Here is a 124,210-nt window from a genome sequence, read left to right on the forward strand (position 1 = left end):
GGGGGAATGGGGAGTTGTTGTTTAACGTAGTGGTCCCCAAACTTTTTGGCACCAGGGACTGGTTTTGTGGAAGACAAGTTTTCCACAGACAGTGGGAGGGGACGGGGGATGGTTCAGGCTGTAATGCGAGCGATGGGGAGTGATGGGGAGCGGCAGATGAAGCTTCGCTCCCTTGCCCGCCGCTCACCTCCTGCTGTTCGCCCAGTTCCTAACAGGCCGAGGACCAGGTTGGGGACACCTGGTTTAATGAGTATAGAGCACAATGATGTGAGTATACTTAACACTACTGAACTGTACTCTTAGAAATAGTTAAGATGATAAGTTTTATGTGTTTTTTTTAACCACAATTTTTTCAAAAGTCTTATTAAAAAGACAGGTGTTGGAGATGGTGGGGACAAACTGGAACTCTTATACAGTGCTGGTGGGAACGTAAAATGGTACAGCCACTTTGGAAAAATATATTGGCAGTTTCTTAACAAAGGCATAAACTTTACCATATGACCCAGCAATTTCATACTTAAGAATCTACCCAGGAGAAATAAAACATATGTCCAAAAAGGTGTGTACATAAAAGCATTATTCATAATGGCCCAAAAAATGGACACAGTTCAAATGTCTGTCAACTAGTGAATAGATAAACTAAGTGTGGTAGATTCATACAATGGAATATTATTAGGCAATAAAAAGGAACAAACTACTGACACATGCTACAAAATGGCTAAACGTCAGAAACATTATGTGAAGTGAAAAAAGCCATATGCAAAGATCTACATATTGCATGATTCCATTCATATGAAATTTCCAACAAAGGTAAATTTATAAAGACCAAAGAAAGCAGATCAGTGGTTGCCTAGGCTGTGGAGTGCAAGTGGAGATGAACTGTCAATAAGCACAAAGGAACTTTTGGGGGTGAAAGTAATGTTCTAAAACTGGGTGGTGGTGATGGTTGTACTCAGTAAATTCACTAAAAATCACTGAGATGTACATTTTATTTTATTTTTTACTTTTTAAAAGTATTTATTTATTTATTTGGCTGCACCGGGTCTTAGTTGTGGCAGGCAGGCTCCTTAGTTGCAGCTCGAGAGCTCCTTGGTTGTGGCATGTGAACTCTTAGTTGCGGCATGCGTGTGGGAACTAGTTCCCTGACCAGGGATTGAACCAGGCCCCCTGCATTGGGAGCAAGGAGTCTTATCCACTGCGCCACCAGGGAAGTCCCTGAAATGTACATTTTAAATTGGTGAATTATATAGTATATAAAGTATACCTCAATAAGGTAAATATTAAAGATAAAAATTATAAACAACAGCATGCCCTGCATCTGGGGAGCCATCTTGGATGTAGATCCTGCAGCCCCATTCAAGCTGCAGGGCAAGTGTTTCCTGGAGCAGAGATGACCTGTCTCAGTGAGCTCTGCCCAACATGAAGGTCTGTGAGCAAGATAAAGCCCCACACATACACAAACCCATGTCCCAACAATAAAAATAATATTTCATCTTCCCACAGATTCTAACCTGCCTACTTTCTTGAAGGAAAGAAGTCTATCATGGGGACTTCCCTGGTGGTCCTGTGGCTAAGACTCTGCGCTCCCAATGCAGGGGATCTGGGTTCAATCCCCGGTCAGGGAAATGGATCCCACGTGCCACAACTAAGACCCGGCACAGGCAAATAAATAAATATTAAAAAATAAAAAGTCTGTCATGGAAGAATTCCCACCAGTGAACTGCACTTTACACACAATCACCTTTCATCCTCCTAACAACCCTAGGAGATAGACTAGTATACACAGAATATAAAACAGCACAGATTGTCAGATATCCCAATCATAAACATTAAAATACAAAAAAGTCTGCCTCTCAGTTAAGGAAATACTTATTAGCCCCATTTTACATATATAGAAACTGAGATTTAAAGAGAAAAAATTATTTCATGAGGTCGCATAACCTGTAAGTAACAGAGCAAATAGCCATGCTGTTAGCCGTGGCACTTCACTGCCTTCCACTGCACTATAATATGCTTTTTCTAAATGTATATGTTCCCCCAACAAATAACCACCCTGTCTTGAGAACAGTTGATCTCTCAGAGGATGGGATTTGGCATTCACTCTGCCAACCCTTCTATTACAGACAGAGCAGGTGGGTGACTCACCTCTGGGAGCCAGTCCCTTTTGCACACTTTTCTCTCTGTCTTTTATGTGTGAGAGAACTCCATCCACTGTTGTCCTGAAGAAAAGGGACACACTCTATCATTAGATGATCAGGAAATGCAAGAAATGAGGAGAGATTGAAAATGAGGGAGCAATCCACCTTGTAAGACTTAAAAGTAAAAGGAGTTCAACTGCCTGGGAAATAGTGAAGACAAAACACATTTGACCAGGAGAAAAAGTGTGAGACTTTGGGCAGAGGCCCTTTGTTTGCTAGGAGATAACTGTGCTGTTTTGATGCTTGCCTGTTGGGAAATGGGAGAGGGCTATTGTGTAGAAACGGGAAAGAGAGCCACAGTGTCTGGGTTTTGACAAAAACATCCCATAAAGGTGCACTTACTTAGGTGTCTGCTATTTGGTTAATTTCTTAAGTCTCCCCAGCCCACCACTCTAGTGGGGGATAGGAAAAAACTGAGTCACATCTTAACATTAACATCCCACCCACCTCAAAACAAAACAAACGTTTGGTGTCTGGATTGAAGTTTCTTTTGCCTTTGCAAGAAAAGGAGGTGGAATTAGCGTGAATGTAGGTGTTGTAGCTACACAGATGCTGCAGCCTTCATACCTTAAAAAAGAAAATCACCTTATTCTGCTGGTGTTAAAAAGTCTCAGAAAACTGACAGGTTTAAGAACATTAAGCCTCTTGGAATAATTTTCAGATATTTCTTAACACGGAATGCTGGGGAGGGGGAAAAGGAGGGAGAGAGAGTGTGTGGGAGAGAGAGACAGAGGAACTACATGACAGAAAATTCATTATCAGAGGCAGAGAAACTGCAAAGTCATCCCTGAATGTCATTTAATGCTAGATTCCACAATCCCCTGGATAACTGTGTGGTTTAGCATTTGGGCAGCCATAGTACAGCTGCCCCGTGTTTAGAGCCTAAAGGAGTAAAATTTAATGACAATTACATTACATAGAATTATAAACACATGAATTAATTGATCCAGTGGCATGCCAAGGGAGCTGTTCACCCTGGGCACAGACTATATGGGGCTCATTGTAGAGAATTTAAGAATAATACAAAACTGCCAGCAATTCTAAACAATGTCATTGATAAAATTCTCCTACCCTCAAAAATCATTCATTGATGTAAGTTCTAAACTATCGCTGCAGTTCCTCTTGAGTTTTTAAAAACATCTTTATGGTGATATAATCCACCTACCATAAAATTCACCTATTTATATAATTCAATAATTTTTAGTATATTCACAGAACTGTGCAGCCATCACCACAATCTGAGTTTAGAACATTTTCATCACTTGTTGGGTTTTAGTAATGCATATGTAAGATTCTGATTAGCACATTTTTATTACTAATTCTTTAATAGCTTTGCATACTACATGGAAGTTAATTTGGAGAATTTCCAATTATACTGTTGGCTTCTGACCCAGTGGAATTTAGCTACATGGATTCATTTTGAAAATAAGTTCATAATGATCAAGAATTGTTTTAGGTCATTGGGCAGTTTTTGCCTCCAACGCTTGTAATTTACATATTCTTACATTTAAACTGTAGGTTCAAAATGAACAATGATGGATGTAAGTATGTTTCTTGTTATCTTTTTTCTGGTATGAAATTCTTAGATGAAGTTAATCAGATATGAAAATATTTGTAAACAGCAAGAATCAGACTTGAATATCTGATGAAAAAACACTAAGCTTTGAAATTGCTCCCTGAAGATCTGTGCATAGAAATTAAGAAGGCTATACAACAACAAAATGTAAAGAAATGGGACATTTACATTAAAAAAAGAATAAAAGTTCAAAGAATGCCAAGAGAAACAATGAAAGATTCTGTTCTTACATTGCTAGAAAAAAATCAAAAGTCAATGTTTCAATGACAAGCACTGGACACCCATTTTAAAGTAATGGATCAAAAAAATGCCAATATTTACTATTATTCTGTCATTTCCTCAGATTTTTATTTTATAAGATGCAAAACTTTGGAAGTTTTTACTAAAATACAGAAAAAGTAATCTCTGGTAAAGATAACATTTTAATAGAAAATTTTTGATTGTGGAGACATTTGAAAGCCTCTAGAATCATTCCTGAAGACAAAGACTTGAAGCATATTGCAATTTCTGGAATTTCTTGTTAAATCTGATTTTTATGACTCTTCCAAATTTATCCTCATGTTTAAGACTTTCCCTAACTCTTTGTGTATCTGTTTCTTTGTGTGAAAGAAACTTTTCCAAGTTAAAATTATTAAAACATGTTGTTTGCTCTGAAGATAGATCCACAAATCTATTGAATGTGAAGATACGAAGGAGGTCCAATTTGATGAAGTCATTGACAAATTTTTCTAAGACAGCGCCCCAAAACAGAAGATGTAATGTTATTCATTTCTGTCACAGACAAATATGTAGGTATGTTTCCTTTCTTTCAAGAAATACATTAAAGTAATTGAAAAGCTAGATGCTTTTTTTTCTTTATTTTATTGAAATATTTAAATTTTAATTTTTACCAGCATGCTTATACATATGAAGTTAAATAAAGGAAAATTTTCTCCCCTCTGCATTCTTTTCTGGCCATTATTATTATTTATTCCCTTTTACAATATTACTGAAGCTAATTTTGTCGTGTAACATAGAAGGTGTTTAAAAGCAACAATAATAAAATGATTTGCTCTGGATGTCAGATAAGCAACATATTTGATCACTACATTGATCATCTTTGAAAATTACTTTTTTAAAAAAAATTTATTTATTTTATTTATTTATTTTTGGGTGCGTTGGGTCTTCGTTGCTGTGCGCAGGCTTTCTCTAGTTGCGGTGAGCGGGGGCTACTCTTTGTTGCGGTGCGCAGGCCTCTTATTGCAGTGGCTTCTCTTGTTGAGGAGCACGGGCTCTAGGTGCATGGGCTTTAGTAGTTGCAGCATGCAGGCTCAGTAGTTGTGGCACACAGGTTTAGTTGCTCCACCGCATGTGGGATCTACCCGGACCAGGGCTCGAACCTGTGTCCCCTGCATTGGCAGGCGGATTCTTTTTTTTTTTTTTTTTTTTGTGCTACGCGGGCCTCTCACTGTTGTGGCCTCTCCTGTTGCGGAGCACAGGCTCCGGACGCGCAGGCTCAGCAGCCATGGCTCACGGGCCCAGCCGCTCCGTGGCATGTGGGATCTTCCCGGACCGGGGCACGAACCCGTGTCCCCTACATCGGCAGGTGGACTCTCAACCACTGCGCCACCAGGGAAGGCCCTGGTTTCTTTTTTTTTAAAACCTATGCTATCATAAATAAAGATATACTAATGACTTCCTGCAAACTACTCGGTTAGAACCTGGCGGGGCATGACTCACATCTGGTACTCAGATGTGTCAGATGCTAGGACAGGCAGTTTCGCATGTGTTGCTTGAATCAATCAGCCCAACTCCCTGTGGTAGGTTTTATTATTTTCATTTTACAGGTGAGGTTTAGAGAGGTTTAGCAAAGTAAACAAAGTTACATAGTAACATGTGGTTTCTAACTAGTGGATTTGAATCCAGGTCTACCTCAAATGAGAGGCATTGTGCTGCAGACGTTTACAGCCTAACTGGGAATTCAGAACCCATAAATGAAGATAAAAAGATAAAATAATATAAATAATCTATGCCAAGTGCCCATAAAGACCTGACCAAGACCTTTATTGGGTCAAAAAATGGAGTCATCATTAGGGGGTCTCGCAGTTGAGAAGGCTTTATGGGGAAAAGATTGAGCAGGGCCTGGAAGGGAGTATTTATATACAGAACTATAAAAGAAAGAGGAATCTGCATGAGGAAATGTGAAAAGCTGAAAAGCTTGGTCTCTTCCTTGCCTGTCAGGATTCTAAGTGACAACTTTAATTGATTTAGAGGGACCTGCTTACAGAAGAAAGTTCACATCCTTTTAGTTTACCTGTATAACTGAGGCAAAATCCTACCAACCATTTCCAGTCATCTTCAAGTTTGGGCTTGGATTTCAGAAGCTCATGCCACTATATTCAATGTAACAAATATTTCAAGCATAGTAGCCATGGATAAAGCTTTGCACTGAATTTTCTTGAAACTTTATGATTTTTAGTTATATGTATATGCATATCCACACAGATATACACCCACACAAATATACATTTTCACACAAAAGATAGTTATGGATAAAGCATATACATACTCTTCTGCACCCTTTTTTTTTTAACTTAACATATATTGTAGAGTTTCATATCAGTACATAAAGATCTGCCTTATTTCTTTTTTTTTTTTTGTGGTACGCGGGCCTCTCACTGTTGTGGCCTCTCCCGTTGCGGAGCAACAGGTTCCGGACGCGCAGGCTCATTGGCCATGGCTCACGGGCACAGCCGCTCCGCGGCATGTGGGATCTTCCCGGACCGGGGCACGAACCCGTGTCCTCTGCATCGGCAGGCGGACTCTCAGCCACTGCGCCACCAGGGAAGCCCTGCCTTATTTCTTTTAATGGCAGCACTTTCTTTCATTGTCTGAATCCTATCGTCTTTAACCCTTAGGTTGTTTCTTTTGGTTTGCCATTACAAGCAGTGCATCATATAACAACTTTAAAACTATATCCTTTGCTTAAGTGTAAGTAAATCTAGGATAAATTCCTAGAAGTAGAGTTTCTGGATCAAATTGTATATGAATTTTTAATTTTTAAAAATAGTGACAAAGTCTCCTTCATAGAGGTTGGCATTAATAGTTTTTAACTTATCTGCAACCAAATTATTTTCTTGTAGAAACAAAAGATTGATCCATTAATGCTTTGTGCTGTCTGCTGGGTCCACCAAAGCAGCCTACCATGAAAGTGCATTCAATTCATTTCAGCCCATATTGCTGGAGCCTGTGCTGTGTGCAATGCATAACTTAAAACAATGAGCAAGAGAAAGGACTGAGGGGGAGAAATGGGGACATATTGCAAATACTAGAGAAGAAAAACAATGCTCCTGCACCAAAACACCCACTTTCACACGGTGGAAAGTACAGAGAAATCTTGAAAGAAGAGGCCTTTTGTGTTTTTTCCAAGGCCCTTCTCAAAGCCGTGAGAAATCTGGGACAGGCAAGGTTGCGGTCTTGGCTGTCCCAGTCTTCAGACAGGCAGGTGACTCCAGCAACAGAGGTCAAGCTTGGGTAAGTACACTGAGAAAATGAACACAATCAAGGTGATCAGCTAAGAAAAAGTTTGGTGGCTGGCAATGGAGAGGAGAGAGAGGATTTTGGAGGAGAACCAGTGAGGAAGAAGGGCTTCTTGGGGGGCAGAGAGGAAAGCTCGTGGGGAGAAGGGCAGTTTAGGGGCCAGGAAAGGGGAAGCAGGTTATACAGGAAAACGTAGGGGGACAGGGTTTGTTGAAAAAGGTTCATTATAATCTCTTTCCCGTCATTATCTCTCAAGTTTTGTCTGTTGAAAACCACTTCAGTGGGTCCCTACCAACCTAGACTCAAGACCTCTCTGTCTTGAGAGCATCTGGTGTCTTGGCTTCCTCTTCTTGCCTCTTTCCTTCTCTGCACCAAATGGTTAGTGCAAACCTAGCCAGATAGTTACCTCATTTGTAAATGGGAATTCTTATTCCTACCCATGACTCTCCCCAACAGACAGGATACATAATGTAGTGGGAATCGATCATTTTTTTAAAAGTTTTTTGTTGGAGTATAGTTGATTTATGAATCTATCATCTGAATGCAGGCTAGAGTTTGCTTTGCTGATAAAACTCTGAGCTCTTTCTACTTCCAGCTCCTTCATCATGTCCTCCAAGAAAAGATCGCTTTATATATCAAACCCAAGAAGAAAATACAGATGACATGCTAGTTGGAAGCAAAAGCCCAGTAACTTTATAAAGTTATGGACTGGAAGTTTGGAAAAGATGTTAAAGGGTCACTTGGTCCCATACTTCAACAACTATAGGAATTGCCAGACCAATGATCTGTAATGACATGAAACTCTAGTAAGTTTGGAAAAAGATCAGCTCCTGGCGTCGTTTTATCAGTAACACTTCTCCCTTTTTTTTTTTTAAACTATGTGATGTCTTTTTTTTTTTAATATAAATTTATTTTTTGCTGTGTTGGGTCTTTGTTGCTGCATGTCAGCTTCCTCTAGTTGCCGTGAGCGGGGGCCACTCTTCGTTGTGGTGCACAGGCTTCTCATTGCGGTGGCTTTTCTTGTTGCGGAGCACAGGTTCTAGGGGCGCGGGCTTCAGGAGTTGTGGCTCATGGGCTACAGAGCGCAGGCTCAGTAGTTGTAGCGCATGGGCTTAGTTGCTCCGCGGCATATGGGATCTTCCCGGAGCAGGGGTTGAACCCGTGTCTCCTGCATTGGCAGGCAAATCCTTAACCACTACGCCACCAGGGAAGTCCAACACTTCTTTTTATAGTGAGCTTAAACTTGTTTTCCTTGTACTATTCACCCACTGATCCAACTGTAACATCCATAGTTATACGAAATAAATTTAACTTCTCACTCCTCTGAATGTTTATGGTACTTATTGTCGATGTTGTTTCTCTAGGACTTATTATAATTTAAGATATTTAATATAGTAATTAATCAGTGAACACCAACTGCTGCTCTACAATGTAACAGGCACTTGCCTACATTCTGGTATTATTTCAATGAATAGGACGAATCTGGAAGAGACATATATAAGAGACATATAAACAGATAATAATAAATAATTGTTAAGTGCTATCTCTATTAAAGGTTTGAACAAAACACTATGGAACCACAAAGGAGGGAATAATAGAACATATGGATGGGGTACCATGAAAAAACAACCAAGTTCATCATTAAATAAATATTTGATCTAGGTTTTGAAGGATGATTATGCATTTGGCAGGTGAAGAAATGGGGAAATAATTTTAGGAGGTGTTGGTTTCAGGGATATCGTTTGGGCTGCACCGCCTGGCTTGCAAGATCTTAGTTCCCCGACCAGGAATTGCATGCCCTCGGAAGTGAAAGCGCAAAGTCCTAACCACTGGACCGCCAGGGAATTCCCTCTTTTGGGCTTATAGAGAGCAAATTAGAGTCTGGAGACCGAAAATTCCTTTCTCCCTGCGGTGCACAGACCTTAAGATGGTCTGCAATGATCCCTAACTCCTGGTATTGATGCATTTGTGTAATCCCTTCCCCTTTATTGCGGGTGGGGCCTGTGACTTGCTTCTAACCAATAGAATACTGCAAAGATGACAGCATATCACTTCTGCAGTTATATGAGGTATAATGCCCATCTCGATAGCATGATGAAGCAAAGGCCGTGTTGGGGAGGCCTACGCAGCAAGGAACTGAGAGTGGCCTTTGGCCAGCAACCAGCCAGGAACTGAAGACAGCAACTGCGACAGCAAGAAACTGAAGATCTCGGTCCAACAGGCCACAAGGAACTGATTTCTGCTAACGACCATCTGCGTTTGAAGCAGATCCTTGCCCAGTCAGACCTTGAGATGAGACCAAAGCCAGGCCAATACCTTGATTTCGGCCTCATGGGACCCTGAAATAAAGAGTCCTGACCCACAGAAGCTGTGCGATAATAAATGTGTGTTGTTTTAAGCTGCTAAATTTCTGATAATACTGTTATGCAGCTATAGATAAGAGATAACCTTATGCATTTTCTCTTGCTGTTCCTTTTTTTCCTCTTCATTACCTTCTTTGTTTTAAAATACCTCCTCTTGAGCTTCCCTGGTGGCGCAGTGGCTGGGAGTCCGCCTGCTGAGGCGGGGGACGTGGGTTCGTGCCCCGGTCTGGGAGGATCCCACATGCCGCTGGGCGGCTGGGCCCGTGAGCCATGGCCGCTGGGCCTGCGCGTCTGGAGTCTGTGCTCCACAGTGGAAGAGGCCACAACTGTGAGAGGCCCGCGTACCGCAAAAAAAACAAAAAACAAAAATAAAGTACCTCCTTTCTTCACTCTCTTCTCTCTGTTTTAGAGAACTAAGCTGACTTTTCTGCCAGTCTTAGTCCAGAATGCTCTCTCTCTTCTTTAAATACAGCAAGTAATAACTTTAGCATGCATCTTTGTCTAGGATTGAGTGAAAAATGGAATTGTGTGGGAACACTTGGATTTGTGGAGTCAGAGAGACTTGGGTTTGAATCCTGACCTCTCTACTTAACAGCTACGTGAATTGAGGCATATTATTTAACCTCTCTGAGCTTCACTTACAGTAATATGGGTATAAAAATAATGAACCAGGGTGGAAGATTTTAATTTTAGGAATTTCCTTGTAGCCAAGCTGCTTCTTCTAAGGGCACCTCTAAATACTGTGTACTCAGCTGAGCAGTGGCAGCATCAGTAGCTAATGGTTCTCTCTAGCAATGCCAGCTAGTGTTAACTAGCGTCAAATATGAAAGGAGTCCTGATTGTAAAGGAGTCCTTCACTCTCATATCATCTGGGAAAAATACCATTAGATATTAAATTTAAAGTCCTGGTTAGGTCTTATAAGAAAATCTACTTATTTATTTGGGGATGGGGAAGACTTTACATATTTCATTTAATCTATTAAAATAAAGGGAGATTCAATTTTGCTTTTATTTCACTTTTATAATTCTTTAAATAGAGACTTGACCCCATTTTAAGCAGGCTCTGATAGAACACACACCATTCATTTAAAGAGTATTTCTAGTGTCTATTTTGGGCAAAATGCATTTTATAAAATTCCCCTGTCCTAGAAATAGAAAATATTTTATAGAGGAAAGTAGCTAAATAAATTAGGGAAAAAGAAACCATTCCTTATATTATTTAAAAAGAGAAGAGAAAACAGAAGTAGGCTACTCCCAACAGATACAGGAGATGTAAGGACACTTTATTTTTTTGAATTTTTGAATTTTATTTTATTTTTTATACAGCTGGCTCTTATTAGTTATCCATTTTATACATATTAGTGTATATATGTCAATCCCAATCTCCCAATTCATCATACCACCCCCCCCACCACCACTTTCCCCCCTTGGTGTCCATACATTTTCTCTCTACATCTGTGTCTCTATTTCTGCCCTGCAAACCAGTTCATCTGTACCATTTTTCTAGTTTCCACATATATGCGTTAATATACGATATTTGTTTTTCTCTTTCTGACCTACTTCACTCTGTATGACAGTCTCTAGATCTAATGGAATATTACTCAGCCGTAAAAAGGAATGAAATTGGGTCATTTGAAAGGACACTTTATAGGCCAGGTGTCCAGCATATTCAAGTCTGCACCCCAGGGCTTGGCAGTCCTGCCTAGTTGAGAGAACTTCTGCCTAGTTGAGAGAAACTGAAGAATAAAAGGCCTCATGAAGAGAATAAGGCAGAAATGAGAGGACAGGAAGGAAAGGGACTGGGAGGAACACCTTTTTCGAGAAACTTCACCCTCCTTTTTTTATTCAACTCTTCTCAAGAGCTGTACAAGCTGATCCAAGGCCTCTAAGAAACAGGATGAAGCCTACATGCTGAGCATTTCTCAAATAAAAGATCCCAGGGTGGGGGCTTCCCTGGTGGTGCAGTGGTTGAGAATCTGCCTGCTAATGCAGGGGACATGGGTTCGAGCCCTGGTCTGGGAGGATCCCACATGCCACGAAGCAACTAGGCCCGTGAGCCATAAGTACGGAGCCTGAGCATCTTGGAGCCTGTGCTCTGCAACAAGAGAGGCCGCGATAGTGAGAGGCCCGCGCACTGCGATGAAGAGTGGCCCCCGCTCACCGCAACTAGAGAAAGCCCTCACACAGAAACGAAGACCCAACACAGCAAAAATAAAAAATAAATAAATGAGGCAGAAGGAAATAACTGCCCTTTAAAACAGATTTTGAAAGGATTCTTCTACTTATAAAAAAAAAAAAAAAGATCGCAGGGCTGGTGTCAACAGTTCCTAGGGTGTTTGTTAGTCTAATGAAGTTTATCTTGAGAAGACAGGCTCGGTGGAGGTAAGTGTAGGGAAAAAGTAAGTAATAGCTACTTCTACATAGTAAGTACAAAAGGGAGGGGAAAAAAGAAGTTTATCCAATAGGAGAGGGTGTAACAAAGTTTAGGAAAGGATGCAAATGCGAAAGTAGAAATAGTAGAGACTTTTTTCTGGTCATTAATTCCTTTGGACTGTAATGTTGGAACAGGATTGTGGAGGCCATTTCATTGCTGGGTCTTAGGGAACTGGGTGGAAGAGGAGTTTGGGAGAACATATAGGAAAGCTGGGGCAGCACTTGGGGGTCTCCTCTGGGCACTGGCCATTTGCCAACTGGTTCAGAGGAATTTCAATATTTTAACATCTGGAATGCCCATCCTGGTGCTTCCTGGCCTGAACATGAGCCCTGCCAGTGTCCCCGCCCAGGAGCCCCCTCAGGTTCTTACTATAGTTTCCTGGGATCAGTGGGGCCAGTAGCTCAGCCATTGGGCCAAATGCCCCTCTTCAGTTTTCTTCTCTTGTTTTGAGCTGCCTGTAAAGAAGTACTGAAACGCTGTATTACTTTTCCTTCCAAAGAGCAACAACAACAACACACACAGGTTTTAAAGGAAATCCACTGTATGATAAATCTTGATCCACAGTTTCACAGTTTGCTCATCCCATAAAAAAGTTTCACAAGGAAAAAATAAAACATAAAGTGATAAAAAAAAAATTTCACAAGGACCATCCCAAAGTTAGAAACTCCAGAAGCAAAGACATACCATGCATAAGAGAGGAAAACAACCAGTGCTCCTTTAGGAGCACAGACTCAACATAGACAAGAGCATGGACGTCACCCAACTCCATGGAATAGAATCCCTCCACCACCTCCCAAAGTATCCTCCACAGTCCTCCATTTGAAACCCTCTATCACTATGTATAATTTGTGTATCCCTGACTCCAGTATTGTCACTGGGCTTGGTGCCATCCTGCTGTTACCTTCAGTGCCCGCAGGAGAGTTGCTTCCACTGGGTACTTGTCATATGCAGTGAGCCCTGCTACTTCTGCTTTCACTAGACCTCCCAAAAGGAACCACCGATATCTTGGATCCCTACAGCACTTGAGTGGCACTGTGCTCTCCGCAGCCCTCAGTGTCCTAATGCTGCACTGTGTGTTGTGCAAGAGAGTATGCAATATCCCTATCTGTCTTGTCCAAAGTGATCAGACATGGTCTCAGTTCCCAGCTCTAGGAACATTCTGCATGACCAATCTCTCCATATTGTCCAAAAACCACTCTCCCTTGGCTGACTCTGGGCTCTGGAAGACGGATGGAGTACCTAAAAGAAGGCTAGCCTTGGGAAGTTCCTGGCTGTCCAGTGGTTAGGACTCACTGCCAGGGCCCAGGGTTCAATCCCTGGTGGGGAACCAAGATCCTGCAAGCCAAATAAAAAAAAAGCTAGCCTTTTGCGTGGTTAAAACTAGCCTCCTGCCAGCATAGCTCCAATGTGCTGAAAGGATGTCTGTCTCCTTCTTGGCCTTGAGTTGCATTACCAAGGCTCCTGTCTGTTTTCACAACCTTAGTACATACCAGGAGTCATAAAAGAAATATGAGAAAAAAATTTGCCCATCCATGGGAATTCCCTGGTGGCACAGTGGTTAAGAATCTGCCTGCCAATGCAGGGGACATGGTTTGATCCCTGGTCTGGGAAGATCCCACATGCCACGGAGCAACTAAGCCCGTATGCCACAACTACTGAGCCCTCCATGCCACAACTACTGAAGCCCGTGCACTGCAACTACTGAAGCCCGCATGCCTAGAGCCCGTGCTCCACAACAAAAAGAAGCCACTGCAATGAGAAGCCCATGCACCGCCATGAAGAGTAGCTCTTGCTCACCACAGTTAGAGAAAGCCTGCGTGCAGCAACGAAGACCCAGTGCAGCCAAAATAAAAATTAAAATTAAAAAATTAAAAATAAAGTATTTAAAAGAAAGAGTATACTAAAAAAAAAATTAGCCCACCCATGCCCTGCACCACTATGTCTCCTAGAATTTTAAAGAAACTGTACTTTCTGTTTATATTTACAGAATTTCACTCCTTCTCTCTTTCCCTCTCTTCACCACCAGTTTTCCCCAGCAACCCTTGGTCATGAGCCCATGCAGAGAGTGGAGACTTGGCTCAATGAAGAATGTGAGTAGAAGCATCATGTGTTACTTAAAATCTTTCCTTCCTAGTGATGACTAAGGCTTTAGTTAAGCTTGTCTGCTTCTCTCTTTAAATTATGACTTTTTTTTTCTTTTTGGCTGCACCACATGGCATGTGGGGTCTTAGTTCCCCGACTAGGGATCGAACCCACTCCCCCTGCATTGGAAATGCGAATTCTTAACCACTGGACCGCCAGGGAAGTCCCAAATTATGACATATTTTAAGCATACAGAAAATACCAAAATTATATAAAAGATCCACAGTCCTATTCCCACCACCCAGATATAATGAATGTTTATATTTTGTGGTGTTTAAATTACAGGTAAAGTTAAAGACATTTCATTCCCCTACTTCTTTCTGAAGAGGTAGCTCCTCTGCTGAAGTTTTGTGTGACCCCAGTGCATGCATTTATAACTTTATTAGACATTTATGAACACATAGCTATGTATAATATTTGTTATATAATATTAGGTATACAATTCATGTGTCTATAGATATTAAAATATTAGCTATATTGGTTTGGGTCTTCAAGTTGTACATTAATGGTATAACACTATGTTACTTCTTTTCTTTGCTCAACAAAGATATTTTAAAGTTTTATTCATTTTCTTACATATAGAGCTTAAGTAATTTTAATTGCTGTATTTTAGAAATAAATATATCACAATTTATCCATTAGCTCATGTCAGTGGACATTTAGATCGTTTCAGTTTTTTACTATTACTAATCATGTGTCACTGAGAGTTTTTGCTCTATGGATCTTAAAACTGAGTAAAAGTTTTTCTGGGTTAAATTCCAAAAGTGAAATTGCTGGATAATGGTATATGCATCTTCAACTTGACTCAATATTTCCAAATTGACTGATTTACAAGCTGGTGGTGCCAACATACACTCCCTCATTCTCTCCTAACATTTAGTATTATCAGTCTTTTCTGATAATCTGATAAATGTCAACTTATTTTAAAATCTGCACTACCCTAATTACTCAAGAGGTTGAACATCTTTTACCTAATTATTGATCATATGGGTGTCCTTGTCTGTGAATTGGCTTTTCACATCTTTTGCCAATTTTTCAATCTTTTCTTTCTTTATGAATTTGTAGAAATTCTTTATATATTCTGGATACTACATGGGTTGTCTTTTGTGAAACAGAAATTTTAAAATATCTGTGTAATCAAATATCTGTGTGATCTATGTAATCAGATCTTCCCCTTCAGAGTTTGTGCTCTTGGGGTCTTGTTTCAGAAATCTCTATCTCAACATCACTAAAATAGGCTGCTGTATTTTTTTCTAAACAATTTAAAGTTTGCGTTTTATATTTGGTTTTTAATTTACCTGGACTTTTTGTACAGAATGATACTGAAATCCAGTCTTATCTTTCTCCATGTGGTTAGGCAACTTCTGTCACCTGCCCATCTATACGCGGCTCTGGTGTGGGTTATCTATTCTTTTTCTGGTATTCTTGTCTCACACTAAACCATGCTGTTTTGATTACTCTAGCTTCATGAGTTTTGCTTTCCTGCCCCTTTCTTATTTGCCTTGAAAACTATGTTGCCTATTCTTTACTTTTTCATATGAATTTTTGGATCAGCCTATCAAAGTCCATGAAAAACCCCGTAGGGATTTCAACTGTAATTGCATTAAATGTAAAGATTAGTTTGAGGGAGAAATTGATATTGTTGAGATGGCAATTCTTACCATTCTTGATCATGCTGTAGTCCCAGTTTACTTAGGTCTTATGTGTTTTTCACTGAAATTGGTTTACTTTTTTCCCATAAAGATCTTTGCATCTTTCGTGAAATTTATTTCTTGGCATTTTTGTAATTATTTGTTGCTAGTTTATAAGAATATAATCGATTTTGCTATCCAGATTTTGTACTTAGCAACATTACATGATCTTACATGTGCTAACTGTAACAAGATTTTCATGTCCACAATGTTTAGGGCACCATGAGTACCCCAAAGTCAAGACTAATTATAAAGTCACAGTTGAGACTGAAAGTTACAAAGTGACATCTAGAATTGTGTTTGTCCTTTTCAGTCCTTTTGTCTCTTTTTTAAGTATCTTAGTCTCTTCCCTCTCTCCCCTCCTCTCCTCGCACACTGACTTGGACTTCCAGTGACTTGTCTGAACGTAGTTTTAAGTCTAGTTCAGACTCTGAACTAGACTTAAACAAGGTTCAGAAGAGAAAACAGTTGTCCTTTCCCACCAGTTTTGGTAAAATCAAAATTAATGGTTTAATCATTATAACCAGATAAATATTATTCACAGCAGAGCCACACATAACTTTTTCTCTTCTTGTATCACATGTACTTGTCTTAGAGTTTATAATGCATCTGTTAACTCCCAAATGATTTCTCTGTTGTTGGTTTGGCCTTGTGATCATTGGCTATTGGTTCATATTTAAGAGGAGGTACTGAAAGGCTGGCTTCAGCCTCTGAGTGTATAAGCAGGGTTTGTTGACCCATGGGTATTACTTTAAGATTATTTATTTAGTTACAATTGTCAGTATTTTCTCTCAATTATTCTACTGAGCTGGGGTGGTGCTATGAAACAGATGTTTGTGTCCACCCCTACCCCCCAATTCACATGCTGGAGCCCTAAAGTGATGGCATTTGGAGATGGGGCCTTTGGGAGGTAATTCATTCATGAGGATGGAGACATAACGGGATGAGTGTCCTTATAAGAAGAGGAAGAGAGTCCTGTCTTTTGGCTCTCTACCATATGTAGATACAACAAGGAGATGTTTATCTGCAAACCAGGAAATGGGTTCTCACCAGATCTGCCGAGCACCTTGATCTTGATCTTAGCCTCCAGTACTGTGGAAAATAAATGATTGTTATTTAAGCCGCCCAGTCTATGGTTATTCTTGTTATAGCACCCCAAGCTGAATAAGGTGGGGAGGGGATATGTAAAGGAGTTATAAGCAACGCATCAGGAAAAGGGGTTGCAGGTCTCCCCATTAATATACAGATTTCAACTTAACTCTTCTGTTTTTAACCCAGCCCCTTGCCAAGTCTAGGATCCTGGAGTCCAGTGCCACTCATGACAACCTCTCAGAGTAAATCTCAAGTCATCTTTCAGAGAGTTGGGGGAGGAGAAAAGGAACAGTCACCTGCCCATAAGAGCCTTGCAGGGAATTTGGTGAGGGGTGTCTATAGCTTCCTAGTCAGATGTTTAATATACCCTCTTGTTTTTAGTGTCATACCCCTTCTCCCTGTTCACAGTCACCCCAATTCCTGAATCTGTGTAGAATTCTATTTTCTTCTCAATATTTTTACTGTGAGATTAAAAAGCATTTTTTTTTTGTTAATACAAAAAGTTGACAAATAACATCATACACGTCTGTTCAAACATTACCCCTACCCCCAGTTTCTTGTTTGTCTTTTGATCTTATTTATTGGGTGTTTGTCATGCAAAGTTTTTTTGTTTTTTAAAATGAAGTAAAAAATGATGGCTCTGTGTTTTGTGTTACAAAAGTCTTTCCCACTTCATGAATGAAAAAAATATTGTCCTGTCTTTTATTCCAGAACTTTGTAGTCTCTCACCATCTTTACATTTTGGAGGAGGATTAGCCATTAATGTAAGATTTCAGATAGTGGCAAGTATCCAAAATGATTCTTTCTTCCCAGCTGGCTATTTAGTTGTTTCAGCGTAATCCTTTGAATTACTTATCCTGTTGATGATGATTAGAAATAGAACTTTTAAATTCTTATTTGACTTAATGTCATTTCTAAGCTTCTATTCTTTTCAAAGATTTTGTGTGTGTGTGTGTGTGTAAATGCATGCTCCATTATCACACCATTTCAGTTATTACTGTAGTTTAATAATAGGTTTAACTATCTGAGGTTGCTAATTTGGGGTTTAATAATAGGTTTTGCAATCCTCCTACAGCAATCTTGAGAATGTCTCAGTAAATGCTCAGGTCAAAAGCCCTGCAGTAATCCTTTCTCTTTTTCTTCCATGCTATATTCAGTCCATCAGCAAATCTGATTTATTCTATCTTCAAAATATATCCTGAATCTGACCAATTCACTACCATTCTGTCCTACATGAAGCCGCCATCATTTCTCTCATCTGGGTTCTTGCAGTAGCCTCCCAAATGGTTTCCATGTTTCTGTGCTTGGTGTCCCTGCAGTTAGTCTCCATACAGAAGCCTGTGTTATATGTAAATCAGATGTCAGCCTCCTGCTCAAAAACCTGCAGTACCATCTGGTCTTACTCAGAGTAAAGACAAATACTCACAAAGCTCTGACCTCATCACCTCCCACTCCCTCTCAGCTCCAGCCCCAGGGGCCTCCTTGCTATTCTCCAAACACATAAACAAAAAACACTCAGCATAATTTACTTCAGGTCTTTACAATTGCTGTTCCACCACCCATAACTTACTTCCCTCAGATGTCCATTTATGTTGGCGGCAGAGAGGGAAGAAAGGGAGAAAGAAGTGCAAATATGCTCGTGTCATAATTCTTGAATAGGTAGTAGTTAGACACTATCTAAAGAAATAGAGGAGAAAGTCTATTTCATAATAAATGTAACAACTAAAATAAAAATATGAACTTCCCAAAACTGTCAGATGAAAAACACATACCAACACAAAACAAGCGTAGAACATGTAGTGACGATTTATTTTTTTTTAAAAAACTAAAAATAAGAAAGAAATCATTTAAAAATGATAGAACTAAGACTCATCTAACTATTCTATCCATAGATGGAAATATGTTAAGACCTATCGATTATCTATTATTGACATGTATACACTGATGTGTATAAAACTGATGACTAATAAGAACCTGCAGTATAAAAACAAACAAACAAACAAACAAAAAAAACCCAACTAATACTCAACTTTCTTTGGGTTATTTGTATGGAAATATGTTAATATAAATGTTTCAGACATTACATGAAATTTCTAAAAATCTTATATGTTCTGGTATAATGTTATAAGTCATAATTCTAGTTATTACTTTAAAATGTATATCTCAGAAATAACTAAATTTCCTTGTCAATTGCATTTTTATGAACTTTCATCAAATCTTTAACCGTGGTCATTTTTAAGTCTTCTGTCATTTACAGACAGTTCTGGGTGTACTCTGAGGCTTTTGCAAAAATGTTCCTATAAAAGGGTTTCATCTTCAAGGAATTCATGGAAAAGACTCTGACAAGTACAGGTTTCTGGTCACTGACTATACTGCTGAACTGAATAAGCATTTCCAGAACTCTAATGGAAAACTGATGAATTCATAAAAGTGCTAACAAAAGATCAAGATGAAAAAAAGAATTAATTACATGGGACTGAGTGAACTGATGAGGATGATTATAATTTTTGTGACTTTCTGTTTGAATAAAAGAAAAAATCACACAAGGACTCGGAGGCAAAAAATATACAAACCAATATTCACTGCAAAGTAAAGGAGGTGTTACAGTAGAGGCTTACTGGACTGAATGTCAATATTATGACATAGTGTGAGGGTGTTTCATGTTTGGTAATTGCAGTCACTGTTGCTTTTGTTGTGGTCATCCATTTACAATGTTTGGTGTCAGTTTATTTATCTCTTGTAAAAATAAAATACAGAAAAAAAAAAGATTCCGGTTGAATTATAAAAGAAAGAACATTCTGTACTTCTCTGTGTATATTCTGCACATAGAGAAAGTACTAAATTAAAATTACTCAGAAACTTTGTAAAGAAAATGATGAACAGAGATATTCTAGGAAAATACAAATAAAGTAGGGGTTCTGATATTAATATCAGATGAGATTAAATTCTGGAAAACAATTACGAAGATGACACTTTATAGGGTGTGCAATATACAATTACATTCTTACAGATAGTTATGCCCAACTTATATGTACAATTTGACCAAAATTGTTGGAAATTGCAGGTGAGGGTGGGGGGTGGTACCAGTGGCAGAGAATCCAGAGGCCCCTGTATTGCTCTCTATGGCCTTGAATCATCGTTTAAGTACCACCTTCACTTTTTAGGACATATCCAAATACTGCCTGTAGTTATTTACCTTATGTTTTTCTTTAAAGTGACACATTCCTTAACTGAAATAAGATTATAATGGTAAACTTTTTTTATATTTTAAAAACATTTTTACAATATAAAAAATGGTAAATGTGAATGTCTTATAAAACAGGAAGCTATTCCTCAGCTCTGAGAATGTATTTCTATTTTACCAAATTATTTAAATGAAGCCAAAAAATCTACCTTATTATATAAAATCTGATTTTTCAATGTTAGCTTAAAGGGACAAACGAAACATGCCTGTGACTCTTTTGGCTGTGGGTCTACCAGTTCTTTGTGTTAATAGGTGCTGGGGACACACAAAAGGAATCCTCCTCCCGGACTCCTCCCTCCAATATCAGCCAATGGCTCCTACAACTCAGTGCCCTCTCCCTCTTCTCCCTTTATCCTCAGCCACTGATAACACTACTTATGACTTATCTGGACTGTAAACTCCTTAAGAGCAAAGATTATGTCCTAGCATCCCTCTCTCCTTCCCCTTACCTACCAGAGTTTCTGGTACTTACCAGGGGTCCATGCATTTATTTGTTTGTTCACTCATTCAACAAATGTTAGGTAGCAGGGAAACAGAAAAGACTTCATAGCATAAGTGAAAAGGCTTATAATAAGTGTAGTAAGGACTCAGACAGAAAATATGCAGAGTTCTGTGGGCTGCAAAGAAGGGGCAACTAATCCTAACCGAGGGAGTAGGGACGGCTCCCAGAGGATGCAATATCTGTCTGAATTGATTGATTCTTGGAGAAGTTGTATTTATTAAAAAAAAAAAAAAAAAAAAGTGTGGGGAGGCATTCCAAGAAGAGAAACCAGCTTGGTGTGGGATCTAAGTTAGATTGGAATAGCTGATTTCTAGAGCATGAGTTGGGAATGTTGAATGATGGTGCCGGAGGGAGGTCAGGCTTGGTCACGAAGAACTACATTGAATCCTTAACTTCCTACACTGGCACACTACACACCCTAACACCTCTTCACTTTTTTTTCAGTGGGTTTCCCCCAACGGCAGTCTATAATTTCTTACTTCTTCTTCTTCCCTTTTCTTTTTTAAAAACAAACTCTTAAGCATTTCAGTATGACTCAGTTTATCTTTTTTTAAAAAAACTTTTACTGAAGTATAGTTGATTTACAATGTTGTGTTTAATTTCTTACTTCTTATTTCCTGACTGGCAACATCTCATTTATCCTTCATGTGCCAGTTTTTCTGGAAAGATGATCTCAACCTCTCTGTAACCCTTAAGAATGGAATTTGAATTGACTGAACTACTGTACTCTGCATATACTTTTATTTTAGTTGTAATTATTTTGTTTTATAGGTATTGTTATTAGTTTTCCAACTAGGCTGGAATCGTTTTAAAGTCAAGGGCCACGTTTAAGTACATGTTTGTATTCAAAGCACCTGTTAAGATATTCATATTTGTTCCTGGAGTGACTAAACATCAGCATATTAGTGTTTTGGGAGTGCAAAAGGAAAAGGAGATTGTCCTTGACTTCTCAGAGGAAATAGTATTTGTTGGACGTTGAGTATAAGTAATGTTATACACAAAAAAGAGTGAGGGAGGGCATATCATGCAAGTGGAATAGCAGTAGTGAAGATGTGATTTCTTATTAAATCATTTGGGTTAAAATGATTGCCCAAGTGATTAGTGGGGATAAAGAAAATTTGATGGCATTTGCATAGGACGAAGGTTGTAATAAAATTCCATTTCACACTGAACTTTTCTTCTATTGCTTTACCTGTGTCCAGACATTTTTGAGGTGGCGAGGCTATTTGTTTATTTGTGCTAGTGCTGTTGAACAGATGACTATGACAGGTCTTTTATCCCTTAGTGTATTGTTTTTTGTTTGTTTTTTTTTTTCGGTACACGGGCCTCTCACTGCTGTGGCCTCTCCCATTGCGGGGCACAGGCTCCGGACACGCAGGCTCAGTGGCCATGGCTCACGGGACCAGCCGCTCTGCTGCATGTGGGATTTTCCCGGGCCGGGGCACGAACCCGTGTCCCCTGCATCGGCAGGCGGACGCTCAACCACTGCGCCACCAGGGAAGCCCTTGGTGTGTGTATTTTAAGACTCAGTTCGTGTTTGGCTTTCTCACACAGTCTTTTCCAACTACTGAAACCCAAGGGGCTCCTTCATCCTTTCTGAATTCCTCTGGACTTTTTGCTGGTACATATTCCACAAAGGCATGATTATTTCTTTTGCAATTGCACACATTATATTTTGATTTTTATCTGTAAAGTGACTTTTTGACTTGCAGCTGATACATATAAAACATAAAATATTTACCACATATATAAATACAGACAGAGAGAGCTGACTCTTCATTTTACCCTCCCAGAGAATGATGAGTATATTGAATCCTTCTTACCAAGAAGGAAAAAAAAAATCTCATTACTCTTTGGAACATTAGAAGATTAAGGCTAGAGAAATGTGGTTCACTTGAGAATTGTATTATTTTAAATGTTTCCTATCATTTGAGATGTGTTTGAAGGCAATAGGAGATTAGAAAATTTTTTTGATATTACACATGGACTTTCATGAAGCCCTTCCTCTGCAAGTGTGCATTTTTCTGTGCCTACTGATAAAGAACAGTCTCAGATCCACTTGCTTTGATCTGCTTATTATTTGGAGTTTGATTTTACATTCTCCTCTTTTTTTCTTAGGACACTAATAAGAACTTAGCTGGATAAAACGGCTTCTTTGATATCCAGTGGTACACTCCCATTAGTCAACCGTACTGCAGTTTTTCTAATCTTGATTAAATGTTAATGAGAAACTTTTGCAAAAGAGACTTTGCTCCACTGTACCTAGCACCTTGCCATAGAAATGTGTGGCCAGGACGCCCCCAGGTGGTCATAGTAACAAGTACATGGGAATCTTCAGAACTTTGCATTTCTCCCTAGGCTTTTTCATCCTTTGGAGCAGATATTAATAGAAGAGGCTAAAGGACAAAAGGGGAAGGAGGAATGTTTGGGTTACTTCTCTCACCTTAAATTTCCAATCTCATTATCTTTGTGTGGTGTGTTTATTGCTTCTGTTTTTTTTTCTAGTTTCTTGTTCTGGATGTTGATCAAAGTGTGTAACAATCCAAGCAGCCTTACACTCAAAACTAACTATGCAACTTCCCTGGTGGCACAGTGGTTAAGAATCTGCCACAACTACTGAGCCTGTGCTCTAGAGCCTGCAAGCCACAACTACTGAAGCCCGTGTGCCCTAGAGCCTGTGCACCGCAACTACTGAAGCCTGCATGCTCTAGGGCCGCAACAAGAGAAGCCACCGCAATGAGAAGTCTGTGCACTGCAACGAAGACTAGCCCCCGCTTTGAGGCTAGTAGCCTCAACTAGAGAAAGCCCGTGTGCAGTAACGAAGACCCAACACAGCCAAAATAAATAACATAAAAACAAAAAACAAGACAAAACAAAAAAACGAACTATGGTTGGTTGACGATAGTTCCGACCAAACAATAGTTTTTGATCAAGAAAAGGTTTCTTTGAATTGAAATGGTCATGGTAGATGCAATAGTAATGATTCCTACAGCATTCTGATACACTGTTAAACAGCTGGACAATAATGGATAATAATGAGTAATTGAGTATACCTACCAGCTGTTGGGCATGGTGTAAAGTGCTTCACATGCATTTCATCTTCACAAAGGCCCTCAGAGATAGTCAGTCCTATTATCCCTGTTTCATAGAGGCTTAAATAGGTTAAGTGGTCTGATCAAGTTCACACAGTAGAAAAGGCAGAGGGCTTATGAAAGGAGCGAGGCCCTGTGGGGCAAGACTCCAGCCTCCATGACTTTCCCTGAGTTCCAAAGGGTGGATTCGAAGAGTTGCTAATCAAGGGAGGAGCAGACAAGAGACCACATACGGCAAGATTAAAGGGACCAGAGAAACTCATCAAGATTAGGAGAATGGCCACCCAAGAAGAGATTTAAGGAGTGAAGGCCCTGCTCACACCCTAATCTTGTCAGAGACCCCACCCTTGAACGACTGTTAAAAACCCACATCAAACCCTCTGGGGTTTTCAGCACAGGAGTACAGAGAAGCTGAGCTTTCGGTAACACTTAGCTCTTTGCTCTGTTAGGGACTTTCCAGCATGCTCATTGATGGGCAGTGAATACTGAGAATGATTTTGGCATAAATGCCCACTTAACCTTCCTCTTCAAAATTACTTTGTAGTGTAGCTTAATTTAATACATCACTATTTCTACTGAGATCATGAAACATTTCTGTACAGATCAGGTGTTTATTCATTAGGCAGTGACAATACATAACACCATTGATTTGACTTCTTGGCTTTGCTGGTGAAGTGATTAAGGTTGAATACAAGATCTTTTAAATTTTGGCTCAAGCAATAGGGCCGGCCTCTTTTACTAGGGTTTAATCCTGACTTTGTCCTTTCACCTGATGAGTCAGGGATGACAACTGGATTTCATATTGCACATTAAAAGCCAGAAAAAAAAATACTATTGAGATCATGCCACAGGAAGGTACACTGCAGATAACAAGCAGTAGAACCAGTCAGGGCCATCTCAGAGAAGATCACAAGGTGGATCACTCCCAGCCTTGAACCTTGCTGGCCCTTCTTCCCCTTCAAACATTTACTCATCCTTCAGCTCTTGTCCTGACCTCTGGTTCTGGATTTTTGCCGCTTGTGCTCTTACACTTATCTCCCTCATATCTCTAGTCATGTTAATAATGGCCTGATTACTTGTCTGTAACACCAACCTTCCCCCATACTAAGAGTTGGGGGGTCGATAAACTCCATAAGGGCAGGAATTGTTTCAGTTTCTTACTAACAGCCTGGCAAACCGTAGGTGCTTAATAATTATTTGTAGAAATCGCTGTAGAAAGATGTTGCAATTTTAAAACTGCTTTTTTTTCCCCTCATGCAGAAAAATAGGAGAGCTTTTTAGAAAATTGTCTTGGGGATGTTAACAAAGTAAGTTTGCCAATGTTGAGCCATTTCTCTGTGTTATTTATGTAGAAGATAATTCTGAATACCTTCCTATACTACTTTCAGCAGCGGACATAATTTTAGGGTAAGGAAGTCTTGTGTGAGATGATACCGCAATAGATTTTTTTTTTTTTTTGGCTGCGTTGGGTCTTCATTGCTGTTTGCGCAGGCTTTCTCTAGTTGAGGTGAGTGGGGGGCTATTCTTCATTGCAGTGCGCGGGCTTCGTTCTCACTGCGGTGGCTTCTCTTGTGGAGCACGGGCTCTAGGTGTGCAGGCTTCAGTAGTTGCAGCACGCGGGCTCAGTAGTTGTGGTTTGCAGGCTCTAGAGTGCGGGCTCAGTAGTTGTGGCGCACGGACTTAGTTGCTCCATGGCATGTGGGATCTTCCCTGACCAGGGCTCGAACCCGTGTCCCCTGCATTGGCAGGCAGATTCTTAACCACTGGGCCACCAGGGAAGTCCCACAATAGATGCTTAAATCCATTATCTCTAACCCTCTCAGGTAGGTATAACCCCCTTTTACACGTTTAAAAAAATAATAAAAGGGGCTGTATTAGTCAGGGATTTCCAGAGTGATAGATCTATATCTATATATGTATATAGATGTACAGGGTGAGTCAGCAAGTTGGAGATGATCTAGGAGATCCGATGGTATAGTTCCAGTCCAAAGGCTGGCAGGCTTGAGACCCAGGAAAAGCAGATGCTTCACTTTAAAGGCAGTTAGGCAGAGAGAATTCTCTCTTCCTCTTGAAAGGGTCAGCCTTTTTATTCTATTCAGGCCTTCACCTGATTGGATGAGGCCTACTCACATTAGGAAAAACAATCTGTTTTACTTAGTTTATCAATATAAATGTTACTCTCATCCAAAAACACCCAGAATCATGTTTGACCAAAATCTGGGCACTCTGAGTCAAGTTGACTCATAAAATTAACCACCACAGATATCCACAGAAAATTACTTCTTCAAGTGGCAAAGCAGGGATTTAAACCTAAGTCTGATTTACAAGCCCCTGATTGTTGCCCCAGTCCACACATTGCCACCAGAGAGGTAATAAATGCAGTTAGAAGCACTTCCAGGTTGATAAACCTTTGGTCTTTTTCATAACAGCTTTCTCTTTTCCCAAAGCAATGTCCACAGATTTTAAATATCCCAAGTGCCACATTTCCCCCCAGTTATGAAGCATCACGTGCATACCGGCTTCAAACAAACTGATCTGGATAGCAGTATTTGCTCGTTGGTTTTGATACTAGAAGTTTAGGCACAGAAGTTGATTAAATAATAGTCAATCTGGTCAGGATAAGTAATTCAGTAAATTTTCCTAATAGGCATGATCAAAAGTCTGTAATACTGGATATAGAGGAGCAAATTTAAAAAAAGATAATCAGGATTTGGAAGCAGAACAAGACAGAAATATTGACTTTTTGACAATACTTTTGTATCCTTTTAAAATTACATAAAAAACTTATTAATTAAAACAAGTATTTATTGAGCACCTGCTATGTACTTGTAACTGTTTGGGGTACTGGGCATATTGTAATGATCAAAATTTGAAACATTTTCTTTCTCAGAGCTAAAAAAAAAAAGCAAGTCATGTGGCATTACCAATGTCTTGGCAAATCAGATGCCCAAAACACAAGAGAGTCACAGAACTAAAAACGAAACTTGCCAGTGACCAGACTTCTGGGGTATAAATAAAGGTTCCTTAGGGTCAGGGACTTTAGTGCATACACTGGATGGCACTGTTAAATTAAGAAATGTAATTTATGATTTAATATTCTCATTACCAGAGAGTCTACGCTAGGTGGCGTTCAGGGTCAGGATAGAAGCAGTAACCAGCAATGGAAAGTCAATATTGTTTCAGTGTCTGTGCTAAAAGCAGCTTCCTGGTGGGTCCTGAGAAACAGTATTAACTGAGAAAGGGATGAGGTTGCTTTAAGTGATGATCACAATGCTCTTCCCTGGAAGGGCCGCAGAGGTGAAGAGATAAAGAAAAGGTTCATGTGATGGCTACAGAGCAGACTGCAAGTTGGAGAGATAAAGGCTGACCAATTCTAAAAGTGTGAAATCGTGATATTAAGGGGAACACAGCCTTACTGTCTAGATCAAGGAGTGGTAGTCCATATCAAGAAAGTTTAGGATAAAGGATTGCTGTGCAGTGATGGAGTACATAAATGGAACCCTACCTTTCATAGTTGGGAGATTTTGAAATAAATTTAACAGATTTAGCTAAGTTTAATTGTTGATACAGCCATAAGAAACATCATCTCTCATGTCTATCTTGTATATGGTGTGAGATGAGCCACTGCCTAACCCAATAATGAAAATGTTGATAGGCAGTATTACCAGCAGAAAAACAACTTATCCTATAGTAAAGAGCATGTGGGCAATGTTCAAAATTATTTTAAATGTAAAATAAAGCTGGAAATCTATAAAACTCTGATACTTACAAATGAAAACAACTTTTGAAATAGCACTTGAAGCAGGTCTTGACAGAAATTGACTTCTGCTCATCTGTAAGTGACAGGTTGGAAGAACTAGAAAGAAATAGACTATCCTCAGAGACACAGGTACTACTGCAAGTGAAGAACATCCAGTTTATACAATGCCTAGCTGACAACATTCTCAGCTTGGTACTCTTCAGTGCCATGTTTGAGGTTGCACTTTTTTTTTTTTTTTTTTCTTACGGTACGGGGTCCTCTCACTGTTGTGGCCTCTCCCGTTGCGGAGCACAGGCTCTGGACGCGCAGGCTCAGCGGCCATGACTCACAGGCCTAGCCGCTCTGCGGCATGTGGGATCTTCCCGGACCGGGGCACGAACCCTTGTTCCCTGCATCGGCAGGCGGACTCTCAACCACTGCGCCACCAGGGAAGCCCCGCACTGCCTTTTTTGTTGTTCAGAGACCTTAGGGCTAACACCATATCAATACCCTTAATTTATAATCTGAATGATATTCACCCATTTACTGATTAAAATTTTATTTCTAGTCTTTCCCCTTGGGCATGATTCCTGGTAACTTCAGCTCATATATGCAATTTTTTTGTTTATGAAATACTTCTTAGGTCCATAAAAAATACTTTTCTCAGAAAACGCAGATGTGCAGTTAACAATCATCTTGTGCAAATCTCAGTGTCGTGTATTTTATTTAATCCTTTAAAATCATGAGTTATGAAGGGATTGGGATGGATTGGCATTATTCTTAGTTTGGATCATGACGGTAAATTGAATGAAAATAAAACCACTCTTTTACATTAATAACTTTGCATGAAGCCTCAATGCATTGTGTTAACAGTCATATATGAAAAATTTCAAATATACAAACTAAATATCAAAATCAATAAAACTGTACTGTTTTAACACCTTTATAAAATAATTACTAAGTCCCAGAACTTTAGATTAAAACCTTGGCTTTAGATAAAAACGTGGTTCCAGATTTTTAGATTTCATGGAGCAGTTAAAAAAAAAAAAAAGTGGGGGCCAATATAGGGCTGCCAACTTTTTATTTTGCCAAGAATATTGAAAGCAACTAATACTACTATCAACGCCATTTCATAAAAGGATACCTCAATACCACAAAAGTTGGTATAATCATGTAATAAAAATTAAATTCAAGTTGATGACCTTCTGTCAACTTTTTTTTTTTTCCTTTAGGGATGCTGAAATTTTAGTCTTGGCTTAGAATTGGGGAACAATGCCTAAAATGCCATTTTGTCCAACCATTTCAATTAAAAGGCTAAGAGGTGAGTGTGTTTCCCTGACATCAGTTAGTGTTAAAATCAGGGAGGAAAAGTAGAGCTTCTGACAACAGTAGAATAAAACACTGTCACAGATACCCAAGTATTGAACACGTGGCTAATTAGGAACCTTAACCAACGTTTATCTTAAAACAAAATCATTCATAACTAATACAAAATCAAATAAACCCACCTACTCTGTAGAAAGACTTGGTATACATGATTGCACCTGTTACAATTTGTCAAGGAAAACAACCCCAAGTCATAAACTATCATAATATAACCCATGTCATAAATGATATAATCCAAACTGTGAGCTTTGAATTCTCCAACATGTTGTGTTCTCAATTACATCGTCTATAATAAATGCTTAATAAATGTCTGCATGAACAGGAGTATATCACTCTAAACTTGTCACTGCAAAACAAGTTTCTTCATGACATTAGAAACTTCTCAACCTGGCACAAAATCTTACTGAAGAAATCACTGAAACATAAATGATACAGAGAAAAAAAAGATGGTGATGGTGTTGGGGAGCCCCACTTGCCTGATCTCTATCAAATGAAAAAGCAATTAGAAGATTTAGGGTATTTAAGGGAGAACAGTAATTGTACACAATGATTTTTGTGTAAAAACAGCTCACATTAACTTAACCACACCTACTTTACTTTTTAGGTTAACTAATAACATGAAAAGGTTTTCATATCCTAAAGGAATTCTAGTTCAAAAGCATGTAATAGAATTTTAACATGACCATGGGACTACATTTATCTAATTATTCTGGACTATCAAAATGCTACACTAGATCTGCATTTCACAATAAGGTGACCATTTCCAATTTTACCATAATCATAGCCACCCACTTACACCATTGAAAGTACTTTTGAGAATTGGCACTAGTTTGTTTTTATTTTTTCTCCCACTAGCTATAAAAATGCATGACTCATAATAATTTCAAATTCAAAATTAAGAATACAGCTTAGTGTGTTCAAAGGATGTCCCCCCTCCCTTTTTTTTTTGGCTGCACCACGTGGCTCATGGGATCCTAGTTCCCCCACCAGGGAGGGAAGCCGGGACCCTGGCATTGAGTGTGGAGTCCCAACCACTGGATAACTGGGCAATTCCCTCAAAGGATGTCCTTTTATCTGTAACTTTGGGAGTTCATAGATGTATTTTTCTTTAAAACAATTAACCTTTAAAAGCATGATGCTCTCTATTGCTGACCCAATCATACTTATTTGAAAAAGGAGGAAGAGGCATGAAAAAATTCATCCTGAGAATCTTATAGGTAGAATCAGGGTTTGTAGTACTTGAGATTTTGTGCTTAGGATGTGCCTTAAAGACAAGTTCAGCTAAGTCATGTGGACTACTTAAAAACTGGTACACACAATTTTGGGATCAACTTTATCTACTATAATACACAAAACCATACATTAAAAAAAATCAATGATCATACTTAATATAGGAACGCTGATGTTTTAGTTGCACTGATTCCTGTTACTTCCAAAGTAATTCTGGATCCTACCAAGTAGAAACATGATGGACTACTACTGAGAATTCAAGTGTCTGCAAAGAAATGATGAGAATGTTTACCTGTTACCTTTGTCAATATCAAATTCTGTCTGCTACATTACATATATATTTTTCCTTCTAACCCATGAAATCCAAAAACCTAATTTCTCTTAAAAAATATATTAACTACTCCTGGGCTTCCCTGGTGGCGCAGTGGTTGAGGGTCCGCCTGACGATGCGGGGGACACGGGTTCATGCCCCGGTCCGGGGGGATCCCACATGCCGCGGAGCGGCTGGGCCCGTGAGCCATGGCCACTGGTCCTGCGCGTCCGGAGCCTGTGCTCTGCGGCAGGAGAGGCCACAGCAGTGAGGGGCCCGCGTACCGCAAAAAAAAAAAAAAAATTAAAAAAAAAATATATTAACTACTCCTGTCTTAACTCTTTTACTGCTCCTAATTATTTTCAGTTTTCATATTTTTTTCTGAATCAGCAATGAAATGCAATGTTTCTGGTCTGAAGAAAGTTTCTATGAAGAATATGACATAAACACTTGTCTTCCAATTTTTGCTTTTAAGATTATACAGTTTAAAAGAGGATGTAATTCTTATTTTTCTCCCCCAAACAGTTTCTTTACTAGAATTAATCATGTGCCTGATTATCAAGAATGAGGAAATAAAAATCTTCCCATGCCTCTGATCTACACTCATGACTACTATTTCTGTCAATGATGTGTGGCTCTGCATACAGGAGACTTGATATTATGTGTTCCAATTCCTTCAGTGTCCCCAATTCAAGTGTTTGCCACTCCTTGGCTAGAATTCTGGAACATTATTACATTTTAAGACATCCTTCATGACAACTTTAAATCTCATATCATTTTGATCTAAATTTCCACTACTGGTTTCTTTAATGGATCAATTAAATATCCATGAAGATGAATACAAAGAAGTTACTGTCCCTTTATTATTGACCTGGCCCACTTATAATTAAGCAGAATTAACATTCAAAGTTCATTTTGATTGAAAACACAGAAGCTGTATTTTCTCAGTGTCATTACCACGTTCAAGAAGAAAACCAAGGTCATAAAAGATTTTTCCTAGATTGTTATTAAGAGATTAACGTAGTTTAATCACACCCAATTTACTTTCTAGGTTAACTAAGTAATATTAAATGGTGATAATTTTTCTTTGAAATTTACAAGTACAATCTGCACAGACATGATTTTGAGAATAATTTAATACGTTAACTTCACCATACAACTATATTGTAATGTCATATTTAAATGTAAAGAAACGGATCCTTACAAGACCAAAGTAACCCACAGTCCATGAGACTGGATTTTCCTTTTTCCTTTTTTTTTTGTTTCAACAAATGTGCACCACGATGGTTCAACAAGTAAGGCAAATGCCGTGAATATGAAAGCTGTAGTTTGCAATATACCACATCTAGAACCCAGGGGAGGTGAATTAGACACAAGTGGTACTCATTCTAATTAAATGATCAGGAAACATCATGACAAGTTGGTCTGCAGCATCAAAAGTGTCCATTTAGGTGTCTTTTTTCTTAATGATCAGAGGTCCCACGTTGTCTCCAGTTTCTTCATTGTGTTTTGTGTGAGAGCCATCACAGAGTGGGAACTAGGAAGAGAAAGAATGTGAAATGTCTAATTGCAAAATCAGTATTACGTTTGGCAGAGTGGGGGTGATGCTTAACTCACATATGACATGATAACTCAATAGATTTTTCTTGGCTACCTTTTACAGGTTTTCTTAATGAGCATATGTAAAGTGTACACACTAAGGAGGAGGAAGAAATTGACTTGTGGATAATACACAGATCATTAATTGAATTTCCATTTGTGACGTTTGATTGTGGATGTGGAAAACCTTTTCCATGTTTATGTACTAGTTATATTTCCTTTCTAGTGAACTACATCCATGGCCTATCTACTGGTAAGAGCCTAAGTTCATTTGTTTAAAATCAATCTGTTCATTATCCTTTTGCTGATCATCTTTGCAGCAATTTTTTACCCAACCCTTTTTATTTTGCTTATTTGTTCATATCCTTAATTTCTCTTCTTTCATACAAATAAGTATTTCCCTTTTTATCATCCTTCATGGAGACTTCTTTCTCCTGGAGATGTGATAAATTTCCATTCCTTTCCAAGATTTCACATTTTAGAAAACACAGACATTTTGGTGTCCAGTTGAAGGAAAAGGGACAAAAACTAAATATTTAACACAGTGTTTCCCAGAGTGAGCTCTGCAAATTAAGAAGTCCTGCAAAATATTCTGATTTAACTTCATTCTGTGTTTAAAAAACATATACAGTTAAGTCACAACATATTATTATTTTAAAGAGGTTCTGCTATAAAAAACACTATTTTAACCCCAAATTTCCCAAGCTGATTGGACTATGGACACTTTCACTTTGATACCCATTATCACGGTGTTCTACAGAGCGCAATTTGCAAAATTCTGTTCTAAGATCCTGTTGCTTCAATATTATTAGAGGTGATTGCTTCCCAAATTGTTATACCTTTATTCATAAATTTATCAAAATTAATTCTACATATAAAAATGCTTATTTATAGGTTCTACATTATCATATTCATCCTTCATATTATCATATTCATAATGGGATAATGACTGTGTTTAAAATTGGCTTCAATATTTGGTAGGGCTGGTTTTCCTTCACATTACTCTTCTTTGTTAAAACTTTCCTATTTATTCTTTACCTAACTTTATTAAACTTTACCTATTTATTCCTCCAGATAAACTTGAGAATTTTTTGGCCACGTCCTATTTTATTCCTCTTGTGTTTTTCATCCTCAGGTCTCATGCATCTTCTAATAAGATCATTTCTGCCTTATATGTTTTATGGTTATTATAATTAGGTATATGTTTTCATACCTGACTACTCTTGATATATATTATATATATAAATATATGTGTGTGTCTGTGTGTGTGTATATATCACTGTTTTTTGCAAGTATGTCCTTCCTACTGTTAAATGATAAAAATAAGAATGCAACAATATTTTAGGTGTCTCCTCAGGATTTTACAATTATCAGTATATTATTTTGTTTTTCCTTCTATATTATACCTTTCATTTTTTATTTCATGTCAAATGATGATAGCGAGCATCTTTGTTTTATTTTTGATATCTGGAATGTACCTGCACTTTAGAATCTAGCTTCACTGTTTAGTATAAGGTACACTGTTGCACTAACTGAGCCTATTTAGAAGAGTAAAGTAACAGGAGTCCTGGCCTGAAGAGTAAAATCACCCATTACTCCATTACGGAAGTATAATTTTCAATACCTGAAACTAGACAATGATGGTATATAATATTAAACTTTGATGAGACTTGTCTATTCTAAGATTAAAATAATATTGGGTTGATGTTAAAGAAATTCAATTTTAATTTTACGATCTGCATATAATTCTGGGACGTGGTAAATTAGTTAAAAACTACAGAAAAACTCAAGGTATCATCACATCTTATATTTCCAAGTATAAATTCTATCTTGGGGTGCCAATATAAATTCAATGTATATAAAAGTTACATTATTTCTGTCAATAAAATATGGTACAGTATATTCATATTAAAAACAAGTCCGTGCAACAAAAACATGACCCCAAGCTTTCAGTGTTTTCTTGGCATGGATGAGGAAACAGCCCATAAAATATCAAACTGAAATGTATCCCACAGCAAAGAACAGCATTTCAAAGTGACATATGTTTAATAAACAAACACAGATGATTTTACAGTGAGAATAAAAGTTTACATTGTAAAAAAACTCCATTTTTATAAATAGCACACACAAAACACGTCACTGTATGGTTTTATGCCCACAGGTTATAAAATACATTTCTGAAAATTGAAATATTCATAAAGTAAAAAGTCTCAAATAATTTACTAAAATAGCATATTTAACTTTTATTTTTTCAAGATTTTTTTTATGTGCACCATTTTTAAAGTCTTCATTGAATTTTTTACTATATTGCTTCTGTTTTGGGGTTTTTTTTTGGTTTTTTGGCCGCAAGGCATGTGGGATCTTAGCTTGCTGGCCAGGGATCGAACCCGCACCCCCTGCATTGGAAGGCTTAACCACTGGACCACCAGGGAAGTCCCTTTTATTTTTATTTTAGTCTCACATTGAAAATACTAGAAAACTAATATATTTTCTCAAATTATTTTTCTCCATATATAAAGAACAGGAGAGAAATCTATAGAGAAATATACAAAAGATAAGAAAGCCATACATCTAAAATGAGGATATAATTTTGTAATAATCTGGTTCTGCCTAAAAATGGAAATTCACATGTTTCATCATGGTCTTGAAAGTAAACAAGTAAAAAATAAATACTTCTTTAGGGCTTCCCTGGGGGCGCAGTGGTTAAGAATCCGCCTGCCATTGCAGGGGACACGGGTTTAAGCCCTGGTCTGGGAAGATCCCACATGCCGCGGTGCAACTAAGCCTGTGCACCACAACTACTGAGCCTGTGCTCTAGAGCCCGCGAGCCACAGCTACTGAGCCCACGTGCCACAACTACTGAAGCCTGTGCGCCTAGAACCCGTGCTCCGCAACTAGAGAAGCCACCACAAAGAGAAGCCAGTGCACCACAATGAAGAGTGGCTCCCGCTCGCCGCAACTAGAGAGAGCCCACGCGCAGCAACTAAGACCCAATGCAGCCAAAAACAAATAAATAAAATATATAAATTTTAAAAAAGGATTAAAAGAAAAAAACAATCTAAAAAATATTTCTTTAAAAAGTAGTGAGTGGGGGGAGGGATACATTGGGATATTGGGATTGACATATACACACTACTGTATATAAAATAGGTAACTAGTAAGGACCTACTAGTATAGCACAGGGAACTCTACTCAGTACTCTGTAATGACCTATATGGGAAAAGAATCTAAAAAAGAGTGGGTATATGTATATGTATAACTGATTCACTTGCTATACACCTGAAACTAACACAACATTGTAAATCAACTATACTCCAATAAAAGTTAAAAAAAAAAAGTAGTGAATAAGGAGATCCTGGCTATTTGTTAATAAACTTTCATGCTTCTTTAAAGTACATAAAGCTTTGTATGCCTTTAAAATGTAAACTCCGTATTCAAAATGATTCTGCTCAGAGGCACAGATATCTTTTAATAGTACTTCCTATATCACTTAACAATAGTCAGAATAATCTCCCAAACTTCATGTGAAGATTAGGCATTTTCATATTTATCCATTAGATATGTCTCATTTTAAGTTAATGAAAAGACTAAACATTTTTTTCAACCAAGAGCCAAAATGAGTTATTTCAAGATAGGATTGGCAATTTCTTAAGAATACATTGTATGTGTTAGTAGAATGTATTTATTAAAATTAATTCATGATTCTGATATACAGTATAAATGAATGAATGGTAATTACTTGGCATTAAAATTCAAATGGTAAATTACATAACAATATTTGTGTTTTTCCAGAAAGTGCCTTGTTTCATTTTTGACCTTTCTATACAGGAGAAAAAAAACATGTGGTGGATATATACTTTCAAACGTAATCTAGGAAGTATAGCAGTTTTTGTATTAAATATCAATATAATGAAAATGTGAATTTTATTAACTCATCAAAAATTTTAAATGTGTTAAAAATGTCAAGAGCTGAAATTACAAAAAACACAAAGGGTATATTTAATTCAGCTCATGTATCAATACTTAAAAATAAAAGAATCAGAAAATTGATGAGAAAAAAGTTTAGCTCCAGATGATTCTAACATTTGTTCTAAGATGTTAACCTTTGTTTATTAACAAATCCTGGAGAAAAGTTTGTGAATTAAATTGGTTGAATTTCCTGTATGTCCAGAAAATATACTATCATATTTGTTAATCCAATTAGAAAACTACGAATCCCAAATACCTTTAAAACTAGAGAAGAGAGGGTGTGGAGAAGAGGTGGAAATAAATGTTTAGGGGTAAAAAACACTAGAGATCCTTGCTCTCTACTTGGAAAGCTAGCAACCTTGTCAGGGTCTTCATAAAAAACACAAAACTTGTTTCTTTTTAATGGTCCCACATCTCAAGTTACGATGTTTCTGTTTTTAGGGTGATTCAAGATGGAAATAAATAACTGTTCATCCTTGACTTACCTCTTTTACTTGCAAAAATTAAAAAAAAAATTTTTGAAGCTTCCTTTGCCAAACTTTGTATTTTTAATTAGAGTTTGGATTATATTTTCCAAGGAAGTTGCCTGGGGCCATTTGGCTCATTAATATAAACTGCTCTGAGAAACAAGCTTGCTTTGGTTGAGAAAGAAAATAAAAGCAATGAGATCTTTGAGACTAAACAAGAGAATATGACATTTTACACCATTCTTATATACTTACTTTAGTAAGACCTATGATAGTAGATATAGTAGGAAAATATGTAAGAAAAATTAAGATTTTACAAGACTGTCTTTTTTTTTTTTTAATTTAAATTTTATTTTTTTGGCTGCGTTGGGTCTTCGCTGTTGCGCATGGGCTTTCTCTAGTCACGGCGAGCCCGTGCTGCTCTTCATTGTGGTGCGCGGGCTTCTCATTGCAGCGGCTTCTCTTGTTGTGGAGCACGGGCTCTAGGCACACGGGCTTCAGTAGTTGTGGCACATGGGCTCAGTAGTTGTGGCTCGCGGGCTCTGGAGTGCAGACTCAGTAGTTGTGGCGCACGGGCTCAGTGGCTCCGCGGCATGTGGGATCTTCCCAGCCCAGGGCTCGAACCCGTGTCCCCTGCATTGGCAGGCGGATTCTTAACCACTGCGCCACCAAGGAAGCCCTACAAGACTGTCTTTATGTGGATTGGGCAAGCAATGTAACCAACGATCAGAATATTGTTTCTATGAAGAAATGGAGTCAGTGCCACTCTTTTTTTTTTGGCCCCGCTGTGCCGCTTATGGGATCTTAGTTCCCCAACCAGGGATCGAACCCATGCCCCCTGCATTGGAAGCATGAAGTCTTAACCACTGGACAGCCAGGGAAGTCCCATTTCTAACCATTAATAGGGTGGAGACTTTCCATAGCTCATACACACACACCCACCAAAAACAAACCCACCACTAATAAAAAAACCCAACTCAAATCCGGAAGTTGTAAAGGAAAGAAAATTATTCTACACAGTTACATTTCATTTCAATTTCAGTTGAGCTCCTGGCATGAACTGGCTCACCTTTCCTCTCTTTCTTGATTATCTCTTAGTCTGCCTTCTCTTGCTGTCCTTGTTCAAATCTCTCCTGCCTCCCCAATGGCCACCATACAACTCAGCAAACGCCATAATCTACCTGAGGTGAGTGGGGGGTGGGAATCTAGTAAGACCATGTTGCACACTCTTCCCTCTGACATCAATGTTCCCTCACCTTGTTTAGAAAGTAAGACTATCTCTTTCTTTCTAAGGCTGAGTCCGAAATCTGTGCTCGTACTCTCCTTTCCTTCCACCCCTCTCAACACACCACTGTCTCAAATAGTATCTTTCCCTGTGGTTGCTTTAATCATTTCCTTTGTATTGGTTCCTTTACTTCTCACTTCACTTAGGGACAACCCTTTTGTGAAATACTATGAAACAGTCCAGTTTCTGAAACAGCAGAGGGCACACCAATCGGGGGGAAGAGAGGAGGAACGAAGTGTGTTAAAAACATGTAATTTCTGCACTTGACTAAGAGATCTGATTCATTAGGTCTGAGAAAACTGCTCAAAATGTTAGAAACACACAACAGGTTACTCGTGACTGTACCTTAAGAATGAATTAGAGGGGGGAGGGACAAAATGAAGAGTATGGGATCATCAGATACAAACGACTACACATAAAATAGATAAACAACAGGATTTACTGTATAGCACAGAGTATTATATCCAATAGCTCTTAATAACCTATATTGGAATATAATCGGCAAAAAAACCCCTCCAAAACTGAATCACTATGCTGTACACCTGAAACTTACACAGTATTGTAAATCAACAATACTTCAATTAAAAAAAATGAATTAAAACTGAATTAGTTTATATAATATATAACTTTTTTTTTTTTAGATAGGAGTTTAAATTTTGTTGTATTAGAAACACAACTGGTGTATGAGGAAAAAACTACTGAACATAAACTCCATATAGCCATAGCCATCTAATCAAAGGTATCAAGTCTTCTGTGGACAGGCATGTAAGTGTGTGACTTGGCACCTGCGTGACAACCTTAGGAACCTCAGGAATGTGGGGAGATTTCAAAGATGCCTGGAGAATAAGAACATCCACTAATTTGAATGCTATTCAAAGTGAACTTTGAATCGCCTCATGTGGGAATAAAAAGTGCCCAAGATTCAGGGAAAATTCAGAACTGACAAATCAAAGATGCAAAGAGGATTAATAATGGTATGAAAAGATAAGCTTAAAACGAAAGAAGATATTGAGAAAATTGAAAATAAAATGACTGGTCTCGCATTCCTTTCCTTAAAGTCTACCTAAGGGAAACTCTAAATAGTATGATGAAAGAATAATCCTGGAACGTTCTGTTGACTTATAAAGTCTAATAAACTTTTAAACCACTAGCTTGGCCTGTGTCCATTTGTGATTCTTCCTGAAATACTTGAGATCTTAGTCCATAAAAGTCCACATTCGCTTTATTGACCCTTTACCCTCTGGAAACACCCAACCAAAGCAAACGCCCTTTACTTGGCTTCAAAGCTAAGCTTCAGCGTTCACTCAAGCAGTAATCATATTTTTTTCTTTCCATTCACTGTCATATTTACCAAAATTTTGCCATATATTTAGACTTCTGGTATTTCTTTAGTAGTAATTCATACTGTAATCCATTTGGACACAGCTTCTATTCTAATTATTCTGTGAAAATGACACCAAAAGGTCAGTTGCCTAATAGTTTAACCCCACCGTCTTAGTATAATAGTCTATTCACCTCCTGGTCTTTTGCACAAGCCGATGTTCACAATCAAACCTTCTTTGAAACTTTTCCCTTTTCCACCGTGAAGCCACGATATTCTTAAGTTTTCTTCTAACTCTGGGACCCATTTCATCTCCTTTTTTGGCTCTTCTCTTTACAAAATGCAGAAAATTCTCCAAGATTTCATACTTAGCCCTTGATTTTTATCTGTACCAAGGATCTGCTGCATTCCTACCCTTGACTCATCAGTTTTGCTGATCGCTATCTCCAACCCTGATGTCTCAGCTTTAGTCCCACATTTCAGACTGTCTGCTGTACATTTCCATTCAAATGTCACCTCAATGTCACTCTTTGAAATTGAACTCCTCATTGGTGTCCTGGAAAATAAGCCATTCACCCCGAATTCCTTATTTCCGTTGATGGCACCACCTCTTCTAACCCTACGATCCTATCTTAAGCAAGATACTTCCATGAGCTTTAGTCTTCCTCCCACAATCTTTCACACAAATCAGTCATTGCATTTGGCTGATCCTTGCCTCAAAATGGTTCATGTATCTGTTCATGCTTCTCCATTCCCACGGCCAGCACTCCGGTGTAAGTATAACTTTATGTCTGAAATCCCTGACAAGAAGCTCCCCCATGTTGGGAGGCACAAATTCCTCACGCTGGTACTCAAGACTCTCCTCAATTTGGACTTATTCCTGCGGGGAGGGAGGTGCAAGGACCAGACTAGATTCCTCATCGATCCCACTTTCACTCATGAGTCCTTTCCCACAGATTCTGAGAAAGAGTCCCCAATACTTGCTAGTGTATTCCAATGCCACCAATCTTTCCAGGGGCAATTTAACTCCCATGTATATATCACTATGCCTTCCCAGAAAATTCTAGCCCACAGTGCAACAAGCTCTTCCTTTTATTTAAAGCATTCGTACTGCATCTACTACACACATCTATGATACCTGCTGTTTTACTATTTAACTGTTCTCAAGCATGTATATAAGTTCTCAAGCATGTATATAAGTAATAGAAATTAAATGAACTACTTAAGATCACTGACTAAAGAACTATTACAACTCTGGACTTAGAAATGCCTTAATTTCTAAAGGTATTACTTTTTTTTTTTTTTTTTCGGTACGCGGGCCTCTCTCACTGTTGTGGCCTCTCCCGCTGCGGAGCACAGGCTCTGGACGCGCAGGCTCAGCGGCCATGGCTCACGGACCCAGCTGCTCCGCGGCATGTGGGATCCTCCCGGACCGGGGCACGAACCTCTGTCCCCTGCGTCGGCAGGCGGACTCTCAACCACTGCGCCACCAGGGAAGCCCCTAAAGGTATTACTTTTTATATTTTGGTGAGCAACAAGAGAATGAAACCTATTATAGGTGTTAATTTTTAAAAAACAAACCAGATCTAGTCTACAGAATATTATTGAGGATTATTTTCTAGCAACTCCACTAGTACTTATAAACAATCCCACACTCCAAATGAACAGTGCTCTTCTTAAGGAACAATTTCTGTAATGTGACTATTAGTTTTTGGTTCATATTCCATATGTTCATCAAGCAGTTTTCAGACACAATGACATAAGCTAAGCACTCTATCACCACTGGATTATACAGTATCAATTGTATCCGGAGAAGGGGGTTAGAGTAATATGCTTTCCGTTACCTGGTATGTGACTTCTTCCTCATCTGTGATATGTGATTTGTGATAATGGCTTTCCACTGTGGGAAGAGGTCCCTGACATAACATGCTTTCAGAAATAGATACATCATTTTTATTGTCTATTTTCTTAGGCCTTATAGTGTCATCTTTAGTAAAATCCATTTTATTTAAATGTTAATAGTGGCAGTATACACAGTATTTCACCATATTTCTCTAAATATACCAGAAATTCTGGAGTTATTCAATATATGAAGCTTTTCAAGATGACCTTAGGAGAGCATTTTACCATCTTCAGATCACCAGCTGTCATCGCTATCTAAAAGCTGCAGGTATCACAGAGATAATTCCAGACGGAACTTGATAAAATGCAATTCTCACAAAAGAAAATAAAGATACAAAAACATCCTGTGTTGGATATTTAAATATAGGAGCTGCAGCTTAAAAAAAGCTTAGGATACAGGGTCAATACATATGTACCAGGTAAGAAATTTTCAGGGCTAATTTTCCAAAAGTTTCTCTTGATATTTCTAAAACTTGTGCTAGAATCTAGGAGATTGAAATCTCAAGGGAAAAAAAATGACCTCTTCTGTTTCTCTTTGTATTTAGGCTGCATACTCCTTTTCCTGGGATACTGAATGCTAACACCCACTTGGGGAGGAAATTCTAAGCGTAAATAAAGGGATTTTTCTCTCTTCTTTGGCCAAGAATGTGGTTATATTTGCCTAACTCGACGAGGGCACGATGCAATTTCACTGCATGGTGGTTATACATTTTAGTAAATATATTCCTGAAGAGTACACAGAAAACAGAGAAATACAGAATCCATAAAAAAAAGGAAGCAAAGGAGAAGGGATATCTTGATATTTGATGGTACCAGTGTGACAGAATAGTTTAAACGAAATGTTGCATTAAAGACGGCACTGGCATAAAGGACTTGCTCCTCTTACCTTCTTGGACCTCCAACAACGGCAGTACACAGCTTTATCTCCCAAATCCTCCATGTCAAAAGCATGTACTACCTTGGGGTTGTCTTTCTGGATGTGAGGGTTTACCATAGATTTGTTGCGATGATCTTTGACATAAAATCTTTTGTAAGCTAGATAACCAACTGCAGCTGTCCCAGCAGCAATGGTAACCGCTGCAATCCATTCAACTAGAGCAGGGAAGGAAAACAGGAATGATTATCAAAACCAAAATCTATACTAATAATCTAACACGAACGTTCAGGAAATCCAGTTTTTGAGTACTAAGCATCCTGACAGTCAAAGGTGTTTAACATTAAAAAAATGATCAGAACACACTGGTGAAGTAGTCCCTTGTTAAAACCTTCCCCAGCCCTTACTGAGGCAATTGTGTATTTTCTATTCAGTATTGTTAGCTAAGTTAAGATAGAAGAGGGAAACTTAAAAATTATTTTATAATTGGAGAAGAAACAAAGTTTAGTAATCTTTTTAAAGTGTTCATAAATAGATTTAAAATAACCTGTGAGCCTGCAGATACCTATTGCTTTATAAAAAAGATACATATAAAAGTTCAGATTACTAATAAGACCATAAAAATTCAGATTACAAACAAGACCCTCCTCATCCCTCTAAAAATCAGGAGGTGATTATGTTAACAAAATGACTCATCAGAGTTCTTTTTTTTTTTCTTTTTGGCCACACCTGAAGCATGCAGGATCTTAGTTCCCTGACGAGGGATTGAACCTGTGGCCCCTGCAGTGGAAGAGTGGGGTCTTAACCACTGGACCACCAGGGAAGTCCCAGAGTTCATTTAAATAGTAGGTCCTTTAGTCATTTAAAAATGCATAACCACAAACAGAACTGGTATCCAAAGAAAAAGAAAGGACAAATAAAACAAAACCAACCCTTAATATTAAACATTCAGAGGAATATATCCGCCAGCATTCTGGGCTTCAAGTCATTCAAAAGCTTTGTTTTTGTTTTTTAATTTCAAAGTGTCTCATTAAAATAAAACTCAGAAGGTACTAATTTTATAGAAAACATAATATAATTAGTTAGATTCTCCTTTAATAAATTCTAAATTTCCATTATCCACCAGTGGATGATCTGAATTCCCTACAAACTTCATTTTAAATTTAATGACATTTTTCTGCGCAATTATTTGCTTGACTAATTGGCCATCTATTTATTCTGTTCACGTAGCTTTTCAAGGATCCCTTAGAAATCCAAGCACTTAACAACTACCCCAGTTCCAGAGAATTCTGGAGAGGAGAGAGTTCTGCATAGTCTGGTTAGCCTCAGCCTCAGAGGAGAGTTGTCTATTCCCAGCATGGAGTGGGCTGCAGGAAGAAGTTGAACAGGGGTCAGGATAAACACACTGGACTGCGTCCCAGCATTTCCTAAGTCAGATCTTCACAGTGTTTGAAATAAGTTCCCAGACTATCAAATAAAGCCCTAGAGAGACAAGTACAAAAAACACATTCCAAGACCAAATAAAAACATATAATGAATAATTAACTGTACGGCTTACTTGCACTACTTAGTCAAATTTCTTATTGTACTAATGTGATTAATCATTGAACCTAATAGTTCCTTACATAAAATTGGAGTTCATTCTTACAAAACTCTAATGGAAAGGAACAACCACTCTCACACTTAGTTCCTTTTATCTCCGTCTTCTCTTCTAGCTTATTTAATAATTTAGTTTTCATCAAGTGTTCCTAATTAGCATGTTCCTTGGATTCTATTTTCAACCACAGTTATTTTTCTCTATGAAAAAATTTAGTTTGTTTTCCTGCCCACACAACAGTTCTATTCCTCCCTGCTATATAAAATAAACATTAACTTTATGCCCTTCCCAGATACTGTATGACTGAGAAAAGTTAATAAGTCATTTGATAGCTTCAAACCTTTGGCTTCATTGAAAGATACTTTAAACTACACACCTTGTGTAGATTTGCCCTGAATTTTTAACTTTTTATTTATTATTTTTTAAAATATGTTTTATTATGAATGTCATCATTTTTTCTCATTGGTAAAGGATACTTTCTTTTCTTTCTTTTTTTTTTTTTTTGGCTGTGCTGCACAGCTTGTAGGATCTTATTTCCCCAACTAGGGACTGAACAGGAGCCCACGGCAGTGAAAGCTCCAGTCCTGGAGCTGGAGTCCTAACCACTGGACCACCAGGGAATTCCCTGCCTTGAATTTTAGTGCTGCTTCATGGTATCATTCTGTGGCAACTCCAAGCAGGGCTGAAACTTTACTGATTTCTAGCTTGATTCATGATCTTCCTTTCTGATGCATTTTTTACCATGGAAGTCCCTTGAGAAAATGTCAGGAATTATAGCAATCTACTTCTTAGCTAATGGAAAGCCACTCTGAATAGTTATGTACCTATCACAAAATGGGCTGAAATACTGCTTTGCATATATATATTCAATTATGTTTGCTGAATGTTAAATCCTTAGTATAAACTTAAAAGAGGGAAATATCCCAAAAGACTGAAATAATACAATTCCCTAAATGCTGTTGATCTTAGTTACACCTTACTTTGTTTTGTTTTTTTTTTTTTGCAGTGCGCGGGCCTCTCACTGTTGTGGCCTCTCCCGTTGCGGAGCACAGGTTCCGGACGCGCAGGCTCAGCGGCCATGGCTCACGGGCCCAGCCACTCCGTGGCATGTGGGATCTTCCCGGACCGGGGCACGAACCCGTATCCCCTGCATCGTCAGGCAGACTCTCAACCACCACGCCACCAGGGAAGCCCTACACCTTACTTTTGAGGTGAAGTTTGAAGTAATCTCTACCAGATTTGTTTTAATGATGCCTACATATTACATAAAGGCCTGAGATCCAAAGAACAACTACAATTGGTTAGGATTAATTGGTCTCATGATATAAAAAAAGAATCCTATAGGAATTTCTACCTGAAGCTTATGATAGGCCAGAAGAATCTTTCTCAGCCATCAAAACATCCTTCTATTCTCCTTTCTCATTACTACCAACTGAATCCATATGGTGACTTTTTAAAAACCTTTACTTCCCTTGGATTTTTTTGATGGTGGAAGAAATGACAGAATAACTGACACAGAGGGAACTACCTCTAGATATTACCCAAGAGTGGCTGCCCTGTGGGGAATCAAAACATGCACTCTGTGACCCTACCCGCTAAGGAGGGTCACTGATGAACCTTTATAAATGTCATAGCACCATATGTGTGCTAGGAAATGGCTTTGCGTTTGCTCCAATGAGTTTTTTAGACTCACAGAGCCAGATAAGGTCTTAAGAAAACAATTTCCATCCCTCCCCCATTCCCAAATTCTAATTCTCTAACCTCATTAGAGACAAATGTAAAAGTTCCCAGAGTAAGAAAAATGTTGCTGTTTTATCATTTCATTACTGTAGCCTGAATCAGTCTTTTCTGGCAAAAAGCTATGGATGCCACTGGCAACTCTAGGGAAAAGAAAGAAAAGGAAACTATATGGAGATAGACAAGAATGATGATGGATTCAAAAGTCAACAATTACAATAGAAAAAGAATTGAAAACCCAAGACAGTAAACAAACAATAAAACCCAAGTAACATTTAGTTCTTGATAGTGTACATGCCTATTAAGAACAGACACCATCTCAGGTTGAACAAGGGTCTATATCAAGACCCAATTTCTAAAGATATTTCAATTGGCACCTTTCAAACATTCTTTCAAAGCTGGTGTCCAGAAATATCCTAAGCCTTATTTTTGCCTCTTCTACTTTATCCTTACTTCCCTTTTCTGTACACCTCTCTCAAGGTATAGTGTTCCTATAGTTAGATCAAACCCCTACCTTGCTTAACAATGCTCTCTATCTATACAAATACCATGAATACATCAATATAAAGAAAATACAAAAAATACATTTCTAAATAATCCCTCCCTTTCTTACTCTTCCCCTGGCAATCTTTGTATAATCTTTGGTTTTCTCTCTTAGGATTATTCAGAGATAGAGAAAACATCAACTTGTTCCCAACTCCCACACCCATATTTATAACTCATTTCTTTACTGTGGGAAATCATTTTGCTTTAACCTAAGACAGAAATCTCACCCTGCTTCTTTTCCTTTAGCCCCTTTGGTAGCCCCAAACTGTCCTCTCCTACCCAGTGTCAACTGCCATAGAATCAGAATGTTCCTTCCACCTCAGGAGGGGGGCAGGGGAGCTGTGTTTAAATCTTTGCCTCCCTTAGGTCCCCCTCAGATTGGTAGGTTGTGCCTGGTAATGTTTTTCTCTCAAGGCCTGGTGCACAGGCAGTGTTCAATGTTAGTTAAGTAAAAAGAAATAATAGATTCCTAATCTGAATTTGCAACCCCCTCTGTCCATCCTACTATCACATTGCTCTTACATCAAATGACTTCTCTTTGGCCTCATCTTAACCTACTGTACCAAACTGTGGAATTTCAATACTTCCTGAGATTAAAAATAAAACTTCATTATGGAACCCTTCAGACGTACACGGAAAATACTGTAATGTAATTTACCCTCACCCAGCTCCAACAAGTATCAACTCACTGCCAATCTTGTTTCATCTACAGCCCCTATTATTTTTTGTTCATAACCCATAGGAGCTAACTCCTTTATTCACAGTATGATCTGCACATTCCTTCTCAGATAAAAACAAACCCTTGAATAGTTACTTTAAATGACTCAATAAATTTATTGAACCCAAACAGTATTTTTATATGTTTAAGTTAAATGGATTGGAAAATTATGAGTTAGTTTCAACAAAAGAGACAACGATATAACAGTCAGAGAATAAGAACTTATGAAATTTAGTTTTGGTTACAAGCATTGTAGTGCTCAGGGTTTGGGAAGTACAATAAAGCACAGGCAGATAGACTAATGCCTATTTTGTAACTGGAGGGTAAAGCAAAATATGAAGAAAAAAGTGACTTGAGGGGACAGCAGGAAGAAGGAAGGCCTTTAAAAATATTTGGTTTAGTTGGCTTTTTTTTTAAAATGAGGGTGAATTATGAGTGACTTTGGGCTGAAGAGAAGAAAATCCCTGTGAGTGAGAGGACAGAAGAATTAAGAGCAATTGGTATCATTACTGAGGCAAGAGCTTAAGGAAGCAGGAGAAAATGGCATCTGGATGATATAGAGAGAACAGCCTCAGATAATCTCTTCCTTGCAAATAGAAGGGAAGGGATTAAGGATGAGAGCAGAGTCAATGAGTCTTGGAGGTATTAAGGAGCAAGAAGTTTAGTAAACTTCCTAGAGGTCATCTATTGGGTATGAGGAGGGGTCATTAGAGAATGGGGACTCTGTAGCAGTGAAAGGCACTTAATGTTTCTTAATGTTTATTACAGTTTCTAAAACTGTAATAAATATTTGGTATCACATAAAAAATAAGTTTGGTATAAGTATGTCAATTATACCTCAATAGGGAAAAAAGAAGTTTGGTAATATCGACCAAATGGGCATCAAAAGCCATCTCGCTGACTGGGATCTTCGGATTACCATTCCAATCACTCATCCTCAATGCCTTTCCCAGATTCATGTCCTGACCTGATCTCCATTCATTTTATTTCTAACCCACCCATTATTTTTTTCCTGAACATAAACAAGAATTCTGCATGCACATACACACCCTTTTATTTTTTATTTAACATATACTTATATAGTGCTTACCATTGCCAAATACCATTATATAATATACACACAAATTATAAAAAAAACATATAATTCACTTACTTAACTGAGAAAAGTCATGGTCATCTTCCCCCAAATCAAAAGATCTAAATTGATTTTCAATCTATAGGAATGAACAGGTTTGGTTTAAACACTGAGAGTAGAACAATTTGAGATCTAAACATTACAAAACAGATATTCCGTCCCTACTTTGCCACATCACTATATCTGAGGAAGAAAGCACTGGTAGAAGTGATTTACAAAGGCTTTGGGGTCCCTGCCCATTGTCCTCACAACAGTCCTTATGCTTTTAGGTGAAATAAAAAGTAGTTACTTCTTTGGCTTCCCTCGTGGCTCAGTGGTTAAGAATCCGCCTGACAATGCAGGGGACACGGGTTCGAGCCCTGGTCTGGGAAGATCCCACATGCTGTGGAGCAACTAAGACCATGTACCACAACTACCGAGCCTGCGATCTAGAGCCCATGAGCCACAACTACTGAGCCCGCGTGCTACAACTACTGAAGCCCGCGCACCTAGAGCCCGTGCTCTGCAACAAGAGAAGCCACTGCAATGAGAAGCCCATGCACGGCAGTGAAGAATAGCCCCTGGTCGCTGCGACTAGAAGAAAGCACGCATGCAGCAACAAAGACCCAACACAGCCGGAAAAAAGTAGTTCTCATAACAAAGTTGAGTACCTAAAGTTTAAGCTAATAACCCAACTGACGAAGCAATTTCCTATCCCTTAGAAAATGGCAAAATAATGGGAAAGACACCTTTGGATTCCCATATAATTAGGTCAAAAAAATAACAAACTTGTCTTGATTACAAGAAAGATTAGCTTATAGTCTTAAGAGTCTTAGGGTTCACCTATTTCACATTTCAATAGTATGCTACCTAAATAGAGTTTAGTGCCCAATTATACAAAATGACTCCACATTAAAAAAAAACACTTTGGAATCTTTTGTCCCATATCACACAAGTGCAAACTGTCTTCCTATAAGATTATCAGTGGCTCAAGTCACATGAATATCTTATTTTACACAATTGTCTTATTCCTCAGAAAAAATTTTTTTTACAATAAAAATCACTCCCTATTTTAAATGTACGAAGGTGCCTCTATTTAAAGGAGTCTAAAGATCAGTATCCTTTGAAATACGTTTTGCAAATAATCACCTCCTATATACCGCATTAGTAACTTAAAAATGTCATGGGTTATCACCCTCACTCTGACAGATAACTTTTCGCAACAAGTGGAATTCTCCAATTTATAGAATCTATTACAAAATTAGGGCCAAGTTAGTAGGGACCTTTTACAGAACCTGGCACTCCAGATGCTCAATATTTACTAAATGAATTAAGTAGACTATTTTAAATTAATTTCTGTACAATCTACCTTTACCTAACTACTGTTACAGGTAACCAAACCTTGAGGGTGGTATTTTATACCTGGGCAAAGATCACAGGTATCCCGTAGCGGTACAAACTATTATATTAACAATTATACTACCACCAAGAATTGTTATAAAGTGAAGCTCTAGAAAGTCTCTTAATTTTAATCGGACCTTCTGTGAAGTAACATTTCCAAACGCTAGGTACTAGCACAAGGGAAGCAAGGCTGAGAAAGGTGAAGGCTCAATGAGCTCAGTTTTCAATCCTCTCTCCTGGACTACTGCCACCGAGGTCCAGATGCCAGAGGCATTAAAAACAAAAAACAACAACAACAAAAAAACCCTGGGAAAACTGAAGACCTCGGATTGGGTGCCTTCCCTTTAAAAAATGTGCAAAACTAAGCTGTGATTAGTCATGCATCGCTTGAGGGCTCCAGGAAATCTACGTTCTCACTCCACGGTAATTTAAATGTGGAGAAGGGGGAAGAGGGTTTTTGTTTTTTGTTTTCACCTTTCCTTTTTTTTCCAGGCCCTGTGACACAACAGAAAGGAGTCTCAGGGAAGAACAAGAAAAGCTAGCAGCGCAGCGGTATAATTAGGGGACTACCCAGACCTGGGTAGATGCCTGCATGGCCCCCACGCCACTTTTGCCCCGGGATCATACCCTGACCTGGCCCCCTTGCCCCGTGTGTCCGCAGGTCCGCGGAGCGCTTGCCCTTCTCCATCTCAAGGTTACGAGACTGGCGGGAACGCAGGGCAGCCGTAATAGCCCGAAGAGGTGCCGAGGGAGCTGCAACCGGTGCGCAGGCCGCCAACCTCACCCGCTCCCATGCCCCACTTCACCTCGTACGCTGGAAGTCATACTCATGGCGCCGTCGCTTGCAAGAATGTACACAAGACACTGAGCACAGACAGGCTCGAGCGGACAGCGGGAGTCAAGGTACAACAGACGTCTGTCCTAAGGGCGAACTGCAGGCTGCGACTGCGCAGGCGCCGCGATAGGCCGTAAGCACGTGTGTATTAAGCAGCCGGGCTGATGCTGAGCATGCGCGAAGCTGCGTTCCGGCCCTTTAGGAAGTCCTGAGTCCGGATTTTGACAGCCTAAGAGGTGGGAGGAGGAAAAGACCAAGAGAGGTAGCAACTGAGTTTGCGCAATCCTGAGGGCCTCGGTCCTGGAGCCCAGCGGACGGGCCTTTGGAATAAGGAATCCGGACCAGGTTTTACGTCTCTCCCAGGTGTGCGGATTTATGGGGGCAGGGGGTGTGTGCTGATATAACACTTGCCATAATCAGATATCTAAGGTTTTACCAAAAATTTTCTTGCTTAGTCTGGTACCTGCAAGGCCAGGTTCAGTTTTCACTTGAAATGCCGGACACAGGAACCAACTGTGGTGTCCCATCCCAGAATCTCCCCCTCGCTCCCAGCGTGCATCCCTTTTCTCAGCCTTCCACCCAATTCTCCTTGATCACCTTGGAACTTGCGCTAAGGGTCGAGCGGGAGAGAGATAAAAACGGCTCATTTCTTAAAAAAAAATGTGCTCACTTTAAAAAAATTAAGATTATTCCCTATCTTCTACAGTCTGAAATCAGTGTCGGTTTCAAATTTTTTTAATTAGCTGTTTAGTGGCAGCAATTTGGGGAGGGAGGATAGGATTACTTGAGGGATGTTTTGGAGGTGCGTCTTCTAAGAAGCTGCCTGTTTTTACTCCTGTTGTATCTGTGCAGGGTGGGAGTTGGAGGAGGGAGGTGATTGCAGTTAAAGGGTGGTCTTCCAAGCCTCCCTGGGCACCGCTACTGCCTCCCAACTCTCCTAACGCGTGACTGACTGCCCCTCACAACTGGAAGCCCCTGATGTCTTTGAGCTTAACTCCGGGAAGCGCTGAAGCGCGCACTGAATGAAGGCACACCAGCCCTGGCAGAACCGTAAGGCCAACCGGGTGGGAATGAGAAGAGTCGCGAGCTTGGTCGCCTCATCCAGGTCGCCTTCCGCTCGCCCCGGCAGCGCCGAGCGCGCGCCCTGCCGCGGGGGTCCCGTCTGGCGGCCTCTGGGCATGCTCAGTAGCGGCGGCGGCCGCGGGTCGCGCAGTAGGAAGCTCGCGGCTGAGGCGGCGGTGCCGGCGGCGCTGACGCGCGCGCGGCAGCTAAGGGGACTGGAGGACGGCGGGAGGGGGCGGGGGCACGGGAGGTGGGGCCGCCGTCGCCGTCAAGGCCCCAGGGAGCGCGGGGCGCCACCGCCGACGCCGCTCATCCGCTGGGGTCAGTCTCCTGGGCTGCGCCCGGGTCGGCGGCTGCGGCGGCTGAGCAACGGGAGCCGAGAGGCGCGCTCCGCCGAGAGTTGGGCAGGGCGAGCCCGCGCCTTCGCGGCGTCATGGGCCCCCTCCTTGGGCCACAGAGGGCACCAGCCGCAGGAACCCCCGGGCCTCCTCGCGGCCGAGCCTGAGCGACCCCCGGGTTCTCCGGCGTCCCCTCCCTCCGCCTTATTTTCTTCCCTGCTCTCGCTGCTGCTGCCGCTTCAGCTCTCCGTTATGGCAACGGAGCCGCCATCCCCTCTCCGGCTTGAGGCGCCCGGCCCCCCAGAAATGCGGACCCCACCGGCGGGCGAGACCTCCCGCGAGGGCACCCTGAAGCCGGCGGGCGGCAGGCTCCGCTTCCTCAACGGCTGCGTGCCCCTCTCGCATCAGGTGGCCGGGCACATGTACGGGAAGGACAAAGTGGGTAAGTGGGGGTGGCGCGGAGCTCGCCGCACCCCTTCCGCCTTCGCGAGCCCCGGGCCGGCCGAGGTAGCCTGGGGCTCGCTGGCCGTGCCGGACGCCCCTCCGGGTGTGTACGCCGCACCCCCGGTCTCTTCCGCTTTCCCCCAGAGCCTCGCGACCCGTGCAGCAGGGGCTCGAAAAGTGGGACGATTTCTGGGGTGTGGGGCGTCAGACGGGCAGCAGGAGGTGGCGGGGAGAGGAGTGTCTGGTCTCCCCAGGGAGGGTGGGTATTGATTGAAAACGGCTTTCGTTGTTAGTGAAAATAAGGAACTTCGTTTTTACTGGACGGGGAAGTAAATTCTCCCCTGAGCACAAGGTCTGTTTATTATAGGCGGGCAGCTAGTATTGCAAAAGAAAAGGAATGAAATGCATATGATGCTAATCTAGTGCTTCTCTTTTGGGTGCAGCTGCATAGCTGGAGGGGACGAAACAAGTGTTTTTTGTTTTTTGTTTTAGAATGTTTGTTTGCTTGGGTTTTGGTTTTGGTTTTGGAAGCTTGTCCTGGTTTATCCGGGATCTCTCTCCGCGCCCCCTTGAGAGGTTTTTCTGATATCTCCTGGATTTCTCCGGGAGGCGTGGTTTCAGGAATGCTGAAACTCGGATTCACGGTAGGAAATACACCCTGCTATTGTATTAGGGTGGTACACAGATAAGACAATCAGTTATTCTTGATCATCTTTATAAGATTGTGTCATGGCCTGTGTAGTACATTTTTTGAGTCACGGCGTTTAAAGCACAATCCAGGGCCTTTTTATTCTCTTGGTGATGTAAAAGTTCGGTTTAGAAACTGGAATTCACCTAGCTTACACTGGTTCTTAGGCCATGATTACTTGGAGAATCAGATGGAGGCGTATGTGAGTAATGCAGATCTTAGACCTGACAATTTGGTTTGTGCTGGTAAGATGATTCCGGTTTAGGCTGGTAAGATAATACTGACATTTTTAGGCGAGGTAACTGAAGCCAAGGCTGGTTAAGTGACAAGCCTAAAGTCACAAAGCTACTGTGTGTAGAATCTGGAAACCAAGGGTTCTGCTTCAGAGCACTTTTTTTCCCACCGTGTATTGTGCTTGTAGAAAACCACTCAAACAAGGATTTCTGAAAATGGATGAGATTGAATGTATGTTATTTCCCAAAGAACATTTCCCACTACTTTGATCTTTACCTACTCCTTTTCTCTTTTTCAAAATTAGGGGTTAATGATGTGTCAGTTGCGTGCCTTTTTCCCCATTAAATTGTTAGTTAACTTGTTCCTTGAAGTTAGCTCTCTCTATATATTGATACATAATTTGTCTTTTTCTGAACTATTTGAGAGTAGGTTGTATATATCATGCCCCTTTACACGAGTAATACCTCAGCGAGTATCTCCTAAGAATGTACTTTAGTGTGTATTTCTGTAACCACAGCACATTTATCAAATATGGAAAGTTTAACCATGATACAATGCTTTAATCTGTAGTCCATATTCTGCTTTTGTCAACTCTTCCAATAATGTCTTTTATCGTATTTGTTTTTTTCGGCATAGGAACTAGTCCAGGACCATTTGTTGCATTTAGTTGTCATGTCTCTTGGAATTCTTTAATTTGTAAGTTTCTCAGCCTTTCTTTTTTTTTAATGATATTATCAAATTTGAAGACTACAGGCTAGTTATTTTATAAAATATTGTTTAATTTGGATTTCTGATGGGTTCTTATGATGAGATTCAGGTGATACATTTCTGGCTGGAACATTATAAAAGTCTGTCCTTCTTAGGGTATCACGTCTAAAGTCCACAATGTCTATCTGCCCATTATTAGTGATATTAACTTGATCATCTGGTCCAAGTGTGGTCTGGCTTCTCTAGTACATAGTTAATATTTTCCACCTTGCAATAATAAGCTGTCTATGGAGAGATGCTTTAAGATCATGCAGATATTGGGGTCCTCATATTTTACCCCTAGATTAGACATCTATTGATGATTCTTGCCTGAAGCAGCCTTTACTCTGATAGTTGAAAAATTGTGATTTTTCCAATTCTACCACTCCCTCTATTTTAACAGTCAGCATTCTGTTGTAAGAAATAGCCCTCAGATAGGAAGAAAAAAAAAAAGCCTTCCACTCACAGATACAGAGAACAAACTAATGGTTACTAGAGGGAAGGGGCAGTGGGAGGAGCAAAATAGGTGAAGGGGATTAAGAGGTACAAACTATGAGGTATAAAATAAGTTACAAGGATGTAATGTACAACACAGGGAATATAGTCAATATTTTATTTATTGAAGTATAGTTGACTTTGTAAGAAAAGGAAAAAAAAAGAGATAGCCCTCCATTACTACTATGCATATGTGTTCTTTTTTTTATTTTTTTGCGGTACGCAGGCTTCTCACTGTTGTGGCCTCTCTCGTTGCGGAGCACAGGCTCCGGACGCGCAGGCTCAGCGGCCATGGCTCACGGGCCCAGCCGCTCTGCGGCATGTGGGATCTTCCCGGACCTGGGCACAAAACCGTGTCCCCTGCATCCGCAGGCGGACTCTCAACCACTGCTCCACCAGGGAAGCCCATGTGTTCTTTTTTATGATAACTTTGGAGTCGTGGATTCTTATTTTATAAAGTGTCATAACCCATTATAGAACTTGTTTATTTTGTTGTCCAAATTGTCCTAGATTTGGCCAATTGGGAGCACCTCCTTCTTTTCTGTCACAAGTTATTTTTGCCTTATCTCGTGCCTTCCCTTCCCAGCTCTGGAACCAGCCATTTTCTCTAAGGAGCCCTCGTTCATTTTTAGTGGGAAATGGTATTTAGAAACCAAGATCTGGGTGCAGGTTTCCTCATTGCCACTAGGGTGTCATTGCTTCCAAGTCTTTTCAATACAGGTAACTAAAAAGTATGTATAAATATTTTAGAAGTCATAAGTACATACTGATACTTCCAGTTTCATTCCAACTCCACAGAGTTTTTTTCCTTTTCCTGATTCTAAATTTGTTTCCTGTTTGCCTCAGTGAGAAACTGGCTCCCAGCAATATTAATTTTTTTTCTTAATCCTATAATCTTCAGGATTTCTATACCCATACTACTCTAGAAAACAAACCTAGAATAAAGAGTGCAAGATGAGATTCCCTTTTACTGAAGGTATGTGGTTGGAAACTCTTCAAAAGTTATTTGGATTAGAATTTTTTGTGTGTGTGTGGTTATTTTTACCCCCCTCTTCTCAATGGTAATATTATTCATTCGAAATACAGTTGGATTCATTTGTTTCTGTTTAAATTCAGTTCCCTTCCTTCAGTGATATATCAATAGTTTTGAATGGTTATAAAATTACTATGCTTCCAAAAGTCAGAACTTTACAAAAAGGTATATCAGAAGTGTCACTCTATTCCTTATCACTCCATCCCATTTCTCAGCATCCCTTGTAGTTAACCAATTTCATTGTTTTCTGATTTATTGTTTCTGAGTTTCTTGTTGCAGAAATAAGCAGATCTCTGTAAGTTTTCTCATTTTCCCTTCTTTCTGACACAAAAAATGATATGCTGTATATACTGTTTTGGACGTTGCTTTTTAAACTTAACAATATCTCCTAGAAATCAGTATTATCAGTTCATAGAGTGCTTCCTCATTGTCTTTTTACAGCTCATTTGTACTGTATTGTGCATATTCCCCAGTTATTTCAATTTCTTGAATTTCCTTTTGGACTTTTGTTTCACTGATTTGTTTATCCTAGCAATAATACCTCATTGTCTTAATTTAAGCTGCTGTATAATAAGTCTTGATGTATGGTAGAATAAACATCCCACTTTCTTTTTCAAGATTATCTTGATTTCTGGCCCTTTGCATTTCTGTATAGATTTTAAATCAACTAGTCATTTTCCCCAAGAAACCTGATAAGATTTTGTGTCTGCTTTGAATCTATAGATTGCTTTGATGAGATTTGATTTCTTTATAATCCTGAGTCTTCCAGTATTTGAATATGGTCTATCTCTCCATTTATTTAGTCCTTCTTTAATTCTCTTAGACATAGTTTTCAGTGTAAAGGTCTTACACTAGATTTTCCCTAGGTATTTGATGCTACTGTAAATCATCCTTCCTTTTTAAAGAATGTGTGTGTGTGGGAACATTTCAAACTTAGAAAAGTTGCAAGTATAGTACAATGAACTGAATGAATGAATGAATATATTACCATTCATCTAGATTTACCTATTATTAATGTTTTGCCACATTTGCTTTATTACTCTCTGCATATGGTAATGATTTTGCAGAACCATTTTAAAAAAAATTGCAGGCATCATGACCCCTTTCCTCTAAATAATTGTGTATCTTCTAAAAATAAGAATATTTTCTTACCTAACCATGGTAAAATGATCAATTCCAGAATATTTCCATTTGGCTTTTGCCATTATTCCTATAGCATTCTTTATAGCAGTTTTCCCCTAATATTCTTTATAACAGTTTTTCCCCTTCTAAGGCTATATACATTACATTTAGTTGTTATGAGCCTTTAGTTGCCTGTCATATGGAGCAGTTTTTAAATTTTTCTTTATGTTTCATAACTATGAAATATTTGAAGAGTATAGGCATATGGCTTTTTAGAATATTCTTTAAGTTTGTCTAATTATTTCCTCATGCTTAGAATCAGATGAATGTATTTTTGGTAAGAATACTTATGAATTATGTTGTTTTCTTGAAGCATCATATCATAAAGCACAGGATGTCAGTTGCATTGCTGGTGATATATTGGGATGGCCAAAAAGTTCCTTTGGTCTTTAAGGAAAAATAAAAGACACATTATTCATTTTCACCAAGAACTTTATTGAGCATTGTATTCACCATATTCTTCTAATAACCTTCCGCCATTTTTCAGGCTTCATAATTCCACCTTCCCAAGACTTTTTATCTTTTTGAGCAAAGAACTGTTCCAGGTGCCTTTTACAGCCTTCCAGGGAATTGAAATTTTTCCTATTAAGAGAATTTTGTAAAGAACGAAATAAATGGAAATCCAAAGATGCAATGTCTGGTGAATACGGCGGATGAATCAGAACTTCCCAGCCAAGCTGTAACAGTTTTTGCCTGGTCATCAAAGAAACATGCGGTTTTGCATTACCCTGATGGAAGATTATGTGTTTTCTGTTGACTAATTCCAGATGCTTTTCATCGAGTGCTGCTTTCAGTTGGTCTAATTGGGAGCAGTACTTCTTGTGATTAATCGTTTGGTTTTCCGTAAGGAGCTCATAATAGAGGACTCCCTTCCAATCCCACCATATACACAACATCACCTTCTTTGGATAAAGACCAGCCTTTGGTGTGGTTGGTGGTGCTTCATTTTGCTTGCCCCACAGTCTCTTCAGTTACACATTATTGTACAGTATCCATGTTTCATCACCCGTAACAATTTGTTTTAAAAGCAGAACGTTTTCGTTATGTTTAAGTAGAGAATCGCATGTGGAAAGAAGGTTTTTTTTCTGCTTAATTTATGTGGAATCCAAACATCAAAGCGATTAACATAACCAAGCTGGCGCAAATGATTTTCAACCCTTGATTTGTATATTTTGAGTATGTCGGCTATCTACCACGTGGTATAACGTCGATTGTTCTCAATTAATGTCTCGATTTGATTAATCACCATCAATTTCAACTGGTCTACCCGACCGTGGAGCATCGCCCAGCGAGAAATCGCCATCATGAAACTTTGTAAACCACTTTTGGCACGTTTGATCAGTAACAGAACCTTCTCCATACACTGCACAAATCTATTTTTGCATTTCAGTTGCGTTTTTACCTTTCTTGGAATAATAAAGCATAATATGCCAAAAATGTTGCTTTTTTTCTTCCATCTTCAATATTAAAATGGCTACACAAAAATTCACCAATTTTGATAAGTTTTTTTTTAATCCATGCTGATATGACAGCTGTCACAATATAATCTAACAAAATTGTTTCGAATGAAGTTAAAGACAACTGAGCGCTACTAGAGTCAGCTTACGGAAAAAACCAAACGAATCTTTTGGCCAACCCAATAACTGATCACCTGATTAAATGATATTGCCAGATTTTTCCACCGTGAAGTTTTATTTTTCCTATTGTAAGTAAATAATTTGAGAGGAATATTTTGAGACTGTTAAAATATCACGTTTCTCGTCAAAGTTTTCATCAAATGTTGTAAGCACCCATTGATGATATTTGACCAACTCACTAATTACTGTTAGTTGGAAAATGGTAATGTTCTAACTCTCTTATTCCTGCTACATGTTGTCATTCTTCTTTTTTTTTTTTGGCCGCACAGCATGGCAGGCATGCTTAGTTCCAGGACAGGGATCAAACCTGTGCCCCCTGCAGTGGAAGCGCAGAGTCTTAACCACTGGGCTGCCAGGGAAGCCGCTATTTTGATTTTTGGTTTTTTTGGCATTCTTCTATAAGGAATATAGATTTCCCTCCTCTGTCTCTATCTCTCTCTCTTTCTTTAATTAGTAGGATGGAGTAATGGATTTTTCAAACTTCAGTGAATGGGTCTTAATCCATTATTGTTGCTACTTATTTTGATGCTCAGTTGTCCCAGATTTCGGCAGTGGGAGCTTCTTCAAGCTGGCTCCTGTGCCTTTTTTTTTTTTTTTAATATTTATTTATTTTGGCTGTCTTATCCACTGAATCACCAGGAAAGTCCCTCCTGTGCCTTTTTAACATTTCCATATTTTCTTTTAAAGCATTTTCTCACGTTGTGGCGTAAAAAGATGTCCCATGTTCATCTTGTACTTTCCCTGTCCCAGTCCTAGAATGAACCACTATTTTCTTCAAGAACCTAGTTCCTTTGGGGGTAAATGGTATTTAAAAACCAGGATCTGGGCAACAGGTGTATTCTTTGCTCCTTTAGTGTGGTTGCTGTTTGTCCTTTCAGCAAACTAGATTAAGAAATAAATAATTTCATGTTCTTAAAAATTAGAGTTCAGGGCTTCCCTGGTGGCACAGTGGTTGAGAGTCCGCCTGCTGATGCAGGGGACACGGGTTCGTGACCCGGTCCGGGAAGATCCCACATGCCGCGGAGCGGCTGGGCCTGTGAACCATGGCCGCTGAGCCTGCGCGTCCGGAGCCTGTGCTCCACAACGGGAGAGGCCACAACAGTGAGAGGCCTGCGTACTGCAAAAAAAAAAAAAAAAAAAGAGTTCATATTCATACCTGTAATTAAAATTTAATATCTCAGTGTTCTTTACCTCCCCCTGTTCTGTATTCATATCTCCCTTTTTTCTCACAGAGAACTCTGTCTCCCCAGACATCAGTATATTTACTCATTTTGGAATATTTATTTATTTATTATTATTTTTTAAAGGTTATTATTATTTATCTTTATTTTTGGCTGTGGCGGGTGGGCTTCTTTCTAGTTGTGGCGTGTGGGTTTTCTCTCTCTGGTTGTGGCACGCGGGCTCCAGAGCACGGGGGCTCTGTAGTTGTGGCTCGAGGGCTTAGTTGCCCCACGGCATGTGGGATCTTAGTTCCCCGAACAGGGATCGAACCCGCATCCCCTGCATTGGAAGGCAGATTCTTTACCACTGGACCACCGAAGTCCCCTGAAGTGTACTATTTTTTGTTTTGTTTTGTTTTGTTTTGCTCCACATAGAGTATAAGTCCTTCCCTCTGTTTAGGGTGAGGGGCTGATAAATCATATTCCCCCTTGAATTTAATTGAGCGGGTGTGGACTGCAGTCTTAGATTCAGTTCACCTGGTATTGGTTCAGCCTTCCAAGATGCTTCCTTTCTTATCATGACTGTCTTTTGGCTGTGAGGTATTTGGCTGCAGTATAAGGTACTATTGGTTTACTTTTAGATCCTGGAATTCATTCACTGGGAGAATGCCTGGTATTACTATCTTCTACTCCATGTCTGCTTTCTCTGAAAACTTGGAGTGGGTGTTTTGCAGAGTGAGTAGTGTGGGAGAATTGCTGGACCAAGCAATCTATTTTTGTGTTAGGACTATTGTCTCTAATCCATCCTGCTACCCCCCACTGTTGTCTACAGTCTGGCTGATTTCTGCTTGCCTGCTAAAATATTTGTCTAATGGCAGGTTTACCTGTCTCTAGATGAGGTGTCTGCCCCAAGATAGGGAAGCTTCATGATTCTCTTCTCACTTATGAATGCTCCATTCCGCCCCCCGACAACCACAGTTCAGTTCATCAAGGAGTTTTTACGTCTACCATTCTTCATTAGCCTATTGAAAATGTCTGTTTCCATGGGAGTGAAGACCTTTCTTGTTCTACATCCCAGCCTTTGGGAATAGAATTTCTCTTTAGTAACTTTTAGCTCTATTAGACTGCTCCTTGAAGTCCCAAAAACCTCTACCAACCAATCTTATCCATATGAATTAATGTTTACCTTCCTTCTAGTCTTTAACTAGGACTTAAAACAAATAAACTTGATTACTGTTTCTCTTAAGTTGGTACTTTCTGCCTCTGTTGATTAAACTCTGCATTTTTGTCATGATTAAAAATTCCTGGCATTGCCAAAAGAAATAGAAACTTAAGTGGCGTATTTTACCAAAATTGTAAATAGATTTATTTGAGCTATGTTGTGTTCTAACTAGTGTGATTTTATGAAATCTCAATATATGAAAATTTAAGATTTTAACATATAAACTTGGGAATGAATCTTCATGGCATAGTGACAGGGGCAGTGCTAGTATATATATATATGTGATGACTTTAGAAAAAGTTTTTCCCTTTGAGTGGACATATTATAAAAAGGTACCTCTTCGTGCTCCAGGCTTGGCCCCTGATTTCAGCCCCCACTTTTCCCATTGCCTAGGTGCCCTCATGCTATCTGTATAGCTGTACACAGTGCATCTGAATCAGGAAAAAATTTTAGTTGCTTTCTTATAACAGATGAGAGAAACAAAAAAATTACAAAGTAGGAAATTCATATAGAACCATTGTTAACATTTTTTTGTTTGCTTAATAAAAGTGGGATCAATTTATGCTACTGCTTTTAACTTGCTTCTTATTTAACTATAAATTAACATCTCCTGGAAAGTCTATCACTGAAGAATTTCTGTAAAAATTTACATGTGTTCATTTATTAGAAAGTCTGAGGGGGCTACAAGGGAAACAGTGGTTGGAGACAATAAAACCAAGCTGTTTAGAATTTGTGTTCTGGTGCTTTGCATATAACAAGCACTGAAATGTTAAAATTTCTGAAATAAGTGTAAGGAATCCCTTAAATTTATGAAAGTGGTTTATCTGTAACTTTAGGAACAAATCTACGATGCAAGATACGCTATTATTTAAACCATTTTAAAATATGTGACTTTTGTTCTGTAGGTATACTGCAACATCCAGATGGCACAGTTTTGAAACAGTTGCAGCCACCTCCAAGGGGTCCAAGAGAGCTGGAATTCTATAATATGGTAAGTGAGGTAAGATTTGTTTCGTTGTATTCAAAGTGTTTTTCATAGCCTTCTGGTGATGACTCAGTAAAAAATACATTTGACAACATGTCTTAGTATACTGTGTATGTGACTGAAACAAAAGCTTCAAGAAATACAGTGCTTATCTTTACCGATGCATTCTTGTATTTTCTATTCTACTTCATTTTTTAAAGATTTGATCTACTAAATTGATTTCAATTGATGGGTTGTGACCTACATTTTGAAAAACGCTTAGCTGAGAGACTGTATTTCTCAGAAGTGCTGAGTTTAAATAGGTGTTTTTTTACTACAGGATTTCTTAGAGCCTTGAATGTGCTAAAGTGTGCTGTGCAACTCCAAAGGAGGGTAAGGGTGAAGGGGGGCACTTAACATCTAATTAACCATATTACTAGGAGTACTTTTTAAAAAACTTATTTATTTACCATCTTTATTGGAGTATAATTGCTTTACAGTGGTGTGCTACGAGTATTTTTCAGAACATTCACAGTATTTTGCAACTGCCACTTCTGTCTAGTTACAGAACATTTTTATCACATGAAAGAAAACCCTGTACCCATTAAGCCATGATGCCCTATTCCTCCCTCCCCATAATCCCTGCCAACCACCAATCTGCTTTCTATGGACTTAACTATTCAGGGTATTTCGTATAATTAGAGTTTCACAATATGTGACTTGTGTCTAGCCTCTTTTGTTGAGCATGTTTTTAAGGTTTGTGGTATGCATTAGTACTCTGTTCCTTTTTATGGCTGAGTAATACTCCATTATACTTAGATACCACATTTTGTTTATCCATTCACCCATTGAAGAACATTTGGATTGTTTCCATCCTTTGGCTTTTGTAGATAGTGCTTTTATGAACATTTATGTATAAGTATTTGTTTGAGTACCTGTTTCCAGTTATTTTAGATATATACCCAGGAGTGGAATTGCTGGGTCATATAGTAATTCTACACTTAACTACTTGAGGAACTGTCGGAAGTGTTTCCCAAAGTGGCTGCACTATTTTACATTTTTACCACTAATGTATGAGGGTTCCAGTTACTCCATATCCTCACCAACACATGTTAGTTATTATTATTATTTTTTTAATGGGCATTCAAGTGAGTGTGAAGTGTTAATCTTACTGTGGTTTGTTTTGATTTTCATTTCCCTAATGGCTAATGATGTTGAACATCTTTTCATGTACTTATTGACCATGTGTGTATCTTCTCTGTAGTAACGTCTAGTTAGATCTTTTGCTCATTTTTTCATTGGGTTGTCTTTACCTTTTTTCCATGTTTTAGATACAAATCCTGTATCAGATATGTGATTTGTAAATATTTTCTCCTGTTCTTTGGGTTGTCTTTTCACTTTCTCGTTAGTGTCCTTCGAAGCGTAGACTTTGTGTCATATTTAAGGTCATGAAGGTTTACGCTTATATTTTCTTCTAAGAATTTTATAACTATAGCTCTTAAATTTAGTGCAAGTAAAAAAACGATGCAAACCAAAACAAAAAACAAGTACTGCTATAATGCTTTACCACCATTAGCTCATTTAACAACAACCTGTGAGTTAGGTACTATTTTTATCCTCATTTTTTTTTTTTTTTTTTTTTATCCTCATTTTTTACTAAGGCATAATTAGTTTAAATAATTTGACCAAGATCATTCAAACAGTTAATGATGGCCCCTGGATTTGAACATAGGCAGCCTTATCTCTAGAATATGCTTTTAACTGCTAACACTGCTTCTTTTTTGGGGAAAGTATTTTATATTTACTCTGCAAAAGTCTTGCACATAATTTGTTGGATTTATTCTAGGTACCTTATTTTTTGTTTCTATTGTAAATAGTATTTTTTTGAATTAAGTTTTCCAATGATTGCTAATACACAAGAATGAAATAGATATTTGTATAGTGTTCTTATATATAGTAATCTTGCTGAAATCTTTTTGTTTTTTGCCTGCACCGCGAGGCATGTGGGATCTTAGTTCCCCGACCAGGGATCAAACCCGCATGCATCCCTTGCAGTCAGGGACTTTAGTTCAGTGCTTAATTGAAGCAATGGTGGGGGCATCTTCCTCTCATTTAGTAGAAGTGCTTCTAACATTTCCCCTTTAAAGTATGACTTTCAATCTAAGTTTTTGAGAGGTACTTCTCCCCAGGTTAAGGAAATTGCTTTCTTTGTGAGTCAAGATTCTGTCAAGGAACAAATGGTGCACTCTGTCAGTTTAATAAAAGAACTGTAGTCAGAGTTTAAGGCCACCTGCAAGAGATAATGCCATACCATCCCTGGGCCTAATCGGCAAGGAGAGGGAGTGGTTGCTGGAACTCTGGGAGGGTAACTTTATGAGAAGACTTGAACTGATAAGGAGGGAACTAGAGAAGTAAATAAGCTGACCTCAAGTCTTCTCCTACCCTCCAGTCTCTTGTACCAGGAAGAGACAATGGCAAGAGGGCAAGGAACCCCCCCTTGATGCAGTCGATTCATATGAGCTTCTTGGGGAAGGAGAAGAAGATACGTAACATCCTTCCTATTTTTATTTCAAGAAACAATTCAAAATACGAATGGGTATTGAATATTTTTCAGCTGCCTTTCTGTATCTGTTGAAAAGGTCATATGAGTTTCCTCTTTTAATCTGTTAATGTGGTAAATGCCATAATAGATTTCTAACATTACACTACCTTTCATTTTTGAAATAAAACCTACTTGGACATGTCTTTTTAAATTTGTTTTTTAATAATATGCATTACTGGATTTTGTTTGCTAGTGTTTTATTTAAGATTTTTTCCAGCTATACTCATAAGTGAGATTGGACTATTATTTCTTCACATATTGTCCTTGTCTGGTTTTGATATCAGGTTTCTTTTAGCGTCATAAAATGAGTTGAGAAGCATTTCTTTCTCTATTTTGTGGAAGAATTTGTATCAGATAAGGATTTTGTTCCTTAAAGCCTTGATAAAACTTAACCTATGAATTCATCCGAGTGGCCTGTTGTCTTTTTCTTCCTTTCCTCCTTTCCATCCATCTTTTTTTCTCTCATTCTTTGCTTGGAAGGGATGTGTGTGTGTATATATTTAAACATCTTTATTGGAGTATAATTGCTTTACAATATTGTGTTAGTTTCTGCTGTATAACAAAGTGAATCAGCTATATGTATACATATATCCCCATATCCCCTCCCTCTTGCATCTCCCTCCCACCCTCCCTATCCCACCCCTCTAGGTGGTCACAAAGCACTGAGCTGATCTCCCTGTGCCATGCTGCTGCTTCGATCTACTTTACATTTGGTAGTGCATATATGTCAGTGCTACTCTCTCACTTAGTCCCAGCCTACCCTTCCCCAAGGGATGTATTTTTAAACTAATGATTCAGTTTCTTAAATGTCTTGATTTTTTCTTTGTTAATGTGATAGTAAAATACAGATTATAGTTTGTTTTATATAATTACCCACCCAGCAGAGTTCTTCATAGTATTTTTTAAAATGCTATGCTAGTTTAGTTATGACTCCCTTTTAATTCCTGATATTGTTTATTTGCTGTTTTTCTCTTTTTCTCTATCAGCTTGACCAAAACGTTCTTTATTTACTCTCCTTGTTTCAGTATAGTAGCTCTATCCTTATCTATGACAAGTCCTTAAGTTCAGATATCCTTTGGTTCAAGCCTTCAGAGTGGACCTCTATGAGCCCATCACTGCTCAGCTTAGCACTTTGGGTTTCCTCTTTATTTTAGATCCCTATGAAATTCCTTTTTAACCTTGGGAGCTCAGTTATGCGTTTAAGAAAATATTTGTTATATTTTATCCTACATTTCTAGGTAGAAAGCTTTTTAGGTTATCTTGCTTGGCATATTGCAGTAAATACCAGTCTTACTACTTTAAAAAAATATTTAAAGTAAGAAGAGAAAGTTTACCTTTCTACTCTTCCAGTTTTTATCTTTTCACTTATAAATATATCATAGACTTCTTTAGGTAAGTACATAGAGATATACTTGGTTCCTCCATCTTGTTGTTAGGTCATCATGAACACTCTGTGCCCTCACTCTCATTGTGCCAGGAACAGAGGGATGATAAGGTACACTCTGCTCTTAATTACCTTGGCCCATAAGTGACTAATATCACTTATGCTCATATTTCAATAGGGGAACCTGGGAAATACAATGTATCATGTGGATATTTGGTGAGTTTCTGCCATACTTGAGTTTATTCTGTAGAATTATGTTGTATGTAACTACTTGACATAAATGTGGTGTGACACATAGAATTCTGATACTGAGATTTCATGAGCATTTTACATGAGTAAACTTAAGCGGTTTTGGATAATTAGGTAGACCTTATTTGACAAGAGTTAATGGGATAAGATGTCTTACAACTTGTTTTTAAAACAAAAATATTTTCTCTCCTTTTCTAGGAAAAAAGTTAAGAATCTAGTTCCAGGATATCTGGATATTTCTAGTCTTTTCTAGAATTATTACTGGTTATAAATCAAAGAATTAAATGAGCAATAGTAGTTAGACTTGGGTTTCCCTGGTGGCGCAGTGGTTGAGAGTCTGCCTGCCGATGCAGGGGACACGGGTTCGTGCCCTGGTCCGGGAAGATCCCACATGCCACGGAGTGGTTGGGCCCGTGAGCCATGGCCGCTGAGCCTACGCATCCGGAGCCTTTGCTCCGCAGCGGGAGAGGCCACAACAGTGAGAGGCCCGCGTACCGCAAAAAAACACAAAAAACCCCACAAAATAATAGTTAGACTTGCATTGAGTTAAACGATATTTTTTTTTGAGATAAAATCACAATTTCCTTACAGATATAAAACAAATACATGGTAAAGATTTTGTTAAACTCATCATTTAATGAGGGAACTAGGCAGATTTAAAACTGGTTCAAAAGAGAAGTCAAAGAAGCACAAATTTATATGGCTTAAAGGGAAGGTGGAATGAGTGTACATAAGAACACTGTAAACTCTTCCCTTTCAGGGGGTTTGGAGGGAAGTCATTTGACCCTCCCCTAGGCCAGAATTTATTTTCATGTCTGTGGGCAAGAATTCTTTTGCATTTGCTAAGAATTATCTATAACTTACTTTGTTGTAAAATAGTTCAAGGACAGTGAAAGGCTAGAATTACATAACCAAGAAGAATGTGCTCTAAACAGTACATGGTTTTTCATTGAAGACACATAGTAATCTTTTTTTTTTCCCCAGATTTACTTCCAGTTAAAACTCATACCAGATAAATTATGATTCAACAGTAGTGTGTTATTTGAGAAATGTGTGGGGCAATTATAAATAAAGCATTATAAGAAACTAACATGCAAATATTATATTTCTGTTTGTTTCAGGTTTATGCTGCTGATTGTACTGATGGTGTTCTTTTAGAGCTACGAAAATATTTGCCAAAATATTACGGTATCTGGTCACCTCCCACTGCACCAAATGGTAATCTTTTCTTTAAAATCCATCTTTCAGTCTTAATTCATGAGAGTTGCTTTTTAAAAGGCTTAAATAAGATTAAGCCTAATATATAAAAACAATATATCCATTTTTCTTACTACTTTTTCTCTTCTTCATGAAAGAAAACTTATTAATATTTTTGCTGCTCATAACCAGTTTCTTAGATAGCATATACAAATTAATGACCGATCTCTTATAATTGAATGAAAATATATATACTAGTATTTAATACTGTATTAATTTACAGATGTTCTTTTTTCCGAACTTTTAATTTTTTTTAATAATTTATTTATTTATTTATTTTATTTATTTTTGGCTGCATTGGGTCTTTGTTGCTGTACGCGGGCTTTCTCTAGTTGCGGCGAGCGGGGGCTACTCTTCGTTGCAGTGCACGGGTTTCTCATTGCGGTGGCCTCTCTTGTTGCGGAGCACTGGCTCTAGGCGCACGGGCTTCATTAGTTGTGGCACGCAGGCTCAGTAGTTGTGGCTCGCGAGCTCTAGAGCGCAGGGTCAGTAGTTGTGGTGCACGGGCTTAGTTGCTCCGTGGCATGTGGGATCTTCCCCGACCAGGGCTTGAACCCGTGTCCCCTGCATTGGCAGGCGGATTCTTAATGGCTGTGCCACCAGGGAAGCCCCTTCTGAACATATTGAGCAATTTCTTTTCCCATTTTGAAAAAAAGAAAATCAAGAAAAATATTTTCTTTGTGTACCTTCCTCCCTATCTTCTGTATCACTCCTTCATCCCCCACCTGCATGCTTTAAATAGCAGTCTTTTAAAAAATACTGGTAAGTTTCATAGTTAGAGGACAAAATGATCTATGTAAGGGCATAGCATTTCTTTCTTAATATTAGTTAATACTTGAAGCAGTATTTGCCACATCAGGGCCTTTGACAGCAGACAGAATTCAGTTAAACTGGTAGCATGACTGCTAACGATTGAAGAAGATTCATGAATGAGGGAAGAGTTTCAAACTTGACTGAGTTTAAGAATAACCCATAGGCTTGTTAAAATGCAAATTAATAGGCTCAATTCCCAGACATTTTGATTATGCAGATCTGTGCTGGTGTTTAGTGATATGCTTGTTAAATAAAAGCTTCAAGTTTTCTTGATGTAGATAGTGCTTGAACCACATTTTGAGAACAGGAAGAGAAGGGGGCTCCTTCTCTCCTTCTCTAAACAGTTTCAGCTTGTTCTTTTCCTCGGTTCTTTGTCTCCCTTCTACTCATTCACTACTTTTGCGAAGTTTCATTAATAGGGAATCATGGTATCTCCCTGTGAGTATCCTCAGATAATAGTAAATCAGTGGTTCCCCAGGGTATTTAGGATTCTTCTGTGTGTCAGTTGTATGGGGGGGGGTGAGCTTTGCTTTGCTCTCCTTCCCTCTTCTCCTGTCCCCTCCTCTCCCTGCCCCTCTCCCCTTCTTTCCCTTTACTTTCCTTTTCTTTTTTCTTTTCTCCCTCCCTGCCTCTTTCTTTCCCCTTCCCTTCCTTTCCCTTATCTAATCTAGCCTCGGGATAGTTAAATGCTCAGTTTAAAAAATTATTTAGAAGGGGTAGAGGGAATTCCCTGGCGGTCCAGTGGTTAGGATTCCCCGCTTCCACTGCAGGAGGCATGGGTTCAATCTCTGGTTGGGGAGCTAAGATACCACATGCTGTGCAGTGCAGCCAAACCAAAAAATAAAAAAAATAAAAAATAAGGGGTAGAATAACTGAGCAAACAGCATCATTATTTTGAAAAGTAGAGTATACTGAAAGAATTTGGGTAAGAGAAGAAATATTTTAATTGAAAGTAACATTTTATAGTTTAGGATTACTGGCACATGATTTAAAAATCAAAGACTTACTAACAATCAACAGCCTTTTTGGTCTTCAATACCAAATAATCTTGAGGGACATCTCTGCTAATGTATTGTAGAGCAGTAACTTTGAAGTCAGAAGACTTGGCTTCTACATTGGTTATTTCCAAATTTTGTGAACTTTACTAACTCATTAACCTTTTGAGCTCCACACTTCTTCTATAAATGGAAAATAATATCACATAGAGTTGTGAAGATCACGTTATGTGAGAATGCTTTGTAAACTCTAATACTCTTATTTTAATATAAATGGAGATATTGGTGCTACTGAGATGAAAAGATGAGATGAGGAAAATGAGAAAAGAGAGGAGAAAATGTCAATAGAAGTATACATATTTAGAGTGGTCCTGTAATACCACCAATTGTCTCAGGGAATTTCCTATTCCTTTCCAATTAAAAAAAAATTTTAATTAATTAATTAATTTATTTTTTGCGGTACGCGGGCCTCTCACTGCTGTGGCCTCTCCCGTTGTGGAGCACAGGCTCCAGACGCGCAGGCTCAGCGGCCATAGCTCACGGGTGCAGCCGCTCTGTGGCATGTGGGATTCTCCCGGACCGGGGCACGAACCTGTATCCTCTGCATTGGCAGGCGGACTCTCAACCACTGTGCCACCAGGGAAGCCCATTTTAATTTATTTTTAAAAATAAAAACAAACAATTTTTTTTGGCTGCGCCCCGTGGCTTGGGGGAGTTCCCCGACCAGAGATTGAACTGGGCCATAGCAGTGAAAGCGCCGAGTTCTAACCACTGGACCACCAGGGAACTCCCTTTCCAATTTTTTTTTTTTTTTTTAAATTTAGTTACTTTTAGCTGCATTGGGTCTTCGTTGCTGTGAGCAGTCTTTCTCTAGTTGCGGCGAGCGGGAGCTACTCTTTGTGGCGCGCGGGCTTCTCATTGTGGTGGCTTCTCTTGTTGCAGAGCACGGGCTCTAGGCGTGCAGGCTTCAGTAATTGTGGCTTGAGGGCTCTAGAGCGCAGGCTCAGTAGTGGTGGCGTACAGGCTTAGTTGCTCCGCGGCCTGTGGGATCTTCCCAGCTCAGGGCTCGAACCCATGTAGGGTTCCCTACATGGGCAGGCGAATTCTTAACCACTGCACCACCAGGGAAGTCCCATTTCCAGTTTTTTAGCTATGGAAGGAGTTAGATAAAACTGTTGCACCATACAGATTGTTCAGCTTTGATTCTGCTAGAGAGTTCATGGAATCATCTTTCTGTTTTTATCATTTTGATTGTAAATGAAATAAATATAAGATAGGAAACTCTGACATCTTTAGCCCACGGGATCATGAAAACAAATATTTTCTTAAATTTTAGTAGAAAACTAGTTTGTATTACTGAACTTTACATAGTATTAAATTAATGACATAATTTATTTCTTGACTTTTTTTTCCCTCTTTTTATTTGAGCATCTTTTCTTATGTGCTCAAGGTAGAGTTTTATACAGCTTTGTATAATTCTTATAATCCAAAGTTGTAAGATGTAGAAAGTACTGCCAGTTTGCTCAGCAAATTATTGTTACTTAAGAGAAGCATAAGGATGTGCTGACCAATAGGGTTTTTTTCTTTTAAATTTTTTATGGCAGTTTTATTGAGATATAATTTATGTACCATAAAACTCACCCATTTAAAGTATACAGTTCAGTAGTTTTTTGTTATAGAGTTATATAGTCATCTCCATTAGCAAACCTTAGAACATGACCAGTGGGTTTTGTTTTTGTTTTTTAAGGTAAAACATTTGTTAGTAATTACATTTGAAGATTTGGAGCTATTTATACATATTCAATCTCATTTTACTTGTGTGTAAGTACATAGATGCCTAGTACATGTACTATCAAAAGCCTTTTATTGATAGTTATTTGGAGGAATGGAAAAGTGTATCTTCAAGTAGGTTTGAGCAAATTGAGAGTTCTGTAATGTAATCTCCAGTCTCATTGATTGGTAGGTTTCTGGATCTAGCTACTAGTCAAGTTTCAGGAAGCATGGACTGAAATTAGCTGTTCCCTTTATCCCACATTTGGAGGCTCAAGGTCTCTTCTATTTATAATTCCTTTTACTTTCAGCTTCCGTTACTCTTAGAAATAGCTGAAGATTGATGTGAAAAACAGAAATTTGGCTTCATAGATGGGCAGGGATTCACCACCAGGCCTTTTCTCCTTTTTGGGGGGTTCAGAAATGAAGATGGTAGCCAGTACCTAGATATGGTGGGGAAGAATGTGATGAAACTTGGAACCCATATTCTAATGATTTATACAATCAATAATATTCATTAAGGGGATCTGAATAAGTCTTCCTTGAACTCTCTAAATGTGTTCACCCTTGTCTTTCCTTTAAAAGAACTGGTTATCTCATCTTGACTGTTTAGTTTTTTGTAGGTCTTTCAATTTTTCCACAGTATTTCAGAGATTTTTATTTTTTTCTCCTTTGATGCTGGGGAATTTTCTGCCTTTTTTTTTCTTAGAGTGTCGGACTATATTCCATCAGTAGAATTTTTTTTTATGCTTAATGTATTAGAAAACAATGTAAGTATTTAATTTATATTAATATTTAAGATAATTATATTTAATCGCATATATTTAAATAGAAAATATATTTTAAAATAGAAAAGCTTTTTCATTCATAGTAACCTTGTGTAATCTTATACATACTATCATCAACGGCATGAAATATATAAATATTTTGAGCATGTTAACTATGCCATTGGTATAGCCACTGAGAAGTCTTACTTAATAGTCTGCTTATAACAGCATGAAGTGGTGTATTTTAGAATACCTGGTAGTTATTTTCATGATTTTTACCTCAAAAAATTAAGGAACTATGGAAATTCTATATATATTTTCCATAAATTAATATGTAAATAACAGATATATCCCTTATGGCCACAGCCCGTTAAACTAAACTATACTTCTAGTCAGTGTGACCTCTTGTAATGAGATCCATGTATTTGTGAAAAATAGATGTCCTATTATTTATTATACAAATACCAAGACTAAGCTTAATAGAATATCTTTTAGCTCCGAGGTTCACAAATGCCAGTCCTTAGACCTCTGACAGACTGGCTTCATCAGAATCTGTTGTCCTAAATAGAGCTTTTAAGAATTTAAAAAAGTAAATGTAGTTATTTTGCTATCTTTATGATTTATACACACATGCATGTATATGTGTATATATGAAAAAATCAGCTCTCTTCATTTTTTAGTATTCAAAAATCTGTCTCTACTTACAAGTTACATCATATCAAATAGTCATAATTATTTTCCAAACATCATATTAATATAGTTTAATTTATTTATTTGACCTTGGTTACAATGAACCTAAACTATTCCAGATAGAACATTATCTTATTCTTAGTCCATCAGATTTTGGTGACGGAGTTTTAGAACATATTTTCTGCATACCTAAAGATTGAAAAATATTGTTCCACTATATCCAGAGGGGCTTAGCTGAAAGTGTCCTTTGTTATCCAGTCTGTAGCATTGCCTTATAAATGAGCCTCCCCTGTTGTAAAATGCCTTTGGTCATTTAAGCTATTAAGTCTTGAGATTGACCTACTTTGAGTTGAACTGTCTTCTACTGAAATAATTTGCTAATAGCATTTTTTCAGAGGGAATTAGTATTCAGATTAATTTCTAGTGATAATAACCTGTAAAAAAAAATATCAGCTTAGATCTCAGTGCTCAGGTCATGCCTCATTTTCCTATTTACCTATTTTATTCAAAAGCAGTTGTGGCAAGCTGTTAGATATATAACATCATATTCTGTTTTTAAAACTGCATCTCTAAAGTAGATTTTGATTTTTTTTTTAATAACTTGGAAAGAGAAACGAGAATCTCAAAATCTTTTCACTTAAAAAAAATCAAGGCCAGAGAACTAAAAGAATACGCTAAACCAACTCTCAGTAGGCCTTAATTTAATGATTATTAACTTAACGCTAATAATCAATAATTTAGCAGTTATTTGGTAATTCCAATCATATAAAACATATCAAGAACCTGAAAGTAAGATAGTGACAAACATTTGCCTAGTCAAAATAAATGTCAAATAAAATCGATGATACTTAAGCCTGTTTACCGAAGGAATGTCTCAACTTATTACAGGATCAGGAGGCCAAACCCAGAGTTCCCCTGGGCAGTAAGAATGAGAAGGGCAAACATTGATTCTTTCAGCAAACATTTATTGTATTCCCACTATAAAGAAAGTTTGCATTTGTATTTTTCTCCTTCGCAAGAGAAGGAAAAAATAGGGATTTTATATGCAGTTTGCAAAGTCTCTACTCTAGCTTCTGACGTTTCTTATTACAACAAACAGGTTATTTTTTGTTTTTAATCACTACCAAATTGGCAAGTAGAAAATAATAACCCTACACTGAACTATAGATGCTGTGATAGCTAGGTTTACACACTATCTTTATACTCCCATACATAGTCTCACCTCAGTAAGGCTTTTAGGGTTTCTTGAGTTATGGAAATTAATGATGATAAATTTGTGAATGCTAATGATTTACTATATTAGGATCTAATTAGTCTTTTCTGACACTTGAAATATAAGCCTAGTTACTGAAATTTTTATATAACTTTAGGGAGAGGATGGATTTGTTTCCTTCTCTTTTGCTCAAGGTAGCTGAAATTGGGAAGAGAGAACCTGAAGGGGCCTGTCCTGCGCTACATCCTTTCTCTTCTTCTCATCCCCTCCTGTGGTTATCTTTTAAAGCACAGAAATGGGTGGGTTCCAGTTTCTTGATCAGGATATTCCTTCTTGTCTCATTACCTTCACTGTCGGCAGGTTCATGTGTGTGTCCAGACCTTTTACTTTCTCTTACCCTGTTGAAGATGTCCATTTGTTAGAAACTTTCTTAAAATGTGACATGCTCCTTCTTGTTTCTGCCAGTGCTGGTCTCTTAGGCTGCAGTTCCTTTTTTGTCACTTGACTTCACCTAGTTCTACAAGGTTATAATCCTCCCACTTGCCATTTTCCTTTCACCAAGAGATAAAATTTTTAAAAATAAATTTATTTACTTAAATTTTATTTACTTTAAAGAAGTAAAACCTTGTTACTTTGATAAAAAGAAAATATAATCTCTTCTGTCTTTGAGGAAAAGTTTTTACGAGAAGTGCTTCGTATTACATTCGTAACTGAAAATTACGATCTCATTCAGAACTTTATTTGGGAAGACTCATTCACCCAGGAAGTGGGGGAAGAATTTCTTTCCTTACTTCTGTCCCTCAGTGCACCTGGACTCTTATTCAAGCTAAAACTATAAGGTCAGCTACCGTGTGTGATAACTGGGATGTTTATTTTTTTACTCGAATCTCCATTTATAATAGTTTTCTGAGGGAAGATGTATACAGGATGCCAAAGTTATTTACAAATGAACTTTTGAGGATTTCTTGTGTTCTAAAAAGCAGGATATTTGTTTTTCCTTTGGGACTAGTAAGACTAGAACGTATATTTGGCAGTGACCATCATTTGGATTGATTTACCTTTCTTAACCTATACCTGTTGTGTCCTCTGTGGAAAGGATTTATTCCTATTACTAATTTTAAATGAAGACTTAAAATTATTAAAATACTGATATCTGCTGAGGCATATGTGATATAAACTATATTCAAAAGGAGAATGTATTCTGGGACAGCTTTAAAATAATCTCATTGCCTTTTTAATGTCCTTGGAAGCCTTATATCTAATTCATACCTTTTGTTTATGGTTGAATATTATTTATTCCATCTCCTGCAAGAGTTTCTCTGTGACATTTATACCTGTTATAAATTTGTTGGTCAGTCTTTTTTTTTTTCTCTCTCTCTTCAGGTGGAGTAATAATAATTGTTGACTCTGGACTTGTTTTAACTTTTTTCTCAGTTTTAAGATTTCCTCGTTTTTGTTTTTCCTTGAGTAGTAATATATTTTCCTATTACTAATTAGAGTTTTTCTTTAATAACAGATTTATACCTAAAACTGGAAGATGTGACCCATAAATTTAATAAGCCCTGTATAATGGATGTAAAGATAGGGCGGAAAAGCTATGATCCTTTTGCTTCATCTGAGAAGATTCAGCAACAGGTCAGCAAGTACCCATTAATGGAAGAGATTGGGTTCTTGGTGCTTGGCATGAGGGTAAGAGTGATTTTTAGTGTAATACACACGTTTCTTGTTACATGTTCTTCCCTTGAAAATTATAGATGTCACATATATTTTGGTATTAGGTTATCCATAACTCCCCAGTGTGGGCAGAGATTTTTACCTCTTCTGTTCACTGGTATGTGGGCAGTGTCAGGAATTATTCTGATATACAGAACATGATTAATAAGTAAATGAATAGCTTAACCTCAAGGCTCTGACTCTGATAATTTTGTATTAAAGAAGTCTTAAGTTTAGGTGCAAAATAAGTAACATGATAAGTGAATGTGATATTATTTATGATTTTCCACGAGAAAAGTGCTAAGTTTATATATTCAGTAATTTTTCTGTATATTTAAAACAGAAAAGTGAAATTAAACATTAGCTTATTGTTTCAGACTGTGATTTAAAGCTGTTATTTTCTTTGCTCATGTTTCTCTGGATTGGCAATTTGAGTTGGGCTCAGGTGGTCAGTTCTTCTGATCTCATCCAGGTTCCCTCTTGTGGCTGCACTCATCTGATGGCTCAGCTGGGGCTTGGTGGTCTAAATAACCTCACTCTTATGTCTACAAGTTGATACTAACTGTTGGCTGAGCCTTTTCCCATGAGGTTCCTCATCTTCCAGAAGGCTAAGTGGAGCTTCTTCGTGTGCTACATTCCAGGAAGGCAAGAGTGAGAGCTACAAGAGCTGTTAAAATCTAGGTTAGGAAGTCACTTTCTGTCATTTCTATGGAGTTTTATAGGTCAAAGTACATCATAGGTCCAGTCTATATTGATAGGGAGAAGAAGACCCCACTTCTGATGGTGGGAATAGGGAAGTCAAAATACAAATGGCAGTGTGCACAAGGATGTTGAGGCCATCTTCACAAACAATATGCCACAGTTAAGAATGTGGAATAAAATCCTGTAAATAAATGGTATGCCTAGATGTCTGGAGGTAAAATTTGTATATATGATAAATTATTGCTTCTATAAAAACATAATGGGTCATTTTGAAATTTATCATGTAAGATGATATACAGTCTTCCTTTTGAGTTTTAAACAGGAGAGTTAATAGGAAGCATTATAAATGAATTGTTACTGTGATAGTTAAAACAGCACAGTTGAATTTGGTAGTCTGTAAATAAAACCAAAGAAATTATTGACACAGTTATTTCATTTTAGAAAACTCTAATTAAATGTGGGTATATAGTAAAGGGGAAAAGGGTAGTGGAATAATGGTAAAACAAACATGGAATAAACATCTCAAAGGAATCTGACTGGGTAGTTATTTAAACCTTTACTGTTTTCAAATCTCTCACCCTCCTGCTTTCCTTCTCTTTTAGCAGATAACTTTTCCTTCTGCTTCAGAAAAAATAAGCCATCACACAGGATTTCCTTTAATTTCCTGCTAACAGATGTACATACCTAACCTGCAAGTGCTTTCATTTCCTCCTTATTCCTTCCTGTTACGTTGAAGAATTTTCCATCTTCCTAAGGACAGCCCTTCCCTATGTCCTCTGGATCTCATTGTCTCCCACCTCTTCAGGAGCCTAATACTGTTGATTCTCTCTTGTCCTTTTTATATCTTCAACTTCTGTCTTCCTTTATTCTTTTTTCCTTTTGTTTTAAATATGTTCAAATCACTCTCAAAAAAAAAAAAAATCAAAACCCATCTTTATCCTGTTCTGCTCTCCAGCAATGGATTTAAATTGTTTCGCCTTTGCACCCAAACTAGTTACATTTGTTTCTCTTGCCTTACTTCCCACTCAGTATTCTTCAACCCATTCCAGTCTGGCTTCGGCTTCATCATGCCACTAGATTGGCGTCTCATGAAGTTCCCTAATGACGTCTCTATGTCACTAAATCCAAATGGCATTTTTCATTACTCACCTTACTTCACTTTGAAAAGCAGCCTTCAACACTGACTAGGTCCTCCTTGAAACATTCCTTTTTGTGTCCATAACACTACACCCTCCCTTGTTTTTTTCCTAAGACCACTTTGCAGTCTTCTTTGCCAGCTCATTTCTTTCTGTTTGTTCTTTAAATATTGAGGGATTCCGCTTAGTTCCATTTTACTGCCTCCCTCTCTTTTTTATTTCTTCCTAGGTAGTGTCCTTTGTTCTCATTGGTTCAGTTTCACTTACACTGATAACTCCCAAACATATATTTTCAGTTTCTGGTTTTTCTTTGATCTCCTAATCTATATAGCTAACAGCCTATTAGACATTTTACTTGGATAACTTAAAGACATCTAGGACTAATATGTAAAAAACTGACATAGATCTGTCTTGCAAAATAACAGCCATAACAGTAGCAGCAAACCTGTTATTCTCTGTCTCAGTAAATGGCATCACCATACGTCCAGTTTTACGAGTGAGAAACCTCACAGTACCATCACCTCTCAGAGCCATCCATCGATCCTGTTGATCTTAATTCCCAAGCACCTGAGTCCCATTGTCAGAATTATTCCTCTCTAGACTAGTATCTTTACTGAACTCTCAATTTCAGTTTTGCTCTTTTCCAGTCTGTTCTCCAAACATTGCAAAATATATATCTATTTGTGACATTCCCCAGCTTAAAAACTCTTCAGTGGATTTCCATTGACTTTAAGATATGATTTTGCTCTACTGTGTTGTGTCATTTCCCCAGACAAATGAGGTTCCTCTGTTTATATTTTTTAATAACATTTTTATTGAGATATAATTTATATACCATTCAATTCACTCATTTAAGGTATACAGTTGATTGGTTTTAGTATATTCATAGAGTTGGGCAGCCATCATCATATTCAATTGTAGAACGTTTTCATCACCCCAAAAGAAATGCCGTACCTATTAGAAGTCACTCCTCATTTCCTTCCAACTTCCAACCCCCTAGCCATAGACAATTCTAATCTACTTTCTGACTCTATAGCTTTGCCTCTTCTGGACGGTTCATATAAATGGAATCATGTAATACAATAGGTGGTCTTTTGTGACTGGCTTCTTTCAATAACGTTTTCAGAGTTTGTCTGTGTTAGCATAAATCAGTATTTTATTCCTTTTTATGGTTGTATGGATATACCACATTTTGTTTATCCATTTGTTCGTTGGTCAACTTTGGGTTGTTTCTACTTTTGGGCTATTATTAATAATGCTATCATGAACATTCATATACAAGTCGTTATGTTTTTATTTGGGGGGGTAGTTCCTGAATTTGAAATTGGTGGGTGCTATGATTAAGTTTAACTTTTTCAGAAACTGCCAAAGTGTTTTTCCAAAGTTCCTGCACCATTTTACATTTCTACCAGTGATATATAGGAGTTCCAGTTTCTCCACATCCTCACCCAAAACCCAAACCTTGTTACTGTCTCTTTCTCTCTTTTTCTTTTTTTAACTATAAGCCATCCTAGTGGATGTGAAGTGGTATCTCATTGTGGTTTTTATTTGCATTTCCCTAATGGCTCATGGTATTGAGCCTCGTTTCATGTGCTGTTGACCATGTGTATATCTTCTTTGGAGAAATGTCTATTCCAATCCTTTGCCCATTTTTAATTTGGGTTTTTTCTGTGGATTGTTTTTCCACTTTCTTTATAATGGCTTTGGAGTATAAAAGTTTAAATTTTTGAAGTCTAATTTTTTTTTTGTCTTTTGTTACTTGTGCTTTTGGTGTCATAGTTAAGAAACCATTGCCTAAACTAAAGTCATGAAGATTTACTCCTATTTTTCTTCTATAGTTTTAACTCTTACATTGAGATGTGTGTACATTTTAAGTTAGTTTTTTGGGTGTGGTTTGAGGAAGGAGTCAAACTTCTTCTTTTGCATATGGATATTCAGTTGTCCTAGCACCATTTATTGAAAAGACCATTCTTTCCCCCACTGGATGCTCTTGACACCCTTGTTGAAAATAAACTGACCATAAATGTAAGAGTTTATTTCTGGACTCTTAGTTCTCTTTTGTTGATCCATATTGTCTATCTTTATGCCAGAACCACACTGTCTTTTTTTCCCCAGCTTTATTGAGGTATAATTGACATAAAGATATTTAAAGTAAACATTGTGGTGATTTGATATGCATACACATCGTGAAAGGATTCACTCATCTAGTTAATTAACATATCCACCACCTCACATATTTATCTTTTATTTGTGTGTGTGAGAACATTTAAGTTCTAAGTTCTACCCTCTTAGCAAATTTCAGTTATGCAATACAGTGTTATCAGTTTAGTCACCATGTTTTACATTAGACCCTCAGACTTTATTCATCTTACAACTGAGTGATGAATACCAACCTCTTCCTGTTTCCCCCACCTCCTCCCAGACCTTAGTAACCACTTTCTACTCTCTCTTTCTATAAGTTTGGTTTGTTTTTTTGGATTCCATGTATAAGTGATGCTGTGCAGTATTTGCCTTTCTCTATCTGGCTTATTTCACTTAGCGTAATGCCCTTAAGGTCCATCTATGTTGTTGCAAATGGCAGGATTGCCTTCTTTTTCATGACTGAATAATATTACATTGTTTATTTACAGGCGTACCTTGGAGGTATTGTGGGTTCAGCTCCAGACCACTGCAATAAAGCAGATATCACAATAAAACAAGTCACAAGAATTTTTTGGTTTCCCAATGCATATAAAAGTTATGTTTACACTATACTGTAATCTTTTAAGTATGCAATAGCATTATGTCTAAACAAACAATGGACATACCTTAATTTAAAAATACTTTATTGCTAAAAAAGTGCCAAAACAATTATAATGGTAACATCAAAATTCACTGATCACATAACATAACAATATAATAATAATGAAAAAGTTTGAAATATTGCGAGAATTACCAGATGTGACACAGAGACATGAACTGAGCAAATGCTGTTGGAAAAATGGTGCTGATAGACTTGTTCAATGGAGGCTTGCCATAAACCTTCAATTTGTGAAAAACACAGTATCTGTGAAGTGCAGTAAAACGAGGTATGAGTGTACACACCACGTCTTTATCCATTCATTCATTGATGTGCACTTAGGTTGTTTCCATATCTTGGCTATTGTGAATAATGCTGCAATGAACAGGGAGTGCATATAGCACCACGATATCCTATTTCCTTTTTCTTGGGTGTATACCCAGAAGTAGAATTGCTGGATCATAATGGTAGTTCTATTTTTAAGTTTTTGAGGAGCTTTCATACTGTTTTCCATAGTGGCTGCACCAGTTTACATTCCTACCAATAGTACTCAGGTGTTGCCTTTTCTCTATATTCTCACCAACACTTGTTATTTGTTGTCTTTTTGATGATAACCATTCTAACAGGTGTGAAGTGTATCTTGTGATTTTGATTTGCATTTCCCTGATGATTAGTGATGTTGAGCACCTTCTGATGTTCCTGTTGGCTATTTGAATGTTGTCTTTGGCAAAATATCTATCCAGTTCCTCTGTCCATTTTTGAATCAAAAAATTGTCCCATCAAATTGTCTGACTTCTTTATATATTTGGAATATTAACGCCTTATCAGATGTGTGATTTGCAGATATTTTCTCAGAACCACACTGTCTTTTTTTTTTTTTTTTTTTTTAATTGGCTGTGCCGTGCAGCTTGCGGGATCTTAGTTCCCTGACCAGGTGTTGAACCCAGGCCCACGGCAGTGAAAGCACTTAGTCCTAACCACTGGACCGCCGAGGAACTCCCAAGAACTACACTGTCTTGATTAGTGTAGCTTTGGAGTAAGTTTTGAAACCAGGAATTGTTAGACTTCCAACTTCGTTCTTCTTTTCCAAGATTGTTTTGGCTGTTCTGGGTCCCTTCAACTTCCATGCGAATTTTAGAATCAACTCGTCATTTCTGCAAAGAAGTGTTGGCTGGGATTTTGGTATAAGGAATAGTTTTGGATCTGTAGATCAATTTGGGTTCCCCTATTTTTGTTTTCATGGCTTCCTTTATATAGTAGTTAGCAGTTTATAATTACATATTGTTTACTTATCTGAGAAAGGATATGATTGAAGTGTGAAATAATAAATGAGAATGTGAATATAAATTTAATTATGTTATTCTAGAATGTTAAAATTGGGAGACATACCTTGAATTTAGTAGGAGTTATGTTAGGATTTTTTTCAAATAGTTATTTCTTTAGTAGGTGGTAAATTCATTAAACTTTTTAATCACAGTGGGTTTGTAGACTAATAATAAAGATAGACTTGAATAATTTTAGAATGAATGTTCCAAATTTAAAAAATTCTCCTTCAAGACAGTCCTGCCTTTAAATTAAAAAAAAAAAAACCAAACCAAAAACAACCCTTAATATAACTGAATAGACTGAAATTTATCAAATATATCAGTTTTAACATACTTTTCTGTTATGTTTAACCAGTAGTAGGAAGAGGTTTGGTGGGTAGAAGAACATGCCAATTTAGGAATTCCTTATTTTTAAATGACTGTCAGCAATTATACTGTTATTTCCTTGATCCCAAGATGGTGTAGATGATAAGACTCACTTTGATTTAATAAGATTTATTAAGATATGTGTAACAAAAGAGATAGAAACTGAATAGGAACTATAAGAACAAGGGAGTCACAAAAAGAGGAGTATAGAGTGCCTTTGGAAAAGGTGGTATTTTGAACTGGCAACGGGGAAAATAATAGGTAGAAAACCAAGAAGCAGAGCATATTGTGAAATAGGAGTTTATGTAAGGTGACTAGAGCATACTATATGTAGGAAGGTGGGGTGTATTTTAGCTTAGAGTATCAAACTTGAGAGAAGTTAATATATCAGCAGCTTGCTTTGGGACTTCCTGGCTTTTTGACATAGCATCCTTTTGGGTTAACTATTTGAATGGTTGTTTAATTTTCCAGTTTTGTATTGACTCGGAAAACACATGCTATATAACTGTAGGGGTTTATTATATTTATTAACCACAGGTAATTGAAATACAGTTTGTAGAAAGTTACCTGAAATTTCTTTAAAACTTGTGATTCAAGGGCTTCCCTGGTGGCGCAGTGGTTGCGAGTCCACCTGCCGATGCAGGGGACAGGGGTTCGTGCCCCGGTCCGGGAAGATCCCACATGCCGTGGAGCGGCTGGGCCCGTGAGCCATGGCCGCTGAGCCTGCGCGCCCAGAGCCTGTGCTCCGCAATGGGAGAGGCCACAACAGGGAGAGGCCTGCGTACTGCAAAAAAAAAACAAAAACAAAAATAAAACTTGTGATTCAAGATTTTAGATGATTTAATTTTGGATGTTCCAGTATATTTTTGGCGATAACTTAAATTTTTGACAAAGAAATATTTGCACTTGAGAAGTCACGTTTCTTAATCACTGATTCCTAATTACTGGGTGAAAAGATTCTTCTCTTTTGATCTTTAGTTATCACATTGTCTAAAAATCGGACTCTTTTTTTGTATACCTTTTTTTCCTCTGTAATAGTGGATAACAGTGACCCTTCAAATTTCTTTTTTCCATTAGTAGGATTTGAGTTAATAGGAAATGTGTTTTGCTAAAGATATTTGAATTGGTTTGCTTCTGACATGAGTTCCTGTAAAATAAGCAACTCATATGATCCAGGAAGTGCTGGAGCTTTTTTTTGCTTGTTATTCTGTCCTACTCATGTCTTCCAGCTTACCATTCCGTTAAAAATATTTTCAAGGTGGTACTGTAACTTTTTCTTTTTTTTTTTGTGGTACGCGGGCCTCTCACTGTTGTGGCCTCTCCCGTTGCGGAGCACAGGCTCCGGATGCACAGGCTCAGCGGCCGTGGCTCACGGGACCAGCCGCTCCGCGGCAGGTGGGATCTTCCCAGACCTGGGCACGAACCCACGTCCCCTGCATCGGCAGGCAGACTCTAAACCACTGCGCCACCAGGGAAGCCCTGTAACTTTTGATTTACAGATATCTTTGTGATTGACCAAGACTGGACTGGTAGAGACTGAAGAAATTCTCAGACCTCTTTATATTCTAGCTTTAACTAGTAAAGTAGAAGTAAATAGAGATGCCTGAAATTAATACAGCATTGTAAATCAACTATACTTCAATAAAAAAATAAATGAATAAATAAAAATAAGTAAATAGAGGAAGAGAGAATATCAATAAAGGAGTCCCACTGAAACTAATTAGCTTTAGTCTATTTGTGAAATTTAGATTTTTCATATGTGAAATCTAACTTAGCTCAGAAAATACATCCCTGAATAGTAGAATGGTGACAATTTTGAGAATCCTCTTTTTTGGTACATTTCCTAGGTTTTAGTTTACATGACCGGGTATTTGAAAATTCTTCTCACTTGTTTTTTGTGTCTATTTAATATATTTCCTCAGATTATTAATTTCTCAATTTCATCCTTTTTTATTGCAACATAAATGATATATAACATTGTCTTTGTTTGAGTTGTACAACATATTGATTTGTTACATTTGTATATAGCCATATGATTGCCACATAGCATTAGTTAATACCTGTCACTTTGAAAATCCTCTTTTACACATATTTCTGTGCATAGAGAACATGAGTATATTTTTTTAAACACATTTTGGTTATGATTAACTGTTCTTATAAAAATAGTTTTTCTTGTAGTCAAATGTAATTTTGGTATTTATGAAATGCTGTTTTCTATTCATAGTAACACTTTGTTCAAGATAAATTATCTTTCTTTAATAGGCTGTAAGTGGGTGTAACACGGTTCTAATTTAACTTTTTTTTAATCCAAAATGTGTTTATTGGGATGGTTTCCCATTCATCTTGATTCCAGGGGCTTTTAGTGCTGCTTCCATCTGAAAGAGCACCCTTCTGTAAGCCTTGCTTTTCCTCCTGTAGGCTGGCAGAGGATGGTAGAGCAGCCAACACACAAAACTACTGTTTGTGCATGGCTAAAGACGGTGGTGATTTTATAGCATCCTGGGCATTTCACATCCATGAAATAGGAATTGGGGCTCTGCATCAGGCGCTTCTTCTTGTGTTTCCTCTTCTCCTCTTCTGGAGAGGGATGAAGAAGATCCTTTGCGAGAGGCATGTTCTCGTGGGGAGGTCGTCACCGTCGGAAAGTGAATAAAGTGAAGCAGACTGAAAGTTATAAAATATCAGTTTCTAAAGCAGTGTATTCTTTTTCTTCTTTTTTAAAATATTTATTTATTTATTTGGCTTTGCCGGGTCTTAGTTGTGGCACACATGGGATCTTTAGTTGTGGCATGTGGGATCTAATTCCCTGACCAGGGATCAAGTTCGGGTCCCCTGCATGGGAGTACGTGGACCAGCGGGGAAGTCCCTAAAGCAATGTATTCTTAATGCTTCTTAAAAATATTTAATTAGGGCTTCCCTGGTGGCGCAGTGGTTGTGAGTCCGCCTGCTGATGCAGGGGACACGGGTTCATGCCCCGGTCTGGGAGGATCCCACATGCCGCGGAGCGGCTGGGCCCGTGAGCCATGGCCACTGAGGCTGCGCATCCGGAGCCTGTGCTCTGCAACGGGAGAGGCCACAACAGTGAGAGGCCCACGTACCTCAAAAAAAACAAAAACAAAACAAAAACAAACAAAAAAATATTTAATTAAAATTTGATGAGCTACATTGTTATATGGCTCAAACTCCAAAAAGTATAGAAATATATACAGTGAGAAGTCACTTTGCACACAGGATACTATATTATAGTGATTTTTTTCTCCAGTGTATCCTTCCAGAAGTATTTTAAACATATACAAGTAAATGCTGCATATATGTATTCCTTTATTGCAAAACCTACCTACTTTGAACACTGTTCTGTATCTTGCCTTTTTTTTTTTGTTTAACATATCATGAAGATTTTTCCATAGTGGCACAGTATTATAGTTTAACCATTTTACTCTGATGGATCCTTTGACTTGTTTCCAGTCTTTTGCTCTTACAAGTAATGTTACAAATGACTAACCGGAGATCTACCTCATTCCACCAGTGTGCTAGGGTATTTATGGGATAAGCTCCTAGAGGGGAATTGCTGAGCTTGTATGCGTTTATAATTGTGGTAGATATTGGCAGTCTGCCTGATATCTAGAGCAGTGGTTTTGAACCAGGGGCAGTTTTATTCCCCAGGGAGTCATTTGGCAGTGTCTGGAGGCATTTTTGGTTGCCACAATTTTGGGGTAGGCTGTGTTCCTGGTATGTTTGAGAGCTGTTTGATTTCAGTGAACTCTTCAGATATGTTGTTCATTTTCCCATAAGAGTAAACATGCCCTTTGTTCATCATATAAATTTCAAATACCTTTTCTCTGTTTGTCTTTCAATTTCTGAATGGCAAAAACACTATGAACATTTTAAAAAACATATTGTATGTGGTAGAAATTTTTGAGTTTTAGTTGGAAATGCCTTCCCTAGTTATCAGTTATTCAAGGATTCTTCTTTCTTGGGGTGGGGAGGCATTTTATTTTGCTCATTTTGATCTTTGATGTATTTGGAATTTATCCTGGTATAAGTTATAAATACAACCTGTTTTTTCCAGATCACTAGTTAATCATACTAACACCATTTAATAATAATCCATCTTTTTCTACTGGTTTAAAATACCATTATCACATACAAGCTTCTCATGTTTTTGATTTTAAAGTACGTTTTAATGGAATTACTATCGCAAAGAGATATCTGCACTCCTGTGTTCATTGCAGCAATATTCACGATAGCCAAGATATCGGAACAACCTAAGTGTTTGTCTAAAGATAAATGGATAAAGAAGATGTGCCTCTTTAAACAATGGAATATCATTCAGCCATGAGAAAGAAGGAAATATGAATGAAACCAGAGGGCATTGTGCTAAAGGCAATAAGCCAGCCAAAGAAAGACAGATACTGTGTGGTAGCACTTATACGTGGAGTCAAAAAAAGAAACCCAAAAGACAAAGCTGATCTCATAGAAACAGAATAGAATGGGGGTTTCCAGGGATTTAGGGAAGGGGGAAATGGGGAGATGTAGGTCAGAGGGTACAAACTTTCAGTTATAAGATGAATAAGTTCTGAGGAACTAATGTATAGCATGGTAACTATAGTTAATAATACGATATTGTATACTCGAAACTGGCTGAGAGTAGGTTTTAAGCATTCTCACTGCATACATACACTAAAAATGAGTTAACTGTATGAGGTGATGCATGTGTTTATTTTCTTGATCTTAGTAATCATTCCACAATGTATATGTATATCAAATAATCACATTGTATACTTTAAGTATATACAATTATACTTGTAATTTATTCCTCAATAAAGTTGGAAAAAGTATAAATAAAATATGTTTTAATATCTAGTAGGATGGCAAGGTTAGTCCCTCCTTACTGATCTTATTTGGATTTTCCTTAGCAATTCTTGATTTTCTATATGAACTTTAAAATTAGCTTATATGATTAAAATAATTGTTGGTGTTTTATTATAATCTGATTTTACTTCTAGATTAATTATATCTTTTATGATGTTGAATCTTCCTTTCTGAGAACATGGGTATGTGTTTATGTGTATATTTTAGGGGTGTTTTAAAGACGTCTTTATATAGATCTTAGGCTTTTTTAGTTTATTCCTATGTTTTATTTCTTTTTTATTTGATTTGTAAGTAGGGTCTTCCATTACATTTTCTAGCCAGTTGTTTGTATATATGAAAGCTTATTTTCTGTTTACTAATTTGTACTGTCACCATTTCAAGTTTTTATTGTTTTTGTTAGTTTTTAAATTGATTTTCCAATATACAACCATTATCTACAAAGAGTAATATTTTTGTTGCCGCCTTTTCAAATTATTATGCCTCTTATTTCTTTCTCTTATCTATTTGCATTTGCTAGAAACTCCAGAACAATATTAGGTAATAATGATGATAAAACACATTGTGGTAAAGTACTTTTTGTGGAAGTTTCTTGTATTTTAGGACAGATGCTTCCTTATTTCTACTTTAAACTTGAGGCTAACTTTTGGTGGATTGAGATGGATAATTCTTTTCATATTGGAAGTACTCATCTGTCTTTTTAAAGAGTTTTCATTGATAGTGTATGTAAATTTGCTAAATTCCTTTTCAGCATGATAAGACAATATGATTTTTTTTTTTCATCTTAACGCCATTAGAATGAATTATATGAGTAGATCTTCCCATCTTTAACCATCCTTGCATTGCTGGGATTCCGTCCACTGCTCCTCACTCCCAGCCCTGGGTCAAGGAGTATTAGTATTTAATATTCAGTGCTTTTTTCTGACAGGTTTATCATGTTCATTCTGATAGCTATGAGACACAAAACCAGCACTATGGAAGAAGCTTAACAAAAGAAACTCTAAAGGATGGTAAGGATTGAAAAACCATACTTTACTGCTTTTATTACTGCACAGTTATCAAAATAATTCTAAAGTGATTTCAGTTTTCATTCTCCTTTGGTATAATGATTCAGTTCACAATAAAGTCTTAACATATATGCTTCTAAAATATTTATGGCCAAGATATTATAAAAGCAGTGATAGCACAGATTTCCAGAAATAATATTCTTTTAAAGTTTATTATTAGCTCTATCCAAGATGGGGCAGAACTTAAGAGTGATGTAAATAGTTTGAAGAATTTTTATGTATACAAAATAATCATCTATAGTGTGCCCTTAACAATTAGTATTTGCCTTAGTATACTTAACCAATAGCAAGCTAATATTCAGATTGGCTGTTGTTTTTGGCCATGCTGTACAGATTGTGGGATCTTATTTCCCTGACCAGGAATCAAACCCATGTCCCCTGCAGTGGAAGCATGGAGCCCTAACCACTGGATTGCCAGGGAAATCCCCAGACTGGCTCTTTATTAAAATATTTCTCAGGCTAATATGACTATTTTTTAGCAGTTTCTGTCCCGAAGTAGGGGAACAGCAAAATTTAATTACATGTATCCATAAATTCCCCAATATGATAAAATATGCATAAATAATTTTATAAGGGGCCTAATCTGATAGGTTAAAACATGTAAACGTCTCAATTTTGAATAACGTACTCAACTTGGAGTAGTACTAGTCCCCAAAGTGAGCTCAACTTTTGTGAAAAGACTGATTTAATAAATATTTTCGAGAACATAAATTAAGTACAGTTATGGTTTGGTATTTTGGTAACGGGCTGTTGACATCATTAAAAATGGTTATGATTTGACTCAAGGTTCTAGATTAGTTCTTGAATGTGATTCTAACAAATATGTAATCTTACTGTAAAATTCCTCATAGCAAATGAAGCAAATCTTGGAATCCTGTTCCTTAAGAGAATGTGTAGAGAGAGCACTAAACTAGCAGTCTACCTGTAGTAAATTTTTTGTCTAAATAAGGTATTTCATGTTACATATGTGTCATTTATATGTTTTCTAGCAAGAACATCTTCACCAGAAATTAAGTTGAGCTCCAAGACTTTGTGTTTGACTAGAATTCTTATTTGTTCACTTAATTGCAGGGGCTGATGGGAGAAAATTAAAGAATTGTATCTAAGATGAGATTACTTCCCAAGTGATAGTTATTTCATAATTTCAATATAATGCTAGTATTTTCCTTTTTATAGGAGTCTCCCGTTTTTTTCATAATGGATTCTGCTTAAGAAAAGATGCTATTGCTGCCAGTATTCAGAAGATTGAGAATATTCTGCAGTGGTTTAAAAGCCAGAAGCAGCTTAACTTTTATGCAAGTTCATTACTGTTTGTTTATGAAGGTTCATCTCAGCCAACTACTGCAAAATTGAATGACAGAACTTTAGCAGAAAAGTTTTTGTCCAAAGGACAGCTCTCAGACACAGATGTACTAGAGTACAATAATAACTTTCATGTGTTAAGTTCCACAGCGAATGGAAAAATAGAGGCTTCAGTGGGCAAAAGCTTGTCCAAAATGTATGCTCGCCACAGAAAAATGTATTCAAAAAAGCATCACAGTCAGACTTCGTTGAAAGTTGAAAATATAGAGCAAGACAATGGGTGGAAAAGCATGTCACAGGAACATTTAAATGGAAACGTACTTTCCCAACTGGAAAAAGTCTTCTACCATCTTCCCACTGGTTGTCAAGAGATTGCGGAAGTAGAAGTGCGAATGATAGACTTTGCTCATGTGTTCCCTAGCAACACAGTAGATGAGGGATATGTTTATGGGCTAAAGCATTTAATTACTGTACTGCAGAGTATTTTAGACAATTGAATCCTTTGCTGCAATCTTTTAAAGGGGTGGGGCAATCATAATGAAGAGCAGCAGTTAATAACTCTGCACTTGTAATGCTGTGTAAAAAATTTGTATTGTGAGTCTACATTTTATTTGTCTTTATACTTTTGGTAGAAGGGTTAACTTTTTTATAATCTTACTCAGGAAAACTAATTATTTGTTCTTTAGAAAACTATAAACAATAAAGAAACTTAGGAATGTTAAGCAGGGAATGTGGTGGTACGTGGCTTAAACATCTATTTGGCTTAAGCAAAATGCAAACCATTATTCAGTCATTACGAGTTTAGTTAGCTTTCTGTAGCCAATTCATTGTGAAATCTCTGTCCACCCATCCTTGACAATGAGCCATATCTAAACTCATTACATTATTAGAACACTTTCAAAAATCTAGAAAGCACAGGTTGATATCCTTAGTATTGCTATGTATGAAGTTATTAAAACTGGAGAAAATTCTACAGAAATAAGTACTGTTTCGGTTTTATATTAAAAGTTCAGACCAGCATATCAAAAGGTGCTTCTTAGAAGTAAAATGGTTTAGAATCATTGTATTCCAAAAGCAGATTTTCACTTTAATTTCCATTTATATACATATTTCAAAATACTTCTTGAAAAAGATCATTGAAATGGACAACAACAACAACAAAAATCTTGACATTAAGCGCACTAAGAATTAGTCTTGCCAAGGTTAGGGAAGAGAGAAGTTATTTGCAAGGAACAAAATGTTTTTCTTTTAAAATCTTTATGGGAAAATTGGAATTTTACTACATTGTGACAAGTATTATAAACCATATAATACCTTTTACTGCAGCTTCAAAAAGGTGGATGATTGAAGCTCTTCTTATTTCTCCTTTAAATAACTTTTGAGAGTTTTTTTCTTTTACAATTCATGTATTTATGTGTCCCCATTTAGTTAAGCAGTGGTATGAATATATGTTGCTAAAAAGTGTTTCTCAGAATTCTAATAAGCAGTGAAGGACAACATCCAGTATTGTGAGTGTTATCAAAAATACTGTGTCTATATTAGTACGTCATACAGAGTTTGGTACATGTCTAAATTCATGCTTCTGTTTCATTCTTACTTAAAACAGTTGTATATCATATTCAAGAGAGAAATTATAATTTAACTTCATGGAAGGGGGGGCAGTACTATTTTTCTTGGAAAAATTAGATTTGTAAGTATTATCTCTGTTTCACATCCACCCCTTTTAAAAAATAACTAGTTATTTGTTATTGGAAACATTCAGAACTTTGAAATTAAATTTGCAAATATGTTAAATGTTTATGTTTTCATTACTTGCACTTTGATTCACTAATAAAACATCTAAGTAGTTAACAGTTTTGCCATATTCCTGGAAATTGTTTTAGACTTGTGAACTGTTAGACTGTTTTCCCCCCAAAATTGCAAATTAAACTTTTAAATTCAAGGGCCTTTTTTTAGTGTGAAGGAAAGTATCACAATTTTATGTTTATCTCACCTTCCCAACCCTCTCTGAGTGTACTTTTGCAAGTACCTGAGCACAAAAAAAAGTAACAAATGCCCTATGGATTCTGTGCTTAGTAAATTTATTAGGCCTGAATACCTTTAAAATTCATATGCATTTGTTATAGCAAAATTTGATTATTTAAAACTTTTTATTTAGAGTCAGTGTAGGTATTTTCCATAAGGACTTCATATTTTTCTCTGCTGCCTAAATGGGGATGAAGTTCAAGTTCATAGTTAATAGAAATTTTTTAGTTTTACTTTTTTTGTCCCACAGTGTAGACTTTTGTTGTTGTTGTTATTTGGATAGTGGTTCAATAAATCTTAAGCTCATATAATTTAAACACTATTTTGAATCTTAACAAAACAAGAGACTTTTTTTTTTTGTATGGGGTGGTATCAACCTATATGTACAATGAATTTAATAAATTTAATTATTATCAGATTTTTTGTGCATTTTAGTTCAATAAAGTGTGAATCAGTTCCACATTTTCTTTATCCATATTTGGAAATTTAGTTTTGTATAATCAGTGTCTTACCTTTTTGATACAATAGATAATGTTTTGTTTTAATAAAACAAGAAACACTTTTATCTTTTGTTCTTCAGGGAAGGGATTCACATTTAATTCTGTTTGTTTACATTTTTTTTCACTGTTATACAATGCCCATTTTATGTTACTTTATAAGTAAGCTTACATGTAACAACAAGTATCTATTTGTGTTATCTACATGTGACTATTTTACTGTCTAGTCCAGTCATTTAACATTATGCTAAAATTTACCACTGTGGGAATGAATGATCACTATTCACCAAGCATATTTAAACATTTAAATGTTCAAGAAATAATAATAAGGATATAGTTTGGGTTAATAGGATTCCGTAGTTTTTTCCCCCTAGGAAATATAAATGATTTTAGCGTATTTCTTATGGAATGCACTCATGAAAAGGACTTTAAGAAATTGTGGATAGTGAATAATACATTTCTCTAATAAAAATTTAAATTGTACAATAGTTTTATAATAAAGTATTTACATTAATTGATATTTTAATATGGATGAAGTTACATAGATTCAAATAAATTAAAATTGATAATAAATGCTAAATATTTTATCTGAATAGTTTTTCAAGAAACAGTTGTGAAAATGTGTGTATTAAATGACTGTAACATGGAGCATGTGGTATTTTCAGCTCAGTATTCGTTATTTGTTTTATGTGTCTGGAAATTGTACTTACTATGCCTCTTTACACTACAATTTGCTGTTGTGGGACTTTAGATTGTGTTCAACTGAATAAGATCTTTTTTTATGATTTTAATTGAGTATAATTTACTATTTTATGATTTCCAAGATGATGTTCTTCATATCTCTATACCGTATACACATCAAATTAATAATGTAACTTGAGAAGATAGAATTAATTTTCAGAGATATCGCAGTTGCCATTTTCTTGTTTCATGCAACTGGAAACATATTTGTTTCTAGGACTTGGAATATTAAAGATGATGTAGGATGAAAGAAAATGGTAGAACAATGAAAGAATTTTATTTGTGAAATTACAGAAATTTTGTCCACTATTTTAAAGCATTGTCATCAGTTTAGTACCATTTGCTCTTAGTAGTTTGGCATTTGATACTTTAAAACTTGATTTGCTTTAAAAATTGTTTACAATGCTTTGTAATAATCTTCCTTATCCAGTGCCTTTAACCTTGATTTGATATATTTGTAGCCTTGGTTATCCTTCCATTATATCCTGTAATGTCTTCATAGCCTAGACTTCAATTAAAAAAAAGTCAATTTGGTCATGTAAAGAGGTTGCAATTGTCTATTAATGCTTTAGGAAAACAAGTCATGTTGTGTATGGAGGCCAGGCATCTTAGTTCATTCAGAAATATAAATGTGACATTTTTAACCCCTGAATATATAATTGCGATGCAAAGCCCTTACATTTCCAGCATTCTCTCTAGATGGGGGTGGGTTGGGGGCTAAATTAAAATAGAGATATGGAGAAATGCTTATTTAAAGATAATAAAGTTAACTAGCATTCAACTTTGTGTAAAGATAAGGTAATAATTGAGTTGAGGTGAAGCAACTAACAATATGTTAAAGAGGTTAAAAATAATACTTTGCAGCATTGTAACCTCTATTTGACATTTGAGTTCAGGTAATAATTATAGATAGCATTAGAAGGCCTTAATTTTTCACTTTTGCTGGTAAAGGTACGTTTACTTAGACTGTTCATGTAGAATAGTGTTTTAACATAACATTACTGTGAAAAACATTCCATTACATATTCACAAGCAAATTACTGCACATTTAAAAAATTGTACTTTACAATTTACTGCAAATATTTTAGGGCTCAATCTTCAAATCATTTGTATTTTAAATTTGGCAATGAATATGAAATTACTTTTTTGACTTATAGAATGATTGTATTGTTACTTAAAATGCTCGTTAATATTTTAAGAAGGTTGGAGTCTCCATGTTTCTGGAGTTAATATTTAAATTCTTATTACTTATTTTGATAGTGTTTAGTAAGAGGAAATAGTACTCATGCGATTAAACAAATTAGAATATACTGTAAAGAGTATTTTTAATTGTTAAATTTGTCATCACTGAGGTTAAATTTTGGCCTGGTATTCACTTACAATATATATTAACACGTTTAATTATGAAGTGAAATAGTCTTGAGTATGATGTATGATGCACCTGCATATAAATGGATATGGTGTGCACAAAGACACTTTACTGTGGGAATTGAACTGGAAGATATATGAAAGCATGTGAAATTGCACCTAAAATTGTGTGTTATTAGTGACTATGCTAAATTTATTGTACTTGATGAATGAATGTATTTAGTCAAAGTTACTTTGGTTTAAATGTCTAAACAATGTCTTTTTTAAAAATGTGTTTGTAATTTGTACTATTGATGGGGGGGTTCTTGGACTGCAGGGGTTGTTGTCAATGTGTGATTTGTGTTTTTATTTTATAGAATCATCTAATGTGATATACCGATTTTTATATAAGTGATATTTAGATAATTCTAATTACTGTATATTTGACAGCCTATTAAAATGTTTTGCATTGGAGCTTTTTTCATTAATTGTAGTATGCTAACAAAGTCACAGTAGTTTGAAAATAACTTGTTCATTCAACAAATATTTGAGTACATGTTATATACCAAAAACTATAGGGATCATTAGAGATTCAAAGATGATTAAGGCGGGATGTTAATGGAAAGAAGCATATGCATTGGAAATGAAAAAAGTATGTAAACTATTTTGTTTGAATATTTATTTTTTCTATCATAGTCTAAAATCTTTGGAATCAATCTAGTAGGAGAAGTAGACTATAGGAGAAACAAGTTGACTTGGCTGTGAAAATATATACTGTAATTTAAAAACACCAGGAATAGATAAGATATTTTTGTTTGTATTTTACATGAATCAGTTACTTAATTAGTGACCAAGTTTTTTTTTTTTCCCATTCATTAATTAAAAAGAAAGAGCACAGTCTAATACCTACCTATGCCTTATCAGGCAGTGTATTTGGCCTTTGGAGATTTTAAAAAGTTGAATAAGGGATCTAGTACTTGTCCTCAAGATATGTGCTGTCTGGTAGAAGAAAACCATGTAAATGTGGGAAAAATGTTATTGGGGCTATGTTGTATACTTACCAATATCCAGCAGGGGTGGAGAGGGGAATCAGTTTTGAATAGCATGTAAGGGGGTGAACAATTCACAGACTCACAGCAGTTGTGAGTCAGAGCTCTCAGAGGTGGTATGGCGTTACTCTTTTACGCTGCTGCTGTGAACTTTGGGGAGGAGCAGTTCTGTGTGAAGTACACTCCCTCAGTATCCACAGGGGATTAGTTCCAGGGGCCCCCACCTATACCAAAATCCATGGGTGCTCAAGTCCCTCATATAAAATAGTACAGTCAGCAGTCCATATCCATGGGTTTCAAATCTGCAGATACAGAGGGCCTACTGTATATTTATCTAAAAACTGTATATAAGTGGACTCACCCAGTTGAAACCCTTGTTGTTCAAGGGTCAACTATAGTTTCTTCCTTTTTAAGACAGGCTGCCTAAGGAAGAAAAAAAAAAAAAAGACTGGCTGCCTAACTGCTGAAAATAACAGGGGATCCCGTTGCCATAGTCTCCAAGTTAGGGCTAAGTATAGGTACTAAATAAAACCTGAAATGAAATAATAAGTGAAAATAATAGTATAATTAAGAGTGAAAGTAATCACTTGGGGGTCTTGTTAAAAATGCAGATTCTGATTCTGCAGGCTTGTGAGGGGTCTATGATGCTCGTGGTTCATGGACCACACTTTGAATAGCAAGGTTTTCTAAAAGATTTTTTTGGGGGTGGAGTGTGTAGTGGAACTTGGATTACTTTGATCCAAGGAACAGAGCTGTTTGAAAGCCAGGAGAGTGCTGAGAAAGAAGTGGGTTTACAATGTGCGAAAATACAGCCAGCAACGGTTCAAGGTAATATGGCCATTCTCGATTGGAAGAAAAGTTCATTAGCTATGTGAGACAGACCATTAAACCTTCCTTTGGTAACAGGTGTTAAGAATTCTGTAATAATAGACTTGTCATTTTCTATTACTTGTATGTGAATGTTGACTGCTTTGCCAACTGAAGGAAACATTTCTGCATATGCTTGTTAATTATGTTGTACTTGCCATCTAACAACATTCTAGAGATGCTTTAGGCATAAATGACATGATTGGTTTAGATACTCTGAAATATTTTTAAGTCAGATCTGTGTGTTTCTAAGAGAAGTTAGTTTAAATTGTTATTAAGTTAATATAATTTGACAAACTACTTTGGGATGGGCACAAAAAAGGTGATGAATGTGGAAGCACCATGTGGACACATGTTAGTCTATGGAAGAATAAAGAGTATCACATACATTTTGAAGAATATAAACTTAAGTTAAATGTATAGGCTTAATTTACAGCTTATAATTCAAATATCCTTGTTTTTTTAAACTTGTAAAGAAACCATAATATCTTAACTTTTAGTTTTCATCAGTCTTAACTTCCATTTTTCACTCCCTAGTATGGTTGACCCTAATCCATCTAGGTTATGCTTGAGGCAGAGAGGACAGTCTAAGTTATGGTAACCTGACCACTCTGTCAGCAATTATTTCTGCATAACACCTCAAAATGTAAGTGGCTTAAACAATCAACCATTCTTTATTATTTGTATGGATTTGCGAGTCAGTTGAGTTTTTCTGGGGATCTTGGCTGGACTTAGGTTTCTATCGATAAAATCAGCTGGCAGGTCACCTGAGTGGAGGCTAGTGAGGATGGGTTGTGAGCTAGTCTAGTCAGGCTAGCTTAGGTATTTTCTCTTAATGGTAGTAGGGGTCCAAGAGAAGATGCTGAAACATGCTAACAGGTTTCAAGCTTGTTTGAGTCAAGGTTGCTACTATTGCCAAATCCTGAGTCAGTGTGGGAGGATACTACAGAAGGACGTGATGCTGGGAGGCCACAATGCAATCAATAGCATACTCCAATCTCAGGCCAGCTCACACAGGGCACCAGGAGACTGAGTCTTAACATATCATGGTCCATGGTTTCATCAGGAAGCAATATTGAATCAAGTTAGACAATGGATATTTAATTCTGGTGATGAAATCAGGCAGAAGGGCAAGGAGCAGATGCAAATTTTAAAATCTCTTTTCTTGTTCCTTTTTTTTTGATTTCATTGAAGCTTCCACCCATGACCTCCCCTAGGTAGAACCCACTGGGCAGTTTCACAGTGTTGCCATCCTCAATTTATATATATATTTTTTAAATTTGAATTTTATTTTATTTATTTTTATACATCGGGTTCTTATTAGTTATCTATTTTATACATATTAGTGTATGTATGTCAATCCCAATCTCCCAATTCACCCCCCCCCACTGCTTTCTCCCCTTGGTATCCACACGTTTGTTCTCTACATCTGTGTCTCCACTTCTGCCATGCAAACTAGTTCATCTGTACCATTTTTCTAGATTTCACATATATGCATTAATATACGATATTTGTTTTTCTCTTTCTAACTTCACTCTCTAGGTATGACAGTCTCTAGGTCCATCCACGTCTCTACAAATGACCCAATTTCGTTCCTTTTTATGGCTGAGTAATATTCCATTGTATATGTGTACCACATCTTCTTTATCCATTCATCTGTCGATGGGCATTTAGGTTGCTTCCATGACCTGGCTATTGTAAATAGTGCTGCAATGAACATGGGGGTGCATGTGTCTTTTTGAATTATGGTTTTCTCAGGGTATATGCCCAGTAGTGGGATTGCTGGGTCATAGGGTAATTCTATTTTTAGTTTTTTAAGGAACTTCCATACTGTTCTCCATAGTGGCTGTATCAATTTACATTTCCACCAACAGTGCAAGAGGGTTCCCTTTTCTCCACACCCTCTCCAGCATTTGTTGTTTGTAGATTTTCTGATGACATCCTCAATTTATATTACTATGTTGTTATAATTTGGGGAGTGGTTTGGTATCCTCAGCAATCTTGTCTTATTCATGAGTTTCCTTGGTAATAGCTTGAATGTCAGTTGATTTTCTTCCAATTGTGTGCAAACTCTTCTGTTTCTATGCAAAAATAATGCAAAAAAGTACTTTCTATTACATATTATAGACACCAGTTCACCAGTTGATATTAAAACTATTTTTTAAAATTGAACTAGTAGTTTTGGTTCAGTTTTTAGGTACAGAGGCTGTTTAATTCTAAAATAGTATTTGAACTTGAATGTGCTGTTTTATTGTCTGTTTAGCTGGACTTTAGTTTCCCTAAGTCAGAATTTCACATCAATTCATTAATTGTCATTTTCTCCCTACTGTTTTTTTTTCCTGTTATTATGTAATATAACAGCAAGGGTGAAAATTCTTAGAATGAATGTCTGTTTACTTCCCTATTTCCCTTTCCTGTGCATTTCCTATTCATTTTCCCTGGAGGAGATACCATATGGTTCTTACCCTTTAAATTTGTTCTGAATATATTTCTTGGAGAAAATAAAATTAATGCCTTTTTGAAAGAATGACACATTAGTGTCATTCTTAACATATCTAAAGCAGTCAGTGGGTTTATCCCTAATTTCTAGTTTCTAGGTCTATGATAATTCTATATAACCTTAAGTGGGATGATTAATCAGACTTGTGCTCAGTAACTACGCAAATATATGCTATGTAGCTTTTCCTAGCTGTTTAATTTTTATTTTTTATAGCTTTTGTAGAGACCTTGCTTTTACAAAGGGTTCAAGTATCTCACTCTTTGAAATATGATTTTTATATTACACCATAAATAGGAGATAACATATCAGAAGCTTCCACACAACAAATCTACAAATAACTTCAAGTATCACAATGTTCTTAAACTATTTATAGTAATTCTTCCAAAAGGCTTTGTAAAGTTTCTTTCATTTACAGAAGAAGATATTGAAGGTACATGGCAACTGTTTTTGTTCCCCCACATCTAAATAAGTTTAGGCCAGGAGGTACTACGTGTTCTGTAGTCATTTCCAGAATCATTGTTATTTCTGCCTCTTTCCTTGAACAAAACAGAAAAAATATCTATAATCAAATCAAATGCTGAAAATATCATCCAAATTCAAAATGTGGGTTTATGGGCTCTTACTCTTTTTTTTAAATTGAAATATGATTGACATACAACATTATATTAGTTTTAGGTGTATAGCATAATGATTTGTATACGCATATATTTTGAAGTGATCATCACAATAAGTTTAGTTAGTATCCCTCACCACACATAATTACACAATTATTTTCTGTGTATGACGAGAACTTTTTATGATCTACTCTCAGGCAATACTTATTTCAAATATCCAATGCATATAGTATTATCAACTATAGTTGCCATGCTGTACATTACGTCCCCATGAATGACTTATTTTATGACTGGAAGTTTGTACTTTTTGACCCCCTTCAGCCATTTTGCGCCCCTGACCCACCACCTCTGACAATCACCAATCTGTTCTCTGTGTCTATGAGGTCTCTTTTTTTTTTTTTTTTAATTCCACATATAAGTAAGATCAGGTGGTATTTGTTTTCTCTGTCTGACTTATTTCACTCAGCGTAATGCCTTCAAGGTCCATTCTGGGCAACATGCAGACACTCTGCATGTTGAAGATGTTGAAAGCCAGAACTAAATATTGGATCATTTCTATTTGAGACTACTACATAACACAGGAAAAGAGTTTAAATATATACTTAATTACATTGGTTCAGATTATAGAAATGAATTAAAAATTTTAACTTGTAGCTAAGCAGAGAGCTTTCTTATGAATATACAAAGTATATGAATGCTCTCAAGATATTCCATGTATAGAAATGTTTATTTTCGCTTTTTTTCCTTTTTACCATTTTATTGAGGTATAATTCAAGCCGTTTTAGTAAATTTGTGATTTAAATTTGTGAGCCATCACTACAATCCAGTTTTAGAACTTTTTAATCGCCCCTCAGATTTCCCTCAAGCTCATTGGACTCTTTTCACTGTTCTTAATGAGACAGAGGAAACACACACACACACCATCTTAAAGGGAAAAGAAAAAAATCACCAAGTACCACCTAGTGGTGTGTAAGTAGATAGCAAGTTGTTATTCGAGTTCTTGAAATCCTCAGATTCACGTTTCCTTGTTTTCTTCTATGGGATCACTAAATCAGCTAAAAATATTTATGGTTTATAATTTAAAGTCATCTTAAAAATTTCTACGATTATCTAAAACCCTTACTAGATAAATTTTTTAAAGTTTAATTTAAAAAATTAATGACATTTCTTTCTTCAAATGAGAGTTTAATTGGAGCCTCAATATGTTTAGCTGATAAATGCTTAACAAGTTTGATTGAAGCAGGGATGGGGGGCCACTTGTTCCCCCACTTGCTGAAATTAACTTTATAAAGAAAAGACTGGAGAAATACACAAAAAATAGAAAGAATGGTTACCTTTGGGTATTGGAAAATGAATGAATTTTTCCTTTTGGTTTTATTTTTCTCTTGAGTATGTATTTATAATTGAAAAACTTTATTTTTAAAGGTGAACATCGAATTTCAAAATATTGCAAAAATGTTCAGCAAAATCCATGAAAGATAGTAATTTTCCATGACTATCCCCCATCTGGATTCTTCCCTCTTGGTGGCAGTAAGTACATCACTCATAGCATAAGATTGAAGGCAGTGGCTAACTGAAGGGGCTCCTGCCCCAGCCTCACAGTCTGACTCTGTCGCTGGGGATTCCACCTGTTACCTGACTTCATTGGTGCTCGATGTCCCAAGGTTAATTAAATGCTGATCTACAGTGTAACATTCATATGGTGAAATGCACGTAATTCTGATAGCATTCCTAGAAAACAGTGCTTTAGTCCAGAAAAATTATTCAGAGAAACAATTTCAATTAGAGACATCAAATTGAATAATAATAATGAATACCTAATATAGATTCCAGTTCTGACTCTGATTCTTACTATCTGTGTGGCCTTGGGCAAGCCACTTGACCTCCGTTTGTTGAATTTATTTCTCATCTATAAGCTGGAGATAATAACCTACCTTATAGGGTTCTTAAGGTATTAGGTGAAATAATACGTGTATACCATATATTAAGAACACAATAAATGTTAGATATTGTTACTATTATTTTACTATTAGTATTATTTTCTTAGAGTGGTGTGTGAGAGATCTGGCTTAACCTGTGACTGTAGAGGAAATCTGATCACAGCAGTCCCCATAGGTGTAGATAGAAAACTGAAAGTATGGCAAGGTAGGATTCAGGTGCTGTCCTTGGTTCTGAAACCACCATCACTCAGCACGGCACGATTGTTGTGAAACCTTAGGATACTGGTGATTCCTAAGTGAAGGGAAATGTACACATACACACACATGGAGAGAGAGAGGGAGAGGATGAGGGAGAGCAGAGCATAGCTCCCGAGAATTTACCAGGATGTTTGGTGGGAAAAAGTGCTTTATGTTTTCAAATTACATTGCTTGCTATCATCAAGACAGAAACAAACAAATCCCTTGCTTTTGGCAGAGAGCTTTGGGCGTGTATCTGGGGGAAGTTTATATATTTCTTCCCTCATTGCTGTATTTCCTTATCACAGTAGCTAATCACCTTGAGATTAGTATCTAATCACTAAGCTGCAAGTTCCCCGAGGGCAGGGACTGGGTCTTGTGCACCCTTGTGAGGACAAAGAATAATGCCTGTTTCTTAGTCAGCTCAAGCTGCTTTAACAAAATATGGTAAACCAACTGGCTTAAACAAAAAGAATTTATTTCTCACAGCTCTGGAGGCTAGAACTGTGAGATCATGGTGTCAGCATGGTTGGCCTTCCTGCTGTGTCCTGATATGGTAGACAAAGAGAGAGAGGGACAGAGAGAGATTTCTTATAATGGCACAAATCCCATCCCACCTACCCTTATGACCTCATCTAACCCTAATTACCTCCCAAAGGCCCCATCTCCAAACACCATCATATTGAGGATTAGAGCTTCAAAATATGAATTTTGGGGACAAAAACATTCAGTCCATAACAGCCCGGAAAGTGGGAAGCACACAGTGCCTGTCATACTGAAGGCCCTCAAGAAATTGTAGTTATATATAAAAGGGAAGCTGCAACCTGGGCCTTAGTGTTTTGGTTTCACTGTATAATTCTTTTCCATGTTACAGATCACATAAGATGAACTGGGTAGTAGCACATACAATTTTGTCATTGTCTTTCCTTAGCCACATGCACCTGCTTAGCATAGAAGATGTTCAGATTGACTGTGCTGGGAGAGGCGGCGGGGGGGGGGGCTGGAGATGTGAAACACATCAGGATGGAGCCTTAGTGCCGGAAAAGGCCCTAGCTACACTCAGCGGAACATTGTTGGTTGGAGCCTATATGGACTGCATTCTAAAGGTAGTTTAATGTAGCCTGCAGTCATAGCTAAGACTTACATAGCAGTTATTATGTGCCAGCTCTTCTAAGCACTTACATATGTTGACTCATTTTAATTATCACAAAAACCCTAAGGTATTAAAAGTATTATTATTGCAATTTGACAGATGAGGAAACTGAGGCAAAAATATGTAAAGGACCTTGACTAAGGTCACACAGTGAGTGCCACAGGGGAGGTTTGAATTCAGGCAGTCTAGCACTAGTGCCTGTGCTCATAACCACCATGATATAGTATCTTCCCTGAAATTTAAGCAACATACTAAAATTACACCTTTTCCTCTTGGGTTCAGTCCCTCGGCATATACTCATCTTCTTACTGTTAATATTCAAAGACTGTGAGGAGTGGTGGGAGGAAAGACTGGGGACGGGCATTGAGAAGTGACTTCCTTTGGCAAAGGGATTCACTCATGTAAAGGAATTACAGTGTCTTTAAGAAGGTGGGGGCCAGCCTCATCAGGCAGGGGCAGAGAGGCTGGTTCAATTATCTGAGAAGGTTCATTTGGGGGTGGGATGTTGGAGGCTTAGAGTAGTCCAAATCTTCTAAAACCTGCCATATATGCTTAGTCAGATTCTTGGTATCCCACTCCTTTATGACCAATGCTATAACTGCCACGTAAGAAATTATGAAACTGTCAACTCAGCAACCTGAAGGAGTTTGGTTCCCAGCTATCTTCTCAGCCTTGGTTCTAAGTAATAACAGTCTCTAGTTGATCCTGGTCCAAAGAATTTAAGGATTTGAACTTCTCTTTGTTTAAACTGTCTGGTTTTGTTAGAAGCATCCACCCCACAATTTTGGATTCCTCATGGTCTTCATACTATTCTATGGCCAGAGAGCAGTTCAGTTCCTCTAAACCTCCCTCAAAAGTCAATTCATTCCAGGTGATACCAAGAATTAGTTTAATTAGGTGATTCACCACAGCATGCTATGAGTTGCTAAAGTTTCATTTCTAAGCATTAACATGGTTTTCACTGCCTTCAGGCCAAATAACTAATGCCAGATTTTCCCATTTCCCTGAGGGTCTATTGCCTGCAACTAGCTCCTGATGTAATATATTAGGAAACTAACCCATCTGGATTAGTTTCCTAAGGCTGCTGGAACTGGGTGGCTTAAAAAAACAGATATTTACTCTTTCACAGTTCTGGAGGCTAGAAGTCTGAAATCAAGGTGTTTGGCAGGGCCATGCTCCTACTAAAGGCTCATGGAATCCTTCCTTGCCCTTTTCCAGGTTCTGGTAGTTGCTGGGCCACAGCATTCTTTGGCTTGTAGCTGTGTGACTCCAATCTCTGCCCCTTTCTTCACATGGCTTTTCCTGCCTATGTATGTCTGTGTCTCTGTGTCTCCAAATTTCCCTCTCCTTATAAGGACAGGAGTCATTGGATTTAGGGCCCACCATAATCCATATGACCTCATTTTAACTTGATTACTTCTGCAAAGAACCTATTTCCAAGTAAGGTCACATATACAGGTACTAGGAGTTAGGACTTGAAACTCTGTCTCTGTCTCTCTGTCTCTCTGGGTCTCTCAGCTGTTTAATGGTTTAACGTTTACTTTTAAATCAAATTATACATTCACAGTGTATGAAAAAACCTACAGTTTTTTCCACCTGTGTAGGGAAAAACTCAGTTCTTCCCTACTGTGTCTCTTTTTTCCTGTGTTTCTTTCCTCTGTGTCTGCACTTCACGTCTAGTCACCAAAGGTGTGGAAGAAACACACATTGCTTGTTGGTGTGGGGAAATGTGTTTTCCTCACGCCAACAAGCAACTATTGGATACCAACAGAATGCCCAAGAATTCAGCTCAATTCTGACACTATCTACCTAGAGATAGTATTAGATTTCATAGGTTAAGGGCTCAGTCCCACAAGGATGAATGTTCCTCCCCACCTGCCTTCAGATGCTTCTGACCAACCAGCTATAGACTGGAGGCTCCAATGACTCCCTCCTTGAGTTCAATTAATTTGCTAGAGCAGCTCACAGAACTCAGGGAAATGCTTATTACATACATTTACCAGTTTACGAAATGATATGGTAAAGGATATAGATGAACATCCAGATGGAAGAGATGCATAGGGCAAGGTATGTGGGAAGTGGCATGGAGCTTCCATGCTCTCTCAGAGCACCTACACATGCTCCCAGCCTGGAAGTTCCCTGAACCCCTGCTATTGGGACGTTATGGCAGTTTCCTTACATTGGCATGATCAATTATTAATTCCACTCCCAGCTGCTCTCCTCTCTGGAGCTTGTGGGGCGGGGCCGAAAATCCCAAGCTTCTAATCATGGTTTAGTCTTTCTGGTGACCAGCCCCCACTGAGGACCCCACCCAGAGTCACATCCTTAAGACAAGAGATGCTCCTAGTGTTCTTATCACTTAGGAAATTAAAGAGTTTTACTAGCTCTGTGCCAGGAACTGGGGGCTAGACCAATATGTATATTTTCTATAATCTCACACACATAAAGTGCTAAATCATTCTGGAAATCTCACTTTTTTAAAAAGCCCTTGTATACCCTCCATCCCATTTCTTTTTCTCACAGAAAACCCTTTGGTCACAGAAAGCTGCTTTAAAAATTTTTTTAGTTTTCATTTCCTGAACACTGCTTGTGTTTCAGCTCCGGAAGTCTTGCCCTCTTTGTGAGGCCTGATGAGCATTCCTTTTTGTGGGACATAATTCAGCTCACAACACCGTCTTTGCCCAACATTGGCGTTTATAGCTCCTCTTAATCATTTTCCATTTTTGCATATCTTGTACCTGCACGTTCCTGCCAAACCTCTCCCAAGACTTGACTTCTGAAGTAGGCGTGAGGACCAGTGATGGGAAATGCCTCTGCGCAAACACATTTCAGAACTCAGGACACAGGAAAATGTATGTGTCATGTAAAAGAAGCTGATTTCCACTGGCTACAATTAGATCCATGCCTAGGGTATCACGAATTCCTTACCTGGTACTGGGCACTGACTGGTAGGCAGCTAGTGGTACCCCCAGTAAAGAGACAGTGGTGCCACTTCCTACATTCTTCTCCATTTTATGTACTTTTTTGGAACAAATGTAAATGTTAGATGGATTTTAGTTGTGTATCTACATTTCTTTGAGTGATATGGGAGACAGCAGAGAAGAGATAAAATAAAAAGTGGTATTTCATCCACGTTCAGTCAATGGAGTGAGATCTTTGGTTCTGCTGAACTTTGATGTAATTACAGTGATCTTGAACTCTAGAACTGGCACCTTGCTTTGTATCACAACCCTCCATCTCTTGGTTTTTACTTTTCTCCCCATTCATTCTCATTTTCCTGCTTGCTTCTATCATGAGCCATAGGTGCCAATAGGTCTCTTGAGTCTTTCTGTGTGTGACAGAATCTTAAGATTTTGCCTTGAAGCTTGGAACCTAAAATGTTTCTATGTAAAGAAATTAGGCTTTTATAAATTGATAAGCCTTGGCTATCTTTTTTCTTGGGAAATAACTGGAAGGGGTTGGTGAGAAGAAATTATGGCTTTTCAAATTAATTGGGAGGAGTCAGTTATTCCAAAGAAAATATTCTGCTCTGTATTCAATTAAACAACTAACTGATCTGTCAAATGCCCATTCATTTAACAGAGATACAAAAGAGATATTAAAAGTTCTTGTCATATTCAGACTATACTACAAAGCTACAGTAATCAAGACAGTATGGTACTGGCACAAAAACAGAAATATAGATCAATGGAACAGGATAGAAAGCCCAGAGATAAACCCATGCATATGTGGTCACCTTATCTTTGATAAAGGAGTCAAGAATATACAATGGAGAAAAGACAGCCTCTTCAGTAAGTGGTGCTGGGAAAACTGGACAGCTACATGTAAAAGAATGAAATTAGAACACTCTCTAACATCATACAAAAATATAAACTCAAAATGGATTAAAGACCTAAGTGTAAGGCCAGACACTATAAAACTCTTAGAGGAAAACATAGGCAGAACACTCTATGACATACATCCCAGCAAGATCCTTTTTGACCCACCTCCTAGAGAAATGGAAATAAAAACAAAAATAAACAAATGGGACCTAATGAAACTTCAAAGCTTTTGCACAGCAAAGGAAACCATAAACAAGACGAAAAGACGGTCCTCAGAATGGAAGAAAATATTTGCAAATGAAGCAACTGACAAAGGATTAATCTCCAAAATTTATAAGCAGCTCATGCAGCTCAATATCAAAAAAACAAACAGCCCAATCCAAAAATGGGCAGAAGACCTAAATAGACATTTCTCCAAAGAAGACATACAGGTTGCCAACAAACACATGAAAGGATGCTCAACATCACTAATCATTAGAGAAATGCAAATCAAAACTACAATGAGGTATCACCTCACACCAGTAAGAATGGCCATCATCAAAAAATCTACAAACAATAAATGCTGGAGAGGGTGTGGAGAAAAGGGAACCCTCTTGCACTGTTGGTGGGAATGTAAATTGATACAGCCACTATAGAGAACAGTATGGAGGTTCCTTAAAAACTACAAATAGAACTACTATACAACCCAGCAATCCCACTACCGGGCATATACCCTGAGAAAACCATAATTCAAAAAGAGTCATGTACCACAATGTTCATTGCAGCTCTATTTACAATAGCCAGGACATGGAAGCAACGTAAATGTCCATCAACAGATGAATGGCTAAAGAAGATGTGGCACATATATACCATGGAATATTACTCAGCCATAAAAAGAAACGAAATTGAGTTATTTGTAGTGAGGTGGATGGACCTAGAGTCTGTCATACACAGTGAAGTAAGTCAGAAAGAGAAAAACAAATACCGTATGCTAACACATACATATGGAATCTAAAAAAAAAAAAAAGGTTCTGAAGAACTTAGGGGCAGGACAGGAATAAAGACACAGATGTAGAGAATGGACTTGAGGACACAGGAAGGGGGAAAGGTAAGCTGGGATGAAGTGAGGGAGTGACATGGACATATATACACTACCAAATGTAAAATAGATAGCTAGTGGGAAGCAGCCGCACAGCACAGGGAGATCAGCTCGATGCTTTGTGACCACCTAGAGGGGTGGGATAGGGAGGGTGGGAGGGAGATGCAAGAGGGAGGAGATATGGGGATATATGTATATGTATAGCTGATTCACTTTGTTATACAACAGAAACTAACACAACATTGTAAAGCAATTATACTCCAATAAAGATGTTAAAAAATTAGCATGCAAGGAGTTTTATACTTTTTTTTTCAGGGTGAAAAGACTTGAAAAGATAAAAACATTAGTGAATTATGGAATATCATAAACAGAAATGCAAAATAGCCTGATTTTAACTATATGTAGTTGACTGCCATCAATCCCCAGGGTTTGAACTATCTGTCAGTTCCACTTTATAAGACCACAGATAGCATTAATTCAAACATTCCATGAAAGGCACATGCTTAAAAACTCCAAGTGATTAAATACTGGACTAAAAAAAGTTAAGAGTTTCCTAGAGGAAACTCTATACTTCTTTTTCTTTCTAAAGCCACTTTTGGCATGTTTTTGAAATCCAAATCTGAGTAGCAAAGACTTTTTTACAACTAAATGAATTATCTGACACCATCACAAGGGAGCTGGATCCCTCATAGAAGTCCAAGAGTTAAAAACAATTTCACTTAAGCGTGTTACCTGTGACAGAGCATGCCAGCTCTCTACTCAGTATCCATTCTCTGATCCTTCAACAGTAATAGAAACCCCAGTTAACATGTTGGTACATGGAAGTCTTACAATAAAGTATACGTATCCCAGAACTTCAGAAAGCTCTGAGGTGTCATGTGTAGTCATGTGACAAAGTTCTGGTCTGTGGATTGTGAGTTGTGGTCATGTGTGCATCTTTCAGGCCATGTGCTTTTATTTATTTTTAAAATTTTGGCATTATTCTGGTTTAATTAAATAAGATAATTTGGCAATCATTAATGAAGTTATCAACTTTCTACATCATCACCATACTTGGAGGAGTAGCATAATTCTAGAAACTATCACATAATTTTATTAAATTTCACAAGTGTTTTCTGTACTTATACTTTGAAAATGTTGTTTAAAAATGTGGTCTTCTTACTCTACTATGTGCATACAAAGATCTGCTGTCCTATTTGATTTTTATTTCTCATAAAAATGAAACTGAATTGTGTAAGCTACTATGTTTTCTTTCTTTTTTTCCCCCTTGTTGGTTATTTATTTTAAATATAGCATTGTGTACATGTCAATCCCAAACTCCCTAACTATCCCTCTCCCACCACCCTTCCCCCCGGTAACCATAAATTCGTTCTCTAAGTCTGTGAGTCTCTTTCTGTTTTGTAAATAAGTTCATTTGTATCTTTTTTTTTTAATTCCACATATAAGCGATATAATGCAATACTTCTCTTTCTTTGTCTGATTTACTTCACTCAGTATGACAATCTTTAGGGAAGGGATTTCCCGTGGACTATGCAGATGTGTGTAACAAACCAGCCTTGTATCTCATTGTTTTCATTTGCTTATCTCTGAATATTAATGAGGCTGAGAGTCTTTTTTCATACACTTATTAGTCATTCAAGCACAGCATTTAACTCAATGAATTGGAAAAGGGTAACTAAGCACATCCGTAGAGGTAAGAAGAAAAGAAGTAATAAAGATTTCTATTTTTAGCCTTCTTAATTTCTGAGTGCATATAGAACAATCAATTTCCTTCTAAGTACTGCCTTAGCTATGTCAAACAATTTTTTACATGAGCGGTGTTTCGTTTGTATTCAGTTCTAAGTAGATCTTCATTTCCTTTGGGTGTTTTTTTTTTTTTTTACCCCATGCGGTGCTTGGTCTTTTTATGTTATTTAGTTCCCAAACATTTGAAATGTCTTAATCGCTATATTTTTGGCATTAATTTCTAACTTTATTGCACTGTGGTTGAAGTAGTCTGAATTGTATATTGACCATCTGGGATTTATTAAGATTATTTCAAAGGCCTAAAACGGTTTATTTTTATAAAGGTTGTGTGTGTGTCGAGAAAGTGTATATTGTTCATTGACTGTATGTATGTGTGTTTGCATGTGTGGGTGTGTGTGTGTATTCCAATATTTATTTTACACGTTTAATATATTTCATAAATCCAGTACAGTATTAATTGTTCATATCTTTGATATTGTCACTTATTCTTTTTTTTTTCGGTACGCAGGCCTCTCACTGTTGTGGCCTCTCCCGTCGCGGAGCACAGGCTCCGGACGCGCAGGCTCAGCGTCCATGGCTCACGGGCCCAGCCGCTCCACGGCACGTGGGATCTTCCCGGACCGGGGCACAAACCCGTGTCCCCTGCATCGGCAGGCGGACTCTCAACCACTGCGCCACCAGGGAAGCCCTGTCACTTATTCTTGTCTGCTTGTTATATCAGTTTCTGAGAGGATTATGTTATAAATCTATAACATAATTTTAGAATTATATCAATAGTTGTTCTTAGAATAATGCTTTTTGCAATTATTTTGATGAGCATCTTATGCTTATTCTGGTCTTTGTCAAACAATTACAGAAGTTGATTGTATTTATATCTTGGCTTGATTGGATTTTTTCAATTGTTTTGGCATTTGGAGTGCATTCTTATTTTGAGAGGGGAATTTTATTTTATTTATTATTTCTCTCTCTCCTGCTGTGCTCATCCACTCTTCTTTAATGGTTTTGCAACTGTAAAAAGAAGGGTGGAATTTCAACAAGAAGGAATGTTTTCAGGGAGTTTTACCCAGAGAGCCTAACATCATGAAAAGATTCAGCTGAAAATGTGGGGACCATGCAGAATGAATGAATAGTTATATTTAGCACTGGCAGTGTTGTGCACCTCTGGGAGGGGAGTCTGGAAATGGATGCTGGATCCATGACAGTGAGAATCTTTGAAACAAGGCTCTTCACTTTATTCGGCAGAATTTGTTCAGTTCTTAAGTACTCTGTTGTCTTGGCTTTGATTCTGATTTCTTAATAGTAGAACAAGGAAAAGATTTACTTAATATTATTCTCAATGTTGTCATGTGACTACTTGTGACATTATTTGAAGATCTGAAACGATAAACTCCCAATGGCTGAAAAATTATCTCATTATTATTCTCAAAACAATGTCTTCAGTGAATGTCTAAAGCTATATTTGATGTGCCTGAAGTCTCTGGCTGCCACAATTTGACTTTTATTATTATTTAGTATTCTTTTGGATCAGTGATTTCCCAATTTGGCAGTGTTATCAGGAAACCAATTTGATTTATAGCTGCTTAGCTTTCCAGAAATACAAAGCCAAATACATCATACCCTTATTTTGTCTTATTAACACTTACTAGCTTGTATTGCACTATAAGTAATTATTTAAATCTGTGTGTTAAAAACTTATAGTTTTCCCCCAGTATTCATCGTTCTCATCCCCAATTTTTAAACCCCAATTTTTGGTTCTGTGCATGGTTACTCACAGATTTCCCAGCCTCCTTTGTAGCTAGATGTGGCCAAATGACTCTGTTCCACTCAATGGGATGTATCTAGAAGTAATGTTTAAAGGCAGAGTGCATCTGCCTTCTTTATACTTCCTTATATTTATTGGCCAGAAAAAGATGTAATAGCTGGAGCTGCAGTGTTTATCTTGGACAATGAGGTGACCTTTAGAATGGAAATCCTGCAGGGAGCAAAAACAAGATAATGAGCCTGATCTTTTACACCTTTGAGTGCTTTAACGGTTCTGATCTGACTACCATTGGGCTTCTTGAATATGAGAGAGAAATAAACTTCTATTTTTCTTTAAACAAAAATTTTGTTTAAGTCTGCTAAGTCTGGAAAGAAAGAGGCTCAGGGGTAGAAGTGGCAGAGGGTATATTAGAAATCAAATGAACTTTTAATAAGTTTTGTTAAAACTCATTAAAATATATAAAGTAGGCATTATTAAATCCAGTTTACCTAAGAGAAGTTGTATAAATGGCCTGAGGATTCACAGTCCATGTAGCCAGGGCCAGGACCCAATCCCAGATTTGTCTCACTCCCAAAACTGTGACTTTTCCTTTCCACCAGTTTGCCTTCTTAAGGCTGACTTTATTTGGTGAGATCGGGCATGTTCACGGTGGTATGGCCATAGACAAGGCTTACTTTATTTGGAATAAAAACTCCTATAAAGCAAAGAGACTTACTTCCTCTTGAGTTTTGTCATATAAGTGTCATGCCATAGGGTAGAGATAAACACTTCTAGTGGCACAATGCGTAAGTGTAAAGTGAGGGTTATTGAGGAAGATTTAAAGAAGGTCAGCCCATCATGTGTAGGGTGCTTAGTTTAGGCCCACCTGGATGCACTGTCGAAAGTGGTCCATGAGAATAATCCTGCCATGGTACCTCTTTGGATATAAATGGAGAATGCTGTGGTCAATGTTCGTGTCCCTCCAAAGTTCACAAGTTGAAAACCTAATGTCCAAGGTGATGGTATTAGGAGGTGAGGCTTTTGGGAGGCAGTTAGGTCCTAAGGGTTGAGTCCTTGTGACTGGGATTAGAGCCCTTATGAAAGAGGCTCCAGAGGGCTAGCTTGTCCCTTTCATCACGTGAAGACACAGTGAGAAGTCAGCAGTCTGCGACCTGGAAGAGGGCCCTCACCAGAACCCGACCGTGCTGGCACCTTGATCTCAGACAAACAGCCTTGAGAGCTGTGAGAAATATGTTTGTGTTGTTTATAAGCTACCCAAGCTGTGGTATTTTGTTATAGAAGCCTGAAAGGACTAAGAAAACAAGGGAAGGGAGCAGGAAACACTTGTCTGAGAGTTTTCTGATGGTGAGAAGTGGCATTGTTGAAAAAAAGGGAGTGTCTCGAGCCCAGGTGTCAATAGTGTAGGGGGTTCACATGCAGGTGCCGGTAGGAGCTACTTACCTTGTAGGGCTTCAGCTGAGCCAGCTCCTTCCTGCTGAGTGAACTCTTTGGCAGACCACTCAAAGGGCGGGCAGTGATAAGGGGGACAGGAAGGGACCAGGTGTAGGTGGAGCCACCAGGGCCATCCAGCAGGTTTATGGTTTGTCTTTTTTCAGCAAGTGTGTAGTTTCCTGACATGACTATTTTATTTGAATGGATATGTTTGTTTGTTTGTTTTGGTCTCGTTCATTTTCATCTTATCTCCTCTTATTACTTTACTCCTTATTGCATATTTCTAGAGTGTGCCTCCAAATGGTAAGGGATGCAATTCTCTTTTGAAAATGAGCTGCTGGAGAGTATATCTTGGGCATATACTACCCAGGATTCTCAGTTTGCTGTCTATTTGAAAGAAAGTCTCCCAGGAGCTTCAACAGAGAAGACGAGTATTTCACAGTTATCTTGAGCATCTATGGTGATAATCACTAGCCAGAACATCCCAGGGTAACAGAAAGGTCCAAGGCTCTCTGATAGTATCGTATTTTCTCTATCTGCTCTTTTGAACCTAACCCAGAGACTGGAATAGAGGCAACGAGTCAGCTGTCTTGATGGACACACATGTTGTTTGTCTAAAGATAGAGGTTGCTGTTATTTTTAAAAAGGTCATCTAAGCCTTTGGGCAGCAGGCTTTTACCTGCTTCTTCTCTAACCACTCAACGACATCAGTTTCCAGTGGTGACTGTGGAGTGGAGCACTGTTACATTCTGTAACTCTGTGTGTTGCCTGTTCAAGAAGTGGCTGGAAATTTTCTGCGACTACAGCATGTAAAAGACAGCTCTGCTGTGGCGCCTTTTATAAAGAAAAGGATGGGGACTTCCCTGGTGGTGCAGTGGTTAAGAATCCACCTGCCAATACAGGGGACATGGGTTCGATCCCTGGTCTGGGAAGATCCCACATACCGTAGAGCAACTAAGCCTGTGTGCCACAACTACTGAGCCTGAGCTCTAGAGCCCATGCGCTGCAACTACTCAGCCCACGCGCCGCAACTACTGAAGCCCGCGCGCCTAGAGCCCATGCTCCGCAACAAGAGAAGCCACCACAGTGAGAAGCCCACGCACTGCAACGAAGAGCAGCCCCGCTCACCTCAACTAGAGAAAGCCCACGTGCAGCAAGAAGACCTAATACAGCCAAAAAAAAAAAGAAAAAAGAAAAGAAAAGGATGGGCCAAGCTGCTTCTGCCTTTTAATGGGGACCACAGAAAACAATACCAGGAGCAAAATGAGGGGAGGGTTCTAGAAGCAGATAGCTGGGAGATAAAAGGAAGTCAAGTGTGATCTGCTAATAGGCACAATTGCTCTTGATTCCATCATTTCTGGGCTGTGTGATTCTGCACAAATGACTGAACCTCCCTCTGCCTCATATCCATCTGAAAATGGGAATAATAATGATACCTTGTTGGTTTGCAACCTTGGGAGTTCCCTGGGTGAACTTTAAAACTGGTCCCCATACACGGAGGATAGGGGGAGACTGAAGAAAGAGGCTGACCCTTACAGATTGGTAGGTGGCAGGTTTAATAAGCAAGAAAACTTACATATGAGGCTTGTCTTGGGCAACCACAAGATGAGTAGAGCTCTGCACCTGCCCAACAGAATCTTAAAAGTTTTCTATAGAGGCCTTAAGGAGTTCAGTGATATAGACCATCCAGATGGTCTCTTAAGGCTGTGTCCTTGAATCTGCTGCTGGTGTGGGAATAGTAGGCAGAAGTACATTCCAGGGACGGGGAGGGGGTGAGGAGCCTCCCACTGCTGGGGTCCAGCTGAAGGACCCACCTGCAGCCGCTTTGTCTCAGTGACCTCCTCCAGCACATCTACCCCATAAAACTGTTGGGGAAATGAGATGATTGAAACATATTTCTCGAGTGTCTGCTGTGTACAGGTATCAAAGTAAGCAATAAAAGTGTTCATTTTTGTTATATGATGATGATGACAATAATTATAATTATTAAGGACATCATGGGAGAGAATGGGCATTTTGGTGGCATCTGGCAGGGTATATCAGTCTGCATCCAATCAGGTGACAGAAACCACAAAATAATTTAAACAGGGCTGTATAATGTAAAGAATTACTAAATGTGGAGAAAAGAGTAACAGTAGGATAAAAGAAGATTTTATAGGGTACCTTAGGACTGAGGGGGAGTACACAGGAAAGACACACCTGGAAGAGGGTCTCACCCTTAAGGCGGGGGTCCACATTTTGTTGGAGAAGTTGTAGTTAGAGCCCATCGGATGGCAAAAAATTTTGCTGGTTTGCATGGGCCGGAGCTGGTCTGCATATTCTGGGCAAGCAGGAAACACCCCTGCAGGAACACGTTGGGGCACAGGAGGAGCTGCAGGGCTGGCACGCGGCTGTGCAGAAGCAGTGCGAGCGCCAGTGCAGGTTGCCGTCGGTGTTGAGAGGGTTCTGGGAAGGTGATTGCTAGGCTAGGCCGGGGCTGCAAGGTTGTCAAGGGACTGTGCATTCTGGGAACCTTTTGCTCTCACACCAACACCACGACTGACCCTGCTGCAGTCACAGGAAACAGACCTCCTTCCTTTTGGAATTTTCCTGCAGCGCCCTCTACTGAAAATGTTTAAAATTGCACTCACTGTTGAGGAGGAATGAGTAAGAAAATCCACCCCTTGTTGCGCAGAATGTGTTCGGGGGCGTTTACAGCTGAGAGGCACTAAGTTGATAAATGGCACACAGGTTTTCCTTGTAGCTCATAGTAAGTTCTCAGTAAATATTAGCTTGATGCTTTGCCCCAAGCCAGCTGGATGAGCTAGTAGATATTTGACTTAGAAAGAGCACTGGCTTGAAAACCCGAAGACAGACGTGGAGTTTTAGTCCCCCCTGTAGCATTACTCTTGTAACCTTGAACAAGTCACTTATCTTCCCTAGGCCTTAGCTTCCTCATCTAGAAAACAAAAGGGGTGGACTAGATGCAGAGCCTCCAATCTCCACCTTTAAGATATAAAAATTTTAAAATACAATTCAAGCCCCTCGGCCTCCAGAACCAGGCAATCAAGGGGTGACTGGGTGGCAGCTGCAAAAACTAGGGCATGAGATATGTGTAGAAGCTCTCTCTGGGAGATGCTGGTGCTCAGGATCTCAGCAGAGGGAGAGCAGGAAAGTGCCATCCACCAACCTCGGTCCCCTGAGTCCCCCAGCAGGCCCCTGCCCCTCAGTCCAATGCTTTTAAAATAGCAAATGAGCCTCTTTCACAGGAAATCTGGGCACTTTTCAAAGAGCTGCTTCTGTGCTGAGCCCTAAGGTGAGTAAGTTGTGTGGGAGCCCGTGAAGAGCTGCTTCTCAGTTCTCCACAGCCCCGTGGTTCTTGTGGATGTGAGCCCCATTGGTTTTCAAAGCTAGATGTTTTGGGAGATTGTCTCTCAGGTGCAGGTCTTAAATGTGGGGTATGAACCTTTCCTTCCTCAGGGAGAAGCTCCAGGTTTCCAGTTCCCTTCTGATTGTGGTTCACCTCACAATGGATGTGGTTTATAACGAGATTGTGTCCCAGCCTCTCCTACACCTTCAGTGTGGTTTTTTCCCCCTTGTTTGACAGCTATTTTTAAAGTTTTTTTCCCAGTGTTTCCCAATTACAAGTGTTATTGGGAAGAGGTGAGTTCAGAATCTTCCTGTGTCACCATCTTGACGAGAACTCCTGAAATACAATGTAATTTAAATAGCACAGTTCCTTTAATGTTGCTGTGATATGATGGTATATCAATTGTCTTATCGAATGTCACCTTGCAATGGATGAGGATGCTGATTTATAGATGTCCTTCAGTATCTGTGGGGCATTGGTTCCATGACCTCTGTGGATACCAAAAATCTGTGGATGCTTAAGTCCCTTATATAAAATGGTGTAGTATTTGCATATAACCTACACATATTCTCCCCTAGACTTTAAATCACCTCCAGATTACTTATAATACCTAATACAACCTAAATGCTCTGTAAATGATTGTAAATACAATGTAAAAGCTATGTAAATAGTTGCTGGTGCGTGGCAAATTCAACTCTACCTTTTGGAACTTTCAAAAAAACTTTTTTTTTTCCAAATAGTTTTGATCCACAGGTTGGTTGAATCCATGGATGTGGAAACTGCAAACATGGAGGGCCAACTGTATTACCTTTAATATTTAACATTCCAAGGAGTTCCTTTCACATATAACACTGCTAGGATAGTTGTAATCTTATTTCTTGTGCTTATGGAATAAGAATTTTATTCTTTCCTTTTATCCTTTTTCACATGAGTCATGCAGAAAAAGCATAAGGATACAATATATTTTTTCTTGTCACCATCACTCAACTATTGGCTTTTTCTCTAGGAAGATGTAAGAAACAGCAAAAGTTATTTAGAAGGATTCCTTTTTTGACACTTTCATAAGAAAATAGCAAGTTAGTTAAATTTCTCTCCCTCTAGATGTGACTAAATGTTCCTTATGGTTTCCAGTCCATTTTTTGATTAAAAAGATATCAAAGAGGTAATCAATTTCCTGCTATCTTATAAAGGCATCTAGCAATATATTTTTGTGCTAAAGTGGGAAAATCACACAGAGGAATAAATTTTTATTGCAAGAGGAATAAATTTTGAACTTGTTGGAAGGATTTAACTTTCAAATGTTTGAAATTATAGTGCAATATAGACCCAAAGTGTCCAAATGATATTTCTGCTGGTAAGATAAATCAATGATCTTTCATTCATATGACAAAATCAATATTCCTATAGATGAAGATACATTTTCTTTGCCAGTTAATGTGTTTTCTTTCCCTCACTCTTATGTGAACTTGAATGATTTCCAAATATCTGATTAAATAATATCTTGCTTAGGATGTCATCTTGCTGGATAACTTAAGATTATCAATGCCTTTGATGTGAGGCATATTAAAAAATGACAGAATCGAATCTTTAGTGACCCTTGGTAAATATTCTATGTGTACATATAATGTACTGAGGTCACTTATTTCTGAATACTAGCTGCAAGGTGGACGATATATGATCGTTCTTAGTTAAAGAAAAGCACAGAAGAGCCCTGTTATAATTTTTCTCATTATTGGAAAGCATTTTATAGAGCACACATCAGGTGAATTCTTCAGAACTCAATACTACAGCTCTTTGTCACTAATTTGGATGAACTGGGTAGAAATTTCTATGTAAATTGAATACATTTGAAAAAAATTTGTAAATGAATTCAGTTGACTTTTTCCAAGTGCTTGCTGGCACTCAAAGCCTCCTAGAAGGCTTACTTTAATAAGTTCACAAAACCACCAGCTTAAGTATATTATGGTTACATTACACAGACACAGAAAGACACACACACACACACACACACACACAAAAGTGATAAACAGTGAGGTTTGTTAGAACCATGTTTCAGTTCTGACTAGGACTACATATCAACCAAATCAAGGGCACAGGACCATCTCCATGTTGTTCACTTAATTTTACTTTGTGTTTCCTTGTAGATGAGCCCTGCTGGTGAGTAGGAGGTTCATGGAAGAAAATGAGGATGAATGACAGCACATTCACTATGGTGGGAGAAACTCTGGATGACATATCAGTACTTTCCTTATCTTCTCCTACTAAAGAACAGCATATAGATGTTTATATGTAATGAGGCAAAAGTGTTTGCTTCTTAAGTGAATATTAATTTTTGCAAAAGAATTCTATAAAGTGTTTAAACACTTTTTATTTTTCAAGTTAAGAATCACTTTCCCATATGTACTATCAACATCATGGATTTTCTTCATAAACCCTTTCTTGCCATAGATAAGAAAATTTAAAAAACCAATCACTGTGTGAATTATAATCGATTTCAAGTTGGTAAAGTTAAGTTCGATGCATGCTGATTTTATGCCTGTTAGTTAAAGTCTGATGGAAGATAATTTGTAACAAAGCAGGAGCAGATTGGAGAAGATGCTCCTGCTTTGGCCTGCTTGGGAGACAGCAACAACCAGAGCCCAGAGGACAGGCTGTGCAAGCACAGTGATCTTCCCTCAACTTCCCCAATCCAGGCAGGTCATTCCTCTTCTCAGGTGGGAGCAAGTGAGGGGAAGAGGAACCAAGTGCTGACAGAAACTTTCCCCTTAACATTTAGGGGAAAATTCATGGTGGAAGTTCCCATTAAATGAGCCAGTGTAGGAACAAAGAGAAATAAAGAGAAGGGTTCCTCCTACTGTCTGGAGCAGAGGGTCTCAAACCTGGCTGACCATCAGAATCACTGGGAGTTTTAAAAAGTTGTACAATAAATTTGGGGGCCTCAGCAGAATCAGATTCAGATGCTCCAAGATGGAGCCGGGGAGCCTGTATTTTTGAAAATCTGAGCAGGAAGTTCTGATCATTAGTCAGGTCTTGAACTACTGACTTAAACCCTAGGAGCCCTCTTTTCCTAAAGCTTTTTCACAAGCCAGAAATACATTTTGTCTACTGGGGGAAAATATTCCAACACATATGAGTAAAAAAACCCAGTACAAGAAATTAAAACCATAGAAAATACTCACTGACTTAGATTGTCTTTAAAATTTTTGTTTTAAATTACCTGGCAAACTGTACATGTTTGCAAATGTTTTAAATGTTTGTAAATAACGTGGATGCATAATTACCAATATTGTCCAACCTGGTAGAAAGGAACTTCAATTATTAAGCAATGGTCATGTTGTGTAACCAGGAAAAGGACTGAGGTGGTGAGGCAATGATGTACACCATTGTTAGAGCCATGACAGCAAAGAATTAGACATTTCAATAATGGTTTTCTTTCCTTCCTTCCTTCCTTCCTTTCTTCTTTCTCTCTCTCTCTCTCTTTTTTTTTTTTGGAAAAGTGAAGTTGTTCAGTTTCTGATTTAAGTTTAAATGGCATCACATTGAGATATTTCTCTTTTGTTTTTATTGGGCTGAGAATAAACTGTCAAGGAAGAACGTATAATATCGTGCTGCAGTGGACAGTGTAGTGCAGCATTTAAGAGCCCAGATTCTAGAGCCAGTTGCCCATTGCCTGGGTTCTTTAAAAACTGACATGCTTAAAAACTTTTTTCCCTAGTTCCTAGAGCCCACTGGCTTGTGATACCAAGGGTAAATGGAATGCAGGGATTCCCTGGATGTAGGGAGGACACCTAGTTCTTCCAGTCTTATTGGCACAGGGTATCAACAGTTGACTCTATCTCAATGGGGTGGTAATGTAGGTGAAGCACAGTGCCTGGTACATCATAAGGGCTTGATTGATGCCCATTAATTTCAGTGGTGCCTGGATAAATTCCCCTGATAACTGTTAGTCCTTTATTTGTTCCCAGAGGGTCATATATATTTTATCTTTAACCTGGAAGAGGGCAAAGAGGATTGACTGCATTGTGGAGGTGGAACCATGAGGAAGAAAGGGCTGGTTATCCCCATAGGTTCCTCTCTCTGAATCCATTGCCTGGTGATCCATCGCTACTCACATTAGCCATAGGACAGCTCTTACTCTGGCTGGGGAAAGGGCATTAAACCACATAAGGTACACCTGCATCTTTGCTTCAACAAGAGCTTTTACCCCTGCATGTAATAGCTATTCCTCAACACTTCCCTGGTAAGTTCAGGTTTATTTTATTTAGTGTCTTTATCACCATCACCTGGGGAGATAGGGCTGTTTAGTCTGGCCCCAGGCATTTCCTAGGGACAGAACATTTTGATGTGAATTATATGTTGTGAAATGTAAATTTCAGCACCAAAATACTACAGTCCTCACTGTTAACTCGCTGTTACGCTCTTGTTGAAATTTAAATTACTGTAATTGGACAGACTACCTCCAGCCAATGAGGAGCAAAACTTCTCAAGGTTAAAGATGTGCATGTAGAAACCACCTGTCTGACTACAGAATCTGCTCTGCAAACATGTGTTGTTCCAACTGCCAGTTTTGTGGACCCAATTTAATGAGAATGAGGGTCAGGCAGACGGATCACTAATGTTTTGATTGATTTTCATAGTCTTCAGTGAGTGAGTGAGTAATGAGTGCAAGTTTTTGTGTTTTGATAGGTTTTACCCAGAAATAATACCTCCCACTATTACCCCCAAGCATTCCAGGATTGACCTTAGCTAAAGAAAGCAAAACTGAAGAAGGCCTGAGATAAAGCAGCTGCTTTTCTCTGAAGACTGACAAATGTTATGCTGACTTTGAACACTAGGTGGCAGACGTGCTCTTGTTAAGATTTGACGATTGTGTTTGGAGAGCGACTTTGTCCTGACAGGGACGATGCTCTTAATTAAATAGTCACCTCCTCACACACAAAGGCCACACAGGATGTTCCTATCGAAATAGACATCTCTTTTGCAATCCACGGGGACCATGTTTTTACATTATTGATGGCTTGGCTGGGGATGCTTTTTGAGACCTTTCGATTCATTTTAGTAGTGGAATGGAGTCACGCAGACCTCAAACTCTCCTTCATCAGTGGTGAGTAGGAGGAGAAAAATGAAATCTGCTTTAAAACCTGGATGTCATGCTTAGTACCAAAAATCTTGGGGCTCTAGAAGAGGCTAACAGGACAGACAGTGGGACGTAATTTTCTCTCATGATTGTGGAGAAAGAAAAGTTTCATTGCATATCACAGAACTTCAGAGGCAGGATGGCCCTCAGTGATCATCTGATGACTAGAATCTCTTTGAGAGGGAGTCAACCCTGACTGTGACTGAAACTCACCTGGGTACTTTCAAAAAGTACAGGTGCCTGGATGCTAGAGATGGCATCCCTGGAGGTGGGATACAGGCCTGAGCATCTTCCATTTGAGAAGGTGCATGGGTGATTCTGGAGTGAAATCTCCACCCTGGAGTAACATTTGTAATTTTTTAAAAAAATTAATTAATTTGTTTATTTTTGTCTGCGTTGGGTCTTCACTGCTGCATGCGGGGTTTCTCTAGTTGTGGTAAGCAGGGGCTACTCTTCCTTGTGGTGCACAGGCTTCTCTTTGTGGTGGCTTCTCTTGTTGCAGAGAACAGACTCTAGGCGCACGGGCTTCAGTAGTTGTGGCACGTGGGCTCAGTAATTGTGGCTCTCAGGCTCTAGAGCGCAGATTCAGTAGTTGTGGCGCACGGGCTTAGTTGCTCCGCAGCATGTGGGATCGTCCTGGACCAAGGATCGAACCTGTGTCCCCTGCAAGCGGATTCTTAACCGCTGCACCACCAGGAACGTCCCAACATTTGTAATTTCTTAAGCATAAAGTAAACACATTCTCAGGATCAACTTACCAAGGTGACAGACCACAACAGTGGTTTCAGGAACACAGAAAAACCCAGGGGCCCCAAATCCATTCTCCCCTTTAACCTATAGGAGGTTTGAGTCTTCTCACTGGCTCCTCCTTTGTGTCTCTTAGGCTGAAGTGCAACAGTAATATGGGGTGTCATTCATCATCAGCCTTTAGCTTTATAGTTCTGAGTTGTTTATTTTATTATCAAAAGCAGTCAGTAAAGCACTGGGCATTAAGCAGTAAGTGATCAGAACTGAGAAAGGTTTAGGATTTTGCTGTCTTCTTGGGAAGGGCAGGCTTAGCTCTGGGGAGGCACAGAAATTCATTGGTCACCAGAGCATAGCTAGGCAGGAGAAGGATTCAGAGAAGTGGATTTGGAGGTTCCCCAAAGCAGACTTTGTATGTTTTCCAATTTTTGCAGTGCACTGTCCAGGCACACTGCTTCGTACGGAGGAGTCAAGGGTATGGTGTAATTCTTCCTTGGGCAGGAATGAAGCAGCTAAGTCCAGTGGTTTCGAAGGCATGTTTTAATCTCTGAGCTGTGATGGAGATGAGGTCAGAACTCCGTGGTCATGAGCACAGGGCTTCTCTCTGTGGACATCTTAGGGTTCAATAGAATTACTACTGAATCTATGTCTCTAAGACACCACAACGGTAGATTAAAAAGTACGACTGTTGTCCTTCAGCCAGAAGTATGAGAACATACTCGTTTATTGTTGTTCCTCTGGATCTGTTACTATAGTGTTATATAAGCACATCTTAAATAGTCAATTTGAGTCAGTTTTGTCAAAAACTAGTCAGTTCAGTGAAAAAAAAATCAGTTGAACATTTCATTTGGCATAAACATAGCATAAACCTAAAGTACAAAGGAATTTTGATTGATTGTAGCTTTCACTTTTAGCATTGGAATGGCATGGTAGTCAGTCTAGCCTTTAAAATACCTAGAAAGATGATCATGTATTATTCACTTTAAAATGGTTAATTTTAAGTTATATGAATTTCACTTAAATAAAACAGACACATACACACACACACACACACACACACACGCGATAACTAGAAAGAGCAACATTTCCCACTTGGGGAAAAAGTTTCTACTTATCAATTCTAAGTTAGCCATCTACCACATTAGTTTTTATTATAATCACTAGAGTTTTTCTCTGTATTGGTCTTTATTACACTCAGGGAAAGCAAATGTAAAATTCAGGTTATAGAATGAACTGTGTGCTAGAGACATTTGATAGTCTCTGGCTGTCCATGTGGTTAATCAATCTCAGAAATATGTGCTTTGGAAACTGATTTGCTTAGCCTTCCAATATTTATAGTGATCTTGTCCCAGTTCCTAATTAATGGGCAGGTTGTAGCACAGTAAAAAGAATCAGGATCTACCAGAGAGGCCTTCAGCCAGGGCAGCCTACACAAGCACTCAGAACAGCCCAAGCCTCTTACCTTTTGCATATGGCACCCAGGCAACACTCAGGGTTGGAGAGATGCGCCCTAGTGCCTCTTGTACCATGGATTCTAAAGTTCGGTGAACCCAGAAAGAAACATACATTTCCCAAACTGGTTATATATTTTTTTACAACAGACATTTTTTGAGATTGTAATTCTTTCTCAAGGGAAAAACATCTCATGAATATTCCTTTGGAATTTAGTGAAGTATTTATAACTTTAGCTCCGAGATGGAATTGTTGCAACTGTAAATATTTCTGACATTATGCCTTAAATGCTTCTCCTCTTCAAAGTCACAGGAAGCATGGTCCAGGGCTCACCATTCTCTTTGGAAAGAATAGTACACAGAGCTCACAGGAGTGCAACGGGATGATATGAAAAATTGACTTCTCACTCTACCAGGCTGAACTCTATTTAAAATCAGGGCGTCAATAGTCATATACAAGATGAACCAGGTGCCTGAAGGATCCTCCTCTTAAAAAAATAACATAAAAGTGATTTACTTTATTCATGGAGAAAACAAATTTCTCTCCCCTTTTTGATTTTCAATGACTAATCAGTTATAAATAAATTAGATAATGTGAGTACTATCTATTTTCTCATGACTGATTGGATAAAAAGAGCTTTGCTTGGCTTTAGGCCTTCACAGTCAGACACCTTTGTTTAATGAAAGGTGCTTTCAATGATGAACTGACTGAAATACCGCCAGTGACAGAAAAGGTAGAGGTATTTGCATAGTGCCTCTGTGGCTTTGCCTGATAAATGTGAACCGCTTTATCTAGGTTTCCAATAAATAATTTGCCTGCATTGTAATGAAAATGATAATGGAGTATCCTGAATGCTATGCAAATGCCCTGTTCATCATGAATTGTCCAGGTAATTGCTGCAGTTTTTAGCATTGTGTGAACTGTAGCTATCAGACCAACAGGTGCTTTGCAAAACAGAAATTTGCTAATGTAATTTGCCTGGGAAGTTGGAAAGCTTATGATAAATAGTGAAAAGATCTCTCTCACTTAAATACCCCATAAATCATAAAGTACATTTAAGCCTGAGATTAATTTGAGCTTAGTTTCGAAGTGAGTTAGAAAGTTTCATATGTTTTGCATTATTTTATTAATTTCATATTGTTGCAAGTTGATGTTATATATACCAAAATCATCCTACAGATGTGTTCTGTTTAGCCTGCATGTTGTGGCCCCCCAAAGTTTCCATTTATTATCATCTTGTTTTTCTTATAGTAGAATAAAAAGGAAAATGCAATTATGTCTTAAGAATATTTTTCCATTAAAAGTAGAAAAGTAAAATCCAGACCGAGAAGGTCATGGCTTTCCTAGAAGGATCAAAGAATGATTGTGTGCGTGTATGTGTGTAACTGGAGAGTAGTCTATATGCAAAGGGGGTCTTTGTCAAAAGAGTAAACTTAAACCACCATTACATAACAAACCTTGGCTCTGTTTCATTTATTTATTTATTTATTATTGACTGTGTTGGGTCTTCTTTGCTGTGCGCGGGCTTTCTCTAGTTGTGGCGAGTGGGGGCTATTCTTTGTTGCGGTGCGCGGGCTTCTCATTGCGGTGGCTTCTCTTATTGCGGAGCATGGGCTCTAGGCGTGCAGGCTTCAGTAGTTGTGGCACGTGGACTCTAGAGTGCAGGCTCAGTAGTTGTGGCGCACGGGCTTAGTTGCTCCGCTGCATGTGGGATCTTCCCAGACCAGGGCTCGAACCCATGTCCCCTGCATTGGCAGGCGGGTTCTTAACCACTGCGCCACCAGGGAAGTCCCTGTTTCTTTTAACATTTTTCTACCTGGACCCTATAAGTCATTTTGGTTTGAGAACACTATTTTAAACAAGAATGGGGTTTTCTATTGATATTTTGTGCTTTTTTTCAAACTACATGGATTCTTTTGTTGTTTTATTTTGATTTGAGATATTGTTACCATTGCACAAAGAGGAAAGCCTGAAGGTATTAATCACAGTGGATTTTATGAACAGAGCATTTTTCTTTTTAAACATCTTTATTGGGGTATAATTGCTTTACAATGGTGTGTTAGTTTCTGCTTTATAACAAAGTGAATCAGTTATACATATACATATGTTCCCATATGTCTTCCCTCTTGCGTCTCCCTCCCTCCCACTCTCCCTATCCCACCCCTCCAGGCTGTCACAAAGCACCGAGCTAATATCCCTGTGCCTTGCGGCTGCTTCCCCCTAGCTATCTACCTTACTACGTTTGTTAGTGTGTATATGTCCATGACTCTCTCTCGCCCTGTCAAAGCTCACCCTTCCCCCTCCCCATATCCTCAAGTCCGTTCTCCAGTAGGTCTGCGTCTTTATTCCTGTCTTACCCCTAGGGTCTTCATGACATTTTTTTTTCCCTTAAATTCCATATATATGTGTTAGCATACAGTATTTGTCTTTTTCTTTCTGACTTACTTCACTCTGTATGACAGACTCTAGGTCTATCCATCTCATTACAAATAGCTCAATTTCATTTCTTTTTAAGGCTGAGTAATATTCCATTGTATATATGTGCCACATCTTCTTTATCCATTCATCCGATGATGGGCGCTTAGGTTGTTTCCATCTCCGGGCTATTGTAAATAGAGCTGCAATGAACATT

At 38.1% G+C, this 124,210-nt stretch overlaps 3 protein-coding genes across 4 annotated transcripts; 1 reads left to right on the top strand and 2 right to left on the bottom strand.

Annotated features, from left to right (window-relative positions):
• Positions 1–27,836: 27,836 nt before the first annotated feature.
• On the bottom strand, positions 27,837–50,032 carry CISD1 (CDGSH iron sulfur domain 1). The gene is made up of 3 exons (XM_029245475.1): positions 49,855–50,032; positions 41,948–42,153; positions 27,837–32,055 (listed from the first exon to the last, which is right to left on the bottom strand). Exons 1-3 carry the CDS (start codon positions 49,877–49,879, stop codon positions 31,966–31,968), a joined length of 321 nt encoding a protein of 106 aa, XP_029101308.1. The 5' UTR covers positions 49,880–50,032; the 3' UTR covers positions 27,837–31,965.
• A 1,183-nt stretch (positions 50,033–51,215) lies between these two features.
• On the top strand, positions 51,216–90,428 carry IPMK (inositol polyphosphate multikinase). Of its 2 annotated transcripts, none has more exons than XM_029245474.1 (6): positions 51,216–51,725; positions 61,031–61,116; positions 66,446–66,542; positions 74,346–74,518; positions 86,648–86,729; positions 87,963–89,916. In XM_029245474.1, the coding sequence occupies exons 1-6, from the start codon at positions 51,536–51,538 to the stop codon at positions 88,583–88,585; spliced, it is 1,251 nt and encodes a 416-aa protein (XP_029101307.1). In that variant the 5' UTR covers positions 51,216–51,535; the 3' UTR covers positions 88,586–89,916. The 2 variants fall into 2 exon arrangements, with proteins under 2 accessions (XP_029101307.1, XP_029101306.1); XM_029245473.1 differs by having other exon boundaries at positions 51,297–51,725; positions 61,031–61,125; positions 87,963–90,428.
• On the bottom strand, positions 83,159–83,761 carry LOC114908819 (40S ribosomal protein S27-like). The gene has a single exon (XM_029245476.1). The coding sequence runs from the start codon at positions 83,462–83,464 to the stop codon at positions 83,210–83,212; it is 255 nt and encodes an 84-aa protein (XP_029101309.1). The 5' UTR covers positions 83,465–83,761; the 3' UTR covers positions 83,159–83,209.
• Positions 90,429–124,210: the final 33,782 nt, after the last annotated feature.

The sequence above is a fragment of the Monodon monoceros genome, unplaced genomic scaffold, assembly GCF_005190385.1.
Source record: "Monodon monoceros isolate NGI ecotype Baffin Bay Population unplaced genomic scaffold, NGI_Narwhal_1 Super_Scaffold_4, whole genome shotgun sequence".
NCBI classification, from domain to species: domain Eukaryota; kingdom Metazoa; phylum Chordata; class Mammalia; order Artiodactyla; family Monodontidae; genus Monodon; species Monodon monoceros.

Excerpts from the sequence above, each read along its gene's own strand:
- LOC114908819 (XM_029245476.1), bottom strand. The coding sequence starts at position 83,464 with ATGCCTCTCGCAAAGGATCTTCTTCATCCCTCTCCAGAAGAGGAGAAG.
- CISD1 (XM_029245475.1), bottom strand. The coding sequence starts at position 49,879 with ATGAGTATGACTTCCAGCGTACGAG. Across the intron at positions 42,154-49,854 it reads TATGACTTCCAGCGTACGAG|TTGAATGGATTGCAGCGGTT; the intron begins GTGAAGTGGGGC and ends TCCCTGCTCTAG. Across the intron at positions 32,056-41,947 it reads GTTGTTGGAGGTCCAAGAAG|TTCCCACTCTGTGATGGCTC; the intron begins GTAAGAGGAGCA and ends TTCTCTTCCTAG.
- IPMK (XM_029245473.1), top strand. The coding sequence starts at position 51,536 with ATGGCAACGGAGCCGCCATCCCCTCTCCGGCTTGAGGCGCCCGGCCCC. Across the intron at positions 74,519-86,647 it reads TCTTGGTGCTTGGCATGAGG|GTTTATCATGTTCATTCTGA; the intron begins GTAAGAGTGATT and ends TTTTTCTGACAG. Across the intron at positions 86,730-87,962 it reads AAAAGAAACTCTAAAGGATG|GAGTCTCCCGTTTTTTTCAT; the intron begins GTAAGGATTGAA and ends TCCTTTTTATAG.